The sequence below is a fragment of the Neoarius graeffei genome, chromosome 1 (assembly GCF_027579695.1).
Source record: "Neoarius graeffei isolate fNeoGra1 chromosome 1, fNeoGra1.pri, whole genome shotgun sequence".
Classification (NCBI taxonomy): domain Eukaryota; kingdom Metazoa; phylum Chordata; class Actinopteri; order Siluriformes; family Ariidae; genus Neoarius; species Neoarius graeffei.
Genome location: NC_083569.1, coordinates 8,740,522 through 8,860,739, shown reverse-complemented (window position 1 = coordinate 8,860,739; position 120,218 = coordinate 8,740,522). Strand labels below are relative to the sequence as shown.

At 42.8% G+C, this 120,218-nt stretch overlaps 2 protein-coding genes across 4 annotated transcripts; one reads left to right on the top strand and one right to left on the bottom strand.

Moving 5' to 3' along the window:
• Positions 1 to 4,041: 4,041 nt before the first annotated feature.
• Positions 4,042 to 15,662, top strand: zgc:110366 (uncharacterized protein LOC550476 homolog). Of its 3 annotated transcripts, XM_060921519.1 has the most exons (8): positions 4,042 to 4,179; positions 6,452 to 6,700; positions 6,772 to 6,873; positions 7,004 to 7,095; positions 7,192 to 7,374; positions 13,230 to 13,289; positions 15,127 to 15,230; positions 15,490 to 15,662. In XM_060921519.1, exons 1-7 carry the CDS (start codon positions 4,119 to 4,121, stop codon positions 15,220 to 15,222), a joined length of 843 nt encoding a protein of 280 aa, XP_060777502.1. In that variant the 5' UTR covers positions 4,042 to 4,118; the 3' UTR covers positions 15,223 to 15,230; positions 15,490 to 15,662. The 3 variants fall into 3 exon arrangements, with proteins under 3 accessions (XP_060777502.1, XP_060777491.1, XP_060777511.1); XM_060921508.1 differs by having other exon boundaries at positions 15,127 to 15,662; XM_060921528.1 differs by having other exon boundaries at positions 13,230 to 13,296; positions 15,127 to 15,662.
• A 12,852-nt stretch (positions 15,663 to 28,514) lies between these two features.
• rc3h1b (ring finger and CCCH-type domains 1b) lies at positions 28,515 to 82,153 on the bottom strand. Its single transcript, XM_060929332.1, is given in 20 exon segments — positions 28,515 to 32,252; positions 35,659 to 35,759; positions 39,184 to 39,348; positions 46,801 to 46,897; positions 46,980 to 47,073; positions 47,163 to 47,382; positions 47,468 to 47,620; positions 47,904 to 48,068; positions 48,153 to 48,338; positions 48,340 to 48,581; positions 48,697 to 48,890; positions 50,136 to 50,378; positions 55,148 to 55,379; positions 58,117 to 58,249; positions 58,361 to 58,561; positions 73,888 to 74,063; positions 74,147 to 74,386; positions 77,712 to 77,832; positions 80,376 to 80,766; positions 82,038 to 82,153. Coding segments are annotated over 19 exon segments (3,351 nt in total). The 5' UTR covers positions 80,607 to 80,766; positions 82,038 to 82,153; the 3' UTR covers positions 28,515 to 32,095.
• Positions 82,154 to 120,218: the final 38,065 nt, after the last annotated feature.

The window sequence follows — 120,218 nt, the reverse complement described above, 5'->3', positions numbered from 1 at the left end:
CTTTTCTTTCAAAAATAAGGACATTTCAAAGTGACCCCAAACTTTTGAACGGTACTGTATCTATCAGGAAAACACTGAGCTCTACGTGAAACTCTGGAGAGCTCATGGGCTTATCAAAGTGAAGCCATCTTGCCACTCACATTAAGGAGCAGCATGGTTATTTAGGCTACTGAAAGCTGCACAAAACAAAAAAGTTATTTCTATAGACTAGTTGGTGAAAAAAATTACAAGAAAAATGCCTGCATGTGCAGCAGTGAACTGTACAACCGGCAAGTCAAAAGCTGTGGACAGACATTTCACCTGTGATGGTACTGATAGCGTGATCATTTTTACACGTGTGTGCGCAGTGCCATTTGCGTTTTATGATGGTTTGCAAGAGCAAACCCATTTGTCTGTTTTTGTCGAAAATCCGACATTGATCTCTGGGATGAACACTGTAACTGTGTCAGGTTTTCGATGGAACTGTCCCAGACTAGATCAAAGTCGAGACATGTTTGATACTGAATGTGAGAGCTCAAGCTCAACGGCTCAGATTCAAACAGAAAAATTAACTGAGTAAATTATCCTCAGTAGCCTCAATCATAGCCATAGGCAGAAATAACAGTGAGGGATGTAAATAAAAGATGTTATTGTTCTACAGTGGTGCTTGAAAGTTTGTGAACCCTTTAGAATTTTCTATATTTCGGCATAAATGTGACCTAAAACATCATCAGATTTTCACACAAGTCCTAAAAGTAGATAAAGAGAACCCAGTTAAACAAATGAGACAAAAATATTATACTTGGTAATTTATTTATTGATCAAATATTACATATCTGTGAATGGCAAAAGTATGTGAACCTCTAGGATTAGCAGTTAATTTGAAGGTGAAATTAGAGTCAGGTGTGAGTGGGCACCCTGTTTTATTTAAAGAACAGGGATCTATCAACGTCCCTTCAAATTCACTTCACAACACGTGTTTGTGGAAGTGTATCGTGGCATGAACAAAGGAGATTTCTGAGGACCTCAGAAAAAGCGTTGTTGATGCTCATCAGGCTGGAAAAGGTTACAAAACCATCTCTAAAGAGTTTGGACTCCACCAATCCACAGTCAGACAGATTGTGTACAAATGGAGGAAATTCAAGACCATTGTTACCCTCCCCAGGAGTGGTCGACCAACAAAGATCACTCCAAGAGCAAAGCGTGTAATAGTCGGCGAGGTCACAAAGGACCCCAGGGTAACTTCGAAGCAACTGAAGGCCTCTCTCACATTGGCTAATGTTAACGTTCATGAGCCCACCATCAGGAGAACACTGAACAACAATAGTGTGCATGGCAGGGTTGCAAGGAGAAAGCCACTGCTCTCCAAAAAGAACATTGCTGCTCATCTGCAGTTTGCTAAAGATCACGTGGACAAGCCGGAAGGCTATTGGAAAAATGTGTTGTGGATGGATGAGACCAAAATAGAACTTTTTGGTTGAAACGAGAAGCGTTATGTTTGGAGAAAGGAAAGCACTGCATTCCAGCATAAGAACCTTATCCCATCTGTGAAACATGGTGGTGGTAGGATCATGGTTTGGGCCTGTTTTGCTGCATCTGGGCCAGGACGGCTTGCCATCATTGATGGAACAATGAATTCCAAATTATACCAGCGAATTCTGAAGGAAAATATCAGGACATCTGTCGATGAACTGAATCTCAAGAGAAGGTGGGTCATGCAGCAAGACAACAACCCTAAGCACACAAGTCGTTCTACCAAAGAATGGTTAAAGAAGAATAAAGTTAATGTTTTGGAATGGCCAAGTCAAAGTCCTGACCTTAATCCAATCGAAATGTTGTGGAAGGACCTGAAGCGAGCAGTTCATGTGAGGAAACCCACCAACATCCCAGAGTTGAAGCTGTTCTGTACGGAGGAACGAGCTAAAATTCCTCCAAGCCGGTGTGCAGGACTGATCAACAGTTACCGCAAACGTTTAGTTGCAGTTATTGCTGCACAAGGGGGTCACACCAGATACTGAAAGCAAAGGTTCACATACTTTTGCCACTCACAGATATGTAATATTGGATCATTTTTCTCAATAAATAAATGACCAAGTATAATATTTTTGTCTCATTTGTTTAACTGGGTTCTCTTTATCTACTTTTAGGACTTGTGTGAAAATCTGATGATGTTTTAGGTCATATTTATGCAGAAATATAGAAAATTCTAAAGGCTTCACAAACTTTCAAGCACCACTGTAATTTGGTCAGTCGTTATTTTCATTTACCTCAGGCTAAGCTGACAATGTAGATCATCTACATGTCACACCCACTTGCACAAATTGACAAAATGGCCATGATTGTTTGTTTTAACTACATGATTTGAGTTTAAATTGTGTGTGTGTGTGTATATATATATATATATATATATATATATATATAAAACAATTCCAAAATGTTGACAAGACAAAGTTTAATATAACATCTGTTTATCTTATAATGTGAAAGTAAGGTTAATAATATAACTCAGATTACACATTTTTCAGTTTTACTCAAATTAGGGTGGTGCAAAAATGAGTACACCCCACAACAAAAACTACTCCATCTAGTACTTTGTATGGCCTCTATGATTTTTAATGACAGCACCAAGTCTTCTAGGCATGGAATGAACAAGTTGGCAACATTTTACAACATCAATCTTTTTCCATTCTTCAACAGCGACCTCTTTTAGTGACTGGATGCTGGATGGAGAGTGATGCTCAACTTGTCTCTTCAGAATTCCCCGTAGGTGTTCGATTGGGTTCAGATCAGGAGACATACTTGGCCACTGAATCACTTTCACCCTGTTCTTCTTCAGAAATCCAACAGTGGCCTTAGATGTGTGTTTCGTCATGTTGGAAAAGTGCACGACGACCAAGGGCACGGAGTGATGGTAGCATCTTCTCTTTCAGTATAGAGCAATACGTCTGTGAATTCATGATGCCATCAATGAAATGCAGCTCCCCGACACCAGCAGCACTCATGCAGCCCCACATAAGGACACTGCCACCACCATGTTTCACTGTAGGCACCAGGCATTTTTCTTTGTATTCCTCAGCTTTGCGACGCCATCAGTTCCAAAAACATTTATCTTGTTCTCATCACTCCAGAGTATAGAGTCCCAGTAGTCTTCATCTTTGTCAGCATGGGCCCTGGCAAACTCCAGGCAGGCTTTTTTGTGCCTGGGCTTTAGGAAAGGCTTCTTTCGTGGACGGCATCCGTGCATGCCATTCCTCTGCAGCGTACGCCGTATTGTGTCACGGGAAATAGTCACCCCAGTTTGGCTTTCTACTTCTTTAGATAACTGCAGTGAACTTGCATGCCGATTTTCTTCGACCCTTCTCATCAGAAGATGCTCCAGTCGAGGACGACCTGGACGTCTCTGTGAGATGGTTGCAGTTCCATTTTTCTGAAATTTTTGGACCACTTTTGCGACAGTATTCTGACTGATAAGTAAAGCTTTGCTGATCTTCTTGTAGCCTTCACCTTTGTGGTGGAAAGAAATTATTTTCTTCGGGGAATTCTGAAGAGACGAGTTGAGCATCAGTCACTAAAAGAGGTCGCTGTTGAAGAATGGAAAAAGATTGATGTTGCAAAATGTCCCCAACTTGTTCATTCTACGCCTAGAAGACTCGGTGCCGTCATTAAAAATCATGGAGGCCATACAAAGTAGTAGATGGAGTAGTTTTTGTTGTGGGGTGTACTCATTTTTGCACCACCCTAATTTGAGTAAAACTGAAAAATGTGTAATCTAAGTTATATTATTAACCTTACTTTCACGTTATAAGTTAAACAGATGTTATATTAAACATTTTGGAAAATTTGTGTTCATTGAGATATTGTTTAAAATGTTACTTTTCAAAGGGGGTGGACAGCGCCCTTTATATGATTTCCTGTACAAAGAAAAACTGAAATAATCTCCATAAAAATAATTATAGTAGACTAGTAACCAAATACACGCGATGTGAGTGGTAAGATGGCGGATAGCTTTACAAACGTTTTACGGCTGCCGACAAGTAAATATACTGTCGCAAATATATAAAACTTCACGAGTCACTTGACAACTCAGTAGTCTGACCGGGACGTGATTTATTCTGAAAGCAGCGAATAGTGTTTCTCCAATGCAGCATTTCCCAGATATTGAGCTTTCCAATGGATTGAAAATCCCAATTCTAGGTTTAGGTGAGTCCACGTCGTGCACTTAATGTTACTTCTGAATTGCTTCCCATTTTTTTAACGTGCACGGCTGAAAAGCGTGGTGCGCATATACTGGATTTTACGGTAAACCAGGCAGCAGTTGTTTAGAAGGAAAGAGTCGCGTTTTGTTTCTGATTCAGGATCAGCACTTTTACAGTCCAGTTCTTTAGCTACAGCATACCTAATTAGGGTCATGACGTCATTTTAAACCGATTTTAATGATATTATAATTATGTAAGAGAGCCATGACATATGGAAACATCCAGGAATGGTTCAGCCGAAAAATATGAATATGATTTTCCTTAAAAGCTCAAAGTAACAGCATGTCTTCAATCAGGTCTATAAATATTCAAACATGGTTTGATAATCTCGATTTTATTTATTTAGAAAGTGCAGACTTTCAGCTTTAATTTGAGAGTATATACAACCCCGATTCCAAAAAAGTTGGGACAAGGCCATGTTTACCACTGTGAGACATCCCCTTTTCTCTTTACAGCAGTCTGTAAACGTCTGGGGACTGAGGAGACAAGTTGCTCAAGTTTAGGGATAGGAATGTTAACCCATTCTTGTCTAATGTAGGATTCTAGTTGCTCAACTGTCTTAGGTCTTTTTTTGTCGTATCTTCCGTTTTATGATGCGCCAAATGTTTTCTATGGGTGAAAGATCTGGACTGCAGGCTGGCCCGTTCAGTACCCGGACCCTTCTTCTACACAGCCATGATGCTGTAATTGATGCAGTATGTGGTTTGGCATTGTCATGTTGGAAAATGCAAGGTCTTCCCTGAAAGAGACGTCGTCTGGATGGGAGCATATGTTGCTCTAGAACCTGGATATACCTTTCAGCATTGATGGTGTCTTTCCAGATGTGTAAGCTGCCCATGCCACATGCACTAATGCAACCCCATACCATCAGAGATGCAGGCTTCTGAACTGAGCGCTGATAACAACTTGGGTCGTCCTTCTCCTCTTTAGTCCGAATGGCACGGCGTCCCTGATTTCCATAAAGAACTTCAAATTTTGATTCGTCTGACCACAGAACAGTTTTCCTCTTTGCCACAGTCCATTTTAAATGAGCCTTGGCCCAGAGAAGACGTCTGCGCTTCTGGATCATGTTTAGATACGGCTTCTTCTTTGAACTATAGAGTTTTAGCTGGCAACGGCGGATGGCATGGTGAATTGTGTTCACAGATAATGTTCTCTGGAAATATTCCTGAGCCCATTTTGTGATTTCCAATACAGAAGCATGCCTGTATGTGATGCAGTGCCGTCTAAGGGCCCGAAGATCACGGGCACCCAGTATGGTTTTCTGGCCTTGACCCTTACGCACAGAGATTCTTCCAGATTCTCGGAATCTTTTGATGATATTATGCACTGTAGATGATGATGTGTTCAAACTCTTTGCAATTTTACAGTGTCGAACTCCTTTCTGATATTGCTCCACTATTTGTCGGTGCAGAATTAGGGGGATTGGTGATCTTCTTCCCATCTTTACTTCTGAGAGCCGCTGCCACTCCAAGATGCTCTTTTTATACCCAGTCATGTTAATGACCTATTGCCAATTGACCTAATGAGTTGCAATTTGGTCCTCCAGCTGTTCCTTTTTTGTACCTTTAACTTTTCCAGCCTCTTATTGCCCCTGTCCCAACTTTTTTGAGATGTGTTGCTGTCATGAAATTTCAAATGAGCCAATATTTGGCATGAAATTTCAAAATGTCTCACTTTCGACATTTGATATGTTGTCTATGTTCTGTTGTGAATACAATATCAGTTTTTGAGATTTGTAAATTATTGCATTCCGTTTTTATTTACAATTTGTACTTTGTACCAACTTTTTTGGAATCGGGGTTGTATATCCAAATCAGATCAAGTGTGTAGAAATTAAAGCACTTAAAAAAAATTGATTCTCAGCTGATTTCAAACCTGTGTGGTATTTGCATTTGGAAATCTGTCACTGATTCTCAGTCAACAAGCCATGATTAGGCTGAAAAAGCCAAAAAAAAAAAAAAACCATCGGAGAAACTGCAAAGTGTGATCAAATCCTCCATTTGGTACATTTCTTATAAAGGAACGCATGCACTGGTGAGCTCGGGAACACCAACATCGCTGACACTGGAGACTCCTTACTGAAAGATTCACCACGTTGCAATCCACATTGTTGTCCGAGCTGCTGTTCTAGGACGTTAATCAAACCTTTATGACCAACCAGAGTCGAGAATTCGACAGCAGAATTGTGCAAATGCTCTGCTTCTTCTATCCAGGAACATCACACAATGGTGGCTACTCCCATGATGCAGTCGTCTACGCTCTCCAGCAGTGCGGCATCAGGCACATAGACACGGCTAAGAGATACGGTTGTGAAGAAGCCTTGGGTAAGTCAATCTTGAAGAGCCGAGTCCCACGTGATGACCTGTGGATCACCAGCAAGCTGTGGCCAGGGGATTATGGGTATCAGAGTGCCAAGGAGGCCTGTCGGGCCTCATGTGCCAGACTCGGGGTGGAGTATTTAGGTACGAGTAGTTCCTTTTGGCTATTAACTCCGAGACATCTATCATGGCAGTGTAACGCGTCTCTCTTGCAGATCTGTATCTCATGCACTGGCCTGACTGCGGCGTTCCGGGCTGCTCCAATAGGGACGTCCGAGCCGAGACGTGGAGAGCGCTGGAGGAGATGTACGATGAAGGTAGAGACTTCTTTTTCAGAAGATGAACAATCAGGATGGTGTGTGTGTGTGTGTGGTGGATTTTAGTTTCTTTCCTGATGCAAACGCAGGGTAAAAAGGGATCCTTGGATGTTTTTCCCTATTCTCGCAGGATTGTGCCGTTCCATCGGCGTTAGCAACTTCCTGATCGCACATCTCGAGGAACTGAAAGAGGACGGCAGCGTGGTGCCTCATGTTAACCAGGTAAGAACGAAGGACAGGAAGCTAGCTCTTTAACTCCCTCCAGTGTCCATGGAATGATCAGAACAACAAAGCGCTCTCTGTTCGTTTGTTTTGTAGGGAGAGTTTCATCCGTTTCAGCAGCCGTGGAAACTGGTGGAGTTTTGCCGCAGCGAGGGCATAGTGTTTGAGGGTTACTGTCCTCTAGCTAGAGGCCAAGCGCTCAATCATCCACTCATCGTGGAACTGGCGCAGAAGTACGGACGCAGCGCTTCACAGATCTGCATCCGCTGGAGCATTCAGGTACGACACTGACGTGAAAGTCCAGATGGAATTTTATATTCGCATCAATACGTGCGTGTATACACACGTGGCTGTATATTCCAAATCTGTTCGTTGTTATCTGGATCGTCATAAGCTAATTGGCACAAAACTTTTCTTTGGGATCAACAAAATTTCATCTTTTATTTCGCCATGGCATGGTTTTGATAAACGTCTGCAACATCACAACATTTATTTCAGTCCAGAGTTGTATTAATTTTTCACCAATATCTCGTGTTGCGGATGGGAGAGTCGAACCACTGCGTAAAGTCTTCTCCTAAAGATTCTTAATAGGGTTTAGGTCAGGACTCTGGTGTGTGAAAATGATTCCTGAACTACTCTTTCACAATCTGAGCCCTAATTTTATTCCCGTGCCATCGGGGAAGAAAAAAACCCATTGATGTGATGTCATCATTTTATTGCCCCATAATGTTGCTGAGCCTCGATCTGACCAACTGAATCAACCCCAGATCATAACACTGATGATGATGATGATGCCCTTTATTGTCACTAGTCACATGTACCAGCAAAATTAGCCGTCGACCTGTCCGTACATATACAACATACAATTGGCATAGGGTAGACAGGACAGGAAGACAGGGATAAAGATAAAAAGGAAACACAACACGAGGAGAGATAAGGAAAAAAAAGAACCCCCCCCCCCCCCCCCCCCCCCCCACTATGCTCCTGTCAGGAGTATAGTGTGGGAACATTTAAAAAACCTTTGCATAAGCACACAGCAACACAAGTACACTTTAAACACGGGACTTGGGGGAGGGGAGGAGGTAATCCAGCGCAAGCAAGCAGCCATCCGCTCCTGCAGCCATGAAGGCGCTGGTCACGCACCTGCTTGTCACACTGGGGGTAAAAATGGCGACCGCGGAGAGTTAGAGAGGAATGAGAGTGTCTCCCGGCAGTGACCTTCAGGGGGAAATGTTTTCTCAGCAACGGCCTGACCAAGGCCGGAGCTGTCTCAGGGCACCAAATGTCGATAAGATATTAATTGTTTGGTCTTTCCAGACGCGGTCTTTGCACGTCCACACCGCTCGTCCATATCTGTCCGTTCCGTCCATTCTATTCATTGATCTCCGAAAAACATATTCCTTGCAAAGCTGAAAGCTGCTCCGAGATAACAACCATTTCGTGGTTAAGGTTCTGAATGTCCACAGTCTCAGTGCCAACAGCTTTGCCACTCCAATCATATCAGGCAGCTTTGTGGGGCTTTGAACAGCTGTCACCGTTGTCTGATTTCCTCGATATACCAGGGCAATGCCTAATCCAATCAGCAAAAGTCCTGTAATCATGGTTCCGAATAGGTAGATATCTTCAGTGTCCTCCACAGAAAGAATCGCCAGGCACACGACCCGCCACCGCTCCCACGCGTCCATCGTGTAACCGGACGCAAACGTTCCGGCAGGACAAACGGGTTCCCCCGAACCCAAAACTGTGTCAATTTCGTTAGGAGACCAGTTTAATTCCATGCTTTTTTAGTTTAGAAAGTAATGCAGGAAGAGTCTCTTCAAAAAGTACAGCAGACGAGACAAGAGCACAAGCAGGGAAAAAAAGGAGGGAGAGGGAGAGCAAAATGCGACCACCTTCCGTGGAAGCACGGAGAGGAAAAAAAAAAACTGGAACACTGCCTCCAGAGGCTTGTACAGTGACCACTAGACATGATGGATGCATCAGTCATGAGTTCCCTTCTTACCCTGACACTCAGGAACAGGGTAAATCTGGACTTATCAAACCACATGACCTTTTTCCATTGCTCCAGAGTCCAATCTTTATTCTCCCTAGAAAATTGAAGCCTTTTCGCCTGATTCGTCTCACTAACCAGTGGTTTTCTTATAGCCGTAAACAACTGTGGCTGTTTAATCCCAATCCCGTGAGTTCTCGTCGCATTGTGGGTGTGGAAATGCTCTTCATTTCACTACTAAACATAGCCGTGAGTCCTACTGTTGATTTCTTCTTTTTTTTTTTTTTGATGATTCGACTTTTAAGTGCTCTCTTTTAAGATCTCTGATCATGGTCAGTCAAGACTCCCCCGACCACGTTTTTTTTTCCCCACAAAGTTGACAGTTCATGACTATCCTTCCAGGTTTTAATAATGCATTGGCTCGTTCTTAATCCAATTCCAGTCATTTCAGCAATCTCCTTAGTCGTTTTCTTTGCTTGATCCAGGCCAATAATTTGACTCTTCTGAAATACAGTAACATCTTTTCCTTGAGCACAGGACACGTCTACCGACATGTTTGTTAAAGAAATGTGAAGCTACTCACTGCATCAGTTAGGGTTAAAAGAATTATTACCAACTGAACCACATTAATCACTGTAGTAATTATCCAGTCAAAGGCTCTTATGTATTTGCTTATTTACAACCCCAATTCCAAAAAAGTTGGGACAAAGTACAAATTGTAAATAAAAACGGAATGCAATGATGTGGAAGTTTCAAAATTCCATATTTTATTCAGAATAGAACATAGATGACATATCAAATGTTTAAACTGAGAAAATGTATAATTTAAAGAGAAAAATTAGGTGATTTTAAATTTCATGACAACACCACATCTCAAAGTTGGGACAAGTCCATGTTTACCACTGTGAGACATCCCCTTTTCTCTTTACAACAGTCTGTAAACATCTGGGGACTGAGGAGACAAGTTGCTCAAGTTTAGGGATAGGAATGTTAACCCATTCTTGTCTAATGTAGGATTCTAGTTGCTCAACTGTCTTCGGTCTTTTTTGTCGTATCTTCCGTTTTATGATGCGCCAAATGTTTTCTATGGGTGAAAGCTCTGGACTGCAGGCTGGCCAGTTCAGTACCCGGACCCTTCTTCTACACAGCCATGATGCTGTAATTGATGCTGTATGTGGTTTGGCATTGTCATGTTGGAAAATGCAAGGTCTTCCCTGAAAGAGACGTCGTCTGGATGGGAGCATATGTTGCTCTAGAACCTGGATATACCTTTCAGCATTGATGGTGTCTTTCCAGATGTGTAAGCTGCCCATGCCACACGCACTAATGCAACCCCATACCATCAGAGATGCAGGCTTCTGAACTGAGCGCTGATAACAACTTGGGTCGTCCTTTTTCTCTTTAGTCTGAATGACACGGCGTCCCTGATTTCCATAAAGAACTTCAAATTTTGATTCGTCTGACCACAGAACAGTTTTCCTCTTTGCCACAGTCCATTTTAAATGAGCCTTGACCCAGAGAAGACGTCTGCGCTTCTGGATCATGTTTAGATACGGCTTCTTCTTTGAACTATAGAGTTTTAGCTGGCAACGGCGGATGGCACGGTGAATTGTGTTCACAGATAATGTTCTCTGGAAATATTCCTGAGCCCATTTTGTGATTTCCAATACAGAAGCATGCCTGTATGTGATGCAGTGCCGTCTAAGGGCCCGAAGATCACGGGCACCCAGTATGGTTTTCCGGCCTTGACCCTTACGCACAGAGATTCTTCCAGATTCTCTGAATCTTTTGATGATATTATGCACTGTAGATCAAATCAAATCAAGTTTATTTGTACAGCGCTTTTAACAATAAACATTGTCGCAAAGCAGCTTTACAGAATTTGAACGACTTAAAACATGAGCTAATTTTATCCCTAATCTATCCCCAATGACGATATGTTCAAACTCTTTGCAATTTTACACTGTCGAACTCCTTTCTGATATTGCTCCACTATTTGTCGGCGCAGAATTAGGGGGATTGGTGATCCTCTTCCCATCTTTACTTCTGAGAGCCGCTGCCACTCCAAGATGCTCTTTTTATACCCAGTCATGTTAATGACCTATTGCCAATTGACCTAATGAGTTGCAATTTGGTCCTCCAGCTGTTCCTTTTTTGTACCTTTAACTTTTCCAGCCTCTTATTGCCCCTGTCCCAACTTTTTTGAGATGTGTTGCTGTCATGAAATTTCAAATGAGCCAATATTTGGCATGAAATTTCAAACTGTCTCACTTTCGACATTTGATATGTTGTCTATGTTCTATTGTGAATACAATATCAGTTTTTGAGATTTGTAAATTATTGCATTCCGTTTTTATTTACAATTTGTACTTTGTACCAACTTTTTTGGAATCGGGGTTGTAAATAAAAATGGCTTTTTTTTTTTTTTATTTACCTGATTTGATGTGGAACTTAAAATGGTGTCCTCACTCAAAGCTTTTTAATGTAAACTAAATACTTTTTTTTCCTTCTTCTTCACACTTATCGGGATTCGTGCCAACTGACACTTCCAAAACAAACCCTAAAGTTAAGCATGGAGTTAGTCCATACCCTTTCTTAGAACTTTTCATGAAACTGAACAAAGTCCAACCATGTCAAGTGTTTTTTGTTTTAAATTCCTGTTATTTTAAATTCAGTTTTCTAACCTTCTGGATTTGACTGGCTGTTCTAAATAGTTGTAATTAATGTGCTCGACTTGCGTCGTGCATGATCACATCGTTTAAGCTCAGCATTAATGGGTGTTTAAAAAAAAAACGTGTTCTTTAACAAAAGAAACTGCAAGCATCATGGCTGATGTCTGTAAATAGACGCGCCGTTAATGTTTTCAGAAGGTAAACGTGTCAGAGCTTTGCAAGGTTTATTAGTAACTTGACAAGCTGCTTCAAGAGCAAACACGGAGAGAAACTGCTGCTGTTATAGGAAATTAATCAGTGACTGGGTGCTGTGATGTTGCCACTCGTGTTGAATTTGTTTCATCACACTTTTTTTTTTTCTTAAATTTGGGTGTGAGAAATTGCACATGACCCCTGTGTAGCTGCATCCATGGTAGGTGGCGCCACCTGGTGAACAACTCTTCTTGGAATATGTCTTTAGAGTCTTCTGGTGGGCGGCACGGTGGTGTAGTGGTTAGCGCTGTTGCCTCACAGCAAGAAGGTCCGGGTTCGAGCCCCGTGGCTGGCAAGGGCCTTTCTGTGCGGAGTTTGCATGTTCTCCCCGTGTCCGCGTGGGTTTCCTCCGGGTGCTCCGGTTTCCCCCACAGTCCAAAGACATGCAGGTTAGGTTAACTGGTAACTCTAAATTGACCGTAGGTGTGAATGTGAGTGTGAATGGTCGTCTGTGTCTGTGTGTCAGCCCTGTGATGACCTGGCGACTTGTCCAGGGTGTACCCCGCCTTTCGCCCGTAGTCAGCTGGGATAGGCTCCAGCTTGCCTGCGACCCTGTAGAAGGATAAAGCGGCTAGAGATGATGAGATGAGATGAGTCTTCTGGTTGGGTTTCAGTGAGCATGTCCCAGCAGTTTACGAAGAGTAGCGTTTAATGTGACCAGTCACCCAAAAATTTCAGACACCCATAAAATGTTAAATATGATGGGTGGCATCACCATCTTGACAACTTTTATACACACCAACTTGGGGAATATTCCATAGGAGTTTGATCAAAATCTGATCAGTCCTGTAAGAGGAGTAGCCATTTGCGTGAAATTGCACGTGACCCTTGTGTAGCTGCATCCATGGTAGGTGGCGCCACCTGGTGAACAACTCTTCTTGGAATATGTCTTTAGAGTCTTCTGGTTGAGTTTCAGTGAAAACGTCCCAGCAGTTTATGAAGAGTAGCGTTTAATGTGACCAGACGCCCATAAAATCGTAAATATGACGGGTGGCACCACCATCTTGACAACTTTTATGCACACCCACCTGGGGAACATTGTATTTTTATCCAACAGGAGGTTGTGGTCTTGTTGCAGGACACAACTCATTTTTTGGAGCTTTTTTTGTTTACGATTTGTAAAAATGGAAGATGAATTTTGTGCTTTTTTTTCCAATACAAAAATCCATCTGGACTAGACTCCACCTGGTCATCGATGATGTTTTCTTTTTGTTTGGCAGAATCAGATCATCACCATCCCAAAGTCGACCAAACCAGATCGGATTCTTGAAAACTGCCAAGTAAGTGGTGAGTTCTTCCTTTCTGGAAGAAAGTTTAAACATGGCATGCTAATGAGTTTGTTATCGAACTGTCTGGAGAACCCTTAAGGAACCGTCTTTTTGTTGTTCATCTTCCTTGGCTGTGTACCACAAATTAAGGCACGGCCAAGGAAATCGGTGCACTTGCCAAAAGTCCCAAAGCCATTGTCACGCTCGTTGACATTCCAATAGCGTGAGATGAGCCTTTTTGTACGCTAGAGGAAATTATTCAATGCGACGATCCACTTCAGGAGCACAATGTAGTCCGAGTTCATTTGAATCTGATGAGATTGCTGTGTTGCGACTAGGGATGGCGAAAACTAAAAAAAATCTTGACCGACCCCCGAGCCTCATTAGCCGATTAAAGTCGGTTAACCTACGAGTTTAAAATTCTAGAATTGGAATTATTAGAATCTATTCGAAATCTAACCGCGAGCATCCGCACATTCAGGCCCAGTCGCTGCCCTCCACTCACATTACCTTTTCTACAGCGCGAAACATTTAGTCAAACGCAGCACTGATGTCGAGGGGTTTGTATTGGAGCGAAGGACAAATGGCTCCAGCTTCGAGACAGTTTCAGTTGGCCATGATGGCGTTGAAAATAGAAGTACTGTACGTAACATTCAGTGATGGGAATAACGGCGTTAAAATAAAGGCTGTTATAACGCCGGGTAATCTAATTAATTAGCTACAATCATTATAACGCCGTTACCAATATCAACACGCCATTACTGCATGGTATTGAAGTTGCTCTGAAGCCGTCACCGACTTGGCTCACAGATATAAAAGCTGCGTTTGTCACTCCCCCTCCAGACACCGCTGTCATTTCATTCTCTCCCCTTCCCTCCAAAAGTCGCCATCTGCGCCTTTAGTTTGTGTGGAGAGATATGATCTGCAATAACATGCATTGTTGGCTACAGACCGAAACATACTTTCAGAATGCACTGGCCAAGGCAGGACTAAACTCCATGTGCCTTCTAATAATAATTAAAAAAAACCAGAATAGTAATTTGTAAGCTAAAAAGTCTAGCCTGATACTTTTTGAGACTTTTCTTTCTTTCTTTCTTTCTTTCTTTCTTTCTTTCTTTCTTTTTTTTTCTTTGCAGCTTTCGCGCAAACGTGCGCAGCTTTCTGATTTACTGTTTCCTTCTCATACTTCCTATGTTTTATGGACTGTAACAGCATTTGCTTATTTAGTAATTTTAAAACAGAATTTACTTTGAAATTATAATCAGACACTCCAACGCCCCCCCTAAAAAAAAAAAAAAACGGATCTGCGCGATTCAGCCATGAAAAAGGCGGCATCCGCCAAAAGGTGCGCCATTTGCATCCCTGAATTAGTAATTTGTAAGCTAAAAAGCCTGTGTCTACACTTTTGTTTCACCGGGTGGCAGCTGTCTTCAACTGGGGTGGGAGGGCGGGACATGACTGAATGGGTGTTTCTGATTTGTCAGCTGTCATCCTTACACCGCATGGCATGCCCCAAGCGTTTACAACACAGAATTCCAGGCTCTCCGCTCCAAAATCGGCAGCTTCAAAACGATTTTTTTTTTTTTTAACCGACAACCAAAAAAAAAATTAACCGGTTGACGTTGATTCGGTCAACCATCGGTCAAACGGTCATCGGTTAACATCCCTAGTTGCGACTGCAATGTATCCCACCTTGTGCTCCATTAGAGCTTTAATTTTTATTACTATATCCACCTGAATGACAGACAAGCGCAATGTTCTTGTATATTTAAACGCGGGACGTCGACAAGTGTGTATTTAAAAACCGCATTGGGTTGTCCTTTTTCTAAGACTGTCTCTGCATGTGCAGGTGTTTGGGTTCCAGCTGGAAGACACTGACATGGCTGCTGTGCATGCGTTGCATGATGGAAGGCGCGTAAGCTGGGATCCAACCCACGTGGTGTGAGCACACTGGTGCGTGTGTGTTTCAATTCGAGCATGATTGCCAACACAACTACAGTTCCATCTCTAACTGCCCCGAAGTGGTGTGTCACACACGAATGATCATGTCCCATGAGCCAATAAATAAATCAGATGATTAGCAGCTTTTCCTGCGTTCGAGCAGGAAGAACGCTTTGTGGAGGAGTGTCATTCATCCGCACAAACTTGGATCTGAGAGAACGAGGACTGACGTTTCTCAGAAAACACTCATCGGTTCGTCTCTTGTGTCCAGGTCTTTGGGTTCACACTGACCGAAGAGGACATGGAGAGGATCAGGCGACTACACGCAGATAAAAAATTCATTCATCTCAGCTACCCGCTCTGGAACGGATGACGAGAACGGGGTGCGATTTGTGGATTTTTAGACCCTACTTTTAAAAATAAATAAACGTCCTGTGCACATCACACACACAGCTCCATGGATTTCTGTCCCAAATTCGCATTTCCCTGATTAAACAAGACAAATGAACCAGGTCATGTAACTATCTTGAAAGAGAGCAAGTTGCGAAGATTTACGTTGGAGGAATTTTCTAGAAGCTGCCACCATTAGATTAAAATTTCCTTTCAATTTACCGTCTCCAAACTCTAGGAAGGAATTCCTACAAGCATCAGAAACTTAGGCTCGCTTCCATTAAAGCTAGACGGCCTTCCGATTTCATAAAAATCGATGAAATTTAGTTCTGTGTCTGGGAAGTTATAATTTGAGGAGATTCCTGAGCAAATACTGTGCATATGCGTGCTCAGGTTTCCCTGATCATACCGAGGTGCTCGCTGAGCGCCGATTATTTATTAGTTTGGTCCTGCATTTCCTTTCCCTTCGTATATACTAGTGCATCTCAAAAAATTAGAATACCATGAAAAAGTTCCTTTTTTTTCATAATTTAATTCAAAAAGTTAAACTTTCATATATTCTATATTCATTACATGTAAAGTGAAATATTTAAAGCCTTTTTTTGTTTTAATTTTGATTATGGCTTATAGCTCATGAAAATCAGAAATCCAGTATCTCAAATTATTAGAATATTCCCTAAGATCAATCAAAAAAAGGATTTACAATACAGAAATGTCCAACTTCTGAAAAGTATATTCATTTATACACTCAATACTTGGTTGGGGCTCCTTTACCATGAATTACTGTATCAATGCGGTGTGGCATGGAGGTGATCAGTCTGTGGCACTGCTGAGGTGTTATTGAAGCCCAGGTTGCTTTGATAGTGGCCTTCGGCGTATCTGTATTTTTGGGTCGGGTGTTTCTCATCTTCCTCTTGACAATACCCCATAGATTCTCTATGGGGTTCAGGTCAGGCAAGTTGGCTGGCCAATCAAACACAGTAATATCATGGTCAGCAAACCATTTGGTAGTAGTTTTGGCACTGTGGATAGGTGCTAAGTCCTGCTGGAAAAGGAAATCAGCATCTCCAAAAAGCTCGTCAGCAGATGGAAGCATGAAGTGCTCTAAAATCTCCTGGTAGATGGCCGTGTTGACTTTGGACTTGATAAAATACAGTGGACCAACACCAGCAGATGACATGGCACCCCAAATCATCACAGACTGTGGAAACTTCACACTGGGCTTCAAACACCTTGGATTCTGTGCCTCTCCACTCTTCCTCCAGACTCTAGAACCGTGTTTTCTAAATTAAATGCAAAATGTACTTTCATCTGAAAAGAGGACTTTGGACCACTGAGCAACAGTCCATTTCTTTCTCTGCTTAGCCCAGATAAGACACTTCTGACATTGTCTCTGGCTCAGGAGTAGCTTGATATTAGGAATGCGAAAGTCGTATCCCCTTTCTTGAAGATGTTTGTTCGTGATTGGTCTTGATACACTGACACCAGCCTCAGTCCATTCCTTGTGAAGCTCTCCCAAGTTCTTGAATCAACTTTTCTTGACAATCCTCTCAAGTCTGCGGCCATCCCTGTTGCTTGTGCACCTTTTCCAGCCACCCGTTTCAGCAATGACCTTTTGTGGCTTACCCTCCTTGTGGAGGGCATCAGTGATCATCTTCTGGACAACAGTCAAGTCAGCAGTCTTCCCCATGATTGTGATTGTGTGTACTGAACTAGACCGAGAGATACACTGTGTTCATACTGTTTTACTCAAACTCGAAATGAAATATTCTAATATTTTGAGATGTTTGTTTTTGTACTGTATGCCATACTGATTAAAATTAAAATAGAAAAATGTTTGAAACATTTTAGTTTGTGTAATGAGTCTATAATGTATAACATTTTCACTCTTAAATAACTCATGGAAAATATAGAACTTTTTCACAATATTCTAATTTTTTGAGATGCATTAGTAATGTAATGTCTTTTCTCGCTTTCCGTTACCGTAGTCGGTCTTTCACGTCCTCCATTTTTCCCTCCTGTTTCAAATTTGTATCCCACAACGCCTTGCGTGAATGAGAAGTCGGTGATTCAAATTCAGTAGAGCCTTCTACTCTAAAAAATTATCGGCTCAGGGTTTGTATTTGCGCAAGTATAGTGCGTTTAGCGGCAATGTATACTTTTGAAATAGCACATGGGTGGCTTTTATACTATTTTAACAGCCCCACACACCTTACATCAATAATTGTACTATTGTTTGTAAAAAAAAAAAATCCTATTCTACTAGTGCATCTTAAAAAATTAGAATATTGTGAAAAAGTTCTATATTTTCCATCAGTTGTTTAAGAAAGTGAAAGTTATATTATAGACTCATTACACAAACTAAAATGTTTCAAACATTTTTCTATTTTAATTTTAAATCAGTATGGCATACAGTACAAAAACATTAAAAAAAAAAACCATCTCAAAATATTAGAATATTTCATTTCGAGTTTGAGTAAAACAGTATGAACACAGTGTATCTCTCGGTCTAGTTCAGTACACGCAACCACAATCATGGGGAAGACTGCTGACTTGACTGTTGTCCAGAAGATGATCACTGATGCCCTCCACAAGGAGGGTAAGCCACAAAAGGTCATTGCTGAAAAGGGTGGCTGGAAAAGGTGCACAAGCAACAGGGATGGCCGCAGTCTTGAGAGGATTGTCAAGAAAAGTCGATTCAAGAACTTGGGAGAGCTTCACAAGGAGTGGACTGAGGCTGGTGTCAGTGTATCAAGACCCATCACGAACAGACATCTTCAAGAAAGGGGATACAACTTTCGCATTCCTAATATCAAGCTACTCCTGAGCCAGAGACAATGTCAGAAGTGTCTTATCTGGGCTAAGCAGAGAAAGAAATGGACTGTCGCTCAGTGGTCCAAAGTCCTCTTTTCAGATGAAAGTACATTTTGCATTTAATTTGGAAATCACGGTTCTGGAGGAAGAGTGGAGAGGCACAGAATCCAAGGTGTTTGAAGCCCAGTGTGAAGTTTCCACAGTCTGTGATGATTTGGGGTGCCATGTCATCTGCTGGTGTTGGTCCACTGTATTTTATCAAGTCCAAAGTCAACACGGCCATCTACCAGGAGATTTTAGAGCACTTCATGCTTCCATCTGCTGACGAGCTTTTTGGAGATGCTGATTTCCTTTTCCAGCAGGACTTGGCACCTACCCACAGTGCCAAAACTACTACCAAATGGTTTGCTGACCATGATATTACTGTGTTTGATTGGCCAGCCAACTTGCCTGACCTGAACCCCATAGAGAATCTATGGGGTATTGTCAAGAGGAAGATGAGAAACACCCGACCCAAAAATACAGATACGCCGAAGGCCACTATCAAAGCAACCTGGGCTTCAATAACACCTCAGCAGTGCCACAGACTGATCACCTCCATGCCACACCGCATTGATACGGTAATTCATGGTAAAGGAGCCCCAACCAAGTATTGAGTGTATAAATGAATATACTTTTCAGAAGTTGGACATTTCTGTATTGTAAATCCTTTTTTTTTGATTGATCTTAGGGAATATTCTAATAATTTGAGATACTGGATTTCTGATTTTCATGAGCTATAAGCCATGATCATCAAAATTAAAACAAAAAAGGCTTTAAATATTTCACTTTACATGTAATGAATATAGAATATATGAAAGTTTACCTTTTTGAATTAAGTTATGAAAAAAAGGAACTTTTTCATGGTATTCTAATTTTTTGAGATGCACTAGTATATCATCATCTTTTGGCTGCTCCTGATTAGGGGTCGCCACGGCAGATCTTTCGTCTCCATTGCTCCCTGTCTTCCGCATCCTTCTCTACCACACCTGCCACTTTCATGTCCTCTCTCACCACATCCATGTATCTCCTCTTTGGCCTTCCTCGTTTGCCTGGCAGCTCCATCAGCCGGTTCTCCTTCCAACATGCTCTACATCTCTTCTCAGGATGTGCCCATACCATCTTGTCAAAAAAAAAAAAAATCCTATTGTATTAATTTTTTCGTAAATTTATTATACTGTGAAATAGAAATGACAAAATCCGAGGAAACAATTTTAGCAGGGGGTCGGGGGGGCGCAGGGCCCCAGAAGCTGAACAGATTTTGTGTATATTGATAGATTTGAAGCATCTCCTGAAAGCAAATATTTTCTCAACCATGCCATTTAATTTGAACTGTTTTATGTTGAAATAATACAACATGAACTGATTTACCTTTTAACTGATAAGGGTTCACTTGAAGAATGAAAATATATCAATAACATACCTCATATTGTAAATTCACTTATATTCTTGTATCAATTCATTGGGTACCATAATGTCTTTTCCAGGGGGGAAATTCTAGACTGACTATTAAATAATGTTCTTGTTTTTGAACTGATTCAATACCAAAATGTCTTTCTTGTTCATGTTAGACAGATTCTAGTCAAAAACTATATACAAGTCAATATTTATATTTATTTCCTTTTCTTCGTTAGCAGTTTCTTCGGCTTAGAAAGCCTACTCTTTTCTTTCTGACTTTCTATACGGCTTTTCCTTGCTCTTTTGGTCTCTCTTTCATTACATATTCATGATAACAATGAACATTATGAGCAAAAGTTAAAACTACATACACTTGTGTTCAAAATAATAGCAGTCCAACACGACTAACCAGATCAATCACTGTTTTTGGTGGAAATTATATTACTACATGGCAAATAATTTACCAGTAGGTGTAGTAGAGTCATAGAAAACCAACAGACCCAACATTCATGATATGCATGCTCCTGAGTCTGTGTAATCGAATAATTAAGTGAAAGGGACGTGTTAAAAATAATAGCAGTGTGGAGTTTAATTAGTGAGATCATTCATTCTGTGAAAAAACAGATGTCAGTCAGGTGGCCCTGATTTAAGGATGAAGCCGGCACATGTTGTACATCCGTTTCTCTCTGAAAACCTGAGAAACATGGGTCGTTCCAGACATTGTTCAGACGAACAGCGTGCTTTGATTAAAACGTTGATTGGAGAGGTAAAACGTATACTGTAAAGAAGTGCAGAAAATGATGGGCTGCTCGGCTAAAATGATCTCCAGTGCTTTAAAATGGACAGCAAAGCCAGAGAGACGTGGAAGAAAACAGAAGACTACCATTCGAATGGATCGAAGAATAGCCAGAATGGCAAAGACTCAGCCAATGATCAGCTCCAGGGTGATCAAAGACGGTCTGAAGTTACCTGTGAGTACTGTGACGATTAGATGCCGCCTGTGTGAAGCTAATCTATCGGCAAGAAGCTCCCGCAAAGTTCCACTGTTTAAAAAAAAAGACGTGCTGAAGAGGATACAATTTGCCAAAGAACACATCGACTGGCCTAAAGAGAAATGGAAAAACATTTTGTGGACTGATGAAAGTAAAATTGTTCTTTTTGGGTCCAAGAGCCGCAGACAGTTTTTCAGACGACCCCCAAATACTGAATTCAAGCCACAGTACACTCTGAAGACAGTGAAGCATGGTGGTGCAAGCATCATGATATGGGGATGTTTCTCTTACTGTGGTGTCGGGCCTATTTATCGCATACCAGGGATCATGGATCAGTTTGCATGTATCAAAATACTTGAAGAGGTCATGTTGCCTTATGCTGAAGAGGAAATGCCCTTGAAATGGGTGTTTCAACAAGACAACGACCCCAAACACACCAGTAAGCGAGCAGCATCAGGGTTCAAGACCAACAAAATGAAAGTTACGGAGTGGCCAGCCCAATCCCCGGACCTTAATCCGATAGAAAACTTGTGGGGTGACATCAAAAACGCTGTTTCTGAGGCAAAACCAAGAAATGCAGAGGAATTGTGGAATGTTGTCAAATCATCCCGGGCTGGAATACCTGTTCACAGGTGCCAGAAGTTCTCAGAAACCGTGGTTATACAACTAAATATTAGTTTAGTGATTCACAGGAATACTAAATCCTTAAGATTTTTTCAGTTTATACAGTAAATATTTGGAGTTTGTAATGAAAAATGCAGACACTGCTATTTTTTTGAACAGCCCAATGTTCATTTTTCTTCATGTTCTGATGTAGAATATAATGTGCAGTGTTCCCAATGCATGGAAATAAAAACTATTATAAGGATTTTGAGCTTTACTCACGTTTTTAAACACACGGCTATTATTTTGAACACAACTGTAAATAATAAATGTGAACAAGATGGTCTACCTGGTAATCTATAGTTCAACAGCTTCAATTTCACCAATTCCGCATGTTTTTTTCCTTTAACATGGTCAACCAAACGTGTTCTTCCACCAGAACCGTTCTTCACATCCTGATGGCACAAGATGCGGTAAGCTTTCCCCGGTTCTTTTATCTTCCGTATGTGCTCATGGAGATATTCACTACCGGCTTTAAACTCCAGCCATCGCCAATCCCATGGATTTTTGATGCCGTTTTCCTTGTCAATGTTTTTGACATCGTCGGTCTCACCGTCCTCCCTCTCAGGGCCGTAACCAGGATTTTTCAAATACCGAGGTCAAACATTGTGATACATCTTATTTGCCAAAAAAAAAAAAAAGTCCTAATATGGTGACTTTTCATACATTTTGGAAACGAGTCAAAATCACAAGCCCAACAAGATGAACATGTTTATTTTAATAATTTCAAAACTGCACGATCACAAAAGTATTTTGTGTGTGTGTGCGCGTGAGTGAGTGAGAGTGAGTGTGTGAGAGAGTGAGTGAGAGTTTGAGTGAGTGAGTGAGTGAAAGAGAGTGACAACGCAATCTAGCCGAGCCTGAATGGACTTCAATTGCTTTTTAAAAAATATCTGCCCTTTTCAATAGCAAAATACTAGACGGTTATTGCCCAAAACCGACTAAAACGCTACATTCGGAGACTGAGCCTCACTGGAGATGGGAGTCAATAACGCTACGTTCACACTGCAAGGCTTAATGCTCAATTCCGATTTTTTTGTGAAATCCGATTTTTTTGTGAGGTCGTTCACATTAACAAATATATGCGACTTGTATGTGATCCTCAGTATGAACGAAAAGCGACCTAAAAGTGTTCCGCATGCGCATTGCAGGATACGACGACGTCACACGCAGTGAGCATGGCCAGTGTTTACGGAAGTAAAACCGCCCGGTTGCGGTATGACCCATCCAATCTAGCTTGAATAGCTGCATCCCCCCAAATGGAAATCAGCTCCCTAACCTCTGCGTCCTTCCATTGAGAAGATTCAGAACCTTCACAGCCCGAAGCGTCCCTCGCATTGATGTCATGCGCAGGGGCGCAGATACGTTTTTTGAACTGGGGGGGACAAAGCTGCCAGCAAACCAACCCCAACATGCCTGTCAAACTTGTTAGTAACCATAGCAACCAAGCTCGAGCTCGCAACCTGTGCAGTCTGCGCAGCTCAACCAACCGAATATCAGTCTTTGTTTTGTTTTATGTGAGTTGTTGCAACTATGTATACACTGCCGTGCACCTCAATAAACCGAATGGTAATTAGTCTTTTGATTTTTCCGTGAGGTTTGCCTTATGCAAAGAAAGACATAGACGTTTTTTCCTCCCTATAAGTGGGGGGGACCGAATGAGGTGAATTTAAATATGACTCGTCCCACCCTCTATCTGCGCCCGTGATTATGCGCCATGTTGTTGTAACTTTTTTTGAGAGACCCGCCGCCTACTTCAGCGCAGAATAGTGACATTTGTGGCTTGCTGATGACGTGTAAGTCGGATGAATGCGACCTGGCGGTTCAGACTGAAGTCGCATATGAAAAGAGCGGATAGGAATCGGAATTAGGACCACATATCCAAACGGCCTGGGTCGGATTTGAAAAAATCGGATCTGTGTCGTTCATATTGTCAATAAAAGATCGGATACAGGTCACATATGGGCGAAAAGATCGGATTTGAGTCACTTCAGCCTGCAGTGTGAACGTAGCCTAAGAGGGGCGGGACAAGACTTCCCGAGAGGAGGCTCATCTCCAGCTGGTGATTGGAGGAGGAGCTGTGAACGCGGCTGGGCTGTTCATGATTGACAGAAAGCAGTCAGAGGTGGTGCATCATGTTGTAAATAAAATGTGAACATAATAAGTTTGCTACCCGTTTTCATTTCCGTTCGAAAATACAACCAATGATCAAAACAATAGTCTTGTGTTCACGTTAGCCTATAGTCTGGTAAGTTAGCAAAATAGCTCAAGTCTTGTCAGCACTCAATAACTTCATAAACAACAGGTCACGACTGTCCAGCCTTTTCTGATCTGAAACGCACCAAATCAAATCGAGAGAGAGAATAAAAGAGTTTGTGCCGCCTGGAAAACGAAAATCCTATCTAGCTAAGTGGCTTCCACTGTTGTTGCTTGAAATGCTAATTAAAATTGCACTGTTAACGATCATAAGCATTCCAGCACATAACTGTCAGTGACTGGCAAAATTAACTCCCCTTCTTCCCTCTTTCTTTTTCTCTCACTTGTTGACTTTCCAGAGCTGAGTTTGGTTTGTTTTAGTGTAGTAGACTTCTTCATCTTATGTCAATTTTCAGATTCCACGACTAATTGACAAACTGCCTGGCTGCGGAGTCGGGCCTTGATGAGAACACTTCTCAGCTCTTGTGTATCCCGTGGTGCTTAGCTGACTATCGCGAGGCTGCCTAATATGAAATGTTTCCAATGTCGGATATTTCAGCTTCGTTTAAAAATGATTACGTGGACTTTATTTTTAGACAAACAAATGAGAACAGCGGGATGCAAGCTGAATTTAGAATTTTCCACCGATCAAAGTCAGAACGATTTTCATCATATATTAATTTCACATTTCTGAGTGAAAAAAAAAAATACCGTGGGAAAAAAAATGCCGAGGACATGACCTCGGTGTCCTCAATGGTAGTTACGGCCCTGCTCCCTCTGAACGATGTCCCTCCGTGACGCGGACATACCGCGAAATTCTCCTTTTCAGAACCGTTGATATCGAAAGCGTGTTTAAAGAGCACAATGGTAAAACGAAAAGAACACAATAGCCCAGGAGTAATAGGGTTATACATGGAACAAATTAGTAACAAGCTGAAAATTTCAGAATTGAGGTATTTCACCTGACGTCACAGGGTCACGTGACGCCCCGGTGTCCGCCATTTTGAACGTCAAGCTACATACTAACGCTGCAGACAGAGAGGGAGAACCGGCTTGAAAAAAAAAACGTGTTACAGACACCTAGAATAGATTAATTTGTCAGTAAGCACTCTATAAATAACCATGGTGTTTGCTTGTTGTGCTGTGGGCTGCCACAACAGACAGGGACGGCGTGCAGGACGCTCCTTTTACCCGTTTCTAGTGATGGGAATTTCGGCTCTTCTTACTATAAGGAGCCGGCTCTTTCGGCTCCCAAAATTTTATTTTTGATTTAATTGCTGCAATTAACTAGTTAATTAATGACATTATTATTTATATTTTATCAATAGGATGTTTTCCATTTTATTTTTTAGTTTTTGTAGTCATTGTAAAGCTTTGTAAAGTATAGCAGTGTAACAATGTTCTAGCTATAGAAATAAAACTTACCAATTAATAAATTATTTTCTCACAAACATAATGCAAAACTGTGTTATATTACCAATATAAAATACACAGCTGATTTTCCCCTCCTCAGGTGCCTCACAGACTCCTCTCCCCTGCGCTCCACAGCTTTAAGCATTACACCAATTTTCATATTTTCGCAGCTGTGAATGACATCAACCAAAAAAAGTAGGCGTACACTATGCTACTTTTTTTCCTTTGAATGGTAATAGACAACACAAAGACGCAATCGGACAGCAACTTTTTTTGTGAAAGTCTCTCTCTGTCTCTGAGGCACCTAAGGACAAAAAAACTAATTCGGCTCCCACCGAAGAGCCGGCTCCCGTCGTTCACGTCAAAGAGCCGGCTCTTTGAACCGGATCGTTCGCGACCGACACATCACTACCGGTTTCCTACTGACCCAGACAAGAGGGCCAAATGGATGTGAAGAGACAGGATTGAGAGCCAACAGAGTACTCCAGTGATCATTTCATTTCAGGTTAGTTTATCAGTGAACGCAATTTTGATAAAATACACAGCAAAAAGTAAATGGGTCAGTGTTTGTTAACCCATCTGAGCAGTGAAACAAGGCAGTGTTAATTTGTCTAGGGTTGCATGTAGCAGACATCAGACATAAAACGCAATAACAGAGGCTGGAAAGAAACGGGACACAGAAATAAATAAACAGGGCTCCATACCAAGGCTGGGTACAGTGTTTGTGATAAAAGACAGATCCGATTTAACACGAATCACAGCTTACTTTCTTGTTAAAATGTGCAAAGGTCTCCACCATCTCATACCGCCTTGCACTGATGGACTTAAGCGTGCCGTCCAAAATGGCTGCGTCATGTGACTTGGTCACGTGGGTGAAATACCTCAATATGTTCAGAATACCTTTAGGAATAACATACTAAAAGTCCCCGGAAATCCCCCTTGTGCTCTCTGAGAAATTCAAGATGGCGTCCAGAATGGCCGCCAAATGGAGATCTGACCATATCTCAGGCCCAAAACAAAATATTAATGCAATTAAAAGGTCAGAATATATGTTTTGTAGGGTAGGAGAGTAAATTCTAACATGTGTGTATTAATTACATTGTGTATTAACATTATATAAGAACAGTATATTTGTGTATAGTGTGGATCCATTGGTTACTCGTTCACTCCGTATCATCCTATTCTGTTCAAACACAATTACTAGGGGTTGGAGCACTAAGGCTACGTTCACACTGCAGGCTGAAGTGACTCAAATCCGATCTTTTCGCCCATATGTGACCTGTATCCGATCTTTTATTGACAATATGAACGACACAGATCCGATTTTTTCAAATCCGACCCAGGCCGTTTGGATATGTGGTGCTAATTCCGATTCCTATCCGCTCTTTTCATATGCGACTTCAGTCTGAACCGCCAGGTCGCATTCATCCGACTTACACGTCATCAACAAGCCACAAACGTCACTATTCTGCGCTGAAGTAGGCGGCGGGTCTCTCAAAAAAAGTTACAACAACATGGCGCATAATCACGGGCGCAGATAGAGGGTGGGACTCGTCCCACCCAGATTTAAATTCACCTCGTTCGGTCCCCCCCACTTATAGGGAGGAAAAAACATCTATGCTGTCTTTCTTTGCATAAGGCAAACCTCACGGAAAAATCAAAAGACTAATTACCATTCGGTTTATTGAGGTGCACAGCAGTGTATACATAGTTGCAACAACTCACATAAAACAAAGACTGATATTCGGTTGGTTGAGCTGCGCAGACTGCACAGGTTGCGAGCTCGAGCTTGGTTGCTATGGTTACTAACAACAAGTTTGACAGGCATATCGGGGTTGGGGTTGGTTTGCTGGCAGCTTTGTCCCCCCCAGTTCAAAAAACGTATCTGCGCCCCTGCGCATGACATCAATGCGAGGGACGCTTCGGGCTGTGAAGGTTCTGAATCTTCTCAATGGAAGGACGCAGAGGTTAGGGAGCTGATTTCCATTTGGGGGGATGCAGCTATTCAAGCTAGATTGGATGGGTCATACCGCAACCGGGCGGTTTTACTTCCGTAAACACTGGCCATGCTCACTGCGTGTGACGTCGTCGTATCCTGCAATGCGCATGCGGAACACTTTTAGGTCGCTTTTCGTTCATACTGAGGATCACATACAAGTCGCATATATTTGTTAATGTGAACGACCTCACAAAAAAATCGGATTTCACAAAAAAATCGGAATTGAGCATTAAGCCTTGCAGTGTGAACGTAGCGTTATTTTCATTAATATTAATTAAAGTAAATTGGTGGTGTAAAATGAAAAATGGCATGTTAAAAGGTCATGCTGAGTTTAGTCATTTTTTTGTCCGAACACACTGGCATTGCTAGTAATAAAGACTGGCGCTAGAAACTCAAAGATTAATTTTTTTCCACCCTTAAACAAGCTTGAATAAATTCCCTACTTCATTGATGGTACAACAAAGGTCCAAGCATTACAACTGAGGCACTGAGAAGTGTTTAAGTCTACTCATTGTTTATAAGCAAGAGCTTTTATTGAGGCAGACCTTTTTGTCATGAAAGTCGCCGGAATGTTGAAGAAGTGTACTGAAACAGCTTGCCATTGTAGTTTTAGAAGAGAGTTCTCAAATTTAATTTCCCTTTAATATTTTATCAAAGCTTAAAGATGCACTAAGGAAATTGATGTCTAATTGTTGTCTTACATTATGTTCATGTATGTAGGTAGCCTACTAAGCTAATCTGTCAATCATGTCAACCATCAAATTCCACATTAATGACCTTGTAATCTTGGTTAATTTTAATTTTAACAGTGTGACAATGGTGAATTTGCATCGCTTGTATGAGAGAACATAATTTAACATTTTAATTGCATTTATGTTATGTTTTATCCCTGAGATATTGAAAAATCTCCAATCGGCGGCCATTTTGGACGCCATCTTGAATTTCTCAGGGTGGATTCCCGGGGACTTTTAGTATGTTTTTCCGAAGGGTATTCTGAACATATTCTGAAAAATTCAGCTTGTTACTAATTTGTTCCGGGTTGGACTCAATTTTGGGCTACAAGATTCGCGCCATGGTTTGTAAGCATGGCACAAATGCCGTAAACTGGTCCGTCATTGTCGCAAAAGAAAAAAAAAAAAGATACCAATGTCGTTACAGAAAGAACAATTTGTGGTAGGCTCTTTCCCAGGCTCGGTGACACTCGCTGTACGAGACTACTAGCGGTCGGTAGACAACCACCCCTACCCCCTTAATATATTGCAAAATTAGATGATTTACTAAAATTATATTTTTGGCGGCCAAATTCGCGGAATTCCGCAGCCCTGTATATTGTGTGAATAAAGTCATATTTAACGACTGCTGTATTTTATGATGAAATACACCCACACAGACTTAAATGTCAATATTGTTTAATCCTTCCTCTCATTTATAATCAGTCACACACATTTTATTTTATTTTTTTTTAAATCCATCACCACAGGGTTTTTTTTTTCCTCCTCCTCCAAACTTCCAGTTTCACTCTCAAACAAAAACAAAGAGCAGATTGTATTATACAAAAAATGCAAACCAATTTTCACACAGTGAATTTCTTTTACAAAGTCATAAAATGGCGTAATAATGGCTACATCCACATTGGAGTAAGATGGTTCTAAACATTCCTTAATGGAGTATAATCTAAAGTTTATATATAAAAAACCTTTCCTTGTTTCAAATCAAGCCTGTACCTTAAGAGTTTTTTTTTTCTTTTTTTGTTTTTAAACAAGACGACTCGGAAATAATCATAAAAAAAGCCAGTACGTTGTTTTTGTTTGTTCCCCCCCCCCAAAAAAAAAAAGTTAGGAATAAAAAGAAAAAAATTTATATAGACACAGCCATAACAGTGTTAAGGTTCAAAAACGAGTTAATTCACCTTTATCGTTTAAACGAGTGCTACAGGTCCGCTCAAAACAGACACGATCCGCATAGAGAAATGAATATCATCCATTAGGAACAGGCCTGCTCGCAAAGATCGTCACATTTACACTGTGACTCCTCTGCTCCAGGAAAGAAAAACAACATGCACAAAACTTTTCTTATATAAATGAGTCTTATGCCACTTAGTTTTAGTGGATGGACACGGAGGGTCGACATTGATTTCCTCTGTAAAACGTAGAAAGAAAAAAAAAACTTCCAAAGCGAGAGATAGGAACTCCGTGAGATCACTAATTATTAAAAATGTACAAAAGGGAAAAAAAAAAAAATCCTCAAACCCGATTAAATACTTACAGCGCGTTCCCACATAATCCAAATAAAATGAGCATCTGAGCTGTGTGCCGTTCATGGGCGCGGGGTTAATTCCCCATACTGTCGCATGTTAATCTGCGCGCACGAAACACGCAAGAGAGAGAAATCGTGGCAAGAAAACGCTTCGTTCTGGCGGATATTCCATGGAAGAGAGTTCACCAAGAGCCGTGTTTGTTCGGTCAGGCGACGAATCAAAACCAAGGAGTCATGTGAAAGGACGTGACGTATGATTCGTTTCATACCAATCGTTCAGCTCTCCTTAACCAACTTTAGCTTGAAAATCCTGTGTAGCTTTTTAAATACGAGCGTGGTGACGTATTACAAACCCAAGACTGCTTCGTTCAAAGGTTCCCACGGCATTTTGGTTGGACTTTGACCATGAATTGAATTTGGATAAGCGCAGTATTTATCGCTATTCTGGATTCAGTGCTGCCAACTTAATTACCAAAATTTTCTCCTGATTTGATCAATTCCCACCCACCAAACAGGAAGTATTCAGAGGACAGGGCTATCGACCATCTTCCGCATACATCAGCTTAAACGGGCTGGCTAGTACGGTCACTAGGATTGACCATAACGCCATCACTCCTCCCACCTCGAGGATGCGGCCGATTCTGCTCTACTGGACTGTGTACCGTATAACCGATGGGATTTGAGCTCGTGTTCTCCAAATGATACGGAAAATGCTTTTCTGTTGCTCCGCTTCGAAGTGTACATATGTATTCACTTTATTTATTTACACCACTTTTCTAGCTAGCTCAAACCAAACAGTTTATTAAAAAAAAAAAAAAAAAATGCAGAAGAAAGCGGAACGGACGTTGGATGTGTAAAACAAGCTGTTAATTTCACTTCTTGCAAATTCTGTCTGTTAAGATTTTTTTTTCGTTCGAGACGTTGGCACCTGTCTGGGTGTAAACCACGAGCGGCAAAGTTTTCGACTCTGTAAACAAACCTCGCTTAAATCGCAGACAAACGGAGTTGTCCGTGTGACCATGACATCAAAGAAGATAGCCTTCCTGGCTAAAAGCAAGCCGATTAGCGAGATTTTTCACGTCAAAGCAGAAGATGCTTGTTTTGCACAAGGAAACCTCGTTTACAAAAGGTCCAGCTCCGTCTCTGCGCGGCTACGCGGCTCGAGTCCAATCTTGACGATTGTTTGGAAAAGGCTGCGTGCTCTTCTCGAGCAAAATCACAAGAATAGTAATTTAAAAAAAAAAAAAAAAAGACTATAAATCATTAATATAATATTAAATCACAACTAGAGCACAAAATAACCTTACACTTTAAGAGGTTGCACCCAAAATTGGAGCTTAATATCATAGTCGGTCTCAAGAGACTAGAACGAAATGTAGCACGTGAAGAATGTCATCACTATAGGAAGACTTCAGAGCTTGTCCATGTCTTGATCAGGTTTCAGGGGCATCCTTATCTTTCGGTTTGACGAGTCAGCTGAATATCATGTGCAAAACCACACAATTACGGTATATCGAAGCGAGGCGATAAGCTCGAGTGAACGTCGCTGCGGCAAATCGATTCGAGGCGAACTGCCGAGGGTGTGAGGAGCCGAATCTGTTCTGAAAAGCCTTGCGACGGTTTGCTTTTCTCAAATGTTCCAGCACCGTTCCCTCGTTCCTGTGCAGCGGCAAGCCTGAATATGCGAACGGAACCAGGAAACCCACGTAAGCAACTTCACAGAAGTCAGGGAGAATTGACGGGAATTTGTGAACGAGGCTGCGATCCATGCGGCACGCAAAGTGGCGCTGGGAGTCAAAAAGAAGAAAAGCACGGCGCTGCGACTCTGGTGAACACAAGGATTTAAAAAAAAGACGTTCTTCCTCGAATTAAAAAAAAAAAAATTACATGCTCCTAGAAAAAACATGGAAGAAAGTGCTTGTGTGTGGGTTTTTTTTCCCTTTTTTTTTTTTTTTGCACACATTCTATAAAACAGAATGCTCTACACACCCGACTTAGAAATTCTGAACAGTTCTTTAGCCAAAACCATAAACTAAAATGACGTCGTACGATCGATTCAGTCATCTCGAACCCTCGTGTTCGCTGAAGCTGCAGCTCCGGCTCGTTTTGTTTAACCGGTTCACCACTGTATCGATTACGCCTTGTGGGGAAAGCTGCAGTGACGCTCCATACTAAATGGACTGATAAAAGGCTTTCCGTGCTACTTTTGTGTCTGGTCCGTCACATCATATTCAAGGCTGCACAGATTTTTCGGGAGTTTTTCAGATTAGCTTGTTGCAAGATGCTACAGGGTCGGCTTGCTTCTCTTTTCCTTCGCCGCAGATTTGTTGCGTTGGGTAAAAATATAAATGCCGAGGACAGAGAAGAGAGAGAGAAAGGAAAAGAAAAAAAAAAAAGTTACAGGATAATCAGATGCCCTGGTTTCCAGGTGATGAGAAGTTGTTTAAAACAAAACCAAAAGCTCATTCACAGAACAAAAAAGGAAAAAAAAAGTTCATAATCACGGCAGATACTGCTCATTTCTTTTTCTAAAATAAAACAAGTGTTTTGTGCATGCATGGAACAGCATGCAGATGTGTGTGTGTGTATGTACACGCACAAGTGTGTGCGTGTTCCTCATATTGGTGCATTTCTCTTCAAAGCGGTTACAGTGTTTTAACACACTTGAATGAAAATGACCAAATCTCAAATAGGTGTGTGTGAGATTACGGCTGTTCTTAAGAATGAACAACGCCGTTCTTTTGGAGCTCTGATCCGCTTCCCGTTTGCTCTCCGGAGCAAAGGGTGAGCGAAGACGTCTTATTGGTCAGAGATAACATGGCTCCTCCGACACTGTTGGCCGGTACGATGCTGCTCACGCCGTTCGAGACGTCGCTGGAGGAGGAAACATACACGGTGTGTTACAACAGTATTCAAGATGTACTGGTGCATAACCATAACAACGATCTGACCAGTCCGAACTAGTATTCATATACTAACCACAACCCCGATTCCAAAAAAGTTGGGACAAAGTACAAATTGTAAATAAAAACGGAATGCAATAATTTACAAATCTCAAAAACTGATATTGTATTCACAATAGAACATAGACAACATATCAAATGTCGTGACAGCAACACATCTCAAAAAAGTTGGGACAGGGGCAATAAGAGGCTGGAAAAGTTAAAGGTACAAAAAAGGAACAGCTGGAGGACCAAATTGCAACTCATTAGGTCAATTGGCAATAGGTCATTAACATGACTGGGTATAAAAAGAGCATCTTGGAGTGGCAGCGGCTCTCAGAAGTAAAGATGGGAAGAGGATAACCAATCCCCCTAATTCTGCACCGACAAATAGTGGAGCAATATCAGAAAGGAGTTCGACAGCGTAAAATTGCAAAGAGTTTGAACATATCATCATCTACAGTGCATAATATCATCAAAAGATTCAGAGAATCTGGAAGAATCTCTGTGCGTAAGGGTCAAGGCCGGAAAACCATACTGGGTGCCCGTGATCTTCGGGCCCTTAGACGGCACTGCATCACATACAGGCATGCTTCTGTATTGGAAATCACACAATGGGCTCAGGAATATTTCCAGAGAACATTATCTGTGAACACAATTCACCGTGCCATCCGCCGTTGCCAGCTAAAACTCTATAGTTCAAAGAAGAAGCCGTATCTAAACATGATCCAGAAGCGCAGACGTCTTCTCTGGGCCAAGGCTCATTTAAAATGGACTGTGGCAAAGTGGAAAACTGTTCTGTGGTCAGACGAATCAAAATTTGAAGTTCTTTATGGAAATCAGGGACGCCGTGTCATTCGGACTAAAGAGGAGAAGGACGACCCGAGTTGTTATCAGCGCTCAGTTCAGAAGCCTGCATCTCTGATGGTATGGGGTTGCATTAGTGCGTGTGGCATGGGCAGCTTACACATCTGGAAAGACACCATCAATGCTGAAAGGTATATCCAGGTTCTAGAGCAACATATGCTCCCATCCAGACGACGTCTCTTTCAGGGAAGACCTTGCATTTTCCAACATGACAATGCCAAACCACATACTGCATCAATTACAGCATCATGGCTGCGTAGAAGAAGGGTCCGGGTACTGAACTGGCCATGAAATTTAAAAATCACCTAATTTTTCTCTTTAAATGATACATTTTCTCAGTTTAAACATTTGATATGTTCTATTCTGAATAAAATATGGAATTCTGAAACTTCCACATCATTGCATTTCGTTTTTATTTACAATTTGTACTTTGTCCCAACTTTTTTGGAATCGGGGTTGTAGCCTAGAGTGTGCTCGAGATGAGCTTTATTATCAGAACTAAAGACTGGTTTAACTCCGGTGATGAGGAGGGTAGTACAGCAATCAAGCCCCATCATTAATGCCTTAAATACACCGGAGGCTCAATAATATGTGCACCCTCTTTGAATGGGATGCAGATGTAACCAATGATAGACAATTTTATCATCGTAGTCTGACTAATAGGACTATTCTTGACCGCTTGGATTTAAATGAGGTAGCTCCGTTGTGTGGAGTTGTTGATGTTGATTTTAAACATAACTAAGTAAATTACACAGGGAAATGAATACTTAGGTCAGAGCGAAAAATACTGTCGAGCGTGCATGGAAGAAGAGTCCGGAGACGGAAATCTTAGTTTCTCGGTCATTAGCTTGTGCTACTTGCTCTCCGATAGCCTGCTGCTTTCACAGTATGTTTTGGGTCATTATCCATCTGTACTGTGAAACACTGTCCTATCAGTTCCGCAGCATTTGACTGAATCTGAGCAGAAAGTATAGCGCTAGACACTAACTCTGTAAACCTAGTATTTAAAGCCTGTGCTACTTGCGCTTCTTCCATGTACGCTCGCTACGGTATTTTTTCCCCACTCATAGTCAAGTATATCATACTTAAAGGGGAACTGAAGTCATTTTTAAACTTGGCTTTATTTCTTAATTAACGTGTTATTCAATTACGTTTTCGGTTTTAGTAACCTTATACCGTGACTCGTATTGGCGTATTATATTACACTTATCAGCCATGTTGAATGTAGTTCGTTTGGTCCACGGCAGGCGTCGCTTACCTGTGCGATCTTCACGAGACTTCAAACGTGAAATGTCAGCGCCGCCATTTTGAAAACTGTTTACACAGGAGCCAGATCGCCATATCATTCCGATTTCGAGATTTGCCAGTTTCGTCAGCGATGGAGATTATTCCATACGACTTCGAACCAACGTGGAGTAGAGAAGAGTCGGAAAGACGACGGGGTAAGGACGAGTCCGCCGCGCTGTTATTTACGTCATTACTGTCGCACAATTAAAATGTGCCAGATCAGGCGGCTGATGGGTTTTCAAAATAATAAGCGCATGCGTGTATTTTTTGCAGTAAATAAATCCATATTATACTAAGCGCATTTCCCACATAATCCTCACTAAGGTTTCGGACAGCACTACAAAATGGCGTCCCCACTATACAGTGAGTAGGGAGCGATTTCGGACACAAGGAAAACTTCCAGCTTGATTACGTCAGCATTCGAAGGACGGCGACGTTGGCAGGTGTCGGTCACTTTGATTTCCGCTGTACGTTTTACTTCCGCCCTACGATGTCTCGCGCAGGTCTCGACGAATCCCGTTTACGGTCATTGCTTTGACATATGGACTGATATTACGTAGCATATTTCAAACACTCGTAACTTGCTATAGCAGTGAGAAAATAGCTGTCAGAAATGCATTCCGACATTTTATAAAAATGAGATCAATAGAATTTTGATGATAAAAAAAAAAAATTTGCCTTCAGTTCCACTTCAAGTCTGAGTGGAAAATACAGAAATCTTAGTTTCTCGGTCGTTAGCCTGTGCTACTTGCTCTAGATAGCACTGACTTGACTGCTTTATTAGCATTCGCTAACATTACTGATGAACGCTACACTGGCTGGAAGGTGACATCACTGCTGCGCTGACTTGCAGTTAAGTTCACGGTGGCCTTCGAGAGGGCCTACGGCGATAAATTTTTGGTCACTTCCTACATAAACATATACTGCCATGGCTTTCTGTCCCGGCAATGAAGTCCTAACCAATGAGCGAGCCAGCTCTAAACTCTTCTCAGCCTAGAGATGATAAACCAAAAAAAAAAAAATCAATCTCAATCTCATTGGATAACTGTTTTCAGGACAGTAACCCTTTCATTTCTGAAGCAAATTTGAGGCCGAATTAGAGAATGAAAGAAATTAAATATAACATTTGAAACGCTGATATGTTTGGGCCATCTCTGAAATCTCTAAAAATGTGTGTTACTCACCCCAGTGCTAAAGAGAGCTCCTCCAGTTGGGCTTTATGGTCGCTCTGGCCATTTTCAGTGGCCTTTAGTTTGTATTGGACTTCCTGTGCTGCCTGGTTCTCCTGCAACACAAGTCAAAGTGGGCTGTATCGCTCTCTCTCATAATAATACATAAAACTAATGTATGTATGTATATATGACTTGTGCACTAGAAACATTTTTATATCGGTGTTCACAGACTACAGGCAGCTGCAGTGGGGCAAAAAAGTATTTAGTTAGTTAGTCACCAATTGTGCAAGTTCTCCCACTTAAAAAGATGAGAGAGGCCTGTAATTTTCATCATAGGTACACTTCAACTATGAGAGAAAAAAAATCCAGAAAATCACATTGTCTGATTTTTAAAGAATTTATTTGCAAATTATGGTGGAAAATAAGTATTTGGTCAATAACAAAAGTTCATCTCAATACTTTGTTATATACCCTTTGTTGGCAATGACAGAGGTCAAACGTTTTCTGTAAGTCTTCACAAGGTTTTCACACACTGTTGCTGGTATTTTGGCCCATTCCTCCATGCAGATCTCCTCTAGAGCAGTGATGTTTTGGGGCTGTCGCTGGGCAACACGGACTTTCAACTCCCTCCAAAGATTTTCTATGGGGTTGAGATCTGGAGACTGGCTAGGCCACTCCAGGACCTTGAAATACAAATTACGAAGCCACTCCTTCGTTGCCTGGGCGGTGTGTTTGGGATCATTGTCATGCTGAAAGACCCAGCCACGTTTCATCTTCAATGCCCTTGCTGATGGAAGGAGGTTTTCACTCAAAATCTCACGATACATGGCTCCATTCATTCTTTCCTTTACACGGATCAGTCGTCCTGGTCCCTTTGCAAAAAAACAGCCCCAAAGCATGATGTTTCCACCCCCATGCTTCACAGTAAGTATGGTGTTCTTTGGATGCACCTCAGCATTCTTTCTCCTCCAAACACAAGTTGAGTTTTTACCAAAAAGTTCTACAACCCCGATTCCAAAAAAGTTGGGACAAAGTACAAATTGTAAATAAAAACGGAATGCAATAATTTACAAATCTCAAAAACTGATATTGTATTCACAATAGAACATAGACAACATATCAAATGGCGAAAGTGAGACATTTTGAAATTTCATGCCAAATATTGGCTCATTTGAAATTTCATGACAGCAATACATCTCAAAAAAGTTGGGACAGGGGCAATAAGAGGCTGGAAAAGTTAAAGGTACAAAAAAGGAACAGCTGGAGGACCAAATTGCAACTCATTAGGTCAATTGGCAATAGGTCATTAACATGACTGGGTATAAAAAGAGCATCTTGGAGTGGCAGCGGCTCTCAGAAGTAAAGATGGGAAGAGGATCACCAATCCCCCTAATTCTGTGCTGACAAATAGTGGAGCAATATCAGAAAGGAGTTCGACAGTGTAAAATTGCAAAGAGTTTGAACATATCATCTACAGTGCATAATATCATCAAAAGATTCCGAGAATCTGGAAGAATCTCTGTGTGTAAGGGTCAAGGCCGGAAAACCATACTGGGTGCCCGTGATCTTCGGGCCCTTAGACGGCACTGCATCACATACAGGCATGCTTCTGTATTGGAAATCACAAAATGGGCTCAGGAATATTTCCAGAGAACATTATCTGTGAACACAATTCACCGTGCCATCCGCCGTTGCCAGCTAAAACTCTATAGTTCAAAGAAGAAGCCGTATCTAAACACGATCCAGAAGCGCAGACGTCTTCCCTGGGCCAAGGCTCATTTAAAATGGACTGTGGCAAAGTGGAAAACTGTTCTGTGGTCAGACGAATCAAAATTTGAAGTTCTTTATGGAAATCAGGGACGCCGTGTCATTCAGACTAAAGAGGAGAAGGACGACCCAAGTTGTTATCAGCGCTCAGTTCAGAAGCCTGCATCTCTGATGGTATGGGGTTGCATTAGTGCGTGTGGCATGGGCAGCTTACACATCTGGAAAGACACCATCAATGCTGAAAGGTATATCCAGGTTCTAGAGCAACATATGCTCCCATCCAGACGACGTCTCTTTCAGGGAAGACCTTGCATTTTCCAACATGACAATGCCAAACCACATACTGCATCAATTACAGCATCATGGCTGCGTAGAAGAAGGGTCCGGGTACTGAACTGGCCAGCCTGCAGTCCAGATCTTTCACCCATAGAAAACATTTGGCGCATCATAAAACGGAAGATACGACAAAAAAAGACCTAAGACAGTTGAGCAACTAGAATCCTACATTAGACAAGAATGGGTTAACATTCCTATCCCTAAACTTGAGCAGACGTTTACAGACTGTTGTAAAGAGAAAAGGGGATGTCTCACAGTGGTAAACATGGCCTTGTCCCAACTTTTTTGAGATGTGTTGTTGTCATGAAATTTAAAATCACCTAATTTTTCTCTTTAAATGATACATTTTCTCAGTTTAAACATTTGATATGTCATCTATGTTCTATTCTGAATAAAATATGGAATTTTGAAACTTCCACATCATTGCATTCCGTTTTTATTTACAATTTGTACTTTGTCCCAACTTTTTTGGAATCGGGGTTGTATTTTGGTTTCATCTGACCATATGACATTCTCCCAATCCTCTTCTGGATCATCCAAATGCTCTAGCAAACTTCAGACGGGCCTGGACATGTACTGGCTTAAGCAGGGGGACACGTCTGGCACTGCAGGATTTGAGTCCCTGGCGGCGTAGTGTGTTACTGATGGTAGCCTTTGTTACTTTGGTCCCAGCTCTCTGCAGGTCATTCACTAGGTCCCCCCGTGTGGTTCTGGGATTTTTGCTCACCGTTCTTGTGATCATTTTGACCCCACAGGGTGAGATCTTGCGTGGAGCTCCAGATCGAGGGAGATTATCAGTGGTCTTGTATGTCTTCCATTTTCTAATAATTGCTCCCACAGTTGATTTCTTCACACCAAGCTGCTTACCTATTGCAGATTCAGTCTTCCCAGCCTGGTGCAGGTCTACAATTTTGTTTCTGGTGTCCTTTGACAGCTCTTTGGTCTTGGCCATAGTGGAGTTTGGAGTGTGACTGTCTGAGGTTGTGGACAGGTATCTTTTATACTGATAACGAGTTCAAACAGGTGCCATTAATACAGGTAACGAGTGGAGGTCAGAGGAGCCTCTTAAAGAAGAAGTTACAGGTCTGTGAGAGCCAGAAATCTTGCTTGTTTGTAGGTGACCAAATACTTATTTTACCGAGGAATTTACCAATTAATTCATTAAAAATCCTACAATGTGATTTCCTGGATTCTTTCCCCCCATTCTGTCTCTCATAGTTAAAGTGTACCTATGATGAAAATTACAGGCCTCTCTCATCTTTTTAAGTGGGAGAACTTGCACAATTGGTGGCTGACTAAATACTTTTTTGCCCCACTGTAGTTCCTGTTAACACTGGTGCTATAGTGCTGGACAGCAACATTTAATAGGAATGTGAGCTCAGTACTGTAGATGTGGATAAGTAAAGCACATTATAAAATTACACATGGACTCACCAGAGCAATCTCACGTGTCCTCTTCCCAATTTCCCTCTCGACGTGGTGAAGCTCGAGGCTGAGCTGCTCGCTGGACACGGCGCCCCCCACAGGCCAATTAACAGCTGGAGGTTGAGCATTCAGAGCGCTGGCCTCTCTCTGCAGCAACATGGAGTTACTCGCAGCCTGCATGCATATTTAGGAACATGAGCGCTGGCGTGGAAATTCACTTAATCGATATTTATTCATCATTGTTGATGGGTTATGATCAATACAGAACATGTACGTTCACTAAGGCCAAGTTTACATTAGACCGTATCTGTCTCGTTTTCTTCGCGGATGCACTGTCCGTTTACATTAAAACGCCTGGAAACGGGAATCCGCCAGGGTCCACGTATTCAATCCAGATCCTGTCTGGTCCGGTGCTGTGTAAACATTGAGAATACGCGGATACGCTGTGCTGAGCTCTAGCTGGCGTCGTCATTGGACAACGTCACTGTGACGTCCACCTTCCTGATTCGCTGGCGTTGGTCATGTGACGCGACTGCTGAAAAACGGCGCGGACTTCCGCCTTGTATCACCTTTCATTAAAGAGTATAAAAGTATGAAAATACTGCAAATACTGATGCAAATACTGCCCATTGTGTAGTTATGATTGTCTTTAGGCTTGCCATCCTTCCACTTGCAAGTGGTAAGTGACGCGCATGCCCGATATGCACTGGGATCACACACACACCGGCTCAGTCCCGAATCACTGCTCGTGCGCTTCACTCGCGCGCTCTGTGAGCTGCGCAGGGCCGGAGTGCGCACCCTCCAGAGGGCACTCGCTGTTCAGGGCGGAGTGATTTGGAGCGCAGGATGCCTGCGGAGCCGAGCGTATCCGTGTATTGGCGTTGCTGTGTGCACGCGAATCGTGTATTGGCGTTGCTGTGTGCACGCTAATCGTTTTAAAAACGTTAATCTGATGATCCGCTGATACGGTCTAATGTAAACCCCACCTAAGGTGTTTGTCGGTCTCGGAAAACCGCACGTCCAAACTCAGAATAGCAAAAGATACCTGAAACTATCAATTCAGCTTGTAATCAGATATTGGTCATCAGTGTGCCCACAATGCCCAGGTTTTCAAATGCTAGAACTTCATTTTGTGATTTAAGCCTCGGTCACAACCGGCCGTACGTGCTCCTACGGCCGGTCTACGTGCAAAAAACGCAAGAAACGCACGGAGGGTGCGCGTGTGACGTGCTGATTTTTGAGCCGTAGACCGGCCGCAGAGGTTCTTTGTCATGTCAAACAAACTCTACGGGCGCTTACGTTTTTTTCAGGTCGCAAGACAAACTTACGGCCTCGTGTGTCTTCCGTACGGCCGACGTGCGTCTTTCGTACGATTTGCTGGTGTCAGGTTTGGGCAAAATGTCAATTTTTTTCGTACGTCGCACTTGTGGAGTCCGTATGTGTGTCGTGCGCCCCACATACGTAATTAGTGCGGCCAACGCATGTTCAGATATTTCGTATGTCATCCATGCGTGTTGAGTAAGTCGGCCGTGCATTGGCCGTACGGCAAGAGGGCGTCAATCGCACGAAAACTTGGCCATTTGTACACGTAGGCTTTAATTGAGAGAAAATCCGATTTCATTTCATTTCATTGCTTCAATATGCCGAAGGCAAAAGGGAAGAGGAGGATAGAAAAGGTGTCGGAGACGGAGGAGAGAGAGACGGCAGCAGAGAGGGAGGACAAGGAGCAGTGAGGAGGAGGATGAAGACCACGACAGTGGCCAGCAGGCCAGGAGTTTGTCGTACTCTTTCGGTGTAGCAGACGAGGAGAGGTTGGTAGATTTTTTCCGTGCCAACCCTTGTTTCTACGACAAGACTTTGGACCTGTACAGCAACGCCGTCCACAAACGGAAATTGACACAAGGCATTGCTACTGAACTACACACAACTGATGAGTACTGACCTGCTAAATACTAATTATGGTGCTGTTTTGGCATTTTCTTAGTAAAAATCCAACGTCGTTGGTACGCACAACGTACAGATCGTTCGCAGTTCTTGCAACCTTCATACGAAGCCTGCATGGAACGCATGGTCAGTACGATTAGTGCACGTTTGAAGGACATTGGTCTTACAACTACGTGCGTTGGCTGTACGAATGAAGCGACAGCCGTACGTCCGAGCAGCCTCAGATTTCGTGCGTGGTACGCACGTTCGACTTCCAAGTTCAGGCTTTCATCTAAACCGGGGAACAGGGGCGCTGCGCCCTCTTACCGAAATGCCGATTGAACCCCAAGTCACACTTAGGCCATGCACTTATATGCTACTGCACAACATGCAGTCTTTCTCAAAACAATCTTTTCTCCGTGAAAACATCCCAGCAACACCATGTGACAATGTGTCTGATCATCAAATACGTTATAATTACTCCAAAAATATTCCAATCATAGTAGATACACCGCCAGACGGTGCAAAAACAATCCGAATTGGCGTTTTCCAGACTGAGGCGCCATGTTGTTTACTTGTCGCGGCTGCTCTCGCGAGATTTGACATGGGTTACATACAAGGTCAGCTGACTTGCAGAGCGAGATTTCTTGAGACTGAATGACCTTTCACCCACCGGCGCGGGAGCTTTTGACAGAAGTAGTTCGCGAGTTGTTTTTGTTGACACTTGGGCATTTAAAGATTTCATCCCGCGGCATGAAACGGAAGAAAGCCCAAGACTGTCCGGGGCAGAAGAAGATTACTTCTTTCTTTTTCAATGTTGACAGACAATTTGTTACAATTCCCCTCTCAGACAGCCTCAGAATGTCCCACTGTAGCCTCAATTTTTTAAAGGCTTCGCACGGCGGAGGGGGGGGACGGACAACCGGCACCATTTATTTAATTTAATTTATTTAGCTTTTGCCATAGGAAGATATATATATTAGTGCTGTCAAAAATGTCGCGTTATTAACGCGTTAACTTGACTCAATTTTAACGGTGATAATTTTTTTTATCGCGAGATTAACGCTCTGTGACATGATGCCACGCCCCGCACAGCCAGAGTCCTCTGCCCTCCCCCGAAGAGCCACGGTGCTCGGCTTAGGTTTCGTTTTCCCATCGGCGGCTCCAGCCCCACTTTGCAGTGGCTGTGACAAGACGTGTTATGCTCTGCAATAAAAAAAAAAAAAAAAAAATTGGTACAACCAGTGTTCGAACTATGCCGATATTTTCGGGGGGTCCCTTTTTTTTTCCCTTGGGGGGGTGCTTGCGCTTGTCTCAGAGCGCGGATCTCCATCGCGCGCTTACTTCGGCTATGCAAATGCTTCCCGTTACACACGATTGCTATGTCAATAAACATCATTTTGCCAATATTTTAGAGACCCCCCCCCCCAACATTTCCCAAATCATGTTTTCAAGGAATCTCATGTCTGTTTCAGGGGATCTCGGATCCCCCGTGTACCCCCGTAGTTCGAACGGTGAGCAAGCCCATTCACTTTTTTATGCTGATAAGAGAATTACAATGGTTTTTCATGTGACAAAAATGTGCGATTAATCGCGAGTTAACTATGACAGTCGCGACATTAATCGCGATTAAATATTTTAATCGCTTGACAGCACTAATATATATATATATATATATATGTACATACATCATGGCATGGGAAACCACAACAGCTTGCGCCAATTACAGTGGCCCCATTGTACCGAATCTGCATGTCTTTAAACTGTGGGAGAAACCGGAGCACCCGGAAGAAACCCATGCGGACACGGGGAGAACATGCAAACTCCACACAGAAAGGGCCCTGTCAGCCGTGAGGTTCGAACCCGGAACCTTCTTGCTGTGAGGCGACAGTGCTAACCACTACACCACCATCCCCCCCCCCGCTTCGCTCCCTCGCCATGGTGAGCGCCCTCATACTAAATTTTTCTAGAAAAAACCCTGAAGTTGTAAGTTGGGTGCGCGGTGATCTTACTCCTTCATGGTCACCACAACTACGTTCTCCACGAACAACAACAACAACAAAAAAACGCAGCGATTTGGGAAACGCCAAAAATTGCACGGCCAAAAAAAAAAAAAAAAAAAATCGCACGTCCGGTTGTGACCGAGGCTTTAGATACACGCAAAATATATTTCAGGTCTTTCACAGTACTGTGCATAAGGGGAAAACGTCGATTTCATCTGGTGAAGGGTTTTCCCAGGACGAGACACATATTTTATGTTTTAAGACTCCATCGACGTTATTCAGGGATCCCAGCAGTAATTGAAAAAAATAGAGGAATGTAAGAAACTATCAGCAGGGGTCAAGGGGGCTGCCTGAAGCTGTTGAGATTTTAACATTTAAAGATGCTATAGAACACATTTTTTTACATAGATTTAACATAGAAAAGCAACAGAATTTAACAATAATGTGTATCTATTTGATGCCATATTTTGTAATCAATGACATAAGTGGCAAAAAATTTTTTTTATAAAAATTAGACGAAAATGTAGCTTTGAAGAATATACTTGCCTAAATATTCCACTGATTTTGTTATAATATAACAATAGCATCCATAGTTCATCTCATTTGTTTATTTTTTGTTTCAAGTTAATGTCAAAACTAGTCTAATATAAGCCACATTCATTTTTCAAAAATCATGAATATGAGCAGAAATCAATGATTCAGTAATCTCATTCTCATCTCATTATCTCTAGCCGCTTTATCCTGTTCTACAGGGTCGCAGGCGAGCTGGAGCCTATCCCAGCTGACTACGGGCGAAAGGCGGGGTACACCCTGGACAAGTCGCCAGGTCATCATAGGGCTGACACATAGACACAGACAACCATTCACACTCACATTCACACCTACGCTCAATTTAGAGTCACCAGTTAACCTAACCTGCATGTCTTTGGACTGTGGGGGAAACCGGAGTACCCGGAGGAAACCCACGCGGACACGGGGAGAACATGCAAACTCTGCACAGAAAGGCCCTCGCCGGCCACGGGGCTCGAACCCGGACCTTCTTGCTGTGAGGCGACAGCGCTAACCACTACACCACCGTGCCGCCCCTGATTCAGTAATATTAGGTATATACATATGTACAGCAAATACTGGAGATATTTGATTTGAACCTTTCTCTTTTTGAAAGGTTTCACTGCAAAGGAATTTAATGCTCTTTTCTGGGGTGCATTCTGTCTTTCCTCCAGTTTTCTCTGCTTTTGTTTCTCTGATCTTTCCTTCTGCTTTTCTGATGTTCCTGCAGTGCTCTGAATTAAGTTCGACACATTAGAATTAAATTAAATTCAACGCATTAGAAACAAAAGCACGAACAGAGTTAAAACATGTTTTCTAGCAAATGGGCGCAGCCATATTGTTTTCTCGTTCTATCGCGTACAGCATACATGTCAACCTATACGGAATGTCCGTATTTTATACGGATTTGATTCAATAAACGTCGTATACGGGCGTATAAATAAAGTTATACGGATTCTTTAAAAAAAACTTCAATATTTAGAGCTATAATCAATTCCCACGATGATAAAAGAACGCATAACATTTACAAACGTACTGTACACCACAGACAGCCAGTAAAGAGTCTTATGAAATCGCGCGTTATCTTGTGGTAGCGAGATTTCGTTCCACTTTTGATCATGCGCACACCGCATTGCGAGAATCCCGCCAACCGTGAAGTCATAGACGCCGGCTTCTGCGTAGAATCATACGTCATCCTCGCCCGAGAATAAAGATGCCTCATTCATGTGCTGCGTTTAACTGTACCAACAGGTTTACCGTCCAAACGAGATCACATGGGATTACCTTTCACAGGTGAGACTGGAAAAATACTTTTCATTATATTTGGTCATTATAACGTAATTTTACGAACAGATTTTCCTGACTTTGTGGCTAATATGAAGTCTCGCGCATAATAGCCACTCGGTGAAACCTGTCTCCAAACAACGAAGTATTTCCTTCGTAACTACGCTGATAACACTTTGTGTTTTTGTCAGGGCTCTGAACCAGAATTTTTTTCCTATTGGTTCGTTCCGAACAGAAACGGAATTTTAACGTTTCCGGTTTTGGGTTCCACCATTAAATAGACGTTCCCGAACCGGTTAGAACAAAAAAAGTTCGTTCCCGGAACGGTTAATTACGTTCCCTGTCAGCTGTTTAACAAATGGCTATAAAATTATGTCTCTGTCTCATCCAGCTTAAGCCAAATGTAGGCTAATTCTATTACAACCTTCATTAAATAAGACAAGAAATAATTCAAAACAATTATTATTTCAAATGTTGGCGATTTGGATTCTCAGTATGTCTTCCCATCTACACAAACAGAAAAAGTGCCAAAAATGAAAGATCATTCGTTTAGTGTGTTACCAAAGGCTAGTCAGGCCCTATAGAGGGCTACCGCATGACGTCACCGCGCCGCGAGATTTTGTTAGGCGCCATATTGGAAGACCAAGTACACATCTATGCAAGTACATACATACATAAAACAAACTACACCTGAAATGTAGCCAGGGCCGGTTCTGCCCTAATCTGGACCCGGGTGCAACATCGCGCAAACCCCCCCCCCAAAAAAAACACCAGTCTAAATCAGGACAACCATCACATAACTATAACTATAAACATTTTATATCAACTATTTTAACTAAATGGGCTATAATAAATAAGCCTGCAGGCAGCCATGGCGGGCTGCCTCAGAAAAGTAACCATTTGTCCTACCTTAAAACTCGTTTTGCATTTTCTGCCTCCTTTTTTGTATTTTCGACCCTCCGTTTATTTTCTTTCCTTTTCTGAAAACCCGATTTGTGTCCAGACATTTTGCTCTGCTACCAACGAACTAACTCGTCAGGTCTCGTCTCTCGAGCCCGCGATGATTCCCGTGGGAAGGGCAACAATTGATACATTTTTACAAACAGCCAATAGGGAGGTTGCAACGTTCAGGCTCTTCTTTGCTCAGACACTCATGGCTTTTTTATTTGTAGGCTACGGAAACTTTGAGGAACGAAATAAAAACCGGTATTAACCGGTTACCATTATTTTTAATAAGCGTTTCTGTTCCGGAACATAAACAATAATAAAGTTTCTGGTTTCGTTTCTGTTCCATGTGAAATAGAAAAAGTTCCCGGTTTTCGTTTTCGTTCCTTGAACCGGTTCAAAGCCCTGGTTTTTGTCAAACATTGGAGCTTTGTATTCATTCTGAAGGTTTATTGTTATTAATATTGAATAAAAAGTAACTGGGATACATCATTGTTAATTATCATTCAAATTTGCATCTTATACGGATTTTGGAGGTTGGTTATACAGGTTTGATTGAACAAAGGTTGACATCTACGGTACAGTCTCGCGGTATTTACATCAATTTAACTTCCGAGTGTTCCCGATCAGCCCGGTAGATGGCGGTAATACACATCGATTGTTAACCGCCAATAAATCGACAGAAGAAGAAGAGTGTTCCCGAATGTCAACGAGAACAAACGAAGCCGACGAAAACATCGCTAAACAAGCAAACCAAATCAGAACGTATTCTGCTGGTCATTTTACTTAAACATATTTTTAATGGATATACAAGAGATTTAAAAAAAAAAAAACACTTTCGCTAGAAAATAGCGGAATTCCGCTAAATAGCGGACGTCTGGGATCCCTGGTTATTGGAGCTGTTGTTCTGTGTGTGTGTCACCTCCATGCTGCGGATCTGCGTCTGCTGACTGATCTGCTGGTTGACTTTCTGAAGCTCCATCTTCAGCTGCTCTCGATCGGGGGTGGACGCAGGCAGCCTGGAGGACATTACATACAATGATGAAAGGAGACAAAACGCGAGTAGAGGCAGGTTGTCGTTAGTGGCTGGGGGTCACATACCGCTCACTGAAGTGGCCTGGAGAAGTGATACTCTGGTGCTGAGGGTAAGACACACTGCCCCAACCACCACCATGGTTTCCGTACGAGTACTCGGCTATGAAATAATCAATTATTTATACGATAAATAATCAAGTGCATGAGTTTCATAGCCCGCAATTTAAAAATCATGGTCACTGAACCTACCTGCCATGGTGATGTGTTTGGAGCCAGAGGCCTGCGAGGACGCCATGGCCTGCACCGGACCTGTTGTCTGGTACCCCGTTTTTGACGTGCGGGAAATGGCGCCAAACGGTGACACGGTGGGCAGAGGGCCGAAGGGAATGATTGGATCGTCGTCTTTGGCTTCTGCTGAGCGCCGCTGTCCGTCCAGAGGCGGCTCCCTCAGACCCTTTCCCTCCATGTTCTGGAAAAGAACGAAAAGCTGATTTATGAGGACCGAGGAAAAACTGTTCACCTATGACAGTTATTAAGCGTAGACGACGACGTACCATCATTTCCACTGGTCCGGCGGTGATGCCGTCTTTCGGTTTGGGATCTTTGGAGCTGATGTACGAGCTGATGGTGTCACATGACCACGGGGAGTACTGTCCGGCGTAGTCGGGTTCTCGGCTGCCAAAAGCTTTGGAGCCGTCCTCTATGTACTGCAAGATGAAAATGAAGTTGTAGATTTAAGTTTAAAGCCGTTCAGAACTAACCACAGTGAATAACAAGATTAATAGAAGTATATTTTAAGATTTCTTGCCCTGTAGGTCACAAAGTACAAATCTAAATACTGTTCTCTGGGGTGGGGGTGGGGAAAAAAAAAAATAGTAGTTACTACTTTTACTTTAGGCTTTGCTTTAGGTCTGACTGCATTTTTTAAAAGCCAGAGTCGTCAGGCTTTTTATGCACATACTGTACAAATCCCATAAGATTACGACATGCCTGTGCCTCCTGAGGGTAGTCGTTGGGGAAGGTGTGAGAGGGCAGAGTTGGGGAGGCAGCGAATGGTGGAGGAGAAATGACTTTTCTCTCCTCCAGCTGGTTCAGCAGCTCCTTACGCCTGCGATGCAGGTAGTCAAGGCTGGGCTGAGAGCGGCCATACGGGTCCTACAGGACACCGTGGGCACAAAATCTGATGTCAGAGGCTTACTACAGAAGTTTACAAGTGTCTGTAATTAAAAGCAAACTCACCCTGCTATGAGACCTGATTTGCCCGGGATGGGGTGCAGGGGGGTAGTACCCTTCTGGGGGATATCTGTCTCGGGATGCTGCCTCGGGATGGTAAAGGGAGGTGGGTGCCCCTGGAGTGGGCGGAACATCCAATGACACAGGGCTCATGCGCACCAGCTCATCTCGGGGTGGGCCGAAGGGCTGAGGGGGGTGGCGGCGGCGGCGGCGCTGCGTACGGGCCATGTCGGCGGGCATCATAGTGAGAGGGGGGTGGGTATGGGTGGGCACTGACGCCTGAGAAAGTTGTGCCCGAGTGATGGGGAGGTGGGTACTGGCGCTCTGGGCCATAAGCAGGGTACGGTTCCTGGTAGGCAGCATCACCCGTCGGCAGAGGGTTACGGATATAGCGTGGTGACACATACTGAGTTGGCTGGTAGGGGTAGGGGGTACCTGACAGAAAGAGATATATAAAAAGACTACATTTAGTGGTGTGGAATTTATGTTAATCTTCACATTAATACTGGTAGACTGGGAAGCATCTTAGCACCATCTGATTTTGACTCACCAGCAGAGTACTGCCCATCATACTGTGCTCCTGATGGCGCTCTGGCCTCAGGGTAGAAGAGCTCAGGCTGCTGTTGTGGGTAGAGCGGCGGAGCACCACGGGGCACGCCAGGAATCTGTTTGGGCACGGGCAGGTGCTCGGCCCTCGGATGGGCAACTATGTGGGGGGGCAGGGGCAGGCCAGTCTTATCCAAACTACACAAGGTTTAAAACAAAGGCACAAGTCAACCCAAAAAAAAAAAAAAGAAAAAAAAAAGTTCACTACTATCAGTGGATCCAATTGATCCGGGCCAGCTAGTTTGAATATAATGTATTTTAAACATTCAAAAGAGCCTACAATTATTAGAGATATTCAATAAAACAGAAGAATAAATCCTCTTCCTGGTGGCAGGAATTTAAAATTATTTAACCTTGAACAAAGTCTTGTACAGAAATTACTAAAAATTATTTCTCATTATTAACAAATATAATACAGATAAAATGTTACACTAAAAAAAAAAAAATTCTGCTTTGACTGAAAAAATTCAAAAACAAGTGTCATCCTGGGATGTACGTATGATAATGTGCAATATCAGTTACGTTTAGAGCAATTCCAGCGTTATGGACGTGACACTTGAACTCAAAATGGCAACAAATGACCCAGTGCATGTTTTATTGTCTCCCAGTATTTAAACAGGTGTTGCATATTTTAAGGCTGTACCATACTGGAGAAGTGATAGAACAAGAACAATTCCCATAGTACATCTAGGGCATGCCAGAAAATGCCAATAAAAGATGCGTTATGGATGTGACAGAAAAAGTATCACTTTTCTTGGGTGACTGTACATTTTTATCAAACTCTGTGAAATTGTAAACCTAATGTCGAAATGGAGATATCCGTTTGATAGAGGGGTCCAAGGTGAATATTAAAAAATCTTTGTTTAAAATATTTTGTATTTCATGCAGAGTTTCGGAAGGAAAAGTCAGCGTTATGGATGTGACGAAATTCCGTTATGGATGTGACGCGTCTGAAATAGACATGGCATATGTTTAGAAAATCAGCAATTTAACCACCATAACCCTTTGAAAAACTCTCTAAATATCAGCTAAAACTATCAAAGTTCTTAAATAATATTTAGGATGGCTATTGTTTTGCTGTTTTGTGGATTTTAGCATACATTTCTGTGGCTTGTGGCAATAATATAGAATTGTACATGATCAAAGTTGATTTTAGCTTGGGTTTTACATTATAAGAAAGAAAGACTGACAGTGACGTATTAGGTTGGTTACAAATTGGTTCAACTTATTCACATCTGTAAAATACAGGCCTAGGTGAGATCTCTGGGAGTGGTTTTGATGTATTACATGTTGCTTTATTTTTGCATGGTGAGGTTGACATTTACATGGAATTGCCCTTAAAGGAGGCATATGTGGTGTAGAAGTTGCTTAAAAAAGTCGTACGAATCAGGGGGAGATCCAGGAGCGCTCAGGCTGTCCATTTTGGGCTTGCGCATGAGCTCGTAGGCTGAAGATTCGTGTCCACGTGCTAAAAGCTGGGGCGCTGGCGGCGGACATGGTGCCACGATGCCGTTGGTAAGGGGTGATGGTTTACGGGTCATACCCTCAAGAGGAACACCTTCATCAGGCAGCAAGGAGGGACCACATGGAAGTCTTGGAGCCAAGCGCTTGTTCATCTTACGGTACCTGAGGACATGAAAGAGACATTTTAATTCTGTAAGGAAGGGGAAAAAAAAAGGACATCCAATGTTATTAAAAAAGAAAAAAAAAATTACAATTCTAGTGTTGGACTTTATTTTCATCCCCAAAATTTCCAAGCATAAATACAGTGGTGCTTGAAAGTTTGTGAACCCTTTAGAATTTGATATTTTTGCATAAATATGACCTAAAACATCATCAGATTTTCACACAAGTCCTAAAGAGAACCCAGTTCAACAAACGAGACAAAAATATTATACTCGGTCATTTATTTATTGAGGAAAATGATCCAATATTACATATCTGAGAGTGGCAAAAGTATGTGAACCTCTAGGATTAGCAGTTAATTTGAAGGTGAAATTAGAGTCAGGTGTGAGTGGGTACCCTGTTTTATGTAAAGAACAGGGATCTATCAAAGTCTGATCTTCACAACACACGTTTGTGGAAGTGCATCATGGCACGAACAAAGGAGATTTCTGAGGACCTCAGAAATAGCGTTGTTGATGCTCATCAGGCTGGAAAAGGTTACAAAACCATCTCTAAAGAGTTTGGACTCAAACAATCCACAGTCGGACAGATTGTGTACAAATGGAGGAAATTCAAGACCATTGTTACCCCCCCCAGGAGTGGTCGACCAACAAAGATCACTCCAAGAGCAAGGCGTGTAATAGTCGGCGAGGTCACAAAGGACCCCAGGGTAACTTCTAAGCAACTGAAGGCCTCTCTCACATTGGCTAATGTTAATGTTCATGAGTCCACCATCAGGAGAACACTGAACAACAATGGTGTGCATGGCAGGGTTGCAAGGAGAAAGCCACTGCTCTCCAAAAAGAACATTGCTGCTCGTCTGCAGTTTGCTAAAGATCACATGGACAAGCCAGAAGGCTATTGGAAAAATGTTTTGTGGACAGATGAGAACAAAATAGAACTTTTTGGTTTAAATGAGAAGTGTTATGTTTGGAGAAAGGAAAACACTGCATTCCAGCATAAGAACCTTATCCCATCTGTGAAACATGGTGGTGGTAGTATCATGGTTTGGGCCCGTTTTGCTGCATCTGGGCCAGGACGGCTTGCCATCATTGATGGAACAATGAATTCTGAATTATACCAGCGAATTCTAAAGGAAAATGTCAGGACATCTGTCCATGAAGTGAATGTCGAGAGAAGGTGGGTCATGCAGCAAGACAACGACCCTAAGCACACAAGTCGTTCTACCAAAGAATGGTTAAAGAAGAATAAAGTTAATGTTTTGGAATGGCCAAGTCAAAGTCCTGACCTTAATCCAATCGAAATGTTGTGGAAGGACCTGAAGCGAGCGGTTCATGTGAGGAAACCCACCAACATCCCAGAGTTGAAGCTGTTCTGTACGGAGGAACGGGCTAAAATTCCTCCAAGCCGGTGTGCAGGACTGATCAACAGTTACCGCAAACGTTTAGTTGCAGTTGTTGCTGCACAAGGGGGTCACACCAGATACTGAAAGCGAAGGTTCACATACTTTTGCCACTTTTGGATCATTTTCCTCAATAAATAAATGACCAAGTATACAGTAAATCCTCTAATACTGGCCTGTATTCCATTACTGGCCGGGACTCTAATATTGGCCGGTCTCGCTGTCGGAGGAGGTAAATAATGGCCGGACTCTAATACAGGCCGGGGCTATAACCAACGATGTTTCTGAGATCATAGTGGCCTTACACAATCGTTCCGATCTGAAAGACAATTGTGATCAGTGGCGCCGCCAGGCGTATGGCCGTATGCACTAGGCGTACCTTGGGGAGAGAGATATTTTTTTTTAATTATAATTGTTACCTGAATGCTTTGGCAATGCAACATAATTTGAGAGAGAGAGAGAGAGAGACGCGTGTGTGCCGGCGCATTTGTGTGCTTCAGGAGTGGGCGGGGTGTGCGTGACCAAGAAAGCTCATTGGTCAATGCAGATATACTTTTCTTGCACCACTGAGACCCCGTCCACACGTAGCCGGGTATCTGCTAAATCGAAGATATTTTTCTACGTTTTGGCCTGTCATCCACATGAAAACACATCAAAAACGAATATTTAAAAAAACTCCGGGCAAAGTGAAGATTTTTGAAAACTCCGTGTATGCCTTTTCGTGTAGACAGAGATAACCGGAGTTTTGCGTTTTAGAACGTCACAATCTGCGCCAAAAAAATGACAACAAATCTGCCCTGACGTCAAACGTGCGACCTTTGTTTACTGCAGAAGCCAGATTAAGCATGGACTTAAGCTAGCCGCACACCACGGCGATCCACGCGGTACCGAACCGACCCATTTCAGAGCCGACTCCCGACAGGGCACGCACATATCCCCCGACTGTTGACGAGTGCAGTCGCGATTGAAGCGACACGTGACAACTTAATAGCTTTGTGATTGGCTATTGGATATAGTTACTGTTAAATCCAACACTTGAAGATGCTACAGGCTGAATTACAAATGACACAACACGGAGTATGTAGCGCACTATCTAGGCTGCATGAGCTATTATTCCCAACCTTAAATAGTGCACTTGTATAGGGGAGTTCAAGCGATTTGGAATTCAGCCACACAACTTGAGCAGAGTGGCTTTCCAGCCCACTGTGTCTATGGATAAAGCTTCAGTCTATGGAATTACAGTATATACCTGCATTAGGTGCTACCAACACGTATTTCTCGCGCTAGAAATTGTTTAATGATGTCACGTGTTATATGCGAAAGATATGATTGGCTATTGCTAGCGACTCTCGCCGATCAGTCTGGCTCCCGATTAGTTTTTCGAATCGGCTGTGAGATGAGTCGGTACCATCGAAAACTAGTCTTTACGCCTGACTCGCGACTTCAGTTGGCTCGGTACGCTGAAAATCGGCGTAGTGTGCGGCTAGCTAAAGAGTAATGGATCGGAGTAGTGCCTTGAAAGCGTTAATTATTGTGCAGGTGCTATTTACATGTTTAATTTTAGAAGCCCAACTACTGCTCCAAGAGCACAGGCGATGTGATTAGGGGGTAGGATTTGGGGAAATAGCCATCTACAGGTTTGGAATGCTTATGAATGTGATTGAAAACGCAGATGTTCGGTTATGTGTGGAAGGGATTTTTTTCGAAGACGAGGTGGTGTGGATAAAACATTTTTATAAACGGAGGGGGGAGGGGGGGGGGGGGGGGGTAAATGTTCGGTTTTAAAAATACCCGGCTACGTGTGTACATGGCATGAGATTCTCTCCAGTTTTGAGAAACGGAGACAGACAATCGTCAGTAGTCAGAGCTTGTGCGAGAATTTATTGAGAAGCGAGTCAAAAATGAGTAAACGAACCCTGAAACAAACGAGCTTGTTTCAGACTTTTACGAAAAAGTCCAAAAGCAGTGATCCAGGGGTGTCATCTGCTTGCCAGTCCTCTCCAGTATCAGCTAGTAACACGGCACCGGGCCGGCAGCTTCCACTCCTCCGCAACCGAGCAGCAGTACGCTGCAGCTGGATGCTAGCTCAGTTCCTTTGAGGGAATTGCCTTGATCTACCTCTGAGTTTGAAACTAGCCATACATCCAGTGAATTTCATATAAGAACACCTACATTTCCCCATGTCCCTTACGATCAGAAGTAGATGGTTGCTCCACCTTGCTGACAAATGAGCCATCAGATAGCTTTACTAATGAGCCACGAGTCAGCCCGCTATCACTGACATCAGATTTATCAGACATAGGTAAACTTCAACCAGATGCCTTAAAATGTGCACCGGACTCTGTAAAGCTCAATGTCCTACAGAACCGCTTCAAACCAGACAGAGGGTGGGTGGCTCCTTCTACTCTGATTTTCGGTAAACTCAGAAAAATACCCGAGGAGTTTTTCAGCGAGTCTGTGTACCCCACGTTGCGCTACAGTGTGTGTCAGAGTCGTGCGTGCGGTAGTGCTGAGCAAGTTCACTAGATTCTAATCGAGGCTATAAAGAGTTTATTGTTTATTGTTGTGTGTAGTTCACATATGTTGTTCAAATATCAGCCTGTGTTCATGGAAGGCTATTGTTCAATTTCAAGTTAAAGTTCTATCGTTGTTTTGTGTATAAGCCTATAGATCGACTCTTCATAGAAACTGCAGCACGCAAGCGTTTTTTTTTTTTGGGGGGGGGGGGGATTACACCGCTAGTGCGTACCTTACAGTTCAACCCTGCTGGAAAGGATGTCTGAATTACCGGTATTTCTTGATAATGTTCTGTATACCGTTATGGTAACTGTACTTTTTCAATAAATGAACCTATTTTATAGGTTCAAATAGACACAAAATCTCGTTTTTATTCATTCCACTGGTAGGCTGTTTTGCTCAAATAGAAATAGAGGCCTGCCTCTAATTCTGGCCTCCTTCCAATAATGGCCTGGACCAAGATGCACTTGAGTGAAATAAAGGCCCCGGCCTATATTAGAGGATTTACGGTAATATTTTTGTCTCATTTGTTTAACTGGGTTCTCTTTTGGCCTTGTGTGAAAATCTGATGATGTTTTCGGTCATATTTATGCAGAAACACAGCTTCACAAACTTTCAAGCACCACTGTACTTTCATGTTAATCAAATTTGCTTATGAGCAAGTTCAGAACTCGTATAAAAGCTGGAGAGGTTTATGCAAATTCCTATTCATGAGAACAAATCCAAACTGATTCAAAGTTAATGGAGCATAACAGCATTAACAAAGATACATTTAAAATATATATATAAAATCTCTAGTTTTGTTGCAAAAACAATCAATCATTCGTGGAGCATTTGGACAGATACTGACTTCTCAAGCTCTTCCTGTGAGTGGGCAAAGGTGCAGCTGGCACCCCGGGGGCAGCCCCCTTTCTGCTTCATATCACGGCACATGTAGGTTTTGTACTTGCTGTGCTGCAGCGGCTGTTGCTGTTCCGTGCCCTTCTTGCTGTGGTTCTGGATAAAGTCCACCAGGCCGTGCACCACAGTTTTCACTGCGACCAGGCCCTTCTCCAGCTGCTCCCATGTTGGAGGGGGAGCATCTGAGCACAAAAGAACAATGTCAGGGTACAATCATCCACTTGTTATGCGGTACATGAATACTCAACATGTCTAGACCTAGTCTGGGGAGGAAAGCTTAACCGTTTTTTTTTTTTTTTTTTGAACAGGCGCCCAGGCACTTAGGCAACTGGGTGTGATCCACAGATCCTATTATCTTCCCTTTCCTGTTTATGACGTGATGACTGTGGAATATCATCCCATGGCTAAATATTTTTTTCCTCAGAATTCGGCACATTTACGTTTTCCCTTCCTCCTAACCGACTCTGCCATCCAATTACACATCTGGACTCTCGGTCATGCTACATGACTCATCCGTTTTCAAGCTGAAACATGTCATCCTGCCAGGAACCTCGTTTACTCTCTCTCAGCACCACATCTGTGTTGATGCTTCTGATTCAGTTCCTGCTATGAAAATTTAGCTTCGCTTTTCATTCTGAGAAATGCTGTGTTTACCCGGCTGTTGGACGCACCGAGTGCTAGAGATGTCGATTCCAGTAAACAAGGAGAAACTTTTCCTTAAAGGAAAGAAGAGTTTGAGAAATTTGTAGTGACGGACACGGTCACTGAGTATCTGTTTATAACGGTACGTTTTTAAAGAGGATGAAAGAAATTCAAACACTGGTTAAAACAAGATCAACTGTGAGCTACTGCTCACTTACGTATCCCGCCCGCTCTTGCTTAGATCAGAATGCAAGCAATCGAAGGAATAGGACACTTCAACAAATAAATAACCCTGAAACAAGTAAGTAAAGAGCAGTGTTCCCCCCAGGGATTTCAAATAGCATCCTAGTAAACGGCCATATTGAAATAGCATTTTGCGTCAAAACCCACCCTATATGTTTTGTAAATACATTCAGTCGGTAAACAGGAAGTCGATGTGCGACAGACCTGAAAACCGTATATACGGTATAGAACCCCAAGCTGAAGTTTGGTACCAAATATCAAGCAGTTGTGATTTGTAGTTGCTGAGAAAAGTGTTATGAAAATTTTGTAAATCCATGCTATGCAGTGTGTCTCGTAAATGCACTCAGTCGGTAAACAGGAAGTCGATGTGCGACAGACCTGAAAACGGTACACACGGTATAGAACCCCAAGCTGAAGCTCGGTACCAAATATCAAGCAGTTGTGATTTGTAGTTGCTGAAAAAAAAGTTTTATGGAAATTTTGTAAATCCACGCTATATGTTTCGTAAATACATTTGGTCGGTAAACAGGAAGTTGATGTGCGACAGACCTGAAAACGGTATATACGGTACAGAACCCCAAGCTGAAGCTCGGTACCAAATATCAAGCAGTTGTAATGTGTAGTTGCTGAGAAAAGCATTACGAAAATTTTGTAAATCCACCCTATATGTTTTGTAAATACACTCAGTCGGTAAACAGGAAGTCGATGTGTGACAGACCTGAAAACCGTATATACGGTATAGAACCCCAAGCTGAAGCTCGGTACCAAATATCAAGCAGTTGTGATTTGTAGTTGCTGAGAAAAGTGTTATGAAAATTTTGTAAATCCATGCTATGCAGTGTGTCTCGTAAATACACTCAGTCGGTAAACAGGAAGTCGATGTGCGACAGACCTGAAAACCGTATATACGGTACAGAACCCCAAGCTGAAGCTTGGTACCAAATATCAAGCAGTTGTGATTTGTAGTTGCTGAGAAAAGTGTTATGAAAATTTTGTAAATCCATGCTATGCAGTACGTCTCGTAAATACACTCAGTCGGTAAACAGGAAGTCGATGTGCGACAGACCTGAAAACGGTACACATGGTACAGAACCCCAAGCTGAAGCTCGGTACCAAATATCAAGCAGTTGTGATTTGTAGTTGCTGAAAAAAAAGTGTTATGGAAATTTTGTAAATCCACGCTATATGTTTCGTAAATACATTTGGTCGGTAAACAGGAAGTTGATGTGCGACAGACCTGAAAACCGTATATACGGTACAGAACCCCAAGCTGAAGCTTGGTACCAAATATCAAGCAGTTGTAATGTGTAGTTGCTGAGAAAAGCGTTACGAAAATTTTGTAAATCCACCCTATATGTTTTGTAAATACATTCAGTCGGTAAACAGGAAGTCGATGTGCGACAGACCTGAAAACTGTATATACGGTACAGAACCCCAAGCTGAAGCTCGGTACCAAATATCAAGCAGTTGTGATTTGTAGTTGCTGAGAAAAGTGTTATGAAAATTTTGTAAATCCATGCTATGCAGTACGTCTCGTAAATACACTCAGTCGGTAAACAGGAAGTCGATGTGCGACAGACCTGAAAACGGTACACATGGTACAGAACCCCAAGCTGAAGCTCGGTACCAAATCTCAAGCAGGTGTGATTTGTAGTTGCTGAAAAAAAAGTGTTATGGAAATTTTGTAAATCCACGCTATACGGTATGTTTCGTAAATACATTCCGTTGGTAAACAGGAAGTTGATGTGCAACAGACCTGAAAACGGTATATACGGTATAGAACCCCAAGCTGAAGTTTGGTACCAAGTGGCTATGATTTGTAGTTGCTGAGAAAAAGGGGGTTTCGGATGGACCCCTCCTTCGGAGCGGGGGTATTAAAAAAATAAAAAATGAAAAAACCACCTTCAGGAATATTTCTGAAAACTGACTAAAAATAATTTCACAAATGCAGTTCTTAAAAAAAATTGTTTACAATAAGCTGATTTAATAGCCTTGTCGTATTTCTTAACACGTGCTACACACAGTTAGGGTTACCTGGACTGGGGTCGATGTTAGCCAGCAGCTCTAAATGAGGTCTGAGCCGGTTCAGGTTGGCAGGGTCGCCCGTTCTCTGTAGCGCTATCGTCAGCTCCTGTACACTCTGCGCAAATGACGCAGGCGTCTGCAACTACAAAGAGGAAACGTTTGAGAAAACGTGTCTAGCCAGAGAACACGCAGCCGTTTATTAACACGTAACAGCAGTCATGTCGCCGAGAGCGCGTTGGAAATGATAGAAAACCTTGTCGATGATGGACTGCATGTGGGACTTGTGCGACTGGTCCCCATAAAGCAGAGAGGACCACTGGTCAGGGGCGATGCGCAGACCTCCCTCCATGGCGATCTGGACGATCTGAGAGTCGTGCTCCCTCCGCAGAGCCTCGTATGTTCGAAACTCCTCCTTCAGCTGCATCAGGGACGAGTCCTCGTCTCGCTTGGTCACCTGTGTAATTGGAAGCAGATGGCTTGATAAACTTTTTTTTTTTTAACAGTCATATAACTGCTATCACAAGGTACAACCCCGATTCCAAAAAAGTTGGGACAAAGTACAAATTGTAAATAAAAATGGAATGCAATAATTTACAAATCTCAAAAACTGATATTGTATTCACAATAGAACATAGACAACATATCAAATGTCGAAAGTGAGACATTTTGTAATTTCATGATAGCAACACATCTCAAAAAAGTTGGGACGGGGCAATAAGAGGCTGGAAAAGTTAAAGGTACAAAAAAGGAACAGCTGGAGGACCAAATTGCAACTCATTAGGTCAATTGGCAATAGGTCATTAACATGACTGGGTATAAAAAGAGCATCTTGGAGTGGCAGCGGCTCTCAGAAGTAAAGATGGGAAGAGGATCACCAATCCCCCTAATTCTGCGCCGACAAATAGTGGAGCAATATCAGAAAGGAGTTCGACAGTGTAAAATTGCAAAGAGTTTGAACATATCATCATCTACAGTGCATAATATCATCAAAAGATTCAGAGAATCTGGAAGAATCTCTGTGCGTAAGGGTCAAGGCCGGAAAACCATACTGGGTGCCCGTGATCTTCGGGCCCTTAGACGGCACTGCATCACATACCGGCAAGCTTCTGTATTGGAAATCACAAAATGGGCTCAGGAATATTTCCAGAGAACATTATCTGTGAACACAATTCACCGTGCCATCCGCCGTTGCCAGCTAAAACTCTATAGTTCAAAGAAGAAGCCGTATCTAAACATGATCCAGAAGCGCAGACGTCTTCTCTGGGCCAAGGCTCATTTAAAATGGACTGTGGCAAAGTGGAAAACTGTTCTGTGGTCAGACGAATCAAAATTTGAAGTTCTTTATGATCAGGGACGCCGTGTCATTCGGACTAAAGAGGAGAAGGACGACCCGAGTTATCATCAGCGCTCAGTTCAGAAGCCTGCATCTCTGATGGTATGGGGTTGCATTAGTGCGTGTGGCATGGGCAGCTTACACATCTGGAAAGACACCATCAATGCTGAAAGGTATATCCAGGTTCTAGAGCAACATATGCTCCCATCCAGACGACGTCTCTTTCAGGGAAGACCTTGCATTTTCCAACATGACAATGCCAAACCACATACTGCATCAATTACAGCATCATGGCTGCGTAGAAGAAGGGTCCGGGTACTGAACTGGCCAGCCTGCAGTCCAGATCTTTCACCCATAGAAAACATTTGGCGCATCATAAAACGGAAGATACGACAAGAAAGACCTAAGACAGTTGAGCAACTAGAATCCTACATTAGACAAGAATGGGTTAACATTCCTATCCCTAAACTTGAGCAACTTGTCTCCTCAGTCCCCAGACGTTTACAGACTGTTGTAAAGAGAAAAGAGGATGTCTCACAGTGGTAAACATGGCCTTGTCCCAACTTTTTTGAGATGTGTTGTTGTCATGAAATTTAAAATCACCTAATTTTTCTCTTTAAATGATACATTTTCTCAGTTTAAACATTTGATATGTCATCTATGTTCTATTCTGAATAAAATATGGAATTTTGAAACTTCCACATCATTGCATTCCGTTTTTATTTACAATTTGTACTTTGTCCCAACTTTTTTGGAATCGGGGTTGTACTTAATATCGAAGAATGTATATGCATAAGAACACTGCACAAAATGCTCATAAAATCATTTCACTTTCAAACCTGAGATAAAGGACAGGAGTACAATCATATCATATCATATATGACAAAAATTATACGCCTGAAAGCAATTTCATAGCAGGTCTACAGTAATAGGAACAGCATTGGAAAACCCGTCGTGTGTTCTTATTTATTTATAAAATAAAATTCATTTGAGTGTACATGGCACCACAAAACTTGAGAACTGGAACCATATTTCAGAACAGGACCATTACACCACCAATTTAATTTAATTAATTATCGACAAGTGTCTGCTAGAACGAACGCATGGAGAGAAAGAAAAAAAAAACCCCTCACTTTTATCAGGACTATTCCAGTATAGAATCAACTAGGGCTGGGAATCGATCCAGATTTCCTGGATCGATTCGATTCCGATTCATAAGGTCACGATCCGATTCGATATCGATCTACTTATGTAGATATTGCTGGATTGTCACTTTAAAGTAAAAACTGTCCCTATTGACAGGAACAGCCCCATATATATGTTTGTGCATGCAATTTAACACCAAATGCCTTCTCCAGTGCAGTTTGATTCGCCGCAGGTTTAGCTGAAACTGTCGGCGTGGTGCCTGGATAAGTGGTTGCGGAGATTGGTTGTATTGCCACTATATTTTACCTCTATGTGGCACAGTTTGCACACTGCTTTTGTTCTGTCGACTTCGTCTCTGTCCTCGTAACGTTTGAATCCAAAGTAATGCCATACATCAGCTTTCACGGCAGGCAGTGATTTTAGCTGTGAAGCTTCAGCCATCTCACGTTCTTAAGTTTTGGTTTCGTTTGCCGGCACCCGCTTTTTATAGCGGTCCTTGCGCGGTCGAGAAAATAGTGCCTATAGAGATCTTGCAGTCACGTGACCGGAAAGTATACAGCCGCCATCTTGTCGGTAAAAAACACAGCTGAATACTGCTGCACTCGTGTACAGAATGGATCAATTTCAACCGACGGACTACACGGATCATTTTTCTAATGAATAGATAACTAGATATATGTCTAAAATAAACGATCTACAAATTAGTGACCCTTATGGTTTACCGGACGGAGTTTTCACGACCGTGTCAGTGGATATTGAACTGCCAGCGGAATACCCGGACGTGTATAATTACCTCATTAACTTTCCCTCGCTGTTCAGTGGTGAAGCACTGCATGCTTATAAATCTCTGGACAGTTATCTTTACAGAAATTCAGGATTTGTCAGCGACTCAGATGTGGCATCTTGTAAACAAGAAAATAATCCTCATTGGACGGGTAAGTCACTTAAGTATTGAGTATAGCACTGACCAGCCGATTATAGAATAGAATAAGGTAATTCCAGCTGTAATTCCAAATCGTCCGTCTTGTTTACCATGGATCTGGCGTTGGAGAGGTAAAGGCTTAGCAGTGGAGATTTGAGTGGCTGTTTTCTGAGCTTAGTCAACAGGCCGGCTCTGCAGCCTCGCTTTTGCTTCCGCTCCCGGCGCTGCCTCCTTCGCTTTGCTTCCGATAACAATCCACGGAGACCCCGCTGGTCTCGCTATCTCATCCGGAATGTTGTGCATGCAATTGAAATCACTACAAACCGTCATTTTCTGCTGGAAACCAATGTCCACATACATGTCAACCTTTGTTCAATCAAACCTGTATAACCAACCTCCAAAATCCGTATTTCCCTTATAAAATCCGTATAAGATGCAAATTAAAATAATTTACCTAAAATTTGAATGATAATCAACAATGATGTATCCCAGTTACTTTTTATTCAATATTAATAACAATAAACCTTCAGAATGAATACAAAGCTCCAGTGTTTGACAAAAACACAAAGTGTTATCAGCGTAGTTACGAAGGAAATACTTCGTTGTTTGGAGACAGGTTTCACCGAGCGGCTATTATGCGCGAGACTTCATATTAGCCACAAAGTCAGGAAAATCTGTTCGTAAAATTACGTTATAATGACCAAATACAATGAAAAGTATTTTTCCAGTCTCACCTGTGAAAGGTAATCCCATGTGATCTCGTTTGGACGGTAAACCTGTTGGTACAGTTAAACGCAGCACATGAATGAGGCATCTTTATTCTCGGGCGAGGATGACATATGATTCTACGCAGAAGCCGGCGTCTATGACTTCACGGTTGGCGGGATTCTCGCAATGCGGTGTGCGCATGATCAAAAGTGGAACGAAGTCTCGCTACCACAAGATAACGCGCGATTTCATAAGACTCTTTACTGGCTGGCTGTGGTGTACAGTACGTTTGTAAATGTTATGCGCTCTTTTATCATCGTGGGAACTGATTATAGCTCTAAATAAATATTGAAGGTTTTTTTAAAGAATCTGTATAACTATTTATACGCCCGTATACTACGTTTATTGAATCATTCCGTATAGGTTGACATGTATGTGTCCAGTAAGTCCATACGGTTGTAGTGGATATTGAAGTCTGGTACAGACGAACAACACGCAAAAATACACACAAAAAACATAAAAACCGTGCACAGGTAGGGAGAGCTTGTAGCCGCAGCCGTTATAGTAGAATTGTATATAGTAGGGTTTTCCAGAAGAAAAGGTAGAAGTAGAAGCAGAAGTAGAAGGCGGAAAATGGCGTTTGACCGACAAGATGGCGTCTGTCACAATCTGGATCGGCTGTGACGTCACATGCAAGTGCTCCATAGCCACCTGGAAGAGATCGATCCACACTTGTATTTTTTGAACGTGAATCGATATCGGATCGTGGATCGATCTTTTGAACCCAGCCCTAGAATCAACTGCTAGCCTGCACTGTGAACACACAACATGTTGCGAGATATTTTGTACTATTGTTAAGAATCTGCCAGGGCTCGAAATTAACTTTTTTTCTTTGTGTCCCCCAGTGGTCCCGAATTCTGTGTTGTATTGTCCCAAATGGAAGCAATAGTGTCCCCATTTTTTTCCTCTCTGAAATAACCAGTGGTTAATATTATCATATGAAGTTACTATTATATTTGTAACTATGCAATTTTGAACCCTTTATATCATTTTTACAATAAGTCACAAGACACAAGTGACACATGTCCTATACATCATCTACTTCAAAATTACAGTTATTGCATTTTCAGTTTATTAAACTTTGGCGATCTCACTGTATGAATAGATACCCGTTTATTTAAAGGGGCCAACTAGCTCATTCAGAAAATGTTTCAACTCCCTACATCTGCAGTACACTTTAGTTGAAAATAAGACCCCTTTCATGTTCATTTCATCTACTTATACCTTGAATATCTGTTGGCACTTATAAGGCCGTTATCCATTTTTATGAACTTTCCGTTATCCATTACCGTTATCCATTTTATGAACTTTCGCTACCGGGTGCAAATGTTAGCAACATCAGCATAGTGCCAGGTCCGAGCCTAGTTGTGCTGCTGACTGACTAAACTTTCTGAACTAGAAAGACACCAAGAAAACTCACTTATTCTGTTGAACGGTATCTTCCGTCAATATCATCCACATCATTCCTGTTGTATTTTATAACGTGTCTAACAGCGTTCATTAAGTTCATTCAGTTGCTAGCGTTGCCTGCAGACCAGGCGATGACACTTTGGATCCTGAAGGTCCCGGAGACGTTATGTCTGGGTTTCTTCCCCGCGGTCGGTCCGCTTCAACCACTTAAGCATTTTTGTTCTGGCAAGAGTCGGCGCAGCGTGCGCGGTAGCAATTCCATTCCAAGTCCATATAATGCGGACTCCGGCCGAAGATTCTAGAACAGAATGCGCTGCTCTGTAGCCTACGGATGCAGGTGCATCGAAAGTGAAGCTACTATGTATTTTTCGCTGTTAACGTTTTAAAATTAAAATTGACAAATTAGGTGAATGTCTACGTATGTGTTACGGCTTTGTAAATAATATTAATGTAGAACTTTTTTTCTAGATCTATTTTTTTCCATTGTCCCGGGATTGTCCCAGATATGATAATTTTGTGTCCCGATGATATTTGTTATGGTCCCCGGGACATCGGGACACCGTTAGTTTCGAGCGCTGATCTCCTTGTAAATTTATATGATTTATTTATTATTATTATACTGGCAGTGCTAGGATTAGCTACGCTACAACACCTGGCAAAAAATATGAAAATTTTTTTTCTCTTGGAGGATGTTCATTCAGCTGTTTTACTTTGTAGCAAAAAAATAATAATAATAAAGATACGACACAAAATTTTATTTAACAGCTGAACATTCTGGCTTTGTAAAATATACCTCAAAAAATTAAACGAAATTGTTGTAATTAATGGCACATAGTTTTAAGATCAAGTACAGGAAAAAAAAAAATCATGGACTCATGAAAAAAATAAAATAAAAAAATCACAATCAGTACTTTGTTGCACCTCGTCGGGTTTTTATGACAGCTTGAATTCTTTGAGGCATGGACTTCACTAATAAAGAATATTGTTTTTCGTCAATCAGGTTCCAACTTTCTCGTCTAGCAGTTGACAGGTCGGCTTTGCAGGATGGACCATTTTTTTCAATTTCCACCTGGACCGAGATCCGGACTGTTCGCAACCGCATATCATCAACGACTGTGGAAATTTGCTTGTTTTCTTCAGCCAGTCATCTTGACTACGTTCAGACTGCACCCTGAAACGACCCATATCCGATTTTTTTGCCCATATGTGACCCCTCACCGAATCCAGGGACACGTGTCGGCCGAAACGAATCCGAGATAATCGCAAAAGAAGCATTTTTTTTCGAAATTTGTGATTTTTGTTTTTTTTCCATCATGTGCAAGTTGAGATCTTGAAGAATGCGATCAGTATTTCAGATAATAGATTGTTTTGTTGGAAAAGCATACATTTTTTGTTGCAAATTGTCTCGTTTTTGTCAGGACTGTAGCCTGCTGGGGGGTGTGGGTAAATTACCATATGGGCCATTCACATGATGATTTAAGTCATTTGTTTTTTTTTTTTCCGTGAATCAGCTGTATGATACGAGCTGAGCTCGTGGCTACTTAACCTGCATACAGGCGTGTGATTTCACTATGGAATGAGTTACTAAACAGAGCGCAGAGGAGCTGAAACACCGCAAAGCAAACAGACACTCGGTATTTACATCGGAGATAACCATTTCTAGCAAAAAAAAAAAACGCAACCTCGTTTTCCAGATTGAATGGAATACTTGAATGATCGGATGATACACGGACCGTTCTAGGATTACATTCCATCGGAGGCATTGGTGTGTGCAAGGCGCCGTTTCTCTTTCTGATGGGGTGAGTTTATTAATCTAAGGCTGTGTGGTTATTTTTGCATGTAACGGAGAGTGTTGTGGTTTGGTTAAGCCTAGGTCACAACCGGACGTACGATTTTTTGGCGTTTCCCAAATCGCTGCGGTTTTTTTTTGTTCATGGAGAAAGACGCGCGTTGGCCGTAAGTTTGTCTTGCAACCTGAAAAAAACGTAAGCGCCCGTAGAGTTTGTTTGACATGACGAAGAACCTCTGCGGCCGGTCTGCGGCTCGAAAATCAGCACATCACACGCGCGCTCTCGTGCGTTTCTTGCGTTTTTTGCATGTAGACCGGCCGTAGGAGCGTGTACTGTACGGCCGGTTGTGACCGAGGCTTTACATGAAACTAGCGTTGTGTTAGTTGTGTCATCATCGTGCTATCTTTCTTTCTTACGGTGTGAGTAATTTTTCAACCACAAAACGTTAAAGTATACTTTAGGACTTATTTTTGTACTTCATAATTGTGTTGGGCATACTTTGCATGGAAGGAAAATTGACGTGGTGATCTTTGTTTACATGAAAGTAGTATCGTGCTAGCTAGTAGGGGGTAGGGCTTTCCTTAATGTCATGCAAATGAGCACCATTATGTGCCCTCCCTGCACCCAGAGTAGCTGAGATGGAAAACTTTGAGGGCGATTTTCTCCCTTTTCTGTTTTAAGAGGTATACACTTTCAAAAGGCCACACATTCTTCAAATATTGTCAGATCTCCACATGGAAGGCATCATTGGAAAGCTTAGAAACTGTACTTTCTGAATCTGTCAATAACTCAAAATGCCCCCGGGCCGACATGCGTCCCTGGATTCTGTGATCTGCCACATATGCGACCTGTATCCGATTTGTTATTGACAATCTGAACGACACAGATCTGATTTTTTTCACATGCGACCCAGGCCGCTTGGATACGTGGTCCTAATTCCGATGCATATCCGTTATTTTCACATGCGACTGCAGTCTGACCGGACAGGTTGCATTCATGCGACCTACACGTCATCAACAAGAGACAAACGTCACTATTCTGCGTTGGCTAATCCCGCCTCTTTGGTGGAAAACAACAACATTTGTACAGTTTTCAGAATTTAAATAGACTTTTATAGAATTGATCAAGCTAATGGTGGATTTGGTAGGGACCTGGATGTTTATCTGTTAGCCTGATTAAATAAAACAGTTTCTATAACTGATTTATAACTTAAACCATCCTGTATTACAAGATTATAAGATTGTTCTGGAAATTTCCAGTAATTTGACACCTTCGGTCTCATTACTCTGCTGCCCACATTAATCAGATTATTGTGCGAGTTCCGCCGCCGCCGCCACAAAAACCACATCGCCAGGTCTCGCCTCATCTCCATGCTTTACTTGCAAACTTGAGTGTGCTTTTTTTTGTTTACGTATTACGTAGATGTGCTTATTACGTGTCAATTTGCGCATGCGGGACACTTTTGGGTCGTTTTCCGTTCATATTGGAGATCGCATACAAGTCTCGTATAATTGGTAATGTGAACGGCCTAACAAAAAAATCGGATTTCACAACAAGTCGGATATGGGTCGTTTCAGGTTGCAGTCTGAACGTAGTGTTTATATGCTTCATTGGAACGGCACCAGACAAAAGTTCCAGCATCGTCTCTTTGGCCAATGCAGGTTTGTGATTCATCACTGAATATCACTTTCATCCACAGTCCATGACGGCTTCTCTTTAGCCCACTGGAACCTTGTTTTCTTCTGTTTAGGTGTTAATGATGGTTTATGTTTGGCTTTTCTGTATGCAAATCCCGTTTCTTACAGTTCGGTCACAAACATTGACTCGTTTGTTTCTCATTTCTTTTCTATTTTCAAAGCTTTGAGTTTCCCGTCTTCCTTGATCTACCTTTTACAACCTTCCCATTTTGTTTGTACTCGCTCCAAAATTTTAGACACAGCTGACTGGGAACGACCAACATCTTTCACGTTCTCCGTGTTGAACTGCCTTCTTTAAAGAGTTTCACAATCCTTTCCATTGTTTCAACTGACAGCTCTGTTGTCAGGGCCAGGTTTCCTGTCAATCAGCCAAGTGCAACAGCTCGTTAAGGCCTACTCGCTTTTAAACTGCAGCCTAATTTGCATATTTAGGCTTGTGTGGGTATTTGTTTTAGAAATGCAAGTTATAGGGTGACTGTAATTTTTTCCTCAACTTGATCTTAAAAAAAAGTGCCATTAATTACAACAATTTAAATTTTTTTTTGAGGTACACTACCGTTCAAAAGTTTGGGGTCACTTTGAAATGTCCTTATTTTTGAAAGAAAAGCACTGTTCTTTTCAATGAAGATCACTTTAAACTAATCAGAAATCCACTCTATACATTGCTAATGTGCTAAATGACTATTCTAGCTGCAAATGTCTGGTTTTTGGTGCAATATCTCCATAGGTGTATAGAGGCCCATTTCCAGCAACTCTCACTCCAGTGTTCTAATGGTACAATGTGTTTGCTCATTGCCTCAGAAGGCTAATGGATGATTAGAAAACCCTTGTACAATCATGTTAGCACAGCTGAAAACAGTTTAGCTCTTTAGAGAAGCTATAAAACTGACCTTCCTTTGAGCAGATTGAGGCTACATCCACACGACAACGACAACGAGATGTTATTTAAAAATATATCGCGTCCAAATGGGCAACGATCAGTAAAATATCAGGTCCATATGGCAACGCAACGCTTGCTGAAAACGATGCAATACACATGCCACACCTCTAGGGGCGCTGTAAGACGGTCCCTTCGGAGACACCAGAACAATAGAAGAAGTAACGACGCATGCGCATAAACTATTATGCGCGAGACTTCATATTAGCCACAAAGTCAGGAAAATCTGTTCGTAAAATTACGTTATAATGACCAAACACAATGAAAAGTATTTTTCCAGTCTCACCTGTGAAAGGTAATCCCATGTGATCTCGTTTGGACGGCAAACCTGTTGGTACAGTTAAACGCAGCTAATCTTTATTCTCCGCTTTGACCTCTCCAATATGGCGGCGAGGATGACGTATGATTCTACGCGGAAGGCGGCGTCTTTAATGGTCCGGAATAAATTGAATGCTACACGTTGATGGATTAATTTGTTGTTTCTCACCTGTGAAAGGTAATCCCATGTGATCTCGTTTGGACGGTAAACCTGTTGGTACAGTTAAAGGCAGCACATGAGTCTTTATTCTCCGCTTTGACCTATCTAATATGGTGGCGAGGATGACGTATGATTCTACGCGGAAGGCGGCGTCTTTAATGGTCCGGAATAAATTGAATGCTACACGTTGATGGATTAATTTGCTCTTCTACGCCCTTTTTGAGGAATGTATTGTCGGACTTAAATCAACATCTGAAGAGGTGAGATCGCTCCTTTTTTCCCCTATTTTTGCTGGCGGGATTGATTCTGCCCTAAGGGCAGAGTCTCTCTCTCTCTCTCTCTCTGGCTACGTTTACACTACGTCGAATCAGCGGATCATCAGATTAATGTTCTTAAAACGATTCGCGTTTACACTAAAACCGTTAGCCGTGCACACAGCAACACCAATACACGGATACGCTCGGCTCCGCAAGCATCCTGCGCTCCAAATCACTCCGCCCTGAACAGCGAGTGCCCTCTGGAGGGTGCGCATTCCGGCCCTGCGCAGCTCACACAGCGCGCGAGTGAAGCGCACAAGCCACGATTGGGGACTGAGCCGCTGTGTGTGTGATCCCAGCGCACATCACTTACCACTTGCAAGTGGAAGGATGGCAAGCCTAAAGACAATCATAACTACACAATGGGCAGTATTTGCATCAGTATTTGCAGTATTTTCATACTTTTATACTCTTTAATGAAAGCTGATACAAGGCAGAAGTCCGCGCAGTTTTTCAGCAGTCGCGTCACATGACCAACGCCAGCGAATCAGGAAGGTGGATGTCACAGTGACGTTGTCCAATGAGGACGCCAGCTAGAGCTCAGTACAGCGTATCCGCGTATTCTCAATGTTTACACAGCACCGGACCAGATACGATCTAGATTGAATACGTGGACGCTGGCGGATTCCCGTTTCCCGGCTTTTCCAGGTGGTTTAATGTAAACAGACAGTGCATCCGCGAAGAAAATGAGACAGATACGGTCTAATGTAAACGTAGTCTCTCTCTCTCTCTCTCTCTCTCTCACTTTGCACCATTACACAATAAATATTCACAGTGAAAATATTTTGTAAGCGCGTTTCATGAACCAAGTTATAGGATTTGTTGACAACTCGCATCGCATCGCAATGAGAAGATCATTGGCACTACTGGTGTTAAGAATCAGACCATTTCATAAATGAATATTTTGCTGTAGAGCTGCAGTGTTTGTACAATTGCATGTTTTTGCTTCACTATTACTGTCACTATTCTGCTTCTTGCATTACTACTGTGAACTAACACTGAACATAATAATAATAATAATAATAATAATCATAATAATATCCAAGCTCGTGTTTCACTCTCACTAGTGCTCTGTAAGGCTTTTTCCTGGTGATATTCATTACACTTCTACCCGGCGTGAAGCACTCACAGTCATGTGGTTGTGACGTCATCGTAAACAAATCCGTTCTACTCATCCAGACGACTTCACAACGGCAACGTTGCCAGATCTTTCCACTCTGGAACCCGTTCTCAAAAAGATTGCGTTTTGGGCACCCAAAACGCCGGTGCCGTGTGGACACCAGGCCTAAACGATAAGCAATTGTATCGGAGTCACCTGAATCCGTTGCCGTGTGGACAGGGCCTGAGTTTCTGGAGCATCACATTTGTGGGGTCAATTAAATGCTCAAAATGGCCAGAAAAATGTCTTGACTATATTTTCTATTCATTTTACAACTTATGGTGGTAAATAAAAGTGTGACTTTTCATGGAAAACACAAAATTGTCTGGGTGACCCCAAACTTTTGAACGGTAGTGTAGATTTTACAAAATCAAGAATGTTCAGCTGTTAAATAAAATAATTTTGTGTCATATCTGTGATTTATTTATTTATTACAAAGTAAAACAGCTAAATGAACATCCTCCAAGAGTAGTGATTCGATATTTTTTTTGCCAGGGGTTGTATAATTAAAAGAAGAAAAAAAAAACCACAACACACACAAATATTTTTGCTATTCTCGGATAAATGAGACGAGCGCGTTTGTGTTGGACAAATGACACGCTGTAAAAGCATCAAATTAGGGGTCGACTGATAATCGGCCTGGCCGATATATCGGGCCGATATTCTGCATTTTTAGGGTTATCGGTATCGGCCGTAATTTCCACGGATATGCCGATAACATGCCTTTTTGCAGCCATTTCGTTCCTAACGCGACTGTCACTGCACGTCCTTTCCTGCACTCGCCTCTGAGTTCAAGAACACGGTCCCGCCCACCTACAACATCTGATTTGTTTGGCACAAGGGATATAGCCAATCAACACGCGTAGCTAAACGCTGTGAACTGTTTCAAGGCGGCCGTATGGGCACTCGGGCAGAAGCAGATCCCACTTCAAGGTAAGGACATGCTGCTTTTGCCGCAATAAGTCACAAACACACAAGTTGCAAAAGCACAACATCATTATATGTTTACATTCTTCATCTACTACTCGTTAAAATTGTCCATTTGCGTCTGTGTAGCCAGGCAAACTTAGCTTACGGAAGGAAGCACTTGAATTAGCCTACAACCAACTAGTCTCGCTGAAACTACATGTAATGTTGTCCATAGTAAGCAGTCCCCAGCATAACGTAGGCTGCAGTCATTTTTAAATCCCCGTCTGGAAACGTTGTGAATGTGTCAGTAGTTCTACTCGAACAGTAGAATGACAGCCATACAGAGAGGTGGTCAAGGGAAGACGAAATAAAACGTAGTGTTTGTGTTCTGTAGGCTAGCGCAAGCCTACTGGCTATTTGTTATGGTGATGAGTAAACTTCATGACGTGACTCGTGCTCAAAAAGCGCATTGCACTTGTATATGTTAGGTAACTTTATAAAGCGCTATTTGAACATTTAAACATGCCAGGTGTGATATGGTGCTAGTAGGTAGAGCCCTGCACTCCCACGGGAGTCCCGCGGGACCCGCCGCAAAGCAGTGTGGCGCGGGACAAATTTTGAAAGCTCATTGCGGGCGTGGGCGGGACCGGAAGTGCACATATGCGCACGGGCGGGAGCGGGAGTGCACATATGCAACGCGGGTGGGAGCGGTGATAAGCTGCAGTCCCGCTAACTAAAAACGTGCTTGAAATAAAATTTATAAATTATTAATTTATGTCTATCATATATAATTTGTGCTGGATATTTTATTTGGCATTAATAAAAACATTTTAAGATGCCTAAATTTGCAGAGAGAGTCAGATTGCCAGATTGAGTGAGAAATGGCATCTTAAACTTGCCATTGATCACTCTAACGGGAAATCCTTTGATCACTCTAATGACTCGCAGTTCACACCCAGCTAGCAAGAGAACCATGAGTGAATTGATTTACTTGTTGCGTTAGTCTACAACTTTAATCAGAGAGACAGGTTACACAGTGACGGTAGGCTTGACTCAATGCTATCCCAGAAATCCTTCCTGTAATATGCGAATTTGGCTGTCCAATCAGAGGCGGCCAAATTTGCATATTACAGGAAGGATTTCTGGGATAGCACTGAGTCAAGCCTACCGTCACTGTGTAACCTGTCTCTCTGATTAGAGTTGTAGACTAACGCAAGCAGTAAATCAATTCACTTCTTTTACTAGCTCTGCTTTGCAATAAAAAAAAAAAAAAACATTGGTACAAAGCAAGCCAATTCACTTTTTTATGCTGATCAGAGAATTACAATGGTTTCTCATGTGATAAAAATGTGCGATTTGCGATTAAATATTTTAATCGTTTGACAGCACTAATTATTATTATTAGAGATACTACATGCTGAATTCAGAAACAAGGTAAACAATAACAAACGTGAGCTGTAGATATTTATGCTCAAATCCACTCAAAGTAGGGGGCGGGGCACCATCACGCTGTGTCAAGACAAGAACTTTCCTGAGAAATAACGCGGACCTGCATCATGCAGGATTTGCGGGCGGGAGCGGGACAAAATATGGCAGGCGCGGGCGGGAGCGGGACTGAAAATCATAATTCTTTGCGGGCGCGCGCGGGAGTGGGACTGCACAATGCGGGCACGGGACTGAAAAATCCGACCCGCGCAGACCTCTACTAGTAGGCTATGTAATACTGTAGGGAGTTTGTCCGGACGCTTGTTGTGGGCTCAGTAATGAATTGTGTCGTGGATGCGCACTTGCTTGGATAAACGGTAATGAACGAAATACATCAATTAAACTCTTGACTTAAATGTTCTTATGCTACTTCACATTGCGCTGTAATGTACTCCACTAGTATTTATAATTCTTGCGCAAGTGATTCTCCTCGCTAGCGCTTCTGATTCGGAAAGCGATATCCTCTTAAAGGAGCAGAGCCGCGGCAATTTATACCAAAAACAGAAACCGCCTCAGTGGACAACATGCAGAGCAACTGTGCTCCCTTCACTACAATATAATCCTCCTAAATTGGGAATATTAGGCTTGGGCATTAAAAGCATTAGAATGTAGATGGTTACTTGTTAAGTTGTTACAGAATAGGGAGTGATAGCCGACTTTATGTTTGATTTTACTTTTTAAAAAATGCTGCAGGCAGCTCCCTACACTTGATTTGTTATTTAAAAACTACTTGAAGTTGGTAAGTCTTACTTAGTTCTTAGTGTAAAAGAATCCAGAGTGTATTTTCATTTATTTTCCACTGAAAATGGTGAGCTGTGATATAGTAGGGAGTGATTTATTTTTTTTATTGGTGAATATTTTATTTTATTTCTCATTTTATTCTAACTAATGTTTGACTTTATTGTACAAATGCTGCTGGCATCTCCCTGCACAAAATTTCATGTTCAATTTTACAATTAAACATACATTTCATGGATACGAAGGTCTGTGTCAGTGTGTGCTATGTTTAATTTCATGTGAATTATAATGTTTACATTTATCGGTTGCACATATCGGTTATCGGCATCCCAATTCCATAATAATCGGTATCGGTCCTGAAAAAAACATATCGGTCGATCCCTACATCAAATAATCCGTGCTCCTAATTCATTTTTGCGTCACACAACATGTGAATCACTTTTTTTTTTTTGGAATTAAGTCATAAGATTTAATAATTTATAATGTTTGGGTTACAGTTTATGATCCTGTAACTGCTTATCCTTTATTCTGGCTGATCCGGAACCAATCGTGGAAAATGAGGCATGAAGCAGGAGCACACTCTGGATGTGTGAACTCACCTAGAGCCAATCTATACTGGGAAGTGAGACGAGAACCTGCGAAACACCAAATAATGTGGAGCTGCATCACTGCACCGCCAGAATGCACTTACTTTAAAGCAGGAGGCACGGTAAAGCAGCTGAACCACATGCCCAATGCTGGTTTTGGAGGCCTGCGGGAATCTGGGCTCCAGACGCTGCACCACAAACAGCACCAGGACCTTCCTGGACAGAGCAGATCCGTCCTCCAGAGCCAGCAGCACCAGCTTCAAGGCCTCCTCCTGCATGGCTGTGGATTGGGACAATACCAGTATGTCAGAATAACAGAACGCACTCAACAAAGGAAAACTGCATGGTTTAGTTTTGATTTGCCTGGTCCGAGAAACTGGCAGCCCCTGGCACGGACGGCGGCCCACAAGTTGGAGGAGAGCTGCTGGGGGTTTTGGTGCTGCAGGATGAGCTCTGTGACTGTGCGCTCTCCCAGCGAGCGAGCAGCACGCATGGCACGTACCCGGCCCTCTTCCTCCACCAGCTGGCAGTGCACCAGGGTTACCAGCTTCCTCTGCATGGGTCTGCTGAGCATGCTCTGTGCTGCGTTGCTCAACCCCACACCTAAAGAAATAAATCCATCAGGACGGTGGCTACACAAATAGATGTTTAAATACTTATGAACAAATCAGCCAGCTAACCACATTTATTGAGGTATTTCACCTGACGTCACAGGGTCACGTGACGCCCCGGTGTCCGCCATTTTGAACGTCAAGCTACATACTAACGCTGCAGACAGAGAGGGAGAACCAGCTTGAAAAAAAAAAAAAAAACGTGTTACAGACACCTAGAATAGATTAATTTGTCAGTAAGCACTCTATAAATAACCATGGTGTTTGCTTGTTGTGCTGTGGGCTGCCACAACAGACAGGGACGGCGTGCAGGACGCTCCTTTTACCGGTTTCTAGTGATGGGAATTTCGGCTCCCAAACGGCTCCTGAGATTTTATTTTTGATTTAATTGCTGCAATTAACTAGTTAATTAATTACATTATTATTTATATTTTATCAATAGGATGTTTTCCATTTTATTTTTTAGTTTTTGTAGCCATTGTAAAGCTTTGTAAAGTATAGCAGTGTAACAATGTTCTAGCTATAGAAATAAAACTTACTTACCAATTAATAAATTATTTTCTCACAAACATAATGCAAAACTGTGTTATATTACCAATATAAAATACACAGCTGATTTTCCCCTCCTCAGGTGCCTCACAGACTCCTCTCCCCTGCGCTCCACAGCTTTAAGCATTACACCAATTTTCGTATTTTCGCAGCCGTGAATGACATCAACCCCCCCAACCAAAAAAAGTAGGCGTACACCATGCTACTTTTCTTCCTTTGAATGGTAATAGACAACACAAAGACGCAATCGGACAGCAACTTTTTTTGTGAAAGTCTCTCTCTGTCTCTGAGGCACCTAAGGACAAAAAACTAATTCGGCTCCCACCGAAGAGCCGGCTCCCGTCGTTCACTTCAAAGAGCCGGCTCTTTGAACCGGATCGTTCGCGACCGACACATCACTACCGGTTTCCTACTGACCCAGACAAGAGGGCCAAATGGATTGCAGCTGTGAAGAGACAGGATTGGGAGCCAACAGAGTACTCCAGACTTTGCAGTGATCATTTCATTTCAGGTTAGTTTATCAGTTAACGCAATTTTGATAAAATATACAGCAAAAAGTAAATGGGTCAGTGTTTGTTAACCCATCTGAGCAGTGAAACAAGGCAGTGTTAATTTGTCTAGGGTTGCATGTAGCAGACATCAGACATAAAACGCAATAACAGAGGCTAGAAAGAAACGGGACCAGTGTTGGGCACGTTACTTTCAAAAAGTAATTACTTATAGTTACTAGTTACTTTTCCCAAAAAGTAACTGAGTTAGTAACGGAGTTACTTTGTCATAAAAGTAACTAATTACCAGGGAAAGTAATTATTCCGTTACATTTTGTTCCCCCTCAAAAAAAAAATCAAATTCAATTAGTGTAATCATAATAAAAGTGAATGTTAAATGTGTTTAATGACTGAAATGGACACTTAACAGAACCGATTAGTAATGTTATCTACACTATATTAATAGTTTTGTGGGACAATGTGAGATAAGACATCTATCAAATGTAATATATTTTTGTAGTTATTAAAATTGTTACTAATTACTGGACACTGACGAGGACAAACGCTTTGTTCCTCGACATAATGTGCATTGCACGTAAACACTCTTGCCTTTTATTTCAAGTAATGAAAAGTAATGGCTGTATTTCCAATGTGAAAGCGCAGTGCTGGGCTGACCGCTCGCCATCGCTGTGTCTTCCGATTGAAGGAGCGCGCAGTAGTGCAGTAGGCGTGGCCTACCTACGTATGTTGTCCAAATCTACTCTGATTGGCTTACTGTGCCGTTGTCTCGCGTCTCCCCGCCCCACACGAAAGCAGAGTAAAGAAAGGCTGAACGAGCAGCGTGCCAGATGAGAGCAGCTTTAATAAAGTAACGCATAGTATTTTATTGTAAGTAACGGGAACGGCGTTATAACGATGTAAAAAGTAATTAGTTAGATTACTCGTTACTAAAAAAAGTAACGCCGTTAGTAACGCCGTTATTCCCATCACTGAACGGGACACAGAAATAAATAAACAGGGCTCCATACCAAGGCTGGGTACAGTGTTTGTGATAAAAGACAGATCCAATTTAACACGAATCACAGCTTACTTTCTTGTTAAAATGTGCAAAGGTCTCCACCATCTCATACCGCCTTGCACTGAAGGACTTAGGCCGAATCCCATTTCACCCCTTGGACCAACCCCTTGGCCCTTCCCCTCCATTTTGCGCGTTCACGTGAAGGGGTAGGGGTATCCCAATCCCAGTTAACGCGGAGGGGTAGGGGAAGGGGGAGGGCTTCTGTACCCCTCCAAACGGAGATTTTCCTGGAGCAGACTCCGAACGAAGGGGTTTGAGTGATTTCCCACAATGCCATGCGGATTTCAGCGAGATTTCATGCGGATTTCAGAAAGATGGCGGTTCCCGCGGCGAAAGATTGTCATAAATGTATTTTCTCCATTATTTACGTGTTTTAAGTTGTTATCCAGAGGAAACACGCCGCTTGATTCGCTTTTGAGCTGAGAATGAGCAGCGATTTCTGAAATCCAAGCTGCTGCTAAAAAGCTTTGGGAGTGAGTATTGTTTTCGGTTGCTTGACTGCGTACGTTTTGTTCTGTTATTCTCGCTTTTATTGTTTACATGAGTGTTCTGACACCTCATTCTGTCGGATGTGGTGCACGAAGCGCCAAAGATATCCCATTCAGTGGTGTTAGTTAACAAATCACACCCTGCCAGCAGAGATTTCTGCCTCTGGCTCTGACTGTAGCGGCTGGTCGCAGCCAATGACGCGTCGCGTTTTGCTAACGTAAACGCTGACGGAGGTACGCGATGACGTATGCGATCGTTGAAGGGCTATCCCAATACGTAAGGGTTGAATTTCAAGCCCTATCCCTTGTAGCTCAGTTTCAAGGGGAAGGGCCAAGGGGAAGGCGGAGGGGAAGGCGGAGGGGTAGGGGTAGAAATTAGAATTGGGATTGGGCCTTAAGCGTGCCGTCCAAAATGGCTGCGTCACGTGACTTGGTCACGTGGGTGAAATGCCTCAATAGTGTGGACAAAAAAAAAAAACCCAACAATAACAGCTCAGCTCTAGTTTGTTAATTAAAGTGAACAAATGGACGCACTGTTTCAACGAGCCTAAAAAAAAAAAAAAAAAAAAAAAAAAAAGATCAGGTTCCTCAGCATTCCACGACATTTAAAAAAATAAAATCAGATGTTGTGACGTACGCTAGAAATTTCTCCACACCCTTCCACACCCAGCAGCAATAATAAAACTAAGAGCTAAGAGGTTTTTTTTTTTTTACCTCTTGCACTGCTGAGAGGTTTGAGGTAGAGGGCGAGCTCTTCCACACACTGCCGTGCCTCATCGTAATGCTGGGCGTCTTCCGGACTTGTAATGAGTGCCACAGGCTGTGGTTTCGGCACCTGAGGACAAAAAAAAAAAATTTTAAATGATCATCATAGTTACCATACAACGGCTGTAACTTGTTTCTCAAGTTTCCACACCAGGGCATAGACCTTAGAGCAGTTTCGCTTTGGTTTTCCAGCTCCTAAGCCCTTGACTGAACTTATAAAAGGCTTCACAATGAATCTAAGATGTCCGAGAACATAAAGACATGTTTAAAGAAGTGCAGAAAAACCAGAGCTGTGTCATCTGATGAAAGGAAATTACTACGACTACCATCACTGGTACAAATACTACTACTAACCATAAATACTTCAACAAGGAATTCTCTCAGTTTTATTCTCTGCTGTTTTATGCAGCTCTCTAATCAGGCGATCCCTTGATGCGCAAAATGGTGCAGATACAAAATCAAAAGCTTCAGCTAATTCATGTTCACAATGTTCGAAGTGTGACTTTCTTTCACTGTGGCATGGGTGTCGGTTTGAGTATTTCAGAAACTGCTGATCTCCTGAGGTTCTCTCACACATGTTTACACAGAATAGTGCGAAAAACAATCGTCGAGGGAGTGAGCGACAGTTCTGTGGGCGGAAACAAACGCCTCATTGAAAACAGCCAGATTGGTTCGAGCTTTTTTTGCCAGGGAGGATACAGTAACTCATATAATCAATCACTCTTTACAACCATGGTGAGCAGAAAAGCATCTCAACATGCAACAGCAGAACACCACATTGGGTTCTACTCCTGCCAGCCAAGAACAGGGATATCTTAGAATCAAGAACAAGTTCCTATAAAAGTGGCCGATGAGTGTATATCTTCATATCGCCTGGTACTAATTCCAGACACAATAACCTGCAGATGATTATGATATTATTTATCGTGTGCCATCATTTAGAAAAAGATTCATTTCCAGTGTGAAGAGTCTGCAGCGGTCAGTCCGTCTGAATCAAACCCAGTGATCCCACTAGGGACCAAAACAACTAGCATGCGAGCCAACGAGGTGGCCTCGGTTGGCTTCTAATTGTGCTGTGGTGAGAAAGTGAATCGAACACAATCGCTGTGCGTTTTGGGTTCTTTGCAGAAGTGACCCATGTGTGTTATTTATATAAGTAATTTAGGACTGGATGTCAACGATAAAACTCTCTTATCTGGACGACAATAATATGAACACAGGAGGTATTTTTTACGAACTCGGATATTTGCGTCATATGGTCCAGTCACGACATGGTGCTCAAACAGGCGACGCTGCTTTCCCAGAGAGAAAGTTTCGTGACACAGGAAGGTAATGCGATGCGACATGTGCATAGAAAATCCTGGACAGGATCGCCTGTAATATAAGAAATTATATTACAACCCCGATTCCAAAAAAGTTGGGACAAAGTCCAAATTGTCAATAAAAACGGAATGCAATGATGTGGAAGTTTCAGAATTCCATATTTTATTCAGAATAGAACATATCAAATGTTTAAACTGAGAAAATGTATCATTTAAAGAGAAAAATTAGGCGATTTTAAATTTCATGACAACAACACATCTCAAAAAAGTTGGGACAAGGCCATGTTTACCACTGTGAGACATCCCCTTTTCTCTTTACAACAGTCTGTAAACGTCTGGGGACTGAGGAGACAAGTTGCTCAAGTTTATGGATAGGAATGTTAACCCATTCTTGTCTAATGTAGGATTCTAGTTGCTCAACTGTCTTAGGTCTTTTTTGTCGTATCTTCCGTTTTATGATGCGCCAAATGTTTTCTATGGGTGAAAGATCTGGACTGCAGGCTGGCCAGTTCAGTACCCGGACCCTTCTTCTACGCAGCCATGATGCTGTAATTGATGCAGTATGTGGTTTGGCATTGTCATGTTGGAAAGTGCAAGGTCTTCCCTGAAAGAGACGTCGTCTGGATGGGAGCATATGTTGCTCTAGAACCTGGATATACCTTTCAGCATTGATGGTGTCTTTCCAGATGTGTAAGCTGCCCATGCCACACGCACTAATGCAACCCCATACCATCAGAGATGCAGGCTTCTGAACTGAGCGCTGATAACAACTCGTGTCGTCCTTCTCCTCTTTAGTCCGAATTAGGGGGATTGGTGATCCTCTTCCCAGCTTTGCTTCTGAGAGCCACTGCCACTCCAAGATGCTCTTTTTATACCCAGTCATGTTAATGACCTATTGCCAGTTGCAATTTGGTCCTCCAGCTGTTCCTTTTTTGTACCTTTAACTTTTCCAGCCTCTTATTGCCCCTGTCCCAACTTTTTTGAGATGTGTTGCTGTCATGAAATTTCAAAATGTCTCACTTTCGACATTTGATATGTTGTCTATGTTCTATTGTGAATACAATATCAGTTTTTGAGATTTGTAAATGATTGCATTCCGTTTTTATTTACAATTTGTCCCAACTTTTTTGGAATCGGGGTTGTACACAGGACCCTATGTAAACCTAACGCTGTCCGAACAGGGCTTTGGAAAGGCTTGTACAAGGACGTTTTCAGTCCTATGTTCAACCCAGCCAACCTTTTTCAGTTTCTCAGTTTGTTTAACGCAAAGTATGGACTAGCAGGCTCTGACCTGAGCCCCGACGAGCTGCAGCAGGGCCGAGTTGACAGGCAGCTGCTCGATGTCAGTGTTGATGGCCGTCTGGTCGAAGGGGCAGGCCTTGCGGTGCAGCTTGTTCAGGCACATCTTGCAGACGGTGTGGCCGCAGCCGAGGCTGATGGGCCGCCGCACCGTCTCCTCGAACGTCTGCGTGCAGATGGGACACAGCAGGAACTCGGTCCATTGCGGCGCTTGGACGGGCATCGTCGCCGGACGGTCTACATGTACGAGCCAAGGTTTGACCGTGTTCGTTTCATTAAACAAAAACAAAATAAGCAAAAGATTCCACTGGAATCAGAAAGAGTTTGTAAATAACAATGTCCACGCGTCCTGGTGGCTCATCACAGAGTGCAGGACCTGAAACCTGCACACAAACAAACAAAAGCAGAAACAGGACTGACTTCACACTGATTAACATTAGAAAGATTAAACAAAGTAGTGACAAAGGAACAAACCACATGGACAAATGAGGCCAAAAAACGAACAAGTGGCGCTAACAACGACATTATGACATGGATTTATAAGCAGAAATTAGTTAATTTTAATGGTTTGAAGGCTTGCTTGTTATAGTTAGTTACCTAGTTTCTCTAATGCACAGATGAGATGCTAAGTCATCTGTCAGTACCACTACTTGACAGTTATTCGCTAAAAAAAATATTTAAGAGAGGAAAAAAAAACCTTGAACACTTTTTGAAGACTTTCTTTAACCAAAGAAGTTTCAAGAAGACAAATTATAACCGTAATATTTATCCAAATATCTAAATTTTTAGCACAGCTAGCTAGCTAGCTAGCTAGCAACGAAAACCGGCTAGCTTGCTAACTAGCATTGTTTGCTGTATTTTTAAACACTAGCCCGATTAGCTTCACAGCTAATTTACAGTTTCACCCAAATTCTCACCAAAACTTCAAATCTGTCCTCACAAAAATGACGTGGCATTTAATTTAGCACTGGGTAAAAAACAAACAAACAAACAAACAAAAACCGCTGAGGTAAGTAAATACCATCGAGCTAGCTAACTAAATTTAGCATGATAGGCTATTATGCAACACAGGGATTATTAAGAACTATCATTCAAACCGTGTTGTTTAAAAACTGATATTGTTAATTGTATCAAAGGATTAGTGAAAATTGTGAACATTATTTGTCATTTCGACTAAGTTTTTTTTTTTGTTCTTGTTAAACCAAAAGTGTGTAAGTGTTAGCGAAGCTACACACACAGCCTGCAAGCTTAAAATAATGATTTTTTTTTTAAAAAAAGCAAGTGTGGCTGTTTTAATTAATTTATTTAAATCTTCACCGTGTTTATCGTTTAATCTGCGTCAAAGCGAATAAACATGCAGCTGAGAAATCGAGTTTGTGCGCTCAGTACTGCAAAGCAAACTACGGCTGTATCCTAAACAGCGCCTCACTTGATAAAAAGTGCACTCATGAGGGTGCACGAGCCATTATTGTATACGTGGGTTATATAGGGAGCATGGGTTAATTCGGGATCGAGCCTAAAATAGATGCTATCGCGAGTTAGCAAATCGCCGGTCCACACCCAAATACAGACATATTGGGACTCAAAGGGGGAAATAAACAACATCGCAGTGGATTAAAATGTCTTTAAAAATACAGTTAAAATGCAGACTTACTTATGTTTCATGAGTCCAGACGCCTTCATCTTCCCTTTAATAAAAAATACTGGGTTATTCTGTTGGTCGCCATGTCGACCGTGTGTGTGTGTGTGTGTGTGTGTGTAAGCCAGTCACAGAAGTTCTTCGGGAGTTCCTCTCTTACACACACAGTCCAGTACTTCTATCGTTGTGGGGACTCACTGACATAATACATTCCCAGCCCCTTTACCCAAACCTTAACCATCACAACTAAATCCCTAAACCTCATTCTAACCTGAACCCTAAAACTAAGTCTTAACACTCAAACAGCCCTTTGAAGAAATGAGGACCAGCCAAAATGTCCTACGGTCGCCTCACAGCAAAAAGGTTCCGGGTTCGAGGCCGGCGAGGGCCTTTTTGTGTGGAGTTTGCATGTTCTTCCCATGTCCGCGTAGGTTTCCCCGACAGTCCAAAGACATGCAGTTAGGTTAACGTGGGGTGGCCTTGGGCTGAAGTGCCCTTGAGCAAGGTACCGAACCCCTGACTGCTCCCCGGGCGCTCTAATGTGGCTGCCCACTACCCTGGGTGTGTTCACTGCTTCAGATGGGTTAAATGCAATGGATGAATTTCACTGTGCTTGAAGTGTGCATGTGACAAATAAAGCTTTCTTCTTCTTCTTTTACTCTTAGACTCACACACACATCCTTGTACCTCTAGCTTTGTGGGGACTCACTGACATAATACACTCCCTAGCCCCTTACCCGAACCTTCACATCATCATAACTAAATGCCTAACCCCAACCCTTACATTAAACCCTAACCTAAACCTCATTCTAACCTGAACCCTAAAACTAAATCTTAACCCTCAAATAGGCCTTTGAAGAAGTGAGGACCAGCAAAAATGTCCTCACTTCCCAAAAAATGTCCTAACTGTTGCTAAAAAATAAATGTATTCGGATCATAAATACGTAACAAGTAGGTACGTATACACACACACACACATTCTTGTACCTCTAGCTTTGTGGGGACTCACTGACATAACACACTTCCTAGCCCCTTACCCGAACCTTCACACCATCACAATTAAATGCCTAACCCCAACCTTTACGTTAAACCTTAACCTAATTCTAACCTGAACCCTAAAACTAAGTCTTAACCCTCAAATAGGCCTTTGAAGAAGTGAGGACCAGCAAAAATGTCCTCACTTCCCAAAAAATGTCCTAACTGTTGCTAAAAAATAAATGTATTCGGGTCATAAATACGTAACAAGTAGGTATGTATACACACACATTTTTGTACCTCTAGCTTTGTGGGGACTCACTGACATAACACACTCCCTAGCCCCTTACCCGAACCTTCACACCATCACAACTAAATGCCTAACCCCAACCCTTACATTAAACCCTAACCTAAACCTCATTCTAACCTGAACCCTAAAACTAAGTCTTAACCCTTAAATAGGCCTTTGAAGAAGTGAGGACCAACCAAAATGTCCTCACTTCCCAAAAAATGTCCTAACTGTTGCTAAAAAATAAATGTATTCGGGTCATAAATACGTAACAAGTAGGTATGTATACACACACACACATTCTTGTACCTCTAGCTTTGTGGGGACTCACTGACATAATACACTCCCTAGCCCCTTACCCGAACCTTCACACCATCACAACTAAATGCCTAACCCCAACCTTTACGTTAAACCTTAACCTAATTCTAACCTGAACCCTAAAACTAAGTCTTAACCCTTAAATAGGCCTTTGAAGAAGTGAGGACCAACCAAAATGTCCTCACTTCCCAAAAATGTCCTAACTGTTGTTAAAAAATAAATGTATTCGGGTCATAAATACGTAACAAGTAGGTATGTATACACACACACATTTTTGTACCTCTAGCTTTGTGGGGACTCACTGACATAATACACTCCCTAGCCCCTTACCCGAACCTTCACACCATCACAACTAAATGCCTAACCCCAACCCTTACATTAAACCCTAACCTAAACCTCATTCTAACCTGAACCCTAAAACTAAATCTTAACTCTCAAATAGGCCTTTGAAGAAGTGAGGACCAGCAAAAATGTCCTCACTTCCCAAAAAATGTCCTAACTGTTGCTAAAAAATAAATGTATTCGGGTCATAAATACGTAACAAGTAGGTATGTATACACACACACACACACACACACACACATTCTTGTACCTCTAGCTTTGTGGGGACTCACTGACATAATACACTCCCTAGCCCCTTACCCGAACCTTCACACCATCACAACTAAATGCCTAACCCCAACCTTTACGTTAAACCTTAACCTAATTCTAACCTGAACCCTAAAACTAAGTCTTAACCCTTAAATAGGCCTTTGAAGAAGTGAGGACCAGCCAAAATGTCCTCACTTCCCAAAAATGTCCTAACTGTTGGTTTAAAAAAAATGTATTTCCGTTCATAAATATGTAACAAGTACAAGTAGGTGTACACACACACACACACACACACACACACACACACACACACACACACACACAAACACTTGTACCTCTAGCTTTGTGGGGACTCATTGACATAATACACTCCCTAGCCCCTTACCCGAACCTTCACCATCACAGCTAAATGCCTAACCCCAACCCTTACATTAAACCCTAACCTAAACCTCATTCTAACCTGAACCCTAAAACTAAGTCTTAATCCTCTAATAGGCCTTTGAAGAAGTGAGGACCAGCCAAAATGTCTTCACTTCCCAAAAATGTCTTAACTGTTGGTAAAAACATATTCCAGTCCTCAGTATGTAGCAAGTACAAGTACACACACACACACACACACACACACACACACACACACACACACACACACACACGTGCAGCACCATCTGCTGGTCGTACCAAGTATGAAATATCACACTACCTTTATTTTCATAATTTTTTAAAATCAGTTATTATCAGATGTTGATTAAAGGCACATAAGTCAGATTAATTTTATTCCTTACCTGGATGCTACGTAGAACATGATTTAAAAAAAAGCAATAGGTTAAGCCATGGCCTTAGCATGTCAACCAAAAAAGACTGGTATGGCACCTTAAAATTGTTGGTCCTAAAGTTGGATTCACTGTCGTCAGTGGCTATGGGAAGAGCTACCACAAGAAACGTGCCACCATTTTAATAAAACATGAATGAAATCACAAATCGCTACATGCAGGCATTCTTCAAAACCGAGGCGTAATGACTTGAAGGTGCTATGTGTACAAATTGGTCATCTGGCAAATTCATACTCCACATTCCAAACAAATAGGGGGCAGTATATCACCAGAAAGTTGGGGTGTTTTGTTTAATAATTGGGCCAAAAAGAGGAGTGCCAGTATGACTGTACAATTGCAGTTTGCCAGCTTGTGAATTAGCATTAGCAGATCTTGCACCCAGCCACTGCAAAACTGTTCATGAACTTCTAGTTATTTGTAACTTTTAAACTCACACAAAATGTATGCACTCAGTCAAAAAACAAGATAGTTTACAGTGTCCGGATATGCGAATGGAGAGTCTATAATCCAGTCTTTGGCTGTTGTTTTGTGATTGGTTTGTCCAAATAGCATTGCCTGGCATTGCGATTAATTTTTTCCTAGTAGGCTGACTTTTCTTTCTCTTTTCCCTTGTCCAAAAATACAACATACTAACACATACCATCACATAAAATTCTCATCTCATCTCATTATCTCTAGCCGCTTTATCCTTCTACAGGGTCGCAGGCAAGCTGGAGCCTATCCCAGCTGACTACGGGCGAAAGGCGGGGTACACCCTGGACAAGTCGCCAGGTCATCACAGGGCTGACACATAGACACAGACAACCATTCACATTCACACCTACGGTCAATTTAGAGTCACCAGTTAACCTAACCTGCATGTCTTTGGACTGTGGGGGAAACCGGAGCACCCGGAGGAAACCCACGCGGACACGGGGAGAACATGCAAACTCCGCACAGAAAGGCCCTCGCCGGCCACGGGGCTCGAACCCGGACCTTCTTATTGTGAGGCGACAGCGCTAACCACTACACCACCGTGCCGCCATCACATAAAATTGTAACCACAAATCTATTTTTCACTGCCTGGATTATTTAGCTTCAGTAGATGTCTCTGCAACGTGAGACACAGACTTCTTTTTGACATAACATCGAAACTTATTTCTTCACGTTCTGTTGATAATTTAATATCTTTTAATGTATCAAACTAAAATTTTTACACATAACACCTTTTAAAGTACATTTATAAAAAAGCATAGAGCATTCTGTCCGCCATTATTTTCTCCCCCAAATGTTCATTTCAATTCCAGGTTTTTTTTTAGCTTTTGTTTTTGATTCATCTATCGAACATTTACTGGAGCTTGACTTAAATCCCAGGTCAAATGGATTTGCACTCTGAGCAGCACCATTCTCCAAAAGGCATCTAAATTAATTAATACCTACTGTCAGATTTAAATGACATCATGAATGGGATGCACCAATTTACGCAATAAAGTTGGTGTCCAAGGCATTAAAGCAGGCTTTTACCTCCCATTTTGTTCTAATCCGTCCGATTTCTGCAGGGATTAGCAGACCAATCATGAATACTGAGCGAGAGTCGACATGTATGAAGATAAGGAGGGTTTTAATCTATCAGTACAGCTGGATGTGGCCAGGATTGAGACATGCACTTGGTCTCTTTAGGAGTCATATACTGTATGTAAATTCTAAATATGTACAGAGAGGCAGGACGAAATAATGCTTTAACTCCATAAACTATGGTGGAGGAGCTGCAAAATACAATTCAGCAAATGCACAAAGGTAAACGATTCTGTTCTGATGACGTTAGACATATATGAAATGTTGAGATTATGAACATGCATTGTAAAGTTGACTTATGCCTTTGTCAACTTTGAAGTGCAGTTTTCAAGTTTCTGATATACAGTTGTGTATACTGTTATATGTTTCATAAAATTCATGAAAGGTTACATGAGAGATTATAGGCACAGATTATTTAAGGATTTTGGAAGGCGTCTCTAGTGTTTGCGCTTTGTAACTATCAGTAAGTTTTCTGTCATGGGAAAAGTCTTCAGGACAGCTGCGTTTTGCACTTTGTGGTTTCTTGGTAACATTTCAAGCTGAATTTTTTTTGTTACACTAAATTCAAAAAAGAAGCTGCTAAGTGAATGACTATTTATAGCTAAGTGCATAGCTTAATAATGCTTAGCTTAATAATGATGCAGGCAAAACATCGGTCCTGGTGTTACTGGACCTCAGTGCAGCTTTTGATACTGTTGATCACAACATACTGCTATATCGACTTGAACACTGGGTTGGGTTGACTGGTAAAGTTATCAATTGGTTAAGATAGAAGCTTCTTTGATACCATGGGAAATTGTACCTCAACATCAATGTCCTTGACCTGTGGTGTCCCCCAGGGGTCGATCCTTGGACCATTACTATTCAACCTTTATATGCTCCCACTTGGACAAATTATCAAGAACAACTCAATTTTGTATCACTGCTATGCAGATGACACCCAAATTTATTTTGCTCTATCACCTAATGATTATGCCCCCCTTGAATGTCTCTACCAGTGTATCAACCAAATCAACAACTGGATGTCACAAAATTTTCTTCAGCTGAACACAGATAAAACAGAAGTAATTCTATTTGGGGAAAAAAGATGAAAGACTCAGGATTACCACTATTCTTGACAAAAAGGGGATTAAAACAAAAGATATGGTTAAAAATTTTGGTGTTTTCATTGACAGCGAGCTAAACTTTGACAGTCACATGAAAGCAATCACTAAAACGGCATTTTATCACCTAAAAAACATTTCCAAACTAAGAGGACTTGTGTCAAAAAATGATCTGGAAAAACTTATACATGCCTTCATCTCTAGTAGGGTTGATTACTGCAATGGCCTTTTCACAGGCCTGCCAAAAAAAGACCATCAAACGACTTCAGCTGGTTCAAAATGCAGCGGCGAGGGTTCTCACACGAACAAAAAGAACAGAGCACATTACTCCAATTCTAAGGTCCCTTCACTGGCTTCCAGTAAGCTACAGAATTGACTTTAAAGCATTGCTACTGGTGTACAAATCTCTAAATGGTACAGGGCCCAATTACCTCTCTGATATGTTGCAGCGGCCTAACCCAATCAGATCTACCAGATCGCAGCAGCAAAATTTACTGGTAAAACCTGTTGTTAAAGCAAAGTGTGGTGAAACAGCTTTTAGCTACTATGCAGTACAGCTATGGAACCAACTCCCAGGGGACATCAAAAATGCTCCTGCTGTTGGCAGCTTCAAATCTAGACTAAAGACCAAGCTGTTCTTAGATGCTTTCTGCTAACTGATAAATATCATCTTTACATGTTTTAAACTTTCTTAACTTTTACAGTCTCTGCATGTTTTAAACTTTACTTAACTTTTATTCTATTTTATTCTGCTGGTTTTTTTTACTTCATTTTATTATTTTATTTATACTATTGTTTAATTCTTCTTTTTTTCTCTCTTCTTCCGCCTTTATTTTATGTAAATTTTATTTTCTATTGTTTACTGTTTTGCTTTTACCTCTGTAAAGCACATTGAACTGCCACTGTGTATGAAATGCGCTATATAACTAAACTTGCCTTGCCTTAGCTAAGATAAGTTTGAGTTCCGATAAATAATATGGAATAAAACAACGGGAAGCCATAGCTTAATGGTTAGAGAAGCAGCTTTGGGACCAAAAGGTAACCGGTTTGATTCCCTGGACCAGCAGGAATGGCTGAAATGCCCTTCAGCAAGGCACCTAACCCCCAACTGCTCCCCAGGCTGCTCTGAGTATGTCATATATCACTCTGGATAAGAGCGTCTGCTAAATGCCATTAATGTAATGTAAAACAAATACTGAAATTTTTCATCTATTCAAGCTCATCCATGGTTCCGGTGTGATTTAGATTGCTTGTGAAATCTCTACATAGCTCCTGCTACAAGGTTCATAATTGAGCAACATGAAACCATTCTTATTTTGGAAGCACATTATCGAATGTAGTGTGTGAAAAGAGGAATCTCTGAAGCAGCTCGGCTAAAGTTTTATTCCCCCTTTTTTTTTCCTTTGTAGGGTCTGCCACTGCTAATGAAAGAAGCAGAAGGAAAAGACGACTTCACTGATCGAGCACTACAAAGCAGTGACATGGACGCGAATGCTGAAATAAAAAATGCTGGCTCACAGATGTTGGTTCACAGAGTTCAATCTTCTCCTGGCTCTGATGGCTCCTGTAATTCTTCTTCAGGCTCAGCTGTATCTGCCTTACAGTCAAAATTCAAGGAAATATCACAGAGGCAGTCTAAAGGGAGAGAGACACACAATGTTCCGCTTGAAGGTCCATCAGAACCTTTGCATAAGAAATCAGATAAGGAACAATCATCTATGAGAATCCCAGAAGTCAAGATATTCAAATGGAGCAGCAGTGCTGATGAGGTTTCTGAAGCACACAGCCTCTCAACTGCAAGCCACCTAAAGGAAAATAAATGGGAAAACGAAGGAGACTCAATTCACAGTCTTGACTGTGGCCTTGGAGAAGGATCAAGAATGGAGAATTGCTCAACAAGTAGAGATGGTGGCACCCTTCAGTCAAAGCCAAGTTCTTCAAGATATTGGACACCGTCGCAAAGTTTTTGGAAAGTGGCCGGACCAGAGACCCTTGTTTCAAACACTGAGGTCAATTTTTTCCCAGTAACCATGAAGAATATGGTACATGCTGGCAAGGAGGAGGAGCCGAAGCTTAGAGTCAGAGGGACTGTGGTACAAAAAGAGTTGCAGGGACTGGACAGCTTGGAGAGCACTTTCCAAAAGGAACAAATTCTGCCAGATGAACCCGGGAAAAAAGATATTCCAGACATTCTAAGTTGTCAAGGAGGATACAAAATAATGAAACCAGAGACAGAGAAAGCCCAAACCATCAAGACCACTTCAGCCATGCTTACAGAAGGACAGGATCAGCTTCCACTGACAAACAAAGGTGAGATCCTTTGCTGTCTTAGTGACTTTGTGGTCAGTTGTACTGGTTTACACAGCAATATCTTAATAGTTTGTGGAATCTCAAAGTCAGCACACACTGCAGCAGGACAGTGTTGATGATCTGTGAGCAGATGGCACCATTCCTTTATGAGATTACAGATGTTGGGGGCTGGGAGCAAGAGGACTATAACAAGAGGATAATAACGTTTTAATACCGGGTGATGAAACCTGAGGCTGAAATCTGCCATCCTTTCTGAAGTGTTGTGTAACTTGCAGAAAGACAGTGTTTGCAAGGTTTAGCACACAGTACTATAACAGTAAAATAATAGTCCTGCACAAAACAAACAGGTTTATCACAGCAGGACAATCAGGCAAGCTGTGATCCCAGGGGGATATTATTATTAAATTTACTGATATGTAGAATAGGCCAATTTGATTGTAATATAAGCAGTGAAGCTAAAATTGTGTCTCTGTTCTAAGTAGCACTGAAAAGATTAGACGATAGGGTTTTAATTTTTTAAACTTGTTTTTATTTCTCTCGCCTGATTGAAGGTGTGTCTTGGAGTCTCATCCCGCAAATGCTTCAAAGGGTAATCCCAGCGAAGGGGAATGAGTGTCACCTTTGCTAGGGACATTACACCTCCAAGTGGTTAGCACTGTTGCCTCACAGCAAGAAGGTTCTGGGTTCGAGCCCAGTGGCCGACAGGGACCTTTCTGTGTGGAGTTTGCATGTTCTCCCCGTGTATACATGGGTTTCCTCCGGGTGCACCGGTTTCTCCCACTGTCTAAAGACATGCAGGTTAGGCTAATTGGTGGCTAAATTGACCATAGGTGTGAATGTGAGTGTGAATGGTTGTTTGTCTCTATGTGTCAGCCCTGCGATGATCTGGCGACTTGTTCAGGGTGTACCCTGCATCTCGCCCATAGTCAGCTGGGATAGGCTCCAGCTTGCCCGTAACCTTGCATTACGTCCCCCTCCCTGAATCACGTCCTGTTCATAGGCTGTATAAAGCTAGCCTGGGCCCGCCCATCCTAAGTGTGACGCAACATGAGGGCCTGTTGCGAGCTTAGTCTGGCAAGGCAAGCTATCTCCAGCTCTTCCAAGCTCCCGAAAAATCGGGAGCCAATCAACTTTGAGCATCTCCAACGGCCCTGGGTAGAGGCATGTTCAAGGCAGTGACGTAGTAGAACTGCGACCGGAAGCCATAGATTGTTTACAGAATCTATGCCGGAAGCGCTTCATTCACTAGAAACATTACGAACATGGAGCAGCGGCAAGCCTTTGACACAGCGGTAGATGCTGTACTGAAAGCATTCAACGGGAAGTTCTCATTGAAAACAGAGCAAAGAGCAGCCCTGGAGGTATTTATCTTCTTCCTGTTACTCAAGCAGTTTCCGTCGCGTTACATATGTCAGAGGAAAGAGTGATGTGATTGGTTTAAGCTTCGTCACAGCCTTTTCTAGCTTCGACCAGTAGCAAACTGAGGCATTTCAGGGAGGCGGGTCAACCACGCCTTTGGGAAACGGTTGGGCTTAATATCTTTGCCAGACCAAATGCTCGCAGAGCTTTGAAGTCGCATTAGCCAGACTAGTATAAAGCACATGCAGTCATGGACACACTGCATAGTCTTGTTGTTGCTTTTGTATTCTGGTATCTGACACTTGCTGCCATGCTCTTTTGACTTAGCCCTTTCGATATATTGGATTTTTTATTTTTACTCTGGTGCTTTTCAGCCCTTCTTTTGCCAACATAGATCACTTCACCAATATAAATTTACAGCACACAATGTGGGGCGGCACGGTGGTGTAGTGGTTAGCGCTGTCGCCTCACAGCAAGAAGGTCCGGGTTCGAGCCCCGTGGCCGGCGAGGGCCTTTCTGTGCGGAGTTTGCATGTTCTCCCCGTGTCCGCGTGGGTTTCCTCTGGGTGCTCCGGTTTCCCCCACAGTCCAAAGACATGCAGGTTAGGTTAACTGGCGACTCTAAATTGACCGTAGGTGTGAGTGTGAATGGTTGTCTATGTGTCAGCCCTGTGATGACCTGGCGACTTGTCCAGGGTGTACCCCGCCTTTCGCTCGTAGTCAGCTGGGATAGGCTCCAGCTTGCCTGCGACCCTGTAGAACAGGATAAAGCGGCTAGAGATAATGAGATGAGATGAGCACACAATGCACTTTGCTATCTTAGTTCTGTTTAAAGTAAAGCTCGAGGCCTGCTTTCTTTTTCTCTCTCTTTCCAGTGTTTAGCCCATACATCATTTAGCATAAATCAGTAAAGGTGTAGACACTCACTCATTACTCGCTCATTCTTCACAAATCCTTGTTTCCTTCATCTGCCACAAAAATAACTGACCATCCTGAAACGCAAACCTTTAGTGGCAGTCATGGAGCTTGTGTGTTTTGGGCAGTTGTCTGTTAAATTTGACTTGGAGAAACACATAATTACTTACTTTTATGACATCTAGATAACATATAACGCAGACTCACTTCTCACACACTCATTCATACCGAGGAGCAAATTAGAGTTGTTACCAGTGTTGTAGTCGAGTCACTAAACCTCGAGTCTGGGTCCAGTCTCGAGTCCCCAGTGTTCAAGTCCAAGTCATTAAAGAAAATTTCGAGTTGAGTCCGAGTCGGGTCAGAGAACAAGACTCCAACTGCACCATTTGATGGTGGCTGTCGCTGCCTTTATGTGAAACCATCTCTGCTACTGTGTTGGACTAATGTTACTGCTTGACTGCCCCATTTTAGTTAATAGGCTACAGATAAAAAGCTTGTTCATCACTCAGCAAGCCCCGCCCACTATCAACAGGGCAAATAACATGAGAGGGTTAACACTAGCTAGTTCATCGCTCAGCAAGCAAGTCCCGCCCACTATCAACAGAGCAATGAACATAGCGTGTCACTTCCTTCTCTGGGTGGAGTCTTGCCAAATGACAATTGAAGTTCGAGGTTGTCCCTGTCGTTTCCTCGATAGTTCTTCTACATATAGAACACAAAGCAGTGCATTTTTTCCCACTGCATGAGAACTCTGTATAAGCAAAGCGGACAATCCTAGAGGCATTCTCTCCAGGCATTTTAGCGCCATTAATGTTTGTTTGTTCCTGAACATGATGTATGAACAGGTGAATGTGCATTCTCTTGCATGAAATTAGTATGAAAATTAATGTATATATCAATATCTTATGCCAACTTATTATGGCATGTTACAAAAAATAAAGAAAAAATCCAAGTCCTCGTCTCCAATTTAGTATGAGTCCAAATGCAGTTAATGCACGAGTCCGAGTCCAAGTCTGAGTCATCAGTGCTCAAGTCCAAGTCAAATCACAAGTCCTTAAAATTAGGGCACGAGTCGGACTTGAGTCTGAGTACTGGACTCGAGTACTACAAGCCTGGTTGCCACACCACTTGTGTTTTTGATGTTTTTTTGAGGTTGGAGGAAGCTGGAGGGCATGAAGGAAACTCATGTAGACATGGAGAACATGTGAAGTCTTTTTAGTGATTTGAGTATTTAAGTTTAAATGTTGTAAATGTATCTTGTACAGTAATTAGGAAAACGTCAGAGGATCGTTGGAATTAAAGCATGCACTCTGTTTTAGAGCATGTTTTGCTTCATGACGTCTTTGTTTATTTTCGTCTCCTTGTAAAGGTTTACCTCCAGCTTATAAAGAGGCTGACTGGGACACAGCAATCATCTTCGGATCGGAATTTAAATTTAGGTAAAGAAAAAACTTTCTTGTAGATATTCACATGTATTTGATTAATCTCTCTTCTCCCACGCACAGACCTGGAACAGATTACATTTAAGCAGCTTTATGAACTGCATAATGGGGTGTGGTCTCTGCCTATATGTACAACCCCGATTCCAAAAAAGTTGGGACAAAGTACAAATTGTAAATAAAAACGGAATGCAATGATGTGGAAGTTTCAAAATTCCATATTTTATTCAGAATAGAACATAGATGACATATCAAATGTTTAAACTGAGAAAATGTATCATTTAAAGAGAAAAATTAGGTGATTTTAAATTTCATGATAACAACACATCTCAAAAAAGTTGGGACAAGGCCATGTTTACCACTGTGAGACATCCCCTTTTCTCTTTACAACAGTCTGTAAACGTCTGGGGACTGAGGAGACAAGTTGCTCAAGTTTAGGGATAGGAATGTTAACCCATTCTTGTCTAATGTAGGATTCTAGTTGCTCAACTGTCTTAGGTCTTTTTTGTCGTATCTTCTGTTTTATGATGTGCCAAATGTTTTCTATGGGTGAAAGATCTGGACTGCAGGCTGGCCAGTTCAGTACCCGGACCCTTCTTCTACGCAGCCATGATGCTGTAATTGATGCCGTATGTGGTTTGCCATTGTCATGTTGGAAAATGCAAGGTCTTCCCTGAAAGAGACGTCGTCTGGATGGGAGCATATGTTGCTCTAGAACCTGGATATACCTTTCAGCATTGATGGTGTCTTTCCAGATGTGTAAGCTGCCCATGCCACATGCACTAATGCAACCCCATACCATCAGAGATGCAGGCTTCTGAACTGAGTGCTGATAACAACTTGGGTCGTCCTTCTCCTCTTTAGTCCGAATGACACGGCGTCCCTGATTTCCATAAAGAACTTCAAATTTTGATTCGTCTGACCACAGAACAGTTTTCCACTTTGCCACAGTCCATTTTAAATGAGCCTTGGCCCAGAGAAGACGTCTGCGCTTCTGGATCATGTTTAGATACGGCTTCTTCTTTGAACTATAGAGTTTTAGCTGGCAACGGCGGATGGCACGGTGAATTGTGTTCACAGATAATGTTCTCTGGAAATATTCCTGAGCCCATTTTGTGATTTCCAATACAGAAGCATGCCTGTATGTGATGCAGTGCCGTCTAAGGGCCCGAAGATCACGGGCACCCAGTATGGTTTTCCGGCCTTGACCCTTACACACAGAGATTCTTCCAGATTCTCGGAATCTTTTGATGATATTATGCACTGTAGATGATGATATGTTCAAACTCTTTGTAATTTTACACTGTCGAACTCCTTTCTGATATTGCTCCACTATTTGTCGGCGCAGAATTAGGGGGATTGGTGATCCTCTTCCCATCTTTACTTCTGAGAGCCGCTGCCACTCCAAGATGCTCTTTTTATACCCAGTCATGTTAATGACCTATTGCCAATTGACCTAATGAGTTGCAATTTGGTCCTTCAGCTGTTCCTTTTTTGTACCTTTAACTTTTTCAGCCTCTTATTGCCCCGTCCCAACTTTTTTGAGATGTGTTGCTGTCATGAAATTTCAAATGAGCCAATATTTGGCATAAAATTTCAAAATGTCTCACTTTCGACATTTGATATGTTGTCTATGTTCTATTGTGAATAGAATATCAGTTTTTGAGATTTGTAAATTATTGCATTCCGTTTTTATTTACAATTTGTACTTTGTCCCAACTTTTTTGGAATCGGGGTTGTATGCTTTATACTCAAACCCTTAATCTGCTCTACATTTGTGCTCTGGCTGTGAGAACACTGATGCGAGAAATGTGGATTTTATACAGGTAGCATGAAAGCATAAAGGGAGTACAAACAGAACCAACCCCCCCCCCCCCCCAGTTCTTGCAAGAGAAAGGAGTGATAGTTGATTTTAAATGTTGTTGGTTTTTTTGACGTGGTTTTAAATGTTATATTAAATTGAATTGGTTTGTCAGCAGTTATTACTTGGCATATTTAAATATTAACATTGTAAACATCATTCAATGAATGACAATAAGATTTATTTATTTTACCTTCTTACCTGTTGTATGTCTATAGATCTGACTTGACTCTCAGCCCACGTCATGAGCAGGCGAAGCGTTTGCTGGAGAGAGCTAGATTAAAGGCTCGTTCTCAAAACCAAAATATTTACTATGGATCTCAAGCCACTCAGAGAGAAGTCTTGTAAGTGACCATGTCCTTTGACCTAGCCCTTTCCTTCCTTTTATTTACTAGTCCTTAGAGGAGTCACAGTATCCACCTGTTTTAATGCAAATTTTGAATTTGGACAAAAGAAACCTGAATGTTAGGACAAGTAAAAGTGTCAATACAGCATCAAATTCTTCACTCCAGTTCAAGCTGAAAAGTATAAACTAGTAAATCTACTTAAAGGTTCTGACTGCAAAGTTGAATTCTGGGCAAAATGTTCTATTTCTATAGCTGTTGGAGTTTCGAGATGTTTTGCTGCTGCACACACACACCATGTATCCTGTGTGTAAAAGTTTTGCTGAGATAAAAAAGTGTCCCACATTTTACGATTTTGGAGATTGCCGAAGCAAGCGAGCAACAATATCACGTGACCACCGTGGGGCGTATTTGACCTACTTTTAACCAAAACAAGTTGGCATGGGCAAACATGGCAGACTCTGCTCTCCTGCCAGCAGAAAAGAAAAGGAAAGCCTGCCTAGTGAGTGCAACTGCAAGATATACCAAGGTTAGACAACATGTCGTTTTCCTGGACAGATAACTAAATCATTCTAGCTAGCACTTACTGTAGCTATCTTAGAATGCATAGAAAGATATATTTGTCTTTTGTGTCATGGATCTATTCACGAACATCAGCCAGAAATTACATCCCTGCGACTCAATACTCTCCAAGGTCGATGCAGAGTCACGATGTTTTCCGTGCATTGCCATCTTAGTGTGACACAGTTCCATAGTTATGCTAATTAGTTAAAGCTCCTCACGTTCGACTGTTTCCGTAGGGCCATACTGTTTACCTCAAGAGGGACAAAAATGGTCCCAAAACAGAAAAAAAGCAACCTTCAGGACATCAAAATGATCATATCTCGGCCACATGATATTGTTCTTGTGAGACCTAGGAAAATGACAACTGACTTGCCGAGTGATGCCATCCGTTGGCCATTTGAGTGGCTCTTCCCATGTGCCATCTGGTGGTGTGCCACTGACCCTGTTGGGTTCATCTGCCACATTGCACTGAAAAACGCCCTGCTGCCAGCACCTTGTTGGTGATGTACTATTTAACCCATAGCTGGAACCCAGGAAGGTGCTACCACTCCGGGTCAGAGCGGACCTGAGTGCAATGGTGATTAAGGGGTAACTTCACTTTCCCCAATACTCAAGTTCTCCTGGACCCGAGACTCACCACCGGTTACAGTTTAAAGTCATACCCTTACCACCCCATCACAATAAAGTATGTGAAGGGGTGGTATGTGACGGGGTGGTACATTTCATCCCAAAATGGCCACAGATCTCCATGGGGTCAAGTTCATGACTTCACACACATGCATTCACTTTGAAATATAATTTTCTTTGCATGAGTAGTGTAAAAACTATAACAAAAAAACAGTTTTCCTTATCTATTTTGCATCACAGGGTGGTTGGCTTGAGCTTGATAGACCTGGTCTAACATAAAAAAGCAGCAAATAAACAATGAAAAAGAATGTTAGAACTTGCCTGCTTTTGCTTCTTGTTGCGCTAGTGGCTCAAATTTAATGGCATAACTAATTATGCCATTAAAATTGAAAAGGCCAACAGGTTAGCAATAATTCCATGAGCTAGCATTTAACACAATCAATTTGTACAGCTTGGTTCTTGGTGTGAAAGAATAATTAGAAACAGTTGATCACATATTTTGGTGAATAATTCAAGGGAATATAAAAAAATTAATTTTAATTTTGTTCTAAAATACATTATAACGCTGTTATTTGGTTATATTCTATTCACACTTTGTTAGGTGCACTTTTCTGTTAAGTTCCTCATATTAAAATCAAATCAGTTCTGTCATAAGTCAGTGCTTGGGCTTGAAGCTGCAAAGTTCTGATTAGTCACACAGCAATTAACCATTGAGCCACCCATCACTGACTCAACTAGTATGGTTCTTGTGTCACTAAAAAATCATGCGATTTTGTTTGAGAAATACTTTAGACAAAACTGTCAAGACCCTACAACCAATTCTCTGGTTTCTCCTCTTCACCTTTAGGGAGTTGTTACCAAAGCATAATATTACTACTGAGCAGAAAGTACCTCTACCTGACCAGCAACACGATGTCCAAGGCAGGAACAATGAGCGTGGTGCTCATTTGCGGAGGCACGGTCAATCACTCAGCCATGTCCATTTTGATGATGAGTCAAAGAAAGAGGCAGAGCATTGCTACCTAGATAGATTTTGTAAGCGTGGGCTGGTGTTGACAGACAGTTCACTATCCAACCAGCAACCAAAGCCACAACTGCCTCTTACAGTCTCACAAGGGGGTAAAGGTTTAGGATCAAGTCAGGGTAGTGTAGGAATCCCTCTGGCCATTCTGACTAATCAAGGAGATCCCTCTCTGGAGACTGTGTTGTGCAAGGATGAACCCAGGAAATGTGAGGCCTGCGGGAGCATCCTGACACCCAGTTATCTCAAAGACTCTAGACAAAATACAGAGGGACAGAGAAACTCGGGTAATCAGTGGGTCACTTCTGTTCAATCAAGTCATCAACTTATTAAACCAAATCTTTTAGAAGGCACTATGTTGGCTGGAAGCTCCAGCCTGGATGAGAATGTCGAGGCTGCAGGACCAAGTGATGTTGGAGAGAGAGTATCAGCTTTTGGCAAGCTCCGCAGGAGGAGTCGAAAAGGGGAAAACAGACTTGAGGCGAGTCACGGCCCTTATGCTCGTGGTCAAGATCTTTTAGCACAACGACGGAATTCTAGGACCAGATCCAGTCTGGAGGAAGTGGCTGGGCCTCGTTCTAAACCTACACGAGGTGTTACTTTTGCTATTGATTCTTTTATACCAACAGCTACAAGTTCCAGAAATTACAGGGATTCTGCTGGGATACAATTACCCATCAAATCAGCTTTGAAGTCTGCGTCCAAGGGCAGGCTAATAGAGCAACACGGGGTGATGATCCTTTCTTCAGCTCAGGAGGTGGAGAGAAGTCCTCACCATGCTGTTGCTACCCCTCAGGACCTTGGTGCACCTTCTCAGGTTTCAAAAGTCTCCTCAGGACTCACTCTTTGTACCAAACCATCCTCCCTCAGGTACTCTTCACTTGCAGTAACTCCAGTAGAACCAGTGGATGGTAAGCATATCAGTAGTGTTTCATTGTTGTTCATGGCCTTAGTCCTCCTATTTTTGGGTTCTTAACATATTTGACATATTCCCATTAATTACATGGCTTAAATAATTATACCATTGAGCTTATATTTCTGAACCAAGTATGAATTTTTCACTCTTTATTCACTAGCCCATTCACCAAGTGAAGATCCCACCTGTGCTGCATCTCATCCACTAGAATGTCGGCCGATTGCCCAAGGTGCAGCCATGTCAAAGACTGACGACTTGAGAGCAGAACGTCTAAGAGCAGAACATCGCAAAGCTGAATTACAGTGGGATGAAAATTTAGCTGCATCCCGGTAAGTTCTTTTATCCTAATGAAAGTTAGTTGTATTGCTAGATCACAGTTTTCTTGCTCTAGACATTTTAGTGGAAACTTTGTAGTGAAGATCACCAACTCATCCCATGGTGGAATATGGTTTATATCGCTGGCCAAGTAACAAGAAGCTTTATTTAGTCCAGATCCAAGCATGCAGGTAGCACAGTGGTGCAGTGGTTTGCAAGAAGGTTCTGGGTTCAAACTTCATGGCTGATTGCGGCCTTTCTGTGTGGAGTTTGCATGTTCTCCTGCATGGGTTTCCTCCCGCAGTCCAAAGACGTGGAATAGGTTAACTGGCTACTCTAAATTGCCCATATTTGTGAATGAGTGTGAATGGCTGTTCACCTCTGTGTTATCTCTGCAGTAGACTGGCAACCTGTGTGTACCCCACCTCTTGTCCCAAGTCAGCTGGGATTGGCTCCAGCTTCCCCCGTGACCCTGACAGATAAGCGGCATAGATAATGCATGGATAGATGGATCAAAGTATGCTAGATCTTGCTTAGTCTTAGCAGGTTTGGGAGGCTTCTTTCAACATTTGAGAGATTAGTCAGATCATTTCCCAGCCCTTAACCATCCTGCTTGAGAAAGCCATGGCCTAATGGTTAGAGAATCAGATTTGGGACAAAAAGGTCGCTGGTTTGATTCTCTGAACCAGCAGGACTAGCTGAAGTGCCCTTGAGTAAGGCACCTAACCTAACCCCCAACTGCTCCGACAAGAGTGGTGGTGTACCTTGTGTCTGCTTAGCCAAAGAAAAACTGAGGATTTGATGATCAGTTCAGACAGTGCCCGGACAAAACTAAACTAAAATTGATGCAATACTGCATCATGGATATCATTATTAACCAATATTATTTTTGAGAGTAGGAGAACATTGGAGCGGGAAGGTCAGCCCAAGCTCTCCCTACGCCTAACTGAGGATTTGATGATCAGTTCAGACAGTGCCCGGACAAAACTAAACTAAAATTGATGCAATACTGCATCATGGATATCATTATTAACCAATATTATTTTTGAGAGTAGGAGAACATTGGAGCGGGAAGGTCGGCCCAAGCTCTCCCTACGCCGTTTTTTCTCAGCCATGGGCCTGAATAGCATGGGAAAGATGGTGAAGGGCAGCCGATCCAGTAGCATGGAGCAACTGTCACTCTCTACAGCCAGAGCTTCTCCAAGCCCCACTCACAAAGGCCAAACTCTATTGCAGAGAACGCCCTCTCTTCAGGTCCTCCATACTGTTAGTATAGCTACTTATGTATATTGGAAATCTTCTCAAAATCTCATATACTACTGTAAATAAACTGGTCTTTGAGAATTTAATAACATTGTTCTTCATTTATTCCCACAAGGAGTCTCATCTTGCTCAGCTGCATAAAGTTTCTTCTGTACAGAGCCTCCAGTCTCCAAAGAAGAAATACGAGTCCTCAACTATTCTTGGAGAGCTTCATTTGCCACTTACTCTGGGACCCAGGTTTGTTGGGAATGCTAATGTGTTAAGAATACAAAAGCTGTACTATCGTACTTACCACAGTACTGTTGAATTCCTGGATCTTACAGCATGGTTCTTATATTAGTTCTAGTGGTAATTTAATCCACAGGTGTACATTAATGCACTCATTCATAGGGACTTTTATGGAGGACACTCCAGATAATCAAAGGCTAATAATATGCAGTGTTTTATTTTTGTTAAAGGTATACTTAGCTCTGCTTTTTTTTTTAGGGATCTTCACATTAAAAAGGGAATGGAAAACTTGGACGCATCTCAAGTTTCAGGTCCAATGGGTCGAATTATCCAGACTTTCTCTGATGGATCTTTGTTGCTAGAGCTCACTAGACCAGTCAACGCGCCTTTCGGCTTTGTCATCTCTAGAGGAAAAGGTCGACCGGACTCTGGTATTGCTCTTCTGCATTAGTAAATGTTCCCATCATAAAATGTGTACAAATTTAAAAAAAGGCAATAAAGAAGACACCTTTTTGCTAAGCTAGTTTATTTTTAATTACTTAAATCATGGTTTTTCTTCATTTCTGTCTGAATCAAGATATTTGTAATGTAGGAGAAGCATAATGCAACATTGCCTTACTGGTTCACGTGTATACTATGCACTAATGAAACGGACTTGTTACTCTCTCTTCATAGGAATATATGTGGAGCAAGTGGGAGGCAATGTCACAGAGAACATCTACACCAGCCTTTTGGGAATAGGAGATGAACTCCTAGAGGTAAATGGAGAGAAGGTGATTGGACTGAGCCTCGATCAGGTGACTTGTCTGATGACCCGAGAGAGTACGGCTACTCTCAGGATCCTTCCACATCGCTGGATCCAGCAATAAACTGCTCAAACTGCGCATGAAAAAATACCAGGAAATTGATCCAGCTACAATTATTGAATTTATATATTTTAGAAAACTTGAATGGAGGGAATGTGATCCAAGTTCCTGTTGATGTTGTCACTATCGAAACAATAGCTACTGTCCAAGCCATACTGTTATAGAAAAAATGAGTCGACATCTTCTGACCAATCAGATCTAAAAGTTCAGAACAATCAGAACTGTTGTATAAAAGGTATCTGAGCTAACCTTTCATTTATTTCACCTAAATTCACTGATGTAGGCTTGAAATATATACACTGATCAACCATAAAATGAAAACACACTGACAGGTAAAGAGAATTACATTGATTATCTCATTACAATGGCTGTAATGAGGTAATCAATCAAGGGGTGGGATATATCAGGCAACAAGAGAACAGTCAGTTCTCGAAGTTGATGCGTTGGAAACAGGGAAAATGGGCTTCCAAGGATCTGAGCGACTTTGACAAGGGCCAAATTGTGATGGCTAGATGATTGGGTCTGAGCATCTCCAAAGTGGCACATCCTGTGGGATGTTCCCGGTCTGCAGTGGTTAGTACCTACAAAAACAAGTGGTCCAAGAATCCAAAGGACAACTGGTAAACTGGTGACAGGGTCATGGGTGTTGAAGGCTCATTGAAGGCTAGCCCATTTGGTCCAATCCCATAGAAGAGCTACTGTAGCACAAACTGCTGAAAAAGTTAATGCTGATATCTTTCTGTTTTAGCCAGCATTAACTTTTTCAGCAGTTTGTGCTACAGTAGCTCTTCTGTGGGATTGGACCAAATGGGCTATCCTTCAATGAGCCTTCAACACCCATGACCCTGTTGCCAGTTGACTGATTGTCCTTTGGATCCTTGGACCACTTTTGGTAGGTACTAACCACTGCATACCAGGAACACCCCACAAGACGTGCCATTTTGGAGATGCTCAGACCCAGTCATCTAGCTATCACAATTTGGCCCTTGTCAAAGTCACTCAGATCCTTACGCTTGCCCATTTTTCCTGCTTCCAACACATCAACTTCAAGAACTGGCTGTTCTCTTGCTGCCTAATATATCCCACCCTTTGACAGGTGCATTGTAATGAGATAATCAATGTAATTCAGTGTCAGTGTTTTTAATTTTATGGCTGATTGGTGTATATACACCTTGCCACCATATGAACACTCAATATTAATTACTATTACTGTTAAGAGGGTATTTTATTTAGACTTAGAATTAGGGTTCTATGTGTTCTAGTGAGCCGTTTTTTGAATAGCTGACATTCCAGTAGAAAACTAATTAGATGTAAATGATTAATTTGTTTATGACTGTACTCTCTCTCTCACACACACACACACACACACACACACACACACACACACACACACACACACACACAGAGATGTGGATGCAGATGCTGTTTGGTTCTTTACTTTGCAGAGACAGGCAGACAGATCCAAATGGGCAATCAAAGTACAGAGTCAGTCGGCCAACTGTAGATGTTAACTAGTTGGCTAACAGCTGTCTCACAAATCATATCAAACAACGTAAGTTGGTTACAGTCACAGAGTTATAAGATGGTACGTTGCTTTTTTTTGGGAACTTTAAAAAAAAAATCTAAAAATTATATTTGTATTTGATTTTGCTTTTCTGTGAAGTTTTGTCCACCATTTTTTTTGTTCCATTGTTTGAGGGAGCTGCCACACAGAGATTTATGGCTAATAGGCAGCATCAAGGATACATCAATTGACTACTTTCACATACCCATAATGCTTTGTGCCTTGGGGGGTAACCAGGCGCTATATTTGTTTACTAAGTCAGATAACCTCAGTCATTTCTTTGAATTTGCATGGGGAAAAATGACTTTTCCTGATTTAAAGTTTTATCGAATACCTAAAGAAGCTAAGTGTCAAAAAGCGTGGTTGGACAGAATTCGCTGTCAAACTTTTACACCGACAGACAACACACGACTGTGTTCTGCACACTTCAGTGGTGGAGTAAAGTCTGATGATCTAAGTCATGAAGCCTACAACCCTTTGTGTTTAAATATTGTAACAACTTTTTAATTGTACTAAAATTTTTATTTTAGTACACTTTTCAGTGACACACATGCGATAGGGTAGCACAACTCTCTCTCATTCCTGACTGTCTGAAAGACACACAGAGACACAGGTTAATAAACAACCAGTAATTTGACACAGGTGCACCTCATCACATGTTACCTGCTGGTTCAACCTGCCTCCTCGCCGTTCACAGCCGACACTTGACCATGCCCCTGCTGCCACATACCCCCACCACCTGACTCAGGCCTGCAGCTGACCCCCCCTAGCGGGAGAGGTAATCTGCCACTATCTGTGCCCCCAGCCTGTGGACCACCTCGAATTTAAAGGGCTGAAGGGACAGATACCAATGAGTGATCCGTGCGTTGGCATCCTTCATGCAGTGGAGCCACTGGAGCGGGGCATGGTCAGAACAGAGGGTGAATGGGCATCCTAGCAGGTAATAGTGGAGAGTGAGGACCACCCACTTGATGGCCACACACTCCTTCTCTATTGTGCTGTACTTTGACTCTCGCATGGAGAGCTTGCGGCTGATGAACAGCACCGGACGTTCCTTCCCCTCCACCACCTGGGACAAAACAGCCCCCAGGCCTCTTTCCAATGTGTCAGTCTGTAAAACAAAAGGGAGAGAAAAGTCAGGAGAATGCAACAGTGGGCCCCCACACAAAACTGCCTTTACCTGAGCAAAAGCCTGTTCACACAGCTCCATTCACTGGACGGATCTGGTGCCCCCTTTTAAGTGAGGTCAATCAGTGGGCTGATGATGTCCAAAAAGTTAGGCATGAACTTTATAGTTAGGCCTATAATAGCCAGCCAGCCCCAGGAACTGCCTCACCCCCTTTTTGGTCTTAGGTTGTGGGCAGACCGCAATCGCTGCAGTCTTATCAATTTGGGGATGCACCTGCCCATGACCCAAGTGGAAGTCCAGATACCATACTTCCACCTGCCCAACTGCACACTTCTTTGGGTTTGCTGTGAGCCCAGCATGCTTCAGTGACCTCAGAACCATCCTCAGATGTTGTAGGTGCCGCTCCCAATCATTACTATAAATGATTATATTGTCTAAGTATGCCGCCGCATACGCATTGTGGGGACAGAGAATTCGGTCCATGAGCCGCTGAAACATTGCCGGAGCCCCAAACAGCCTGGAAGGAAGGGTGACAAATTGGTGTAAACCAAACAGAGTGGAAAAGGCCATTTTCTCATGGGATAATGGAGTCAAGGGGATCTGCCAATATCCCTTTGTCAAATCCAGTGTCGAGTAAAAGTGAGCCATGCCTTACCTCTGCCCTCTCTGGAACTACCATTGCCAGAGACACAGGAACCTCCTCTCTCCATGGTTTCAGGAGATTCATCTCATCTCATTATCTCTAGCCGCTTTATCCTGTTCTACAGGGTCACAGGCAAGCTGGAGCCTATCCCAGCTGACTATGGGCAAAAGGCAGGGTACACCCTGGACAAGTCGCCAGGTCATCACAGGGCTGACACATAGACACAGACAACCATTCACACTCACATTCACACTCACATTCACACCTACAGTCAATTTAGAGGTCACCAGTTAACCTAACCTGCATGTCTTTGGACTGTGGGGGAAACCAGAGCACCCGGAGGAAACCCACGCAGACACGGGAAGAACATGCAAACTCCACACAGAAAGGCCCTCGCTGGCCACGGGGCTTGAATCCGGACCTTCTTGCTGTGAGGCGACAGCGCTAACCACTACACCACCTGAAGAAACCACCTGCAAAAAACCATGAACCAGAAAAAAAAAAAACCCTTAGTGCAAAAACCATGAACCAGAAAAAATGCTAGTGCAAAAACCATGAACAAGATAAGTAACTAGAGAAAAAAAAACAAAAACATGAGAAGCAACAGCAGCACAGAAATGGCTAGAGTAGCAAACGAAATGTTCTGGCAAAAACAGAGTCTGAGAATGGCCTTTAAATAAGCAGCAGTGAAAAGAACTAGAGACCAGAGGTTTAAGCTGTGACACATGGAACGTGGGGTGGATGCATCGCATGGTGAGTGGTAGTGCCAGTCTGATGGAACATGGATTGATTACCTTTTTGATGAGGAAGGGTCCTAGGTACCTGGGAGCCAGCTTGTGGGAGATGGTTCTGAGTGGCAGATGGCGTGTGGAGAGCATGACTCATTGCCCCACCCGGTAAGTGGGTGTCTTAGAGCGGCATTTGTCAGCCTGCTTCTTGGGTGCTAGGGCGGAGCAAATGAGTTTTCTCCAGGCCAATGCCCACGTCTTCCTGCAGTGGCATATGAAGGTCTGGGCTGAGGGTATGGCGACCTCCTCCTCTTGGTTGGGGAAGAGTGGTGGTTGGTAACCTAGGGAGCACTGGAAAGGTGAGAGACCTGTGGCAGATGAAGGAAGAGTGTTATGAGCATACTTGATCCAGGGTAGGTACTTACTCCAAGAACTGGCATCCCTGGATGCCATGCACCTGAGTGCAACCTCCAAAGCCTGGTTTGCCCGTTCTGCCTGGCCGTTGGTCTGTGGGTGGAAGCCTGAGGTGAGACTACAGGTGGCCCCGATGAGTTTGCAGAAGGCCCTCCAGAACTGTGCAGTGAACTGAGGGCCCCGGTCAGAAACGATGTTGGTGGGTAGTCCATGTAGGCGGAAGACGTGGTGGATGAGTAATTCTGCAGCTTCTTTAGCTGAGGGGAGCTTGGGCAGAGGAATGAAATGGACGGTCTTGGAGAAATGGTCAATGACAGTGATGCATGTGCTGCCACCTGAATTGGGGAGTCCAGTGACGAAGTCCAGGGCGATGTGAGACCAAGGTCGATGTGGAGTCAGGAGGGGTCTTAGCAAGCCGGCAGGGGGTCAATTGGCTGTCTTGTTCTGGGAGCATGTGTCGCAGGCTGCCATGAACTCCTGGACGTCCTCTTTGATGGATGGCCACCAAAAGCGCTGCTGGATTAGTGCCAGGGTTCGGGCGGCTCCTGGATGACAGGCCAGCTTGGAGCCATGACCCCACTGCAGCACCTGGGTTCACACAGGACAGGGAACAAACAGATGGTTAGGAAGAGTGTTGTTGGGGTTACCTTCACCGGGGTCCTGCTCCAGGGCTTTCTGCACAAGCATCTCAACCCCTAGAATGGCGGCTCCCACCAGGCAGCATGGAGGAAGGATGGTCTCGGGCGGCTTGGATTCCTCTTGGTGGGAAGAGAACATCCTGGACAGGGCATTAGGTTTGCCGTTCTTGGAGCCTGGGCGGTAGGAAAGCATGAAGTTGAACCGGGAGAAGAAGAAGAGAGAGACCAATGGGCTTGATGGGAATTCAGACATTTGGCGGACTTGAGGTATTCCAGATTCTTATGATTGGTCCAGACTAGGAAGGGGAGCTCCGACCTCTCGAGCCAGTGCCTCCACTCCTCCAAGGTTAGTTTAACAGCCAGTAGTTCTTGGTAGCCAATGTCGTAATTCCGTTTGGCTGGGGATAGCTGGAGGGAGAAGAAGGAGCATGGGTGGACCTTGTTGTCACTGGCCCTCTGGGATAGTATAGCTCTGACCCCTGACTCGGAAGCATCAACCTCAACAATAAACTGCTTGGTAGGATCGGGCATGGCAAGAATGGGTGCTGTGGTAAACCTGTGCTTGAGTGTGGAAAAGGCTTTCTCTGCTTCCTCCCCCCACTTGAATTAGGTCCTGGTTGAGGTCAGGGCTGAAAGAGGTCCAGCCACCGTGCTGAAGTTGTGAATGAAGCGCCTGTAGAAGTTGGCAAATCCTAGGAAGCACTGGAGCTCTCATCTCGAAGATGGAGTGGGCCAATCGGCAACTGCCTCGAGCTTGAGGGGGTCCATCTGGATCCTTGCCAGGGAGATGATGAATCCCAGAAACAAGACAGAGCTCTGGTGAAATTCGCTCTTTTCTGCCTTGATGAACAACTTGTTCTCTAACAGGCACTGGAGGACCTGCCGGACATGACCCTGATGTTCCTCCAGGGAGCGGGAGAAGATCAGGATGTCATCCAGGTACACGAAAATGAAGATGTTTAGGAAATCCCTTAAGACGTTGTTAACGAGTGCCTGGAAGACTGTGGGTGCGTTGGTCAGGCCAAAAGGGACCACGAGGTACTCGTAGTGACCGGTGGTGGTGTTCAAGGCCGTCTTCCACTCGTCCCCCTCCCTGATCCTGACGAGATGGTATGCATTGTGTAGATCTAGCTTGGTGAATAACTTGGCTCCCAGGAGTAGTTCAAAGGCTGTGGTCATGAGCAGTAGTGGGTAGCGGTTCTTGACTATGATGGCGTTGAGACCCCGATAGCCAATGCAGGGGCGGAACGACTTGTCCTTCTTTTCCACAAAGAAGAATCCCACCCCTGCTGGGGAAGAGGAAGGACGGATGATCCCAGCTGCCAAAGATTCGGAGATGTACTTCTCCATGGCTTGCCTTTCGGTGGGAGAGAGAGTGTAGAGTCGTCCTTTGGGTGGTGCTGTCCCGGGTAGGAGGTCGATACCACAGTCATAGGGTCTGTGAGGAGGGAGGGACACTGCTTGGGTCTTGCTGAAAACAAGTTTGAGATCCAGATATTCCAAAGGCACGTGAGAGAGGTCGGGGAACTCGCTGGCTGAAGGCTGCGGTGGTTTGGCAGGAGGCAGAGCGGAGTTCAGACAGGAAGCTAGACAGGACTGGCTCCAGCCTAAGATGGTGTTGTCAGCCCAGTTAAGGTGGGGGTTGTGCTGCATTAACCATGGTAATCCTAGAATGATGGGTATGTGGGGGTTGTTCATGACGTGAAGTTGGATGGTTTCTGAATGGTTACCGGAAATCCTTAGGGTGAGTGGGGCGGTAAGGTGGGTGATGCTGGTCAAGCCAGTGCCATTGAGTGTCAGGACAGTGAGAGGGACGTCAAGAGCAAGTAGCGGGATTCCCAGACGCTTGACAGTGGCAGAGCAGATCAGGTTCCTGTCCGCCCCTAAGTCGACGAGGGCCTGGAGGTGGTGATGCTGATTGTCATGGATAATGATGACAGGAAGTAACGGACGATTAGTGGGGGACTGGTTCCGAGCGTTGCCCACCAGGGCCCCTTGATTCACTGGTGGGCTCATCCTTTTAGCGGGCAGGCTCGGCAGATGTATCCCAGCTAACCACAGTAGAAGCAGGCCCCTGTGCTCCGCCGGCGATGTTGTTCCTCCGCTGACACCCGAACCTGGTCTACCTGCATGGGTTTGACGGACGTGGCGGGAGGTGGTGAGCCTAGGGTGGTTCTTCTCTCTCCTCCATTGCTGGATCCAAGTGTTGATGTGGTTGGCAAGGTCCATGAGGCTGGAGAGGTCTGACGACAGTTCCCACGATACCAACTCGTCCTTGATGGCGTCGGACAAGCGTGCAGGAACTCGTCGATCTGGATGTTCTCATTCCAACCACACGAAGCCACCAACGTCTGGAACTTGATGGCGTAATCCAAGGTAGACTGGGACCCCTGCCGCAGCTCCATGAGCTCTCTGGCTGCCTCCCAGCCACACAGAGAGCAGTCGAAAGTTTGCCTCATCTCCTCGGAGAAATCCTTGAAACTGGAACAAAAGGGTGCATTGGCATCCCAGACTGCAGTTCCCCACTCTCTGGCCTTGCCAGTGAGGAGCGTTATTGTATATGCTACCCAGGAGTGTTCTGTGGGGAAGGCCAGAAGTTGCAGTTCTAGAATCAATGAACATTGAGACAAAAACGATCTGCAAGTACCTGGTTCTCCATTGTAGGGGTGAGGTGCTGGAAGTCTAGGTTCGTGGAGAAAGGCGGTGGCAGGAGCTGAAGTAGGAGATGGCTGAGCAGGGGTAGGCACGGCTTGACAGCACTGCATCTGCGTGGTGAGAAGGTTGAGTGCGTTGGACAGGGTGGCGAGGTTCTGGGTAATTTGTTGTAGGTCTTGTTGGTGGGTCCCGAGGAGAGTCCCTTGCTGCTGGATGGCCATTCTCAGATGGGCGAGTTCCGCTGGATCCATGTTGGCCAGAACGTACTGTTAGGATTGGTGGAGGTGTGGTGGAATTAGGATCTAAAAGCAGAAAACAGACAGTAATCCAATAAATAAGATGATTTAATCTAGAGAAGAAAGGGCGTGGCAAAAAGGTAAACAAACAGGACAATAAACAAATGGCAAAAATAGTCAGGGCAAAAAGAGACAAACAACTTGACAAAAACACTAGACAGGCAAAGACAAAAACGCTAGTGTAAAAAACCATGAACAAGAAAAAACCCTTAGTGCAAAAAAACATGAACCAGAAAAAAAGCCCCTTAGTGCAAAAAACATGAACCAGAAAAAACGCTAGTGCAAAAACCATGAACAAGATAAGTAACTAGAGAAAAAAAATGAGAAGCAAGAGCAGCACAGAAACTGCTAGAGTAGCAAACGAAATGTTCTGGCAAAACCAGAGTCTGAGAATGGCCTTTAAATAAGCAGCAGTGAAAACCAGGAAGTAAGTTCAAGGGAGAAGGAATTCCTGTCCTGGATCCGGATCGGCGCTGGCGTGAGAGATCCGTAATCTCCAGAGTGGATGTCTGGGGTGGAGCATGACAAAATCATTCAACCAGCCTGTCCGTTTGCGGATGATAAACACTCGTACGAATCAGTTTAATCCCCATTAATTTGTATAATTCGCACAGTGTGTGTGACATAAAAGTAGTGCCTTGATCAGTCAGGGTTTCTTTCGGAATCCCGACTTGGGAGATAATGCCTTTGCAACACTACATGCAGAGATATTGTGGAGAGGCACTGCTTCCGGGTATCACATTGCATAGTCCACAGTGACTAATATAAAGCAATACCTGTATGCAGATCAATCTAATGGCCAGATGAGATCCATGCCTATTCTTTCAAAGGGGATCTCAATTAATGGCAATGGGTGCAATGGCACTTTCGGCGTGGCTGCTGGACTCACCAGCTGGCATTCGCGACATGCCGCACACCACCTGTGGACATCGGCACGAATGCCTAGCCAACAGAAATGGGCCATGAGATGATTCAGTGTTTTATCCTGCCCTAAATGCCCAGCCATAGGATTATGATGAGCCGCATGGAATAAAAGTCCCCTGCAGCTCTTTGGGACCATCAACTGTGTCATCTTTTCTTTAGTTTGAGTGTCCTGCATCACTCTATACAGCCTATCCTTAATAATAGAAAAATATGGGAAGGAAAGTGCAACGTTAGGCTGGAGGATTTGACCATCAATTACTTTCACTTGGTCAAAGGCATGTCTCAGGGACTCCTCATGCACCTGCTCCAATGGGAAGTCCCCTAAGGGATTCCCCACTCTCTGTGTCATCATGATGTAGAGCTGACGCAGGTGTGCCTGAGACCACCTCCCCAGCCAGCATTGCAGCGGAATCCCCCCAGGATGTGCTACTGCAGGACTCACCCACTATTATTTGTTTCATTAATATTTTAAACCCTGGCCAATCAGTCCCCAAGGTTAGTGGGTGAGAGAGACTCGGCCTAACCGCAGTCTCTATGCTATGCTTTTCTCCCTGGAAGTGGATAGTGACAGGCATCAGCGGATATTTGTGTATATCACCTTGCAGACATTTAACCTTCACCACATGTGCATTTCCCAGTGCCCTGCATTGAGTCAGGCTTTGATGTATGGAGGTCTGATTACAACCTGAAAATACCAAAGCCTGATGTGTACCCCCTTGAATACTCACAGTTATCCTGTATGCCTCCACTCCATCAGGGGAAGCCTGAAGCGCATCAGGGACATGAACCAGTAGCCCCGCCTCCTTGCAGAAGTGCTGATTCCCCTTTCCTCTGCACTTACATACCTGCCCAGGCTTGCTCACTTTCCTAGTGGGCATTGATGAGTTCTTCTGTGGAGAGAGAGAGGGGGTTAATGGCAGCACAGACACAGGAGGAGAAGGGAGAGTAGAAACATGAGGATAAACACGGGTGCGGGGAGCGGGTTTCAGGGGAATTGGCCCCCATTTCTGTGGGGCTGGGGTAGGAGAGGAGCAAGGGGAGGGAGGGGGGAAGAAGGAGAAAACCAAAGCGAGAGAAGAGGAAGTTGCAGCACAGCCTGCTTCCGGATACGCTGTCAGATGATCTTCCAGTGACATCGGCCAGTGACACTGGATCCACACTGACGTCCTGCTCAGCAGCTGGGCAGCAAACTGCTCCAGTGTCACTCACTTGATGATGGAAAGGATGTTGTCCTCACTGGCCAACAGCCACTGCCGGCAGGCATCTCAGAGCTGTTGGGTGAACGCGAACAACTGGCTCACCTCACCGTAAGCTAGCAAGCGGAAGTGCTGGCACTGCTCTTCTGGGCAGCGTCTGACCCGCTGTACGATGGCTCACTTCAGGTGGGGGTACTGCAGCATGGTGGTGGGCAGGAGCTGTCGAGCCACGAGCTGGGCTTCCCCCAATAGGAGCAGCGGAAGGCGAGCCGCCCACTGAGAGGTTGGCCACGAGCTTGCCTTCGTGACACACTCAAACAGTTCAAGGACGGCAGCAGGGTTGTCCTGTGGGCCCATCTTCACCAGTTGGATGGGCATGCTGGCCACAGGAACGACTGCTGGAGCACTCGCAGGCTGCATCCAGCTCCGTATCACCTGCCAGTCCTCTGCCTGGGCTTCGAGCAGGGCCTGGAGGCTCTGGCCCTGATCTACTTTCAGTGCGACGAGGGCATGCTGCTGGCACTGGAGGTCTCCGCCGAGCATTTGGAGGAGCTCTTCGACTGGTTCGGATCCCATGGCGGCGTACATTTCTCGATCCCGGGTTTCGGCACCAGTGTAACAACTTTTTAATTGCGGGAAACAGATGAATGGGAAGCAGGCTTCAGAACAAGTAAGTTCTTTTTATTTTGGTACACTTTTCAGTGACACACATGTAGCACAACTCTCTCATTCCTGACTGTCTGAAAGACACACAGAGACACAGGTTAATAGATAGCCAGTAATTTGACACAGGTGCACCTCATCACATGTTACCTGCTGGTTCAACCTGCCTCCTCGCTGTTCACAGCCGACGCTTGACCACGACCCCGCTGCCACAATCATAAAAAGCGCAAAAACCGAAAAACAAGGACAAGTCAAAGAACTGAAAAGGACAACTTTATTGAAGGATCAACTCCCAAAACAAAGCGCAGACAATGCAGTATAAGTAAGCTTACCTGTACTTCCCTTTTTAGTGTTTACGTAGGGAGATCAAATGTAGTATTTGACCCTGTAGCCCTAACAGCTTCCTCTAACAGCCCAAAGATTGTCATAATCTGGTAGCGTATGAGCTCGAGGAAAATCAGAGTGAAGGAACTCAAAATCAACTAAAAAATTAATTTGACAGTCCTGCTGTATTTACAGTACTTACTTGACTGAGTGAATTCCTTGCTTGTGTTCCCATGCACAAAGCGTTTTGTATTTTCTTACAGCTTTCTTGTCATAACCAGCACCCAGCAAAAACCATTTCACTGTGGATTCTTCTATGATCATTGTCAATCTTTCTCAGCTCTTCTGCCTATCTTTTAACTTGTGCAGGTCAGTAATTGTTGGAACATCCGTGTTGACAGACAAAGAAGGCTGCTGACTCACTGTCACCCTAAGTAGAGATGTTCAAAGCGTTCGATACGATCTTTATGGGCTTTTTTTTATTGATTGATTTCTCAAAGTCCACAGAAAAGGCTTTGCAGATTTCTTTAAGCATTGGTTTCGTTAGTTTTGACATTTCTTTGAAGGTTTTAGGGAGATTCAAATTTGAAAGATTACTGTCAGTGTGCGATGCCGTGTTGTTTTAGGTTTTTTTTTCTAAAACTTTGTCACATGCACACTTCAAGCACAGTGAAATTCATCCTCTACATTTAACCCATCTGAAGCAGTGAACACACGCACACACACCCAGAGCAGTGGGCAGCCCAGAGCGCCCAGGGAGCAGTCAGGGGTTCGGTGCCTTGCTCAAGGGCACCTCAGCCCAAGGCCGCCCCACATCAACCTAACTGCATGTCTTTGGATTGTGGGGGAAACCGGAGCACCCGGAGGAAACCCACGCAGACACGGGGAGAACATGCAAACTTTATTGGTTACCTCTCAAGGCGCAAAGCATTATGAGTAACGTGAAAGAAGTCAATGATGCCTTTGACTGGGGGCAAGTTAAAGGCATATTAGAAAACAGAAAATGAGAGTTGAATCAGTTTCAAATGTACTCATAGTGATTAGTGTGAGAATTCATGATGATTGCTGGGAACTGGAGTTTGTGTCGGCCATGCTTGTATGCTGTGTGCACATTTGAAATGGAGTTTGGTGAGGATGTGACATACTGTTTTACTTCAGCAGCATCACTCATCCCATATTAACAAACTGAATGTGAAAACATGTATCATCTTTGCCTCATCTCATCTCATTATCTCTAGCCGCTTTATCCTGTTCTACAGGGTCGCAGGCGAGCTGGAGCCTATCCCAGCTGACTACGGGCGAAAGGCGGGGTACACCCTGGACAAGTCGCCAGGTCATCACAGGGCTGACACAGACAACCATTCACACTCACATTCACACCTACGGTCAGTTTAGAGTCACCAGTTAACCTAACCTGCATGTCTTTGGACTGTGGGGGAAACCGGAGCACCCGGAGGAAACCCACGCAGACACGGGGAGAACATGCAAACTCCACAGAGAAAGGCCCTCGCCGGCCACGGGGCTCGAACCCGGACCTTCTTGCTGTGAGGTGACAGCGCTAACCACTACACCACCATGCCGCCTATCTTTGACTTTGAATAAATAAAAATAAAATGAGTAAAGTTATATAGTAGTGTCCTGCTGTATGTGAAATAAAACAACGGGGGCATTCTGTTATTTTATGTATAATTTGCTGAAGGCAAAGTGAATATTCGTGATTATTATACATACAGGACACTTTTTGATGGAATAAAGATGTGTTCTATTCAGGGCTTTGAACCGGTTCAAGGAATGAAAACGAAAACCGGGAACTTTTTCTATTTCATATGGAACAGAAACGAAACCAGAAACTTTATTATTTTTTATGTTCCGGAACAGAAACGCTTATTAAAAATAATGGTAACCGGTTAATACCGGTTTTTATTTCGTTCCTCAAAGTTTCCGTAGCCTACAAATAAAAAAGCCATTCTTCTCCTGCGCAAGTTTCTATGACCCGCTGGGGTTCACTTCCTGTGTGACGTTCGCTGACTGAATGGAGAGAGCGGGAAGGTGGACTGCTATCACGTCTCCATTACTGAGTGTCTGAGCAAAGAAGAGCCTGAACGTTGCAACCTCCCTATTGGCTGTTTGTAAAAACGTATCAGTTGTTGCCCTTCCCACGGGAATCATCGCGGGCAGCAGAACAAAATGTCTGGACACAAATCGGGTTTTCAGAAAAGGAAAGAAAATAAACGGAGGGTTGAAAATACAAAAAAGGAGGCAGAAAATGCAAAACGAGTTTTAAGGTAGGACAAATGGTTACTTTTCTGAGGCAGCCCGCCGTGGCTGCCTGCAGGCTTATTTATTATAGCCCATTTAGTTAAAATAGTTGATATAAAATGTTTATAGTTATGTGATGGTTGTCCTGATTTAGACTGGTGTTTTTTTTTTTTGGGGGGGGGTTTGCGCGATGTTGCACCTGGGTCCAGATTAGGGCAGAACCGGCCCTGGCTACATTTCAGGTGTAGTTTGTTTTATGTATGTATGTACTTGCATAGATGTGTACTTGGTCTTCCAATATGGCGCCTAACAAAATCTCGCGGCGCGGTGACGTCATGCGGTAGCCCTCTATAGGGCCTGACTAGCCTTTGGTAACACACTAAACGAATTATCTTTCATTTTTGGCACTTTTTCTGTTTGTGTAGATGGGAAGACATACTGAGAATCCAAATCGCCAACATTTGAAATAATAATTGTTTTGAATTATTTCTTGTCTTATTTAATGAAGGTTGTAATAGAATTAGCCTACATTTGGCTTAAGCTGGATGAGACAGAGACATAATTTTATAGCCATTTGTTAAACAGCTGACAGGGAACGTAATTAACCGTTCCGGGAACGAAATTTTTTTGTTCTAACCGGTTCGGGAACGTCTATTTAATGGTGGAACCCAAAACCGGAAACGTTAAAATTCCGTTTCTGTTCGGAACGAACCAATAGGAAAAAAATTCTGGTTCAAAGCTCTGGTTCTATTCCCTTCTAGCGGGTTCCATTCATTTGGTTCGATAGCATGCAATATTGTTAAAATATCACTCTACCCAATGGAGAATGACTGTTGAATATGGTTTACGATATTGCACAGTTGTCAAGACAACATAACGTCACACATCGGAGCTGATGCAAATATCCAATGAGAAAGTTTTCTGCTGTGCATGTGCAGAACCATTTCTTTGTTGGCTGGCGACACCCGCAGTAAACTGTCACAATGAATTGAAAATGCCATAAGATAAGTGTGGCAGCGGGGGCGTGGCTAAGCATCAATTTGTGAATGGAGGGCGGGGTCAGGGAATGTGAGTGGCAAAGTCAGTACACCTGTTGTCAATTAATGTTGTGTTTGTGTGTTTTGCAGTGAAGACAGAAGGTAGAAAAGGAGGGAGAGAGCGACTAGAGGGGAGCACTCCTGATGAGAACACGTGTGTGTGTGTGTGTGTGAAGTAAAGCTGAAAAGTAAAGTAAAGAAAATAAAGTTGAGTGAACATCATCTCCCATCTGCCACGCTTCAGTATTCCACCCACGTCAGGGAAATACTACAATACTTATTACACGTAAAACTTCCGCGCTAACAAGCAACTGTGACAATTTATAAACAAACATGGCCACCAGGTAGGCTTTGTTAAATATGGAAGATTTTGAGAGAATTTTGAAAGAGGAAGATGCGTTGACCACCCGAAAGAAATGTGTATGTACAACCCCGAGTCCAAAAAAGTTGGGACAAATAAATAAAATAAAATAAATAAAAACGGAATGCAATAATTTACAAATCTCAAAAACTGATATTGTATTCACAATAGAACATAGACAACATATCAAATGGCGAAAGTGAGACATTTTGAAATTTCATGCCAAATATTGGCTCATTTGAAATTTCATGACAGCAACACATCTCAAAAAAGTTGGGACAGGGGCAATAAGAGGCTGGAAAAGTTAAAGGTACAAAAAAGGAACAGCTGGAGGACCAAATTGCAACTCATTAGGTCAATTGGCAATAGGTCATTAACATGACTGGGTATAAAAAGAGCATCCTGGAGTGGCAGCGGCTCTCAGAAGTAAAGATGGGAAGAGGATCACCAATCCCCCTAATTCTGCACCGACAAATAGTGGAGCAATATCAGAAAGGAGTTCGACAGTGTAAAATTGCAAAGAGTTTGAACATATCATCATCTACAGTGCATAATATCATCAAAAGATTCAGAGAATCTGGAAGAATCTCTGTGCGTAAGGGTCAAGGCCGGAAAACCATACTGGGTGCCCGTGATCTTCGGGCCCTTAGATGGCATTGCATCACATACAGGCATGCTTCTGTATTGGAAATGACAAAATGGGCTCAGGAATATTTCCAGAGAACATTATCTGTGAACACAATTCACCGTGCCATCCGCCATTGCCAGCTAAAACTCTATAGTTCAAAGAAGAAGCCGTATCTAAACATGATCCAGAAGCGCAGACATCTTCTCTGGGCCAAGGCTCATTTAAAATGGACTGTGGCAAAGTGGAAAACTGTTCTGTGGTCAGACGAATCAAAATTTGAAGTTCTTTATGGAAATCAGGGACGCCGTGCCATTCGGACTAAAGAGGAGAAGGACGACCCAAGTTGTTATCAGCGCTCAGTTCAGAAGCCTGCATCTCTGATGGTATGGGGTTGCATTAGTGCGTGAGGCATGGGCGGCTTACACATCTGGAAAGACACCATCAATGCTGAAAGGTATATCCAGGTTCTAGAGCAACATATGCTCCCATCCAGACGATGTCTCTTTCAGGGAAGACCTTGCATTTTCCAACATGACAATGCCAAACCACATACTGCATCAATTACAGCATCATGGCTGCGTAGAAGAAAGGTCCGGGTACTGAACTGGCCAGCCTGCAGTCCAGATCTTTCACCCATAGAAAACATTTGGCGCATCATGAAACGGAAGATACGACAAAAACGACCTAAGACAGTTGAGCAACTAGAATCCTACATTAGACAAGAATGGGTTAACATTCCTATCCCTAAACTTGAGCAACTTGTCTCCTCAGTCCCCAGACGTTTACAGACTGTTGTAAAGAGAAAAGGGGATGTCTCACAGTGGGAAACATGGCCTTGTCCCAACTTTTTTGAGATGTGTTGTTGTCATGAAATTTAAAATCACCTAATTTTCCTCTTTAAATTATACATTTTCTCAGTTTAAACATTTGATATGTCATCTATGTTCTATTCTGAATAAAATATGGAATTTTGAAACTTCCACATCATTGCATTCCGTTTTTATTTACAATTTGTACTTTGTCCCAACTTTTTTGGAATCGGGGTTGTATAATAATAATAATAATAATAATATTGGCTGGCTTTTCTTCATGGTATATCAGATATATTCCATTCAGCTATTCGTCTTTGACTCGTTCAGCATCATGCTAGCTGAATGGAATATATCTGATAGACCACTCAATGCCAGCCAATGTTATTTAAGTAATAACTGAGATGAAGTCGAGGTTATTATTCATCGATAATCACTGAGCCTGATGTGGCTTATTGTTTTAGTATAAATACACAGGTGATTATTTTTTTAAAAATTGTATTTAAAAAATGTTTTTTTCAAACTTCAAAAGCGGCATGCAAATGCAATAACAGCGCAGCACAAATTTGTCACTTATTTATGCTAACTCGCATAAAATGCTTTGTTTTGAAATCGATAAAATAAATCACAATTCCACCTTACCTTTGAATAGTTTTAGACCAAACTTCATAGCATCTTTAGTGCTTTTAGAAACAGCATTTTCTTTCTTCATTTGCAATTCTTCCTTACTTACAGTGACGAAGCAATCGGCAGCCGTTTTGCTGAGTCGCTTGAGGTGATTATCGAGAAATAGTCTGAATTTCTCGACCAATCAACACGCGATTTTCTATAATCTCTTGTGTATTTATACCAGGCTTGTAGTACTCAAGTCCAGGACTCGGACATGAGTCCGACTTATGACTTGACTTGGACTTGAACATAGATGACTCGGACTTGGATTCGTGTATTAACTGCATTCGGACTTGTAAATTGGAGACGAGGACTCAGATTTTTTCTTTATTTTTTTTGTAATATGCCATAATAATTTGGCATAAGATATTGATATCTACATTAAGTTTTATACTAATTTCGTGCAAAAGAATGCACATTCACCTGTTCATACGTCATGTTCAGGAACAAACTAATGTTAATGGTACTAAAATGCCTGGAGAGAATACGCCTAGGCAGCTTTGCTTATACAGACTTCTCCTGCAGTGGGAAAAAATGTGCTGCTATGTGTTCCATATGTAAAAGGACTATCGAGGAGATGACGAGGACAACCTCGAACTTCAATCGTCATTTGGCAAGACTCCGCCCAGAGAAGGAAGTGACACACTATGTTCATTGCTCTGTTGATAGTGGGCGGGGCTTGCTTGCTGAGCGATGAACTAGCTAGTGTTAACCCTCTCTCATGTTATTTGCCCTGTTGATAGTGGACAGGGCTTGCTGAGCGATGAACAAGCTTTTAAATCTGTAGCCTATTAAATAAAATGAGGCAGTCGAGCAGTAACGTTAGTCCAACACAGTAGCAGAGATGCTTTCACATAAAGGCAGCAAGAGCCACCGTCAAATGGTATGGTTGGACTCTTGTTCTTGGACTTGACTTGGAACAGTAGTGGACTCGACTCGGACTTGAACACTGAGGACTTGAGACTGGACTCAGACTCAAGGTTTAGTGACTCAACGACAACACTGATTTATACTAAATAATCAACCATGGTGCTGTGTTCTTCATTAAATAATAATACATACGTTTGTTTAAGGTGGCACGGTGGTGTAGTGGTTAGCGCTGTCGCCTCACAGCAAGAAGGTCCGGGTTCGAGACCTGTGGCCGGCGAGGGCCTTTCTGTATGGAGTTTGCATGTCCAAAGACATGCAGGTTAGGTTAACTGGTGACTCTAAATTGACCGTAGGTGTGAGTGTGAATGGTTGTCTATGTGTCAGCCTTGTGATGACCTGGCGACTTGTCCAGGGTGTACCCCACCTTTCACCCGTAGTCAGCTGGGATAGGCTCCAGCTTGCCTGCGACCCTGTAGAACAGGATAAAGCGGCTAGAGATGATGAGATGAGATGAGACATTGACAGAGCATATGCAATGACATTATGAATTTTCCTGCTTATGAATACATTCGGTTGAAATAAAATGTTTGAATGAATGAATGAAAGATTTAAAATAAATAGTACAAAACTTAACGTTAGAAACTTTTTCTTACCATTTTACGATTCATTCTTTTTCTATAAATCTAGCTTACAAAAATCTAC

Bases quoted from the DNA above. Each gene is read 5' to 3' on its own strand.
- zgc:110366 (XM_060921519.1), top strand. From the start codon at position 4,119: ATGCAGCATTTCCCAGATATTGAGCTTTCCAATGGATTGAAAATCCCA. The intron at 6,874-7,003 runs GTAGAGACTTCT...CTATTCTCGCAG, and splicing joins GGAGGAGATGTACGATGAAG to GATTGTGCCGTTCCATCGGC. The intron at 7,375-13,229 runs GTACGACACTGA...TTTGTTTGGCAG, and splicing joins GCATCCGCTGGAGCATTCAG to AATCAGATCATCACCATCCC.